This window comes from Gobio gobio (genome assembly GCF_949357685.1).
Source record: "Gobio gobio genome assembly, chromosome: 25".
In the NCBI taxonomy this organism is placed as follows: domain Eukaryota; kingdom Metazoa; phylum Chordata; class Actinopteri; order Cypriniformes; family Gobionidae; genus Gobio; species Gobio gobio.
The window spans coordinates 15,489,224-15,633,402 of record NC_137121.1 but is presented as its reverse complement, the minus strand read 5'-3'; the positions used below and the strand labels follow the sequence as shown (position 1 = coordinate 15,633,402).

Genomic DNA, 144,179 nt, shown 5'->3' with positions numbered 1-144,179 from the left:
CAGATGAATATATTTTTGTTGAAAGCTGATGGCTGAGAAAGGCTTCAGATAGGCCTCCATTGGCATTCAGTACATTTACACTCCCAAGACCCATAAAAGGCACTTAAAACGTCGTTACAAAGTCCATCTCACCACAGTGACTCTACAATAATTTTACGATGCGACGACAATAGTTTTTGTGCGCAAAAAAAAAATCTAAATAACACCTTTATCCAACTTGTTCTTGTCTTCCGTGTGTGCCTCCATGACGCATGCGCGAGAATATGACGCAGATCCGGCGTTCGGACACCAGAAGCGATTTGTTTACAAGCAGAGGAAGACGCGCGTATCTAAGCTGTTGAATTCTACATTGATCGTGCTTTAGGTCTTGGCGTAGTTCTCAAAATGGGTCTTAAGTGTGCATTTCATGGATTCCCGAACCCCGGCGCTACGTCATATTCTCGCGCATTCGTCGTGGAGGCACACACGGAAGACAAGAACAAGTTGGATAAAGGTGTTATTTTGATTTTTTTTTTTGCGCACAAAAACTATTGTCGTCGCATCGTAAAATTATTATAGAGCCACTGTGGTGAGATGGACTTTGTAACGACGTTTTAAGTGCCTTTTATGGGTCTTGGGAGTGTAAATGTACTGAATGCCAATGGAGGCCTATCTGAAGCCTTTCTCAGCCATCAGCTTTCAACAAAAATATCTTCATTTGTGTTCCGAATATGAACGGAGGTCTTACGGGTGTCGAACAACATGAGGGTGAGTAATTAATGACAGAATTTTCATTTTTGGGTGAACTAACCCTTTAACTCAAAAAATATGCATTACATCAGTTATGAAAACACCGTTTTTGAAGCTTCACATCCATTTTTTCAGGTAATGCATACTATTTGTGTTTACAACTTTTCCACAACAATCCTAACTTGCTTTTAACACTTTAGCACTGGCATTTCCTTCAGGAAATGCAAATTAAGTTTGTTTGGATCATTGCATCTCCCCTACCAGACATCACAGGCAATTTTGCACCTATCCCATGCAGAGAGAGACGAAGACTTTAATGTTTACAACCCCCGCTCCGTCGACCGACACAAACCAGTGAACAAACATTCATATCGTTTCATCTCCAGAGCCCTGGAGTCACACACCCTATGCTCCAAATGGAGCTTGGTCCATCGCAGCAAGCGTATAATCTGCACCCTCCGACAAAAACAAAGCCCTAGAGCCCTCCAGGATGGAGAACAATATTTCCCCCCTGACTCGCTACAGCTGCGAAATGAATGGTTCGCTGAAAAACAAAATCACCACCGGGGGTCTGGCGACTTATTACTGCTGACACGAGAATCAGCGATTTTCAAGACTCCAGTAATTAGCGCCTCAAAGACGGAAAGTTACCGGGAGAGGAGCCGCCACATCAGCGGGTGTTTTCCACTATCCTCAGCACACATCACCTGCATGAACTTTTAATAGTCCGGATGTTTATCTGTACATTGAGACTCGAGAAGCATTTTTTTCTACACTCATAGCTGTTGGCTTTCTTTTTCCCAGACTTTGAAGTATGCAATATCTATAGGCTATTTTGAGTGGAGAAGGTCAGATATTGCAGTAGGCTAACACATGATGCAGTTCAAGCCTAAAGCTCCTGTTCAATAATAAAAAACACCAGATATATTTGAAGCTACCATGATCATTTCTCACGAAAAAACATTGTAGGCCTATGCATTCGTGTGCATTTTATGAAGAAATTATATACAAGTTTGCTGCCAATTTATGTAAAATATATAGGCTAATTGGATCAATGAATTTAAATAAATGGTGAACAATAATGCTGTAATCTACAAAAACAAATCAACATCAAAAAGCTTTAGAACAGTAATAGAATAGAACAGTAGGTGTAAATAATTCACAAGATTTGGAGCTTTGAGTTTTTTTCATTCAGCAACACTCTCTAAAGTGCACTAAACTAAATAGGCCTTGAATAAAACAACAAAAAAGTTAGATATTAAAAAAATCTCTGTGTCCCAACATTTAAGATCTGTGGTATTTTTGGCAGATTCGTTGCTAAGGTATTATTGGTGGTCGCTTACTGGTTCAAGTAAAAAGTTCCCTAAATAAGCCAAGCCTTATCCCTAAATATGAGCAGTAATAGTGATGTTTGCCTTAAACATTCTGAAAATAAATCTTTCAGTGATCTGATGAATTATTGATGCCTCATGCAACATGTTCATAGCACAAGTTGTGCGAGCCTGACCAGAAATGAACTGAACTCTGAATCATAAACTTGCTGGATGTTGCCCTGCTTTCTTTATTCACCCTAAAACCCAGTGTCATCCTGTGAGAATATTACTCACCGATTAATGGACACACCATCTTCACTTTCTGGCTCATCTGCCTAACCAAGCGTACTTTTTTAGACACTTGTCTAGTTTTAAATCTCTCCGCGTTTGTTGATTTTACTTGGTATCTTATCCTGAGGAATCGATAGGATGTGGGGAGAAATAAACATGTATCGATCAGAGAAGGGAAGTTAGATGCAAGGGTGGGATTAGAGCAGACCCCCTTTCTATCAGCCTGAAAATGTACCTCTAAATTGACTCACACACACACACTGATGGTGATGCCAGAGCCGCTTATTCCATCCGATTCCACATCAGATTTGAAGATTAAAGACTCATCTTGGATTTATCCTCACCCGTTTTTACAAAAGTTGGAGCAGAGTGCAAATACAGCCAAGTTAAAGGCCATGACAGGTCAACAGACAGCTGTTGGATTTTCCAGAGCCAATCACGACAGTTTGAGCCTAATATTTGCCATGTTTTCCAATTAAAAAAATGACAGAAATTGGCAAACATTAAACAAAACATTCCAGTTTGATTCATATTGCAACATCCTAGTTGCTATAGTTAATATCTGATACTATTGTTTGGTTTGGTTTGGTTCTCAAATCTGATTGGACAAGAAGTGCTTTTCACTGTTTTCTTACTGTGTGCGTTCCAGACAGACGGTCAGTCTGTCTATTACTGATGGGTACTCTTTCTGCATGTCACATTAGCCTGGTTTTCATTACACATTTGCACAAAACATTTGCGGTATTTTCTAACTGTCGATAAAAAGCTATTGCAAAATGACAGTGTTTCTATTAACCGATGTAATGCAACTAAAACGTACATTTTTCCTCTCGCGATAAGTCATTCCAAAAATAATGGTGACCGATGTTGGTAGGTTTATGAATCACAGTCCCCGCATTAGCCATTGATTTTAATCGAAGGAGACGTAGGCATGTTATCTGAGCATTAATGGCAAGGAAAGCCCCTTATACTTGGGAGCGGCTACGTATGAGGTGTTTCTGGGAGGTTATAGTACGCGATTTCGGAATGATCATGTGACTTACATATACGCCAGGTGACCTGTAAATGTGTAAAACTGTATTCCTTTTTTAAAATTGCCTGAAAAACCACTACATGTGAGCATAAAAACCTTTTGCGCTGTATGGGAGTTTTTGCAAAATTTACGTGTTTCCATTGGGCGTATTTTAATTTAGCAATTTCAATTTGCACAATTTTAAGTGTAATGAAAATGCAGCTATTGTTACACCAGAATGTGGTGACAAGTGATTGTGTAATGAGTGAGTCAAGGAATCACTGATTCAAATGATTTGTTAAAAAAAAAACATTGGAAATTGGTAGGCCTAACATATCTTTAAAATTGAGTCACTGAATCATTCAATGAACTGATTTACTGATTTATTACTGATTAATTCAGGAGCAAAAAAAAGCAAAGGGCTGTGTTCAAAATCACATGCTGAGTGAGTACTTCTTTTGAATAAGTAACTGAACTTTGAACTCAATTGATTCGTTCAAAACCACTAATTCGTTCAGGAACAAAACAGGTGACAGTCTTTATGGAGTCACAGAATCTTTCATTCAAACAGTTTATTCAAAAACACAGATTGATTTAGAAACAAAACCGGTGACTGCCATTTTGAATGAGTCACATAATCATTCACTCATCTGCTTCATTAAAAACACTCATTCAGTCAGGAACAAAACAAGTGACAGTCTTGTTAAGACACTGAACCTTTCATTCAACCGATTTGTTCCAAAACACTGATTGATTCAGAAACAAAACACTTGATACTCGGTGCATCCCAATTCTCATACTATCGGTACTAAATAGTATTCGAAAACAGAATTAGTACGTCCCAAATCGTAGTACTGGTATGTTGAAAAAAGTAATTAGTAGTAATTTTCCAAAGTTACCCGGATGGTCTACTATTTCCGGTTAGTTCGTTTATAACTACTAACTTAAAAAAATAAAAATACAAACATGGCGGACATGCGAGTCGGTTAAGTATGTTTAGATAAAGGTTTAATTGATTAAAAATCCATATCTAACCTGACGAAAAGATAATTATTCAATGTTGTCCACATTATATTTCATCTGCAATAGCATTGTGAACTTTTAAAAAGATACGTTTGACCATTAACATTTAAATGCATCATTAAATTGCAAACACATGAGATGAGTCTCTGCATGAAAGACCCACGAATGGCAGATCAACATGCTACAACATTTCTCTCAGAAACGGTAGGATATTAAATTAAATTGAATGTGGATGATTTTAACTGTGATGAGATGATTGACAGGGCAGTTTACGGCGACAGGATGCATGTGAGTTAGCGACAGAGCTGTCTGTTAATGATGACAAAGTAATATGTCCCAAAGCTTGCCTCCTCTTCTGCTACACACTCAAAAGTATGTACTTTTTCTTCACAAAATAAGTGCATACTTTAAGGGCGTAGTAGAAGTAAGCCAATTGGGACGCAGCGTGTCTTTTTGAATGAGTCACGTAATCATTCACTCAACTGTTTCATTAAAAACACTCATTCAGTCAGGAACAAAACAAGTGACAGTCATCTTTCATTCAACCAATTGGCTCAAAAATGCAAATGCAACGAAAAAACGAATGACTCATTCATCAGCAGTGCTGACAGAAATATTACAGTGAATTAATATCCTAATTAATAAGCTATAACGACATGAGGATGAGTAAATGATGACAGAATTAAAAATTTTGGGTAAACTATTTCTTCAGTACTCTAATAATTTGCACTTATAGCTCCATAGAGAAAAGAAAATGTGGTATATCGCTCATCCCTATACAACATCCCCAAAGCATGAAGTACGGCTAATATCCAGCAGGGCCCCCCTCCCCTCTCTTCTTTCCCACCAGCCACGTCCCAATCAGCCCAGCCAAGCGATTTATCATCCTCACCTGCGGCCGCTCCATTTATCATCCTTAGATCGCATCTCCAACGGACAGGAAATGTTTATTTTCGCTCATTACAGTCACCACCATTCCCCTTCCACCAACGCTAACTCAACCCCCCAACCCTTATGTGATACCTGGGCCCATCTGATCTCATTGCATGTACCCCTGTCTCATGCAGACCATGCACCGTTGCCCTCAGCCATCAACCCCTCACAGCCTTCAGCACCACCCCATTTGCATTTAAATGGCCAAAAATACACATTTCACAGCCTGTTATTGGATTACACTCCCCCTCCCCTGATATCTCCTATTAGCAAGCGGAAAGGTTAAATGGCTAATATTGTCGAGCCACACCAGGACTCGTAATAAAATTGATGTGATGCTGCACAAACTCATATGGAGGGGGGTTCGAGGGAATTACCTTCCATTTTATACACCAGCGGCATCCCAATTATTCTGTCAGACCTGCGGTGATAGCAAATAACATCCACTTTTCATACAAGTTAACTCACCCGGGCGAGACTGCATTAGAGTTGAATTATGAGGATCCAATAGGGATTTGTTTGCAATCTTGCATAAAACCCTTCATCCTGGAGAATATGATCAAGAGCAGAGCATTATTACAGTGACTGCTACAAGCTACCCTTGATTGCACACCATGTAGTGCAGACGGTAAACAACCATCTCCAACCACCGATAAGGGCACTTGAACCTCTTTCACACTTTGCTTCATTCAAGATAAATCATTACAATCCTCGGTGCAGGGAAAGGACCTTTTGGCGGCAGTCCCACTTTTTCCCACTCTGCGCAGCATCGAAACTCTCATCAAGAAGCAAATCCATTCAAAATGCTTCATTTCTCAGATAACGTTAGTGTGTGCGAGACATGTCCGACACGAAGCAAATAAACAGCTCGATAACTTAATGGTTGTACATTTTCACTGGTTGTACGTCGGTCCTCTGTGTTTTTCTGGCCTCTAATTACTAGACTTGGTTCGGCTGGGATGAAGCAAAGCTCCTTTTAACTACAGTCTCCCTCGTATTTTGCTGGAAACTAAACCTCTGTCTCCGCTCTCCCTGCTGACAAATCAATCCAACACTTTTCTTCATGGCAGCAGAGGACCCAAGAGGAGCTATCAACTGCATTGTGTGGTTTTGTGGATTGTAAAGTACTTCAGTAATAGGGAATAAAACATGTACAGTACAGTAAAAACCTGCATGTCAGTCTGTAAGTTATTTTGCATGCAGGCTACTGTAAAAAATTTTTGCTGCCTTAAATGTTTAAGTACAATCAACTTGGATGTTTAACCCTCATCCATCCCTCGTGGGATACTATTTTTTATATATATATATATATATATATTTTATATACATTTTATATAAATTTTTTTTTTTTTTGGTCCAGAAAGTCATTTCATTTGTATAATAATTTTTCTATTTTTAATGCCATTTTTTGGAGATTTTTTATTCTTTTTTATTTTATTTACCTTTAAATAACTAGATTTTACCAATAATTAATATAATTAAAGCACATAAATTCAAACATACAACTTAAATTCTAAATATCGCAACGCATAACCCTGTTAATTCAGCTCAGAATATCTCACATAGGGTGTCTCTTGTGGAAAAAAAATAATATAACATAATATTTCATGACTCTTGCCCCTAGCCTTATAGCTCTATATGGAGCAAATGAGCTGTTCCACTGGGTCCTAAAGTTAGTTGTTGAGTCTTCAGTATGCATTCAGATACACATGTAGTAATTATAAAATAACTTTTTGGTAAAGTTTAAATTTTGAGCACTTTCTATTTATACTAAAGCATTCCTCACATTCCATTAATTCCTAAGGGGGTCAAATTGACCGGCGGGGGACTGATTTGTTACTTTTGTAAATGTTAACCACATAAACTCCACGGATCCAGTCAATTTGTGTGTGTGTGTGTGTGTGTGTGTGTTCGTGGTTCAAGTGCGACAAAAGTCCTAAGGTCTTGGACCGCTCCGATGAGCAAAATTTTTAATTTAAAAAAAATGACCCACGGCATGAATGAGGGTTAAGTCATTTCAACTTAAATTACATTAAACTGACTTTAAAAAAACTAGTTGAATCTTGCATAACAAAAAAAAAAGTTTTTTAATTGCTTGACTTATTTTGATGAGTTAAAGCAACACAAAAACAAGTGTTGTCATAACTTATTGATCATATTTTTTTAGGATTTAATATGACAATTTATGTAAATTTACTGTAAAACAGAAAAAGTACACTCTAAAAAAAAAAGGTTCTATACGGCACCAAAAATAGTTCTTCAGCGGTTCTTCAGAGGTTCTTCACCGGTTCTTCAGAGGTTCTTCACCGGTTCTTTGACTAAGGTGCTATATAGCACCACTGAAGAACCACTGAAGCAACAAAATTGGTGCTATATAGCACTAAAAAAGGTTCCCTTATGATTACGAGACTTTTTTTTTTAGAGAGTAGTAGGTATGAATGTTATTGTTTGCTTATTTTTATTGATTTATTTATTATATTAATCTGTGTAAGTTATTTATTAAAATGTTTTATGTGAAGCTTTTTATAGTTTAAGCAAAGTTTACAGACCAGTTTGTACTATAAATTTAGCATTAGGCCTATTTTTGTGGGTGGACAGTCTACTGAAATTACATTAGATCAATTTCACAGGCCTCCTTTAAAATCCTTGTACATTTGACTAATTTAATGTTCTGTTCATTTATTTTTGCAAGAAAAACAAAACTCCCCCAAAAGTCATACATCATTGATGTGTGTAATCTTATTTGAATCTAATTTCTCATGAAGCCTTGAGTGGCTGGTAATTTGTAGGATACACACGCAAACGGTGTGTGTACACGCATGCGTGCGAGTGTGTGTCCGTTCCCACTGGCATATATCTATCTGATGAGATCGTGTGAGATTAAATTGTCTGAAGCCTCTGCACCTGAACTAAAGTGATTCACACTACATGGCAGAGAGCCCAAGAGACAGTTAGATTTATTTGACAATAACACAAAAAGCAAGCACTCCACTCCTCTTGCATAAACACAAGACAAGAACAGAAGGATGGAAGATGGAAATGCAAAAGGATGTAGACTTATCATAGGCTATATCCTGCAGTTTTAGCTTCAATGCCAGGGTCTCTCCCATTTCAGAGAACTGGTAATTTGATATTCTGAATACCGGGTGAATTCTCAGTAGTCTTAATGTCTGTAAGGCCATTATCAACAGTACTTTAATATTAATAATGATTTTGCAAGGCCACGCTCGTAGATAGTCATTTATGTAAAGTTTGAAACATGAAATTTCACGTAAAGGCATCAGTGCTTCAAAATTAATTTATTTGATTAATTCAAACTGTGTTTTTTGACTACGCTTTCGGCTCAACTTGCTCCAAGGTGACAAACGTGAACATTTTTATTTCCGTCCTTTTGCAATTTCTTCAGACTGTTCTTCAGACAGTCAATATCCCCATGAGTTATGCATTCAATTAGACTCAGTTGGACCTGAAAACTTTTATATGAATTATATGAATATTTTATGCATTTGTCACATGCACATTCATTACAGTGACAGAATACTCAATGATAGGCCATTGTATAAACCATTTGATGGTTAGTTCCTTTGACGTTAGCGTGCATTGTGCAAGAAAGAGCGCTCTTTATTAAACATTCATGATTACACATCAATCTCAAAGGTAGAGTGAAACCTTTTCATTTTGCGCGAGCAAGAAAAGAAACACATTCAATAAATTGCTACAGGAAACATCCGAGCACTGAAGAAACCACTTGACATTACAGCAGATGAAAACCGACAGGCTTAAAATGCTGACGTAGAGCGAACGGACCTAGCGAAGCTGACCCTTACTATGGCCACCACTGAATTGAATTTGATATTTCTAGTCAGGGGAGAACTTTGACTGGCAGATATATTAAACAAAATGACATGTGTTACCCAACCACAGTCGCATTTTATGCAAGCTCACACAAACTACTCCCTGCTTCTGTTTGCCTCAGGTAAGAGATCAGAGCGCGATTATTTCAAAGTGTTTAAAATGTCTGATTCTAAACTTCAACTTGAATACTTTGTACCCTGTGTTTGCATAAGCGTTCATTCCTTTAGATATTTTGATATCTTAGCCAAAGCTGATTAGGTAAAGAATGCTATTTTTGCATAATTGCATCTATTGAGTGGCCGGGCGGGCTGTAGTATGGCTGATGAAGGGAGTGAGAACCAGCTGCCAGCTGTGGTGTAATAAAACCCTTTTATGCCTCACGCTGATTGCTGCGCTATAGAGGTAGAGTTTATGACCACCGAGCTGATTTCCACCACCAGAATAGCCTTTTCGTTGAGATCTAGGCTGTGTTTGAACACTGAAAAAGTGTAGGCCTACTGTATGAGAGGGATCAAGGTCCTTTCAGATTCAGTGTTTGCGCAATATGTTGTCCAAGATTCCTTCATCTGGTCTCTGCCTGTGATATCCTACAATCCCGTGTAAACTCCTACAGTTTGTGTAAATTTCCACAGTAGTTCATAACATAAAACAGAAATAAGATTTTAAAATATTCTTAAAGCTTCTTATTCTGTTTCAAACAAATCCCATTACATGTTATTATGACCTTGAAGTAGAAACAGTCACTATAGCAATATTTTGGCAGAAACCATGAAGGAGCGGATGGGATAAAATTTCAGGCCGGGAAATGTCACACTCTTCCAGGCCATCCAATACACCCAACTAATTCTGAAACCCTAATTTTTTGTATAGCCATCACGATCACAATAAAAAAGTTACTGGGGAAATAAAGGTTCTCTCTTGAACTTCACCTTCTCTTCCATTGTCCCATCTCTCTGTCTCTCACTTGTATGTGTTTGTTTACTTTTTTGTAGTATCAAATTACTTTATACAGTCAAACCAAAAATTATTCAGATACTGGATATAATGTTTTACTTTTGGGTGCAGGACACTAGCCTGGTCCTACCAGACTCTCGTACATTTCATTTGTACAGAGAGTCTGGCCACTCTCCATTGACAAGCGTGTCACGATACACTGTAGGAAAAAGAGAAGATCCAATAGCGAGTGCAAAGAAATGTTTATTGACAGATACTCAGAACCACAGTTAGTGCACAGGCTGAAGTGAGTGGTAGTCGCAGACAGACTCAGAGAAAGATAGTAGCGGGCAGGCTCAGTGTCTGGTAATCGCGGGCAGGCTCAGTGTCTGGTAGTCGCGGGCAGGCTCAGTGTCTGGTAGTCGCGGGCAGGCTCAGTGACTGGTAGTCGCGGGCAGGCTCAGTGAAGCAGGGACCACAATGGGCAGAGAAGGTCAGGCACAAACGGGAACGTCCACGGGAAAATACAGACTCCTGGAAACCACCGTCCTGGGAGATGGAGAACAAAGGACAGAGACCAACCCAGACAGCGTCTATAACAAACTTACAAACAGGACACGCAAACACACATTAAATAGAGCGCTAACGAGGAACCGCAGCTGCTGATAATAATCAACGCTCAACTCAACCACGCCTCACAACAAACACACAAGGGCGAGTCAGTGAACCCATGAACCGTGACAAAGCGTTAACTTCCTTGAAGACGGGTACTCTCGCTGAAGTTTAAAACTATGGGATCTGCCCAGAGCCACTCTGGATCTGCCATAACCAATCACTAACATTTGGTTGTGACTAGGGCTGTCAATCGATTCAAATATTTAATTGTGATTAATCGCATGATTGTCATGAGTTAACTCGCGATTAATCACATGATTGTCAAGAGTTAACTCGTGATTAATCACAGCTTAATCTGACATTTTTATCAGTTCTAAATGTACCTTAAATTAATAAGTTTCAAGTTTTTAATACTCTAATCAGCATGGGTATGGACAAATATGCATGCTTTATGCAAATGTATGTTTAGTGAAACCATACTCAACAGAGCATGAAGACTAGACATGTATCAAAGGTCATAGATGTTTTTCAAAGAACTTGTTCATGTCTCTTAAGCCTAGCTTAAAATTTCAGAATAAGCAGTGATTTCTCTCATTTTAAAAATAGAAATAAAGGGCGTTTTAACACTGGCAGTTTAGTTCTGAATGGGGCACAGTTTGTATGAAAATTTGGGAATGTGAAAGCTGTCATGCGGACTTGGGAGCGCACCAGGGTTCCACACCATACCTGGAGGAGGTTGTAACGATTAGGAATATAGTGTGGCCCCTTTAAGAGCTGCGTGCTCCCTTGAACTGCCTGCATTATGTGTGCACAGTGCCTCGAACACTCCCATGTGTGCCGATTATTTTCTGTTGCTAACATTTAGTTATTTTGTTTCATTTAGTAACGCTGTGGACGGAAGGAAGTTTGTGACGCACTCTTGTGAGAGTTTCGCGGGGAATAAAGTGTGAGCTGTTTAATGTCAATCGCCTCCGTGTTTGCATTAACTCCAGTTAATTTAGCTATCCCTAATTTTTTAATCCGGACACAACGCGTTCGAAGGTTCTCTGAGTTTGGTTGCGCTCTAACTGTGCCGCGATTCACGTGAACACTGTGAGAAACACGGACTTGGGAGCACTCTTTTCCTGGAAAGTAACCTGCGCATTCGTTTTAGCCTATTGTAAGGTATTTAGTTCAATAAAACACATATGCTGTAAGTGGTGATGGTGTTAATGATTTACCTCGGATATGAGCGAGAGTGAGCTTGTAGTGTATTCGCGCATCGCGCTCGGACTTGGACTGCAGCAAAAATGCCCTTTTCTTTTATTTCGACCTGGAGTATAATAAAAGTTCAACAGAAAAAATGCTAGCTTATGTAGGCTATATAACGTCACTTGTTTCAGAATAGTAATGTTAATGTTAGCCCTTTACTAGTTAGAGAACCTTCCAGAAGAACAACCATCTCTGCAGCACTCCACCAATCAGGCCTGTATGGTAGAGTGGCCAGATGGCACATGACAGCCCACCTGGAGTTTACCAAAAGGCACCTGAAGGTCTCTCAGACCAAGAGAAACAAAATTCTCTGGTCTGATGAAACAAAGATTGAACTCTTTGGCCTGAATGGCACGCGTCATGTCTGGAGGAACATGCACCGCTCATCAACTGGCCAATACCATCCCTACAGTGAAGTATGGTGGTGGCAGCATCATGCTGTGGGGATGTTTTTCAGTGACAGGAACTGGGAGACTAGTCAGGATCAAGGGAAATATGAATGCAGCAATGTACAGAGACATCCTTGATGAAAACCTGCTCCAGAGCACTCTGGAGGCGAAGGTTCATATTCTAACAGGACAATGACCCTGAGCACACAGCCAAGATAACAACGGAGTGTGAATGTCCTTGAGTGGCCCAGCCAGCGCCCAGACTTGAACCCGATTAAAAATCTCTGGAGAGATCTGAAAACAGCTGTGCACCAACGCACCCCATCCAACCTGATGGAGCTTGAGACGTCCTGCAAAGAAGAATGGGAGAAACTGCCCAAAAATAGGTGTGCCAAGCTTGTAGCATCATACTCAAACAGGCTGTATTTGGTGCCAAAGGTGCTTCAACAAAGTATATTGAGAAAAGGCTGTGAATATGTACGTGATTTTTTTTTTTCTTCATTTTTTATTTTTAATACATTTGCAAAGATTTCAAACAAACCTTTCATATTGCAGACTGATCTCATGAAATGGCGTATGTATGACACGCCAATTCGTATGCTATTTTGGCGTGCTATCAAGACGCATAATCGGTAATCGGTTTTTAGCGTGTTTATCAACGCCGTTTCATTATATCCCCCTACACTGCCCCTACCCCTAAACCTACCCATCACACACAAAAAAAAACATTCTGCATTTTTAAATTTTCAAAAAAACATAATTTAGTATGTTTATAAATCCATTTACATTGTGGACACACACACACACACACATGGTTCGTTTCGACGTAGACATTCAAGCGGAATCACACGGCGTAGATATACACGCGGAATCACACAGCGGAGACATACACGCGCAGATGATGGTTCGTTTCGGCGTACACATACACGTGGAATCACACGGCGTAGACATACATGCGGATAGCTCAAAATGCGTACAGATAACACGCCATTTGGCTTTAGAAAGTGCCGTGTATGTTTACGCAAAGTCATGATGTCATGTTGCACATTGTCATTATGGGGTATTGTTTGTAGAATTGAGGAAAAAAATATGAATTTAATCCATTTTGGAATAAGGCTGTAACACAACAAAATGTGGAAAAAGTGAAGCGCTGTGAATACTTTCCGGATGCACTGTACCCATACCACCAAATCTGTCTCTAACCTTACCCGTATCCCATCTCAATAGCAGCAAAAGAGTCTTGCAATTCAACATGAACAAAATAAGTACATTGTACTTATTTTTTTATGTAAGTGCAAGTTAAAGACACCAAATATAAAGTGTGACCTATAAATTTGTCTTAATTAGAGGCCTGAATGTTATGTCACGTTGTTGTCAAAGATGAACTGGGTGCTGTATGATATGTTTCTCTAAAAATACACCCGCTCTTACTCAAATGATGCTGATTACTCGCCAAACTTTTTTTTTTTTTTTTTTTAATGGGGGCATTAAGTACAGTCATGAATCTTGTTCTTTCACCCAAATGGGAGCGACGTCAGGGGCAGCGCAGGATTAATGGTCATTCCTCCTTCCTTCTCCTTTTTCTTCAGGGCCTGGGTTTCTATTCACCCACAGGCTAATGCAAATTAATATCCACTCTCCCAGAAAATGAGTCCTGCGGTGCTGGGCTCTCTCAGCTCCGACAGATGCCGAAAGAGAGTTACGGAGCACAAACACTTCATTAACTATTTCTTCCAGCATTAATGAAAATAAAAAGCCATGGAACCTTGCCACAGACTGGATGGTGGTAATTAGTTTTACGCTTTATTGTTTGTTTGCAAAAGAGGAAGTCATCCACCCATGGGTGCTCGCTCTGTTAGTGCCATGCATACATATATATATATTTGAGGACAAATAAAAACCCTGTTCCTAGTGAAGTCGTCCTTGATAAGATTTGCTTTTCTTGCTCTCATCCTTTCATTCTGGCTACCAGTGTGTAAAATGACAAATTAGTAAGTTTTCGGAGCACTTTTGACCCTGCCAAGGTTAACCATTTGCATTGATTGGTAGCTTAGAGGGCGAATTTCATCAATGTCAAACTGCACATGTAAGTAAAGAGCCTTCAGAAGACTGTTCTCATGCACAGCTTTGTAAATCCAGATGCGACTCAATAAAGTGGCACAATTAACGCTGTCTCTTCTATGTAAATTAGCTTATGTCCTAACCAGCTGCGAAAAGTGACAAGCAACAGTACCTTCTGTAAACAGTTCGGTTTAAATGTTGAATTGATTAAAACTCAATGATTCTTTTGCATCTAAAACCCTGCATTTTTTTAAACATTAAATATTAATGGTACATTCAAGATGATTTTACTGGCAATGTCAAATTTAAGCAACTTCAAATGAGCCCATCAAAACATTGAGAGCGGTCCGCTCAGATCTGTCAATCTCTTTCCAGCTCAACCTGTAGCGAGTTTGAGGCATGGCTACTGTAGCAGAGTTTGGGGCATGGCTACTGTAGAGTTTGGGGACGTGGATACTGTAGAGTTTGGGGCATGGCTACTGTAGAGTTTGGGGCATGGCTACTGTAGAGTTTGGGGCATGGCTACTGTAGAGTTTGGGGCATGGCTACTGTAGAGTTTGGGGCATGGCTACTGTAGCAGAGTTTGGGGCATGGCTACTGTAGAGTTTGGGGCATGGCTACTGTAGAGTTTGGGGCATGGCTACTGTAGCAGAGTTTGGGGCATGGCTACTGTAGAGTTTGGGGCATGGCTACTGTAGAGTTTGAGGCATGACTACTGTAGCAGAGTTTGGGGACGTGGCTACTGTAGAGTTTGGGGCATAGCTACTGTACAGTAGCTACAGTAGAGTTTGGGGCATGGCTACTGTAGAGTTTGGGGCATGGCTACTGTAGAGTTTGGGGGCATGGCTACTGTAGAGTTTGGGGCATGGCTACTGTAGAGTTTGGGGCATGGCTACTGTAGCAGAGTTTGGGGGCGTGGCTACTGTAGAGTTTGAGGCATGGCTACTGTAGCAGAGTTTGGGGGCGTGGCTACTGTAGAGTTTGGGGCATGGCTACTGTAGAATTTGGGGCATAGCTACTGTAGAGTTTGGGCATGGCTACTGTAGATTTTTAGTTCACAAGCACCTGTAAGAACTGTGATTGTGATGTTGGGGGAGGCGTGATAGGGGCGTTTCCAAGGTTGTTTGAAAATATGCTTTATTTCTGTAATTCCGCTAGTTGCCAGCCACTAGTGTTGCAGAAACGACTTTACCTCATCCAAAAAAATTGTTTGGAGTTTTGCTAAGCCTAGCCACACCCACCATGAAATTTCAGTGGTATATGCTTATACATATTTCATATATATATATGTGTGTGTGTGTGTGTGTGTGTGTGTGTGTGTGTGTGTGTGTGTGTGTGTGTGTGTGTGTGTGTGTGTGTGTGTGTGTGTGTGTGTGTGTGTGTGTGTGTGTGTGTGTGTGTGTGTGTGTGTGTGTGTGTGTGTGTGTGTGTGTGTGTGTGTATATATAAATTATTGTATGTTATATATAAAAAAAAAAACCCATAAAATCTCATATATATATATATCACCATTTATTTGTCCATCATCCTGCTCTTTCCTCTTGATGTGAGTTGAAATTTCAGTCTATTGCATATTGAAGTGGGCCAGGCTTCCAATGCTCACGGTATTTAGGAAGTTGCACAGATGGAGACTTGCCTCGGGTGGATTTGTCACATTATCTGCAATTAGACATTCTGACCAACATGCTCTGTGGAGGGAGTCCAATGCCCATGATACAGTTTGTTAGCAGTAGTTTGGGGACAAGGAAGGTTTTGCACATGATGATGCTTGTTTGACAAATTAAAAGTGCATTGTGCAAACCTGATTTCCATAAAAATGATTCCTCAGATGACAGCAGACTATAAAACACGAGAGCTTCCTCAGAGAACTAAAGCTCTCCAACCTCCCTGTTTTCACGTGCGTGTCTCAAGAGACTCAAAGACGTAAACACATCACAAAACAACTTCACGTCTGTCATTTCTTAACCTTGAACCACTTAGATGGTTTCATATGAGGATTATAAATACAGTGCTGTCTTCCAATGCATCTCTTATTTTGATGCTGCTTTTTTACAAACTCTGCAGGACCTCTAACAATAGGGGGTGTGGGGTAACGTGCCAATTTTTTCTTTTTTTCTTTCTATTTTTTTTATTTATAAAAACATTTAATAACTTAAATAATTCATTACTAATCTCTAGCCAAATCATTCACATGGATTTATACACACATATTTGATATATTTTTAGAACTGGATACATTTGCTTTGACATTTAGCCTCTGTCCAACATGTTTTATCAAGCAATTTCACAATGGCACGATTTATCAAGCATATGACACGGTGGCATATTCGCTTCTCGCTTTAATGACCCCTTTCCTTTCGTCAAACAGGAACGATAGATGCAGCGGCACAATTTCCTGTTGTGAGTGACTAAAAATACCTCTGACTTGCTGATCTAGACAGATTCAGTCAAACAAAGGATGGGGAGATAACAGTGCAGCTCGAAAGGACAAGGATAGTAGCCGGCAAATGTGTGTTTGCATGAGAGTCCCCATATGCATGTGTGTGTTTGCATGAGGATGTGCATATAAATGCGTGTGGCTTTTTTTCACAGGTGTGAACGTAATGCAAAAGACCCAGGGAGTCGATGGAGAGCCTGTTCTAATGAAAATACTCTGTTAAAGGCCAGCGCCAAAGAGCTGTTTGTTAGACCACTTTCTCCCAGCTTTTCTCATTTGGTGAGCTTCAAATTAGATTCAGTCTGTTACCGCCATCAGTTTTCAGCAGTCCGTCTACCTTCTTTACTCTCTGCATTCTAATTTGATTCTCTTTCATTCGCCATTCATTTTCCTCCCCCTCTCTCTCTTATTCACTCACTCTCTCTTAAACTCCTCGACATCTCTGTCTTAGCAGTCCAATTTCATTCCAATCAGCCTTGTACTGTCCAGCAAAAAAAAAAGAGCCAAAAAAGAACAATGGAAGGCATTGTCAATCCAAGCAAGCCAGGCATTGTTAAGTCAACTGCATTGGATACCACATTAAAGCTGAAATATCTGCTTTAGAAACTTAAAATACACAGATTGCACTTGTTTTCCTACTGCTGTTTCAATTGGTTTGAAAAAAGTCCAAATTAAACTTTAATTGCAACGAGAGAAAAAGACACAAACAAGCCTGTATTGCTCATATCGTTTCATTTACTTGAAAATAAGGGTATTTCTTGCTAGGTCTGCATGATATATTAAATTTTAATGGTGTATTTAATGGTATTTTTGCTTGATATCAAATTAAGTTTTCTTGTAGATCACCCCCACTTCAGAATATGTATACTTAACTATAATTTATGAAAATGTAATTCATATGTCACATAAAAGTCTGAATACAAAGTATTAAAGTGTTATATTTTTATTATAGTTTTAATTGCATCTTCAGCAGCAAAAATGCCTTAAGAGATACACTATAAAGTTTTGGGGCGCCTGCCTTTACATGCACATGAACTTTAATGACATCCCATTCTTAAGCCGTAGGGTTTAATATGGAGTTGGCCCATCCTCTGAAGCTATAACAGCTTCAACTTTTCTGGGAAGGCTTTCCACGAGGTTTAGGAGTGTGTTTATGGGATTTTTTGACCAGTCTTCTAGAAGCGCATTTGTGAGGTCAGGCACTGATGTTGGACGAGAAGGCCTGGCTCACAGTCTCCGCTGTAATTCATCCCAAAGGTGTTCTATCGGGTTGAGGTTAGGACTCAAGTTCCTCCACACCAAACTTGCTCATCCATGCCTTTATGGACTTTGTGCACTGGTGCGCAGTCATGTTGGACCAGGAAGGGGCCATCCCATCCCCTTTCACTGGAACTAAGGGGCCAAGCCCAACCCCTGAAAAACAACCCCCACACCATAATCCCCCCTCCACCAAACTTTACACTTGGCACAATGCAGTCAGGTAAGTACTGTTCTCCTGGCAACCGCCAAACCCAGACTCGTCCATTGGATTGCCAGACAGAGAAGTAGTGCTGGGCGGTATGACCAAAAATGTATATCACGGTATTTTTCTAAATTATATCGGTTTCACGGTATATGACGGTATTTTTTTCCCTATGTATGACATGGTGTTAATCACATTGTCTACTGATTAAAGAGGAAATACTGAAGGAGATTGACTAGAATACCCTGTTTTACTGTCATGACGAGTGAATATTGTAGAAAAATTCCACACTAGAGTTAATAGGTCTACAGGTTTACAAAATGATGCTGTGGAGAGACAACAACCAATAAAACACAGACCTGCAACACGCTCAGAATCATACTTCCAGACACCTGAATATTAAAAGTTGAGTTGAGGGCACCTTAAGCATTTTAAAAATCGAACCCTATATAACAACAAACTGCCAAAACGAGGAGAAACGCGGATATTAGCAATACATTTAAGAGCACTCTCTGAACGAATGACACACATCAGTTTAACACAGAAAGAATAAAGCAGTTACTTTTAGGCTCATTCTTCTTTGAATTCTCAGTTTATTTATTAACTTACATCATTGTCTTTTGAATAATCCATCGTGTCAGCGCGTTGGTGATCAGACACACGGTATCAGTGTAATCAGTGCACATTTCATTTTAATAAGACGTGATGAAATATGCGCGCATACACGCATCTGGTTCATGTCTAGAGCACTAGAGTTTATGAAATATGTCCATAAAAAATTAAACGTGCTCGCTCCGGTCTATATCAGTGCTATATGACCCATGTGGTGAGCGTTGTTAAACTCATCGCAGCGCTCCGTGCAGAAACCGCTCTCTCTCGCGCGCCGCGTGTAGTTTGAATTCTCAACTATAATCAAGGGCTGAATCCGACATCGCTCCCATAACCTCAAATATAGCATTATTTGGAGGGCACAGCGCTTTGTAGTGGTGTCCAAAACCCTAGTGGACGTTATTGAGTCCACTCATTCTATCCCATTGCACCGCAATAACGAGTGTACAGCCGATGTACACACAACGGTTGTCCGACTTCACGCACGTTTTCATTCACTCCTTCAAATAAAGTGATAACGTATGGAATAGTGAATGAGAGTATAGGATACAGCCATAGGCTGTGCTGTAATGCGATCTCAACTGTGCTCTGACTGCTTTTACTACAGTGCATCAATGAAATGCGTCCCCTCTCAAACAATGACGCGCTGCGCCGCGTTCCGAACGTTGTTAAAGCGGCATATACCGGTATTGCGGTATCATCAAAATTCATATCATAAAATAAATAAATACCGGTATTCGGTATGAACCGGTATACCGCCCAGCACTACAGAGAAGTGTGATTTGTCACTCCAGAGAACATGTCTCCACTGCTCTAGAGTCCAGTGGCGGTGTGCTTTACACCACTGCATCCCACGCTTTGCATTGCACTTGGTGATATAAGGCTTGGATGCAGCTGCTCGGCCATGGAAACACATTCCATGAAGCTCTCTACGCACTGTTCTTGAGCTAATCTGAAGGCCACACGAAGTTTGGAAGTCTTTAGCTATTGACTCTGCAGAAAGTTGGCGACTACTGTGCACCTCAGCATGCGCTGACCCCTCTCTGTGATTTTACATGGCCTACCACTTGGTGGCTGAGTTACTGTTGTTCCCAATTCCACTTTGTTATAATACCACTAAGAGTTGACCGTGGAATATTTAGTAGTGAGGAAATTTCACAAATGCACAGATGGCAACCTGTCAGGGTACCACGCTTGAATTCACTGAGCTCCTGAGAGCGACCCATTCTTTCACAAATGTTTAGAAGCAGTCTGCATGCCCAGGTGCTAGATTTTATACACCTGTGGCCATGGAAGTGATTGGAACACCTGAACTCAATGATTTGGAGGGGTGTCCCAATACTTTTGGCAATATAGTGTAGCAAGTTTGATTCATTTTTATAAATCATTTCAAACTTTTTGTTTCAGTGAATCAGAACTCTGATTCAGTGATTCATTTGAATCCTCACTCAATAATTTCGATAGGTCCTTTTCAGTATATCAATTTAAAACTAATTCAAAGATTAATTGTGATATCACTCAAAAAAACCTTTTCAGATGTAATACACTAATATTGAGATATATCCCTATTTCTTACTAAGCCCTATTATATCTAACTAAGCTGAGAAAAGAGAGTGATTTTAAAGTGTATCAATGGCTCATTTGCATATAGAGGAGGTTGCACAATCATGACCAGTGCGAAATGAGTTTGGTCACTGATGAGAAAATAAACAGTATTTTGTTTGTTCCTATAAACACTGAAGTGCACTTTCTTTTCCGAGTTTGTTTTCGAAGGATAAACACAAACATAGCACATTACAAATAATTGTAAGGTCAGCCTGTGAATAGTTGCATGGAAACTAATATAATTGAAAGGACATCCAGTGACGGATAACAATAAGAGCAAATTAATCGAACAGTGTTTCCATCCCATTTGCTACTTATCTGTGGTGATAGCAAGCAGTTGGGAAATGGGAAAACTCTTATCTTCAACTTCATTAGCTGGGTTATCTAAATTACCGCACTTATCTGTTTTAATTATTAATTTAGGTTTTAAATGACTTGCAACTGTACTGTTCAAATTCAATGTGGCACTACTGCTGAAAGAGCTATGATGAAAAATATCTGAACTTGGTAAAAATTTCAGTTACGAGACTACTCTTGCCCTAAACTTAAAATTAATATGACGTTCCCATCTGGTTGCCGTCTCACTCCAAGTTGCCTGCATGTCAGAAAGAAAAAAGAAGGGAAAAAAACAGGAAAAAGTTTGATTTGAGTCTGAAATCCACATGGTGCACCCGCGTTTCATTTACTAAGCCGGTAAGTCAGATTTCAGCACCATGGAGAGCTCACAAAGCAAGCGACATGCAGCTGAGCGCTAGTTTTGACTGGGGAATTTTTCCCAAGTGTATGTGTTTTAGGTCTGTTTTTGGAAAGTGGCATGAAATGTAATTTCCTACCTGACTGGATGGGTTTTGTCACATTGTTGCCCTATTTTCTCTCTCCCCAAATTTAAATGAGACCAATTTGAGGCCATTTCATACCACTAAAGTTGCATTAATTGTGTAGCCTACTTAACTAAAATGCATATCTTGTTCATCCTGTCCAATTTTGGTGGTCAAAAAATTATATAATCATAAATATCATGTTTCATCTAATATATTTTTACCATTATTAAAATATATATATATATATATAACTTTACCATTTATAACCATTTATAACCACAATCAATGTCATGAAGTTAAAGAGGCTGTATAAATATATAAATAAATAAATATATATATATATATATATATGTATATGCTTGCTTCCTAACCGCATGACAGCCCGCATTTTTCCAGTAAAATAAAATAAATAAGAAGGAAAACTATATCTTATTTTTCATGTTTCATTTATTACATACATATACTGTATGTTTATATTTACATTCATAATGATGCATTATAATAATTATTTATTCATTTTATCATATTTATTAATAATCAGATAACAATTACATTTTATTTTAAAATGCATTTATTTTAAATGTGTTAAATATTTGCATAATATACCAAATTCTCTATAATTGTCAGCAATACCTGAGAGAGTATTTCTTTCATTTAAGCAAAATGCACATTATAACAATTTATACCCAAATAAATAACAGTAAAATATAATACAACTATTAAAATTATTGTATCTAATTTTTTATATGTGTAATTTAATATGGGTAATGATGAGTCATCAACATTAATTAAAAACCAAGATATCATTTAGCAAAAATTAATAGAAGATAGATTACAAAGTTGTGTTTTTGGGTTAAATGGGCTATATGTAGAAAACCATTGTTATTAGCGATCCTGGTGGCCATTAAGTGAACTGCAGCCAGCAAATTATTGCCGTTATTGCTCGTGCGCTCATGCTCACAGACTGAACGTGATTCAGGCCTGCCTGATAGTCACGGTGAAGTTTTTTGTTTTGTTCTTCATTTAAAGGTAAAACGAAGTTTTAAATATCTTTGCAGTGATATTCAGATGTAAATATGTAAAGATTTGTTGCGCATTTTCCTCTCAACAACAAAAATGAAAGCAACAGTTGAGAAAGCACATGCGATGTGGATATGTCTGCAACAGCTCTGCGATTCGCGGCATCATTTCGACAGATGAGGTAATTAAAATGACACTGTTATGATAGTTTGATTATAAAGTATATTTAAGACCCTTTTCTTTGCTTGACACATTGACATTACAGTACAGAATAGCTTTTTCTGCATTATCTTTAACAGTGTAGCGGTTATACACATTAATTTCATGTGTCATTCATTGAACGGAAGAAAGGCTCTCGGGAGCGCGCGTAACCGTTACGTCCTTTTGATTTACCCGGCGAACATGTCCTTCACAAAAATAAGTCTAGACTAGAGGCTTTCATAAACCACATAGGAAGTCGGGGAATGTCTCCTTTGGTTACAAGCTATTCACACATATCAGTTAATATTTGAAAATTCTTACAAACTTCATACAATTCCCTTTTAACTGACCATATTTGTTGACATAACTGAATTTTCTTGTCTTGTATTAGTATCGCAGTACGTAATGTTAAAAAATGCTTCCTTTCTCCCTCTTTACTTCACCTTTTTAGTCAGTCTTCGAGCTGTTTCACTCAACCCAAGCCCCAAAAAATCCACACTGAGCTATTTTAGTAACACAATGGCTTTTTTTTATACAGCAGCACAACCTTTTGGCACATTATCCGCGGGGCCTGTGAGGTCATTCAAATAAGAGCATAAAGAACAGCAGGCTTTCAAGCACCAGAGTAATACTTCTTCTGATTTACACAGTTTTGTTTTGTGCATCTGCATATAAATGTACATTTCTAATAAAAAGCATTCACAAGCACAAACCTTTATTCCAGTGCTGCAAAACACCTCCACTATGGTTTAATTAGTCCCATTACCCAGCATTCTCTCTGGCTGAGCATTGATAATACAGCGAATGCAAACGCTGTGTAATTGTATTCGTGGCCCTCGCTTGAAGCGGGCGTCTGCGACACATTAAAAAATGAGAACAGCTCACACGCGCACATACAGAACTCTCACAAACACTCCACTTGCTAATCTCCTGCCTGAGTTAGCACTTGTTATGTTGAGGGGAGAGTCAAATAGTATGGACCACTGCCTCACAGACAAATGTGCCACATTAGCATTTGAATATGTATTGTATTCTAATCTCCTTTCACTCAAGCATATTTGAATATAAACCAATTTCCTTCCTGCCCATTCAGATTAGTCACTTCACATTGCTCCGAAAGGATGTTTAATATTCAGTATCAGATTTTCATATCTTGTAGGTTCATTGTGAGATATTGATATTTTATGCTATAATACTTTTTTAGCGACTTTGACGCTGTGGTTTTTATACTTGGCTTTGTTTAAAGGCCATTTCTTAATTTCTCTCTGATATGAACCTGTCTTTGAAGCGGTCATATTCTTTAGAAGGATGTTGAGCAAAGTTTCACTGTGCTATATTAAATCAGGGCTTTGAAGGCAGGTGTTAGCAGGCTTCTTCTGATCAAGCACTGTCTCACTGTCAATACGTTAGTATTAATACGTAACATATACAACAAGTGCAAAAAGTACATTTTTGTACATTTAAAAGATGCTGAACCATACAATATGGACGTATTGTCAACTTTTAAATGTACTGTAAACATATTTACAGTTAAATGTGAATTGCTATCGCCCACCGCTCACCCCTCCCTTTCGAAGCACATAGAGAAGCTACGGTGGCCGTCACAGGACAAATATGTTGTTGTCTGAGACAGCAGAGAGTAGCTAGCGCTCTGTAAATCATTTTGTCCTGTTTAGGGCTACTGTAGAAACATGGCGGCGCAAAATTGCGACTTCACTGTAAGGGGACCCGCTGTGTATGTAGATAGAAATGCCTCATTCTAAGGCCTAGTCCACACGTACACAGGTATTTATCGGAGCCAGAGCCTAGTTTCAAATCGGTTCTTTGTGTTTCCACACCCAAAGCCCCAGCTCCGAGCCAGGAAAAGTGGTTCAAGTAGCACCAAAACATTGCTGGGCTAGAACAGGGCTAGAAGTAAGAACCGATTACGTCAGGCGCTGGGGGCGGGGTCAACAAGACGAACACAAACTTGAGATCCGCCATTGTTGAAATAGCAGCTAATGGAGCTAACAGCTGCTGCTCGTTTGTAATCTCCGTCTATACAAATTACGGTGAACTGCATGAATGCGTTGGATTCGCTGTGTTTTCGTTGTGTTTTGATGCCGATGTAGGATCGTAAAGCCATGTGGATCAATAAGTAACACAACGTTTGCATTGTTGATGGAAGGCTTGTTCGCAGCGGTGCTGTGCAGACCGATCGACGTATGATAACGAGTCCAGCGAGAGCATATGACTCCTTATGCTTTTGATTCACTCATGCGTTTTTTTTTTATATCATACGTGGATCAGTCTGCGCAGCGCCGATGCATCTCGAACAAGCCTGGTGTGTTTGTGTTTCCCGCTGCCCAGGGTTGCCAGGTTTTCACAACAAAACCTTCCCAATTGCTACTCAAAACAAGCCCAATCGCGTTTCGGGGGGCTTCCCTGGTAAAAATCACATTTGGGGGTAAAATGTGTTTTTTTGGCATGGTTGCCTACTAAAATTCGCATTCCCGGGGCTAAATATCACATAATTGGGGTCGCTTCAACCCGCGGACATGAAAAAACAGCCAGCGGCAAAACCGCAGACTTGGCAACACCTCGCTAGCGTTGCTGAGAGAGATGAGACGTATACAGTGACGTAAGACATGGCTCTGTTGTGGCTCTCAGCCCGTGGAAAAGCAAACGGTTTTTAGAAGGCTCCTCAGTCGAACCAACTATGAACTGGGACTAGCTCTGGCTCTGAATTAGCTCTAGCACTGCCTTGGTGGAAAAGGGGTAATATATGTCTCATCTTTCTCAGCAACTCTAGCGAGGCAGCGGGAAACACAAACACACCTGGCTTGTTCGAGATGCATCGGTGCTGCGCAGACCGATCAGTGTATGATATCAAAACACCTCATGAGCGATTCAAAAGCATAAGGAGTCGTATCCTCTCGCTGTACTCGTTGTCATACGGCGATCGGTCTGCACAGCGCCGATGCATCTCGAACAAGCCTTCCATCAACAATGACCAACGTTGCATTACTATTGATGCACATGGCTTTGCGATCCTAGATCGGCATCAAAACACAGCGAATCCAACGCATTCGTGCAGCTCACCTTGATTTGTATAGACGGAGATTACAATCGAGCAGCTATTAGCTCGATTAGTTGCTATTTAAAAAATGGCGGTCACAAGTTTGTGTTTGTCTTGTTGGTCATGGTAACCCCGCCCCCAGCCCCTTACGCAAGCGGTTCTTACTTCTAGACCAGCAATGTTTTGGTGCTACTTAAGAACCACTTTTCCTGGTTCAGAGCTGGTGCTTTCGGTGTTGAAAGACAAAGAACCGATTTGAAACTAGGCTCTGGCTCCAAACCAGCACCAGCACTGCCTCAGTGGAAAAGGGGTATCAGAAGTCTGGAAGGTTATTGCCGGTTCCAGTTCTGACGCAACATACCAAAATCTCCGGTTCCACTGTCCACACGACAACACTACAACCGGAGTTTCTAAAAATGTTCAACCTGGCTGGAGTTTTCAAAAAAGTTTGGGTTAAGTGACCGGATTCTGCGTTTGCGTGTGGACAAATGGCTTAGAAAAAGCTGCAGTTTTGAAAATACCTGTGTTCGTGTGGACAGAGCCTAAGATAATAAAAACATTACGGTTCATTATGTAAGGTCTTTTATACACCACTGAAAACATAGTTATGTATATTATATAGCATTTCTGTCAATAGATCCTCCTAAATACTACACAGTGCACCTTTAAAGAAATGTAATATATTTTATATCCTAAAGATATTTGTATAATTGCCCTTTTACCATTTTATAGATATATTTTAGATCCATTGACCCAACACCAAACCTAAACATAACCATTTTATAGAGGATATAAAAAGAATATAAAACATAATGGACAGAAATATGTACACTCTAAAAAATGCTGGGTTAAAAACAACCCAATTTGGGTGGAAAAGGAACAAACTCAGCAATTGGGTTGTTTTTAACACAGCATTTTTTAGAGTGTAGGAAAACGACACTTTTAGTAACATAAAAGATATATTTTGAGGCGTTAATCACACTCCTACCTCTAAACCTACCCGTTTTTTTTAAATATATATATATATGTACAGTTATGAAGAAAAACACAACAGACTGACAGTGGAATCACAATAATTTATTTATTGCAAAAATGTCAAAAGTGTTAGCGAAGTAGTTCAAATGACGATGTTATGAAGTCGCAGTAGGGCTGGAACGATTTGACCTAAAATAAAAATCTCGATTAATTGAACATTTTATCCCGATTACGATTAATGAACAATTATTTTGCTCTTTTTTTTTTTCTTTCCTTTTTTTGCCTTCATAATTCACTGATAAGGTTTGTACTGTAAATATGTTCAACTATTAAAGGTGCGATATTGTTTTCTAATGAAAAAGTGCATTTCTTTCTGATTTGAAAATACTTGAAGGAAACAGCTCACTTTCAGCAGTTATTGTCTATGGGTTTTAACATTTCTTACATATTTCTGTTTGTTGTAAATTAGCACAGTATAGGCCTATTACATTTATTTGAATGCATTAATGAGAGAGTGATTGTGTGTTTGAATTAGTCATACCGTCTCTATTAATTAGAAGATGTGGTGGTTTGTAGTTACTTCAAAGGTTGACAAATCTATGCTAAAAAAAGCTCACGAGCACTGAAAAAAATGTAAATACATTATTCAGCAAGGATGCATTAATTTGTTTAAAAGTGGCAGTAAAGACATTTATAATCTTACAAAAGATTCTATTTAAAGTAAGTATTGTTCTTTTGAACTTTCTATTCACTTTTGAACTGCAGTGTGTGTGTGTGTGTGTATAGATAATGTATATCTATACACACTGCCATATAGTAATATGATAATTTATATGAATAATAATAGAATTGTTGTTAATTTTTACATTTTTATTTGTTTTGCATATTTTATTTTTGTTGCAACATTCACAAAATGCAGCAAGTTACTGTAGTTCCTCCATAATATCACAATATCTCAGAGAGTTTCTTTCTTATGCATATTATGCATATTCTTTTAAAATGCATATTATAACCATATGCAAATAAATTGAGTGAATCAAACAAAATGTCAAATTTAAAACTAACCGAGGGTAAATCTGAATCAAAATGGAAATCTGAATCAAAATGGAATCTAGAAATGTGCTACACAAAAGCCCTTTGCGATTCACTGGCTTGAATAAATTAGAGATTTGTCAATCAAATGTAGAATTTCTAAACTTGTTTCTTTACAGGACAGTATTCAAAGCAAAAAGAACAGCCTCTCTCATCAGTGTCATTCTTTATAGCAAAGGACCCAAGCAGGTGGTAATCATTAGGCTCTGGGTTTGATGTGGTTGGGAATTGTCTACGTCACTGTGTCTTATCAAAGAGAAATACACAGGCTTCAAATGACCACTGCAGCGGTGCTATTGTGGATCTGTTCACCTCTAACATAATTAGAGGTTAAGAGTGTTAAAAATGGCCCTTGACTCATTTGCTTCACCAGAGCTATCATTAAAGGATTGAGCTCTGCACGGGAGAGCCTAACACTCTGTTTCACACTAAGTGTGAAATCATAAGAGTACAGTCTCATACTTCACATTAAAAGACTTTATTGTGCACTATTAAAGCCGTTAGCTTACTGAAGCTTCAGGATTCTGCATGGAGGCAAAAATATAATTAGAAAAAAAGGACTTGCTGCTGACAGATGTTGCTTTAACATGATGTTAACATGTTCAGAACATGTTCTTAGATCAGCATTCTCTTGAAGCTGGAAGAATTTTCCTGAATCAACGTTTCTGTCATCCATTCATTGCTCTGTATTTGAGCACTGGGATTTGGATTAAGGCCATGATTGGTTGAAAAAATGTTGTTTCGGGGGAGAAACATCAGGAACGTCTTGTTTGAGTAAATTATATTGTGGTTGAGATATCTGTGGTCCTGCTGCATGATCATAAATTCAAATGAGTGATCCATGAAAATTGTCAAGGAATGTCTTCTCCCTCTAAAAAAAGTTACACTTTATATTAAGTGTCCTTTTTTAATTTTGCATAGAGAAAATGAAGCTCGTTATTAGGCTTATTGTTTTTTATAATTATTTACATTATTTTCATGACAATTAAACATTTAAACATTTAATCCCCCAACCGCAACTGTCAGTATAACATGTATCACCTAAAGGATTATTAGGAACACCATACTAATACTGTGTTTGACCCCCTTTCGCCTTCAGAACTGCCTTAATTCTACGTGGCATTGATTCAACAAGGTGCTGAAAGCATTCTTTAGAAATGTTGGCCCATATTGATAGGACAGCATCTTGCAGTTGATGGAGATTTATGGGATGCACATCCAGGGCACGAAGCTCCCGTTCCACCACATCCCAAAGATGCTCTATTGGGTTGAGATCTGGTGACTGTGGGGGCCATTTTAGTACAGTGAACTCATTGTCATGTTCAAGAAACCAATTTGAAATGATTCGAGCTTTGTGACATGGTGCATTATCCTGCTGGAAGTAGCCATCAGAGGATGGGTACATGGTGGTCATAAAGGGATGGACATGGTCAGAAACAATGCTCAGGTTGGCCGTGGCATTTAAACGATGCCCAATTGGCACTAAGGGGCAGAGTCCTGCACGGGTCCGATTTTGAAAACCCGCACCCGCCCGGTGCGGGTACCGCAGTGCTTAAACCCGCATCCGACCCGTTTTCCGACAACAGCACTAATTAAAATCCGCACCCGACCCGACCCGCTTTAAATAGAACCGACACCCGACCCGCACCCGCAATAAAATCAGTTTAGCATATCACATTATTGACACACTTACAAAAATGTTTATTGCCAGCATACAGAAGTTATTACACGACCATTAACACAAGGACAACTTCTGCCGGGAGCTTAACGTGGCTTAATGTACTGTTATTAAGAGACCAAACTCAGTAAACATAATACTAATAACGTATACTATGTACAAAAAATCAGATGAGCCTAGAATATGAACGCAACGCGTATAATTACACGTTAAACGTTTTCCTACCATAGAAAACCATTATAAAAAAACACTTAATGTGGCTTAATGTAGGCCTATTAAGACAGTGTTATTAAGAGACCAAACTCATGAAATATAACACAAATACTGTTCGATTGAACTGCGTGTGCTTGGTTTGTTACCACAGTTATCTGCGTGCTTCCTCAGCGATGAAGTTCCACATTTGCGTCTATCTTTTCTTAAACTCCTCATGATTCATCTTGACGGCTGCAGTGCAGGCAGAGCGCGCGCGCGGTTGTGATTCTTCTGTGAGGGCACGCGCGCGCCGCCACAGATGAACTGATATGGATTTGAAATTATTTTATCAACTTGGAATACAGGCAAGGTATTTTGTATTTTTAGGAACACATCTACAATATACATGCATATATTGTTTATATATAGGCCTATATTCGTTTGCACGTGACTGTTTAAAAACCGTGTTTAGACCCGTGTTTCTCCCTTGTCCGACCCGACCCGCACCCGCATCCGACACAGTAGGATGTTTTTCACCCGTTTCAGCAATATTCGCGGGTCTCCCGTCGGGTACCCGCGGGTACCCGCACCCGTGCAGGACTCTGCTAAGGGGCCTAAAGTGTGCCAAGAAAACATCCCCCACACCATTACACCACCACCACCAGCCTGCACAGTGGTAACAAGGCATGATGGATCCATGTTCTCATTCTGTTTACGCCAAATTCTGACTCTACCATCTGAATGTCTCAACAGAAATCGAGACTCATCAGACCAGGCAACATTTTTCCAGTCTTCAACTGTCCAATTTTGGTGAGCTCATGCAAATTGTAGCCTCTTTTTCCTATTTGTAGTGGAGATGAGTGGTACCCGGTGGGGTCTTCTGCGGGGTCTTCTGCTGTTGTAGCCCATCCGCCTCAAGGTTGTGCGTGTTGTGGCTTCACAAATGCTTTGCTGCATACCTCGGTTGTAACGAGTGTTTATTTCAGTCAAAGTTGTTCTTCTATCAGCTTGAATCAGACGGCCCATTCTCCTCTGACCTCTAGCATCAACAAGGCATTTTCGCCCACAGGACTGCCGCATACTGGATGTTTTTCCCTTTTCACACCATTCTTTGTAAACCCTAGAAATGGTTGTGCGTGAAAATCCCAGTAACTGAGCAGATTGTGAAATACTCAGACCGGCCCGTCTGGCACCAACAACCATGCCACGCTCAAAATTGCTTAAATCACCTTTCTTTCCCATTCTGACATTCAGTTTGGAGTTCAGGAGATTGTCTTGACCAGGACCACACCCCTAAATGCATTGAAGCAACTGCCATGTGATTGGTTGATTAGATAATTGCATTAATGAGAAATTCAACAGGTGTTCCTAATAATCCTTTAGGTGAGTGTATATGTATGTGTATATATATATAGAAATGGTGCTATATAGCACTAAAAGTGGTTCTTTGGCTAGTAATCATAGGGGAACCACTTTAAGTGCTGTATAGACCAAATCTTTGTGCTTCAGTGGTTCTTCAGCGGTTCTTCACCGGTTCTTTAAATGACTGAGGTGCTATATAGCACTAGCCTGGTCCTACCAGACCAGTCTGGCCACTCTCCATTGACAAGCGTTAACTTCCTTGAAGGCGGGTACTCTGTTGAAGTTTAAAACTATTGGCTCTGCCCAGAGCCACTCTGGATTTGCCATAGTCAATCGCTAATGTTTGGTTGTGACGTATGTCATCTCAAACTAGCGCACGACATCAACGTCATCATTCTCAGCCACTCCCTCTGTTCACTGATTGGACCGGTTAAAATTTGACCAGAGAAAACCAGAGAATATACCGCAATCCCAGACGGAGCAGTGAAGGAAAATGAACATTTAGCGGACGTACGTAGGAGGGCGGAGCCAGGCTAATATAGCACCGCTACCATATACAGAACCTGTTAAGATATGGTGCTATATAGCACCAAAAGTGGTTCCCCTATGATTACGAGCCAAGAACCACTTTTAGTGCCATTTAGCACCATTTTTTAGAGTGTATACTATTAGATCATTGAAGCCTATATGCTTATTAATTGTGATCGACTGGCCATCTGTTCAGGGTGCGAGAGAGTGCAAAAAGCATTGAAATATATTTTTTCCTCCAAACCCCGTAAATATAAGAGATAGTGAGATGGGAGGAAAAATTATGTTGATGCTTTTGCGTTCACTCGCAAAATGTTTGCAATCCCCGAGAAACTTTGCATTCGCTCGTAAAACCTTTGAGGTTTTGGGAGAGAGATATATATTTTTTCCCCCAGTGAATCCCATACGTTTTTCCACCACCATGGCCCTTTAGGGGCTCCGTAGCAATGAGCGAATGTTTCACAATGCAAAAAACATTAAAGAATGACCCAGACATTTCTTTGTAAGATTCCCCCACAGCACTTCCTGCTAAGCTTTGCATTCAGCCCCACAAATGAGGGAAGCGCCTGCAGTCAGCTGCGAGCAGCAGCCGGTGACAAGTTACGTCTATGATTTGACAAAGCGCATCTTCAAAATTAATGGTGTCGGGTCATTACAATGACATATCCAACGGGTGGATTATCCTTTGTTTGTTTGATAGGTGGCAAACAAAACAAACAGATCCTTATACATATTAAACAGTTTGATACTGTTCTGTTTGGGACACCAGGGACATCTAATTGCTGTGTGTTTGTTGTGATGTTGAGGCCTGTGCAAATCTGCTCCACACAAAAGGACAGATATCAAAGTGAACATGTGTCCAATGGCATGTGTGAGGGTGATTGTATCGATGTAAGCACCACGCGCTGAATTTCAAAGAGGGATGCGTTGAACCTGACTCCAGTCGCGGCGAGCTGACAGTGAAATGCCTCGGATTGAGAGTGGATACAATGTCAACATTCATTAGACAAGGCCCTAAATGAAATGGAGAGCTAATGGACTAGAAACTAAATGAAACTCTGGTCTGCGTGTGTGTTAGGCAGGATACATTCATTCATTTGTCTGCTTTTAACTTATTTTATAAGCAAACTTTGCAGCAAATATTAAAATAAGATTATACGTAATGAAATTTAAAAGCTAATCACATCAAAAAAGCATATTATCATGGCTCCTCTTTAAATTTCATAAACACTAAAGCAGTGTCCTTGAGCCTTAATTAATAAGCACAATATCTACTGTGACTTAGAATGCTGAACCAGAAGTCAGAGAAGAATTAAAACTCATTAGAACAAAGAAAGTTCTAGTTATCAAACAGTTCGACAGACAATAGTCTGAACACCAGCTGATGTTAAGAAATGTGGAGACCTGAAGATCTTTTTTTTACAAAAGAGACTCTTGTGAAAGCCTTTTACACCCGATTTAAAAGTAGATACCACCATTCATAAAACATGTATGCTTAATTTTTTATCTCATTTTCAAAACCTAATGTTAAATATTGAACTTATAATCCCTAAAGATAAAACGTAACATGTTTTATACACTACTATATTGCCAAAAGTTTTGGGGCGCCTGCCTTTACATGCACATGAACTTTAATTCATCCCAAAGGTGTTCTATCGGGTTGAGGTCAGGACTCAAGTTCCTCCACATCAAACTTGCTCATCCATGCCTTTATGGACCTTGCTTTGTGCACAGTCATGTTGGACCAGGAAGGGGCCATCCCCAAACTGTTCCCACAAAGTTGGGGGCATGAAATTGTCCAAAATGTTTTGGTATACTGAAGCATTAAGAGTCCCTTTCACTGGAACTAAGGGGCCAAGCCCAACCCCTGAAAAACAACCCCACACCATAATCCCCCCTCCACCAAACTTTACACTTGGCACAATGCAGTCAGGCAAGTACTGTTCTCCTGGAAACCGCCAAACCCAGACTCGTCCATCGGATTGCCAGACAGAGAAGTGTGATTAGTCACTCCAGAGAACACGTCTCCACTGCTCTAAAGTCCAGTGGCGGTGTGCTTTACACCACTGCATCCCACGCTTTGCATTGCACTTGATGATGTAAGGCTTGGATGCAGCTGCTCGGCCATGGAAACACATTGCATAAAGCTCTCTACGCACTGTTCTTGAGCTAATCTGAAGGCCACACGGTCTATAGCTATTGACTCTGTGTGATTTTACGTGGCCTACCACTTCGTGGCTGAGTTGCTGTTGTTCCCAGTTGCTTTCACTTTGTTATAATACCACTAACAGATGACCGTGGAATATTTAGTAGTGAGGACCTTTTACAAATGGACTTATTGCACAGGTGGCAACCTATCACGGTACCACGCTTGAATTCACTGAGCTCCTGAGAGCGACCCATTCTTTCACAAATGTTTGTAGAAGCGTCTGCATGCCCAGGTGCTTGGTTTTATACACCTGTGACCATGGAAGTGATTGGAATTCAATTATTTGGAGGGGTGTCCCAATACCTTTGGCAATATTGTGTATATCAGCATATTTTCTCAAATATTTTTTCTAGCAAATCTAAAAATGCATTGATAACATTAAAATTTATAATTATTTTGACAGTAAAAATGTTGTCAGGGCAATTAAAAGCAGAACTAGGTCCGACAGGCTAGCAGTAAAAATCCTTATTGCTGAGCCCTGAAGGTATATCTGAACACATATGCCTGCACACACACACTTATTGATTTTAGATAGTGGTGAACAAGAGAGTCTGAAGACCCAGTATTTGTATTCAGAATGCTTTAGTCCGGTTGAATGAGCTCATGTTTTGTAATGATGTTCGTAATAAGAGGCTGTATATTTTCATAAAGATATCCCACGGGCCCCATTACGGACATCACACAGCTGCCGCCGCCACCTCTGTCTACCAGTTCCAGCATCTGCTACACTCACACACACACACACACACACACACACACACACACTGATGCGAATAGACACCATTCACTCACCTACAAAGGCAGACTTCCTGAGGAGCCAATTGGGGCCTCAAGTTTCACTTCTCACCTTTAAAAGGTGAAACAAACCCATTCGGCCACTAGGATGTTGTACTCTTGTGCCGATAACTGCGCCAAGTGAGGTCGATTAACATTTTTTCTCATTAAAATGATAGGTCACACAGGAATTTAAATTCTGTCTTCATTTATTCACCCTAATGCTGTTTACAACCTGAATGACTTTCTTCTGCAAGATATTTTGACTATATTTTAAGTTTTTGCACATTGAAAGTCCAAAACAGCACTTGACTCCATTGACTTTCATTGTATGGACAAAACATTTATTATTTTATGTTCTACAGAAGTTCGCGAGGTTTTGAATTTCGCTTTAAAAATAAAATGTTCTTCCCTTAAATTGTTTAAATGGCCTTAAATAAAATTAAAAAAAACATTCAACTATCATTTAAATGCACAGCAAAAATCATGCTGACAAGGTTTATTTTACATTTTAACTGAATTTCCTTCCCTAAAATTGCTTACTCGTAGTCTATTCCTTAATGAAAAACATCAAGGAACATGTATTCATGTAAATTCATCTTAAAGCTCATGCCAACAAGTTATGTTTTGCCATTTTATGTCAATTTTCCAGATTGCTTCTACAAAATTGCTTACTCATTGTCTATTACTTATAATGAAATGCATTTTTTTGGTTCACATAACCACAGAAGCCACAAAGTGATGTCAGCAAACCTCACCAGACCCAATCCACGGTTGCCAAACATTGTGCTCAGCGTTAGCCGATAGCTTCATGTGTGCCAAACAACCGCAAAAATGGGAGGGAATGTTCTTCCAAGTTCACCTAAAACTGACTAATCATGAGAAACCAAGATGACCCAAGCCTGACTTCACCGATCTGTTGGGTTTTTCCTCCGAGGGCTCAAGATTAAGCCGAACAAATGGAGAGATTGTGCAAAAGAAACCCCATCTCCTTTCAAGCCAACTTTATTACATTGTGTTGTCACCTGATACGATGATTAGGACAATGCCTCTCACTGTGAGACAGCGTATGGCTATACGAGACAGAAACGAATATCCCTCGTTTCCCACAAAAGCGGCCTTAAATGTTAGCAGACATCCAAACTCGACGAGGGACATTTCTGTTTGCCTTTCTTTCCTGATTACTCAGAATAGATGGACCCCAACAATATGTCTGGTGTACAATGATCATCTCTAGTGCCCATTTGGGGAAGGAAAGAAAGAGCAGCTTGTTGATTAAAAAGCTTTTTACTTCAGACATGTCCTCAATTAATTCTATTCAAACGCTCGCGTCAAATCGCCTTGTCTGGAGGCTAATCACTATGAATGATCTGCAAACTCAAGCAGCCCAAAGAGAAGCTATTCATAACCGTTAGCAGCTTCAATAATAAAGCCTTCTAATGCTTTAATGACTTTAGCTGTTGTGTAGCGGGATTCATTTTCCCTTTTAAAAGCAATTACGTTCACACACCCAAACAAAGGTGCACAGTCTCTCTCAGAGCTGTTTACTGCAACACCCAGGACAATAAATCTTTTTTGGGGTGGCGTATACTCATTTAAAAACAGTAGATTGATTCATATGCAAACTTTATAGCTTCCACAAGTTCTCTGACGGATGCTAGCTCGGCTTTAGCGTTATATAACAAGTTAGGGCGACGTAAAACTAACGAATGTGCCAGTTGAGCTGTTCGGTGGCGCCTCCATGATTTTTAACAAGCGCTGCTCTCATTACTGTCGAGAACTAAGGAACGGACTTCTCCGACCTAAAGGCGCTAATTTTGCAAACAGTGCATTTTTCGACAGTCAAGACCTCGTTCCTTTATCTTTTCTGTGGCACGCAGCAGATTTGAATCCACCCCTAATTAAAGGATACAGGTTAGAAACTCGTCTCCTTGAAAACTTCCTCCCTCCCGCTAGCCAAATCAGCAAATACATACAGTTGTTAGCCTGAGTAACATGTTGCGGCAGAAACTGAAATTTACGAAAACGAAGTTTGTCGACGGCACGTACTGTAAAGCACTTCTAGACTCGCTATTAGTCTTTAGTTTCTGTTGCTGTCATTACCCCGCTCCTCCAGACATCTCAGGGGGAAGCATGCAGGTGCAGAGGGTCATTCATGCCAGCAGTACATTCTCATCCATTCTGACAGAGAAAAAGATGCTTTCTGAGAGCTATCCAGCTGATAGCAGCATTTCAGACTGAGAAGAACTTTAAAGTGCCCCTATTATGCTATTTTAAAGGTTTCTAGTTTAGTTTTGGAGGTCTCCTACAATAGATTTACATGCATCAGAGGTCAAAAAACACCTAATATACAGTGAGGAAAATAAGTATTTGAACACCCTGCTATTTTGCAAGTTCTCCCACTTAGAAATCATGGAGGGGTCTGAAATTGTCATCGTAGGTGCATGTCCACTGTGAGAGACATAATCTAAAACTAAAAATCCAGAAATCACAATGTATGATTTTTTTATCTATTTATTTGTATGATACAGCTGCAAATAAGTATTTGAACACCTGTCTATCAGCTAGAATTCTGACCCTCAAAGACCTGTTAGTCTGCCTTTAAAATGTCCACCTCCACTCCATATATTATCCTAAATTAGATGCACCTGTTTGAGGTTGTTAGCTGCATAAAGACACCTGTCCACCCCATACAATCAGTAAGAATCCAACTACTAACATGGCCAAGACCAAAGAGCTGTCCAAAGACACTAGAGACAAAATTGTACACCTCCACAAGGCTGGAAAGGGCTACGGGGAAATTGCCAAGCAGCTTGGTGAAAAAAGGTCCACTGTTGGAGCAATCATTAGAAAATGGAAGAAGCTAAACATGACTGTCATTCTCTCTCAGACTGGGGCTCCATGCAAGATCTCACCTCGTGGGGTCTCAATGATCCTAAGAAAGGTGAGAAATCAGCCCAGAACTACACTGGAGGAGCTGGTCAATGACCTGAAAAGAGCTGGGACCACCATTTGAAAGGTTACTGTTGGTAATACACTAAGACGTCATGGTTTGAAATCATGCATGGCACGGAAGGTTCCCCTGCTTAAACCAGCACATGTCCAGGCCCGTCTTAAGTTTGCCAATGACCATTTGGATGATCCAGAGGAGTCATGAGAGAAAGTCATGTGGTCAAATGAGACCAAAATAGAACTTTTTGGTCATAATTCCACTAAACGTGTTTGGAGGAAGAAGAATGATGAGTACCATCCCAAGAACACCATCCCTACTGTGAAGCATGGGGGTGGTAGCATCATGCTTTGGGGGTGTTTTTCTGCACATGGGACAGGGCGGCTGCACTGTATTAAGGAGAGGATGACCGGGGCCATGTATTGCGAGATTTTGGGGAACAACCTCCTTCCCTCAGTTAGAGCATTGAAGATGGGTCGAGGCTGGGTCTTCCAACATGACAATGACCCGAAGCACACAGCCAGGATAACCAAGGAGTGGCTCTGTAAGAAGCATATCAAGGTTCTGGCGTGGCCTAGCCAGTCTCCAGACCTAAACCCAATAGAGAATCTCTGGAGGGAGCTCAAACTCCGTGTTTCTCAGCGACAGGCCAGAAACCTGACTGATCTAGAGAAGATCTGTGTGGAGGAGTGGGCCAAAATCCCTCCTGCAGTGTGTGCAGACCTGGTGAAAAACTACAGGAAACGTTTGACCTCTGTAATTGCAAAACAAAGGCTACTGTACCAAATATTAACATTGATTTTCTCAGGTGTTCAAATACTTATTTGCAGCTGTATCATACAAATACATAGTTAAAAAATCATACATTGTGATTTCTGGATTATTTTTTTTTAGATTATGTCTCTCACAGTGGACATGCACCTATGATGACAATTTTAGACCCCTCCATGATTTCTAAGAGTGAGAACTTAGAACAAAATAGCAGGGTGTTCAAATACTTATTTTCCTCACTGTACATTGCATGTCATCTAATTTCTCAAAGAGTCTGAAAACAATTAATTCGAACTTTCGAAGATTCCAACTGGCGTTTTCACACCCTTTGAGGCAGTTCGGGAAGGGGATAAGTGAACAACTGAATCCTTTCACAAAGGTCCATTCCACAAGTCTGTCAGCTCAGGGAACATGCAATGGTGTCTTTGTCACTACAAAGAAGTAATTTAAGGATTTATGGTCACGTTCTGCCCTTTGGAGTGAGTAGGGCATAGGGATGCTCACTTCTGATTGGAATTTGCCCTCAGTCTCTTCTCCTTTCCGACAATCTACTCTGCTCTGATTGGTCAGACAGCCAAGTGTGTTGTGATTGGTCTACTGCTTGGCGTCATTTTTATTGAATTTATTGATTAAATGTAAGAGTCTGACATAAGAGGACACAGACATGATGCCAATACATTTAAAAATAGCGTACATCTCTGCATTGTAAACCCGAATGAGTTGGCAAAACTGCGGTATCGGTTATATCAAAACTTTTAATTTTAGAAATTTACAGTTTAAGTAAGCAGAACTTGCAGATTTTTATTTTGTACTAAACATTTTACAGGAAAAATAAAAAATAAATGTGCCTGAAATAAGTTTTGGACACTGCTTAGAGTAGCATAAGCTAGAATAGGGAGGGAATAGAGGGGAAAACATATTTTTTAAAGGTCCCATGGCATGGCATTTTTCTATTATTTTATAGTGTTTCCTGAGGTGTACTTATATTGTTAGTATGATTTTTACATCATAAAATGTCATAATTTAGAAATAAAAGGCATTTTTTCTATACTGCTGTTTGCCCTGTGGCTGACTGCCCTGCTTCAAGAGGCGTGTCTGCTGTGAGACTTCAGGAAAAACGCCCACTGTTGTGATTGGCTGACATCTTTGCATTTTAAATGAGCGGAGGGGGCGTGGTTTAACGAGGCACGAGCAGGCACGAGTCTGCCAGAGACAGATGGACCTGTGTTCACTTCACATCAGTTCTCTCAGCATGTCTCAGTTCAGGGTGAACTGTTGTAGTTACTAGAATATACTTCAGGTTATTAGTTTATTTCTAGTCAGAGGGGCTGTCACTCATGTCAGAAAGTTAGTAAATTATGGATCAGCGCTGACTCGAGACGCGAACCGTTTAGAACGATTCAGTCCGATTTGGTGAACTGGTTCGGTTTACTAAAAAGAACCGATTCAAAAGAATGATTCGTTCGCGAACAGGACATCACGGAGACGGAGCGATTGCTAACAAAGTTATTTATAGTAACTACTGAGTTATGAGAGCGTTGTCTGTCAGCGCGAGTGAGAGTTCTGAATAAACACGAGTCCCAGTCACACCGAGTCCTCTTCATCATTATTCTACCAACTTTGTAACACATGCAATGTACCATTACAGCGAGATGAACGAGTTAGTAAGTTTGATTAAAGCATTATTTCTAGATATGTTCCAATCATATGAATAGCGTCAGTGATGCGCATTGAGTAACTTACACAGCGCAAACAAAGACACAACAGCAGTAATCGAATGTAATCCAGTTTATTGTGGGGAAAGCTGGCTAGCCTAGCCCAGATACCCTCACGCTTACCCCCCTTCTGCTTAATCTCACGCCGCGTTTGGTGCCTCCGCTGTGGGCCAGATGCAGTACTGGGGGTCGGGGATGTTGAAGGCCGAGCTTCGGCGTGTGTGAGGTTTATAGATGTTACTGCTGATGTTAAACAGAAATGACTGTATGCACATTTTAGAACAGATAGACGCGACGAGGACGTACAAAACACTGACTCACAAGATAGAAAACACGAAAACACCGTTCTGTCGGGAGAGAGAGAAGCCACAGCGTGTGCACGAATAATAAATAATTAGCTACACATCAGAAATCAATGATCACAGATCAGAAGGAACTGAAGAAAGACTTCTATTTTCATTTGTACATCCAAACACTGAGAAACTGCCAGTTCACTCGTTCACAAGTAACGTTAATGATCTCTCGAGCGTTTGCATGGGCGTGCCAGATTCTCTGGGCGGAGGAAAGGGAGGAAACCGTTCCTGCTTGGACGTCAAACCAGGAGGCTTCAGGATTGGCTCGTCTGGCCTGTCATTTTCTCAAAGGCAGAGAGAGACAGCCAGAACTCGGGTTTACACCGATCAACATTTCTATCCACTTGGGGACAATATTCAGGCTAGGGGAACTCATATTAATGTTGAAATACCTCATAAAATGAAAATTTCATGCCATGGGACCTTTAAAGATTTTTAAGATAAGTGCTCACGTAAGAGATGAGTTTTCAGCTCTCTTTTGAATGTTGTCAGTGATTCTGCATTCTGGATGGAGGTGGGGAGATCGTTCCACCAGCAAGGAACAGTAAACAAAAAAGTTCTAGAGAATGATTTCGTGCCTCTCTGCACTCAAAAAAATTACTTGTTGAATTTACTAAAAAAAAACAGCGTCAAGTGGTTCCATGCAACTATATTGAGTAATTTTTACAAATAACAATTTAGTTATATGAACAAAAGAAAGTCAAGTAAAGCTGACAAAATTTCTTTAAGTAAATACAAACCATTTGAATTTGTCACTGTTACATAATAATTATCAGTTTACTTAATAATGTTATGTTAAATTTATAAAAGTTTATTATGTTAGGTGAACACATTTATCGATTTAATTTACCTTTTTAAATTAACTACTTGCTCTACAAGTGTAAGTAGAAAACTATTAAATAACATGCATATTTTTTTAAACAAAATGCAAAAATAACTTAATTTAGGACAGGAATTCCATCCAATAATGTGTATATATGAGTGCCCACAGCATAAACACAGGCACCACTCTTCTGCATAATGGTAACCACAAAATTACAGAAACTCCTCTAAATATCCAACATAACTGAACATTAACACTAACAACATCTTTCCCTTTACTGAAAAACATAAAATAACACTTTAATCCCTAAATTTACTCTCCTAATGCAGCCCCTTGCAAAGCATGCTGGGAACTACAGATCCACTGCCCAGTTTGTTCGTTTCACTCAGCAATGTTAAGTTGAACGAACAAACACTTATTAAGTAAAGCTGACAATACTCATTTTTAGTAGAAACATCTCAGTAAATTTAAGTTCATGTAGTTACATGAGTAATGTGAACAAGGATGATTTGAGTGCTCCTTACAACAGTGAAAGTTCGTTTTTTTTGAGTGTGTGGTGGTACCACAAGCCGGCGCTCCTTTGCCGAACGAAGGCTTCTGGTGGGGATGTAAACTCGTAGGAGTGAGTCGAAGTATGTGGATCTGTAAGCAAGCGTCACCGCCTTGACGCCAACTTGAACCAAACATAAACTTGAACTCAACTTCAAATATTTGAGTAAGATCATTCATACATTTAAATTAAGTTTATATTTGAATGAACTAAAATATTTTAGTAGTGGTAACTTGGCGAGCTTTAACTAGTTAAATGCTACCTTGCTAATTGGTAACACAATGCTTTGATAGCATTAGCATAGCACTTGAGTACATTTAACATACTGTATATCTGTTCAAACTAAGCTCATGCTCCACTCGTCACCATGATGGTAACACCCCCACCCCCCAAAATTAATTATTATTTTGAGTGTTAGGGTTTACAGTGTGACTTTATTGCTCAGTGTTGTTTCAGGGTTTTGATCTCTCAACTGAAAAAGCACATCTTGTATTATTGTATTATAATGACTATTTAGTGTTACCTCTAAATTTTGACTAGTCTATGCAAGTTGCATATTAGTTATTTTAGGAAGCTCAAAGAATATATTAATTTGGTTGCACTTTATTTTACAGTACTTGCACATGCTGTTATTGCCTAAGGGTGCTTTCACATCTCTAGCTCGGTTCATTTGGTCCGAACAGAGGGCAAACAATTATACATTGTAGCATTTTTCAGCTTTTTTGGTTCCTTTTCACACCACACTGATTGCTTTGGTCCGAACCAGTTGAAACGAACCAAAATGCAGTCACATGACAACATCCACATCACTCATTGGCCATGGCGTATTTCCTAAACTGCTTTTCGATTGGTCAGAATTTACGTGCGGAAGAGGAAAAGCCAGCAAACAATACGGAGGCAACACAACTATGGAGAGACGACCGCGCGGGATGGTTTTGTCCCTGGCCATAATCTATTACATTGTTTGTATCCCGCACTTGGATGTACTGCTGGCGGAGCTTCTTTGCCTTACATTTATGCATTTACATTTATGACATTTATGGCAGACGCTTTTATCCAAAGCAACTTACAGTGCACTTATTACAGGGACAATCCCCCTGGAGCAACGTGGAGTAAAGTGCCTTGCTAAAGGACACACTGGTGGTGGTGACCGCTGGGAATGAACCAGCAACCTTCTGCATATCAGTTCAGTGGTTTAACCCACTGGACCACCATCTCCCCCGGCACATTGCTTAACCTGGCACTGTTCCACAGTTCTATCAAAGCCCCTTTCCCTGAGTTTGCTAAACAATGAGAAGATTGCGCTGTACTTGTGATTTTTCGAAAGTTGGGACCTAATATGGTCATCAGACCAAATTTCTATGAGGCTCCGCACTACTCCAAGTTTGTCCGCTAGCTGCCATGCTAAAGTGCAAACTGTCAACAAACACTTCCTCATCCCATAATGCACAGAGCAGCTGACTACGGGAGCTGGTTTAGTCCAAAAATGATCAGTACTTTTTGCAGTTGGGTCTGTTTGAGGTCGGATCACGTTCTCACCCCAAATGAAACGCTCCAGAGTTCGTTTGAAAGTGTACCAAGACCACCTCTTCAAAGAGGTCTCGGTACGCTTGTTTGGGCCGCTTTTGGTGCGCACGCGAGTGCGATTGCTGCTTTCACACCTGACCAAACGAACCGCACCAAAGGGGAAAACGAACTCTAGTACGATTCAACCAAACTAAATGAGGCAGGTGTGAAAGCACCCTAAGAAAGTACTAAGGCAACTACATGATGGGTTAAGGTTAGGTTTAATAGGTTGAGGGTTAGTAGTTATTACACAGTTATTGTAATCACTACAATAAGTACATAGTATGTAGAACAGGACTGTAAAATAAAGTGCTACCTTTCATTTTTGTGTATTTTGTGTTACTCCATAGGGATGTTCTAGTCTAAATGTAGGTAGGGCCCAAACACAAACTCAAACCCAGAGGCCCCCAGCCAGCCCTGCCAGCAAGGCATTTCTCATATCATTTTATTGATTCCTTCTTTGTGTTTTCATTTTCCTGATGGAGTTCAAGACGGTTTGTTCTTTGTGACGATAATGATTCAGACATTTGAGGCAAAGAACAAGGCCGGTGCTTACAGATTGTAGAGGCAAATTATCTAAACATCAAAATCCTACTAGAAGGCCATCCAACTCATCGTCTCCGGCATGTTCATTTCAGTTCATGCCTGATGACATTTCTCAACAAGCGTTCTTGTTCCGAGGTAGATGGAGGATGAGTCATCCGAAAGCATCTTAAGCTCATAAATGCACTCTGCTCATCATCTGCTACTGATGAAGTCATAATTACAGAGCTCTCGCCGTGCAGTCGCAGATATCATTCAGCGTCACACTCATCCTCAGATGTCTGACTAACAGTCGGGCCAATGGAAAGAGATGCTACACAGTCACAGTTATGAATCTATGTTCACAGATGGCCACAGCCTTCAAACACTTTGTGCAACATCAATCTTGTGGACGTGACATTTGCCCCCCTCGCGGCGCCTTACACAAAGGTTGCTTTTGAAAGATTACTTCGGAGAGCGATTTTCTGGAGAACAGAACAACCTGATGTATTTCGGTCCTGGAAAAACCTCAAAAAGATTAAAAGCAGAGTGCACTTGCACCTGCTATTGACATATTTTTGGACAGCGTGATAAATGGATATCCTAGTTTTTCAGTTATTAACTGCATTAAATAGTTTCTGTACCACTGAGCAAAGAACTTGTTGCTGGTCATTAGTAGTGCTTGTTAAAGCAAAGCATCAATATTACTTTTGCTCATACTTGGGGGATTTGAACAAATCCCTTTAAACTTTTTGGTGCATACATTTTCCTGAATACCTAAAATCGTGCAGCTTGTTAGGAAATTTGCTTTTACATTAAATTTTTACACCTGGTGGATGATGAAACGGATGAAAACATCCTCAGAGTTACATTGAGGAAGAGACATATACGGTATATACACTGATCAGGCATAACATTATGACCGAAAATTGTGTTGGTTCCCCTTTTGCTGCCAAAACAGCCCTGACCCATCGAGGTATGGACTCCACTAGACACCTAAAGGTGTGCTGTGGTATCTGGCACCAAGATGTTAGCAGCAGATGAGTGTAAAGGACTTGTTTGCTCAATTATATAGCAAAGCAGCTTTTCAGTGATAATAGGAAATTAATGGAAGACAGATTGTTTTGGCTGTACATCAGCTCTAGAAAAAAGATATTGTCCAGCTAAAGTAAGTTTTTGATTGTTTCATTTCCGTTGTAAATAATCAGTTATTTACTTTGTGGCCACTTACACGACACTATTTTCAACTGAAATAGAAAACTCTATAGCGCCCGGCAACCAGAGAACACAAGCCCCGAAACATGTTTCGACAGTTTTGAAACGATACCATTATCATCTTCGTGTAAACTTGTTCAGTCAAGTTTGAATACGTATGTGAGCAGGCGCATAGTTTTTCTTTACAAAATGACTGCCAAATTACTTGTCTGCATTGCATAATACAGCGTTTTTAGTCGTTTCCAATTATTTCTGTTTTCATCTGTACAGAGGGAAAGTGAAGTGAAGGAAGCCTTCACAAGGGAGAGTCTAGTTGACACGGTCTCTGCTGACACTTCAAGGCTGCATTGTGGTTGTGTCTAGGTGCAGGTCCACAATCTGATCTGGATCCGGCAGACTACTGTAAACCTCGGGATAAACAGAGAGACTAATATTAGCGTGAATGCCATTCTTCTTATGATGTAAAATGAGTACATCAGGTGTTATGGGAAGTGTTCCCGGTTCCGGCTGACCTAGTTAATGCAGCCTAACAATCATTTAACTTTGATTTGAATAATAGAATATTGTTAATAATTGATAATGTTCTATGTGTATGCCAGGTTAAAGAGAGCCGTTTAGTCTAGATTTAAACTGACAGAGTGTGTCTGTTTTCCGAACAATGCTTGGAAGACTGTTCCAGGGTTTAGGTGCTAAAAAGGAAAAGGATCTACTGCCAGCAGTTGATTTTGATATTTTAGGTAAGATCAACTGGCCAGAGTTTTGAGATTGCAATAGACGTGATGGAGTATAATGCGTTAAGAGCTCGTTCAAGTAGTGGGGAGCTAAACCATTTAGTGCTTTGTTAGTAATTAGCAAGATTTTAAAATGTATGCAATGTTTAATAGTTCAGCACATCCCACAGATGCTCGATTGGATTGAGATCTGGGGAATTTGGAGGCCAAGTCAACACTTCAAACTCGTTGTTGTGCTCCTCAAACCATTCCTGAACCATTTTTGCTTTGTGGCAGGGAGCATTATCTGCTGAAAGAGGCCACAGCCACCAGGGAATACCATTTCCATGAAAGGGTGTACATGGTCTGCAACAATGCTTAGGTAGGTGGTACGTGTCAAAATAACATCCACATGGATGGCAGGACCCAAGGTTTCCCAGCAGAACATTGCCCAAAGCATCACACTGCCTCCGCCGGCCCGCCTTCTTCCCATAGTGTATCCCGGTGCCATGTGTTCCCCAGGTAAGCGATCGCACACGCACCCGGCCATCCACGTGATGTAAAAGAAAACGTGATTCATCAGACCAGGCCACCTTCTTCCATTGCTCTGTGGTCCAGTTCTGATGCTCACGTGAGATGTTTGGTACTGCGGCTGTACAAAGTCTTCCTGAAAGCTCATTTTTTGAGATATCAACCTCAAATTTGGAAGACAACTTTAATTTTTTTTCAAAGTTTATATTTATGACTTTGATCTTCTCACACTTTTAGAGTAAAACATGTTTTGGAAAATATAAATTTCATATAAAAATTGAAAGAAGTACAGTGAGGAAAATAAGTATTTGAACACCCTGCTATTTTGCAAGTTCTCCCACTTAAAAAATCATGGAGGGGTCTAAAATTGTCATCATAGGTGCATGTCCACTGTGAGAGACATAATCTAAAAAAAAAAAATCCAGAAATCACAATGTGTGATTTTTTAACTATTTATTTGTATGATACAGCTGCAAATAAGTATTTGAACACCTGAGAAAATCAATGTTAATATTTGGTACAGTAGCCTTTGTTTGCAATTACAGAGGTCAAACGTTTCCTGTAGTTTTTCACCAGGTTTGCACACACTGCAGGAGGGATTTTGGCCCACTCCTCCACACAGATCTTCTCTAGATCAGTCAGGTTTCTGGCCTGTCGCTGAGAAACACAGAGTTTGGGCTCCCTCCAAAGATTCTCTATTGGGTTTAGGTCTGGAGACTGGCTAGGCCACGCCAGAACCATGATATGCTTCTTACAGAGCCACTCCTTGGTTATCCTGGCTGTGTGCTTCGGGTCATTGTCATGTTGGAAGACCCAGCCTCGACCCTTCTTCAATGCTCTAACTGAGGGAAGGAGGTTGTTCCCCAAAATCTCGCAATACATGGCCCCGGTCATCCTCTCCTTAATACAGTGCAGCCGCCCTGTCCCATGTGCAGAAAAACACCCCCAAAGCATGATGCTACCACCCCCATGCTTCACAGCAGGGATGGTGTTCTTGGGATGGTACTCATCATTCTTCTTCCTCCAAACACGTTTAGTGGAATTATGAGCAAAAAGTTCTATTTTGGTCTCATCTGACCACATGACTTTCTCCCATGACTCCTCTGGATCATCCAAATGGTCATTGGCAAACTTAAGACGGGCTTGGACATGTGCTGGTTTAAGCAGGGGAACCTTCCGTGCCATGCATGATTTCAAACCATGACGTCTTGGTGTATTACCAACAGTAACCTTGGAAATGGTGGTCCCAGCTCTTTTCAGGTCATTGACCAGCTCCTCCCGTGTAGTTCTGGGCTGATTTCTCACCTTTCTTAGGATCAGTAAGACCCCACGAGGTCAGATCTTGCATGGAGCCGCAGTCCGAGGGAGATTGACAGTCATGTTTAGCTACTTCCATTTTCTAATGATTGCTCCAACAGTGGACCTTTTTTCACCAAGCTGCTTGGTAATTTCCCCGTAGCCCTTTCCAGCCTTGTGGAGGTGTACAATTTTGTCTCTAGTGTCTTTGGACAGCTCTTTGGTCTTGGCCATGGTAGTAGTTGGATTCTTACTGATTGTATGGGGTGGACAGGTGTCTTTATCCAGCTAATAACTTCAAACAGGTGCATCTAATTTAGGATAATAAATGGAGTGGAGGTGGACATTTTAAAGGCAGACTAACAGGTCTTTGAGGGTCAGAATTCTAGCTGATAGACAGGTGTTCAAATACTTATTTGCCGCTGTATCATACAAATAAATAGTAAAAAAAAATCATATATTGTGATTTCTGGATTTTTTTTTATAGATTATGTCTCTCACAGTGGACATGCACCTACGATGATAATTTCAGACCCCTCCATGATTTCCAAGTGGGAGAACTTGCAAAATAGCAGGGTGTTCAAATTCTTATTTTCCTCACTGTATTTTTATGCATTTTTCATAACTATAAACTCAAACTTCTATAAAAAAAAATTCACCTAATTTTCGCTAAATTTTATTTTCTGGCCTGTGCTCAAAAAGTGAATAAATGGATTATGACTACTGCATATGTACTAATTTAGTACCATAAAATTCCCTAAAAATATATGTATAATTAGTCTTTTAAAGGTAAATTAAGCAAGACAAGACTGCTTTGCTGTCTTCTCGCACCATGCCAGCTCTGTTAGACATCCAATAAATCACCCGTGCGTTAACTGGCATGGACACTCGTGCCTGGCAAGACATGAATTAAACCTAATACAGCATGGATCAGCACCACCTGTTCTCTCAGAACAACAAGCCTTAGACCTAAAACTTATCAGTTTTCATTTCAAGAACAACACTTTACATAAAAACCCTCTTAAACCATTATAAAAGGACCCTTGGGGACTTGTTTGGTTTGAAATGAATACCATTCACTGAAATCTATCTTTCAAATTAAGCAACATTCAGAGATTTAACAGTGACCCTTGCATGTTTAGTCAAAAGCATACAAATGAATACTTTTTTTGATATATTGAATTGCATGTTAAAATGTCATATCTCTTTTGAAAATGTTTTGTATGGTAGATTTCTTAAATCCTTATGAAATCTGCTAGAAACATTTATGCCTAAATTTGAAGATTAAATATTTTAAATCATGTACAGCTGGTTAAAAAAAAAGATTACCTACAGCCTTCAAATACATCACAGCTATTGTAATATCTATAATAACAATATAAAAAATACACTGGCTAAATCCTGTAAAAATGCCAGATTAAAGGACTAGTTCACCCCAAAATGAAAATTACCTGATAATTTACTCACCCCCATCTCATCCAAGATGTTCATGTCTTTCTTTCTTCAATCGAAAATAAATTAAGTATTTTGAAATAAAACGTTCCAGGGTTTTTCATCATATAATAGTTTTCAGTTGCAACCAAAATGCTGAAGGTCCAAATCAATGCGCTTCGATGGGCTCCAGAGGCTCTGCGTGATCCCAGATGAGAAATAGGGTCTTATCTAGCCAAACGATCAGTCATTTAAAACAATAAAATAAAATGAATATACTTTTTAAAGGGTTAGTTCACCCAAAACTTACGGAAAAAGGCTCCACACGGCTCCGGGGTTAATAAAGGCCTTCTGAAGCGAAGCGATGTGTTTGTGAAAGGAAAATATACATATTTAAAACGTTATAAAGTAAAATGTCTAATTTCCGGTGGACCGTCTTCTGTATTCAACTTACGGAAAAAGTGTAGCGCCCGCGCCGCCCTCTTGCAGTTCAAAATGCTTTCGCTACGTCTTTTCTTGCACTTTTTCCGTAAGTTGAATACAGAAGACAGATGCACTTTTATGGACTTCAAAAACATAGCAACATTCCCTGCCATTATAAAGCTTGGAAGACCCAGGACATTTTTTAATATAACTCTGATTGTGTTCGTCTGAAAGAATAATGTCATACACACCTAGGATGGCTTGAGGGTGAGTAAATCATGGGCTAATTTTCATTTTTGGGTGAACTAACCCTTTAACCTAAATTGTTCATCTTGTGCAGCTCTGCGAGGTGCTAAGGATGACGTAATCACGTCGGAACGGTCCCGCTAGACGTAGGCAGACGTACCGCCCCCGTGTTTACAAAGCGCTCGCGTGAAGACTAATACAAACGCCCTTTACCAAAAACACTCAATTTTCAACTTCAAAATTAGGGATATATCGTTGTTTTACCTTTTTTTTTGCTAAAGGGTGTTTGTATTAGTCTTCACACAAGCACTTTGTAAACACGGGGACGTCTGCCTATGTCTAGCGAGACTGTTCCGACGGGATTACGTCATCCTTAGCACCTCGCAGAGCTGTGCAAGATGAACAATTTAGGTTAAAAAGTATATTTATTTTATTTAAAAAAAAATTGAATGACCGATAATTTAGCTAGATAAGACCCTATTCCTCATCTGGGATCACGCGGAGCCTCTGGAGCCCATTGAAACTGCATTGATTTGGACCTTCAGCATTTTGGTTGCAACTGAAAAAGCATTATATGATGAAAAACCCTGGAACGTTTTCTTCAAATTTCTTTTCAACTGAAGAAAGAAAGACATGAACATCTTGGATGGCATTGGGGTGAGTAAATTATCAGAAAAAAATCATTTTGGGGTGAACTAATCCTTTAATAGACTGCCGCAGCAGGAAACTATTTCTAATTAAAGGACTAGTTCACTTCAAAATGAAAATTTCCTGATATTTTACTCACCCCCATCTCATCCAAGATGTTCATGTCTTTCTTTCTTCAGTCGAAAAGTAATTACGTTTTTTGAGGAAAACATTCCAGGATTTTTCTCCATATCATTGACTTCCATGGCAACCAAAATGTTGAAGGTCCTAATCAATGCAGTTTCAAAGGGCTTTGATGGGATTCAGATGCTCTGCACGATCCCAGACGAGGAATAGGGTCTTATCTATCCAAACGATCAGTCATTTAAATTAAAACAAAAAAAAAATGTATATACTTTTTAACCTAAATTGCTCATCTTGCACTGCTCTGCGACGTGACAAGGATTGCGTAAATCACATCGAAAACGTCACACTAGACGTAGGCGGAAGCACCGCCCCGTGTTTGCAAAGCGCACATGCGAAGACTAATACAAATGTCCTTTAGCAAAAAAAAGGTCAAGAAACGATTTCGGATGATTTTAAAGTTGAAGATGGAGTGTTTTTTTGTAAAGGCCGTTTGGGGCAGTACTTGCGCCTGTCTAGTGTGACCTTTTCGACGTGATTGCGCAATCCTTGGCATGTCGCAAAGCAGCGCAAGATGAGCAATTTAGGTTAAAAGGTGTATTTGAAGGTGTAAATAAATATATATATAACGTTTGGCTAGATAAGGCCCTGTTCCTCGTCTGGGATCGTGCAGACCCTCTGAAGCCCTTCAAAGCCCTTTGAAACTGCATTGATTTGGACCTTCAACATTTTGGTTGCCATGGAAGTCTATGGTGTGGAGAGAAAATCCTGGAACGTTTTCCTCAAAAAACGTCATTTCTTTTCGACTGAAGAAAGAAAGACATGAACATCTTGAATGAGATGGGGGTGAGTAAAATATCAGGAAATTTTCATTTTGAAGTGAACTAATCCTTTAAGTCTACTTTTTGATGCTGTACAGCATTACCAAAAGAAATGAGAAGGTCATTGAAAAAGCAGGAACGTATTCATCATTTATAATCTTACAAAATCTGTGAGAGACTTAAAAAGATTTTGAGTAAAGTGAATACTTTTCCTGAAGTCAAATCTCATCAAATACTATGCTTTGATTTGATTTATGCTTGATGAACGCTTGGATTTTACAAGGATGTACTTTATATTAACATTTCCTCTATTGGTAGCAAGGGACAGCTTAAGGGTCAGCTCCATTGACGCAGTTTTTAAAAGCATTCCGTTTTATTTGTCCTTGGGTGATTTTTGGTGATAAAAAGGATTATTCTAAGAGATATTTCTCTGATATCACTACATACAGCAGGAGTTTGGAAGGCTTATTGCAGAGCAGGTTCCTGCTTGTCAGCGGCTTTGCCTGTGCTTTGTCAGTGATTGAATTTGGAGCCTTTAACACCCAGAATTTTATCAGGCCATTTATAACAAACGTCTGGAATGTCCCCAAGTTCAATCTAGACTTACCATTATTGATCAAAACACATGGCACATCTGAAATTGGATTAGTCACCTCGAAAAATATATAACAAACAGGAGTGAGCCTCTGTTTTATGATGTGTATAGTTGTGAGGTTTTTAAACCATTATTTCAATGACAAAAATCTTAATTTTGGTAGACAAAAGAAAGAATCTTGTTCAGAATTTCAAACCATAACATTTTCACTCAAGAAATCCATAGTGGTATGGACGGTAGACGAATAGAAAAATAGAGTGTGAGGTTAGTTTTAAATGTGAGCTTAAAGCGCCCTCTAAAGGACAGTGCATTATTTTATATTTTTATAACCTTTACGTTATTATGAAATGATCTTTTTTTTATATTATTTTCCTATTTTGATTTTAAAATATTTATCATAATATTTCTATAAATTCTTAATTTATGTTATACTACATTTTATAAACTAATAACATCTATAATATTATTTTAATATAATACAAATGATTATATAATTATTTTTATATCCATATAAATTATTTTATACGTCAAACACATTAAACACCAGGAACCAAGCATTTTCCTGAGAATTAATTCAGCAATTTGGGTGAAGGCATTCTACCTTTCATTACTTTTTTTTTTGTACACTGTAGGATGGTGGTTCTCAACTGTGTGACCACCAGGGGGCCACGGCAAACTTCCAATGGGCCCACAAGATGTCTGAAAAGTTATTTTTTTTAATAAATATATACTACATTAAAATGCTAAAAGATCTTATTTTATACAAATAAAAATGTTTTATATTATAAAAAATATACTACATTAAAATGCTGATGTCTGAAAATAATTCAAAATCTTATTTTATAAAAATAAAAATATTTTATATTATAAAAATATACTACATTAAAATGCTGATGTCTGAAAAGAATTAAAAATCTTTTTTTACAAAAATATACTATATTAAAATGCTAAAAGATGTCTGAAAAGAATTCAAAATCTTATATTATAAAAATATAAATGTTTTATTTTATAAAAAATATACTACATTAAAATGCTAAAAGATGTCTGAAAAGAATCAAATTCTTATATTATAAAAATATAAATGTTTTATATTATAAAAATATACTACATTAAAATGCTAAAAGATGTCTGAAAAGAATTCAAAATCTTATATTATAAAAATATAAATGTTTTATTTTATAAAAAATATACTACATTAAAATGCTAAAAGATGCCTGAAAATAATTCAAAATCTTATTTTATAAAAATAAAAATATTTTATATTATAAAAATATACTACATTAAAATGCTGATGTCTGAAAAGAATTAAAAATCTTTTTTTACAAAAATATACTACATTAAAATGCTAAAAGATGTCTGAAAAGAATTCAAAATCTTATATTATAAAAATATAAATGTTTTATTTTATAAAAAATATACTACATTAAAATGCTAAAAGATGCCTGAAAATAATTCAAAATCTTATATTATAAAATATAACATTTTATATTATAAAACTGTACTATATTAAAATGCTGATGTCTGAAAATAATTCAAAATCTTATTTTATAAAAATATAAATGTTTTATATTATAAAAATATACTACATTAAAATGCTAAAAGATGCCTGAAAATAATTCAAAATCTTATATTAAAAAATATTACATTTTATATTATAAAACTGTATTACATTAAAATGCTGATGTCTGAAAATAATTCAAAACCTTATTTTATAAAAATATAAATGTTTTATATTATAAAAATATACTACATTAAAATGCTAATGTCTGAAAAGAATTCAAAATCTTATATTATAAAAATATAAATGTTTTATTTTATAAAAAATATACTACATTAAAATGCTAAAAGATGCCTGAAAATAATTCAAAATCTTATATTATAAAATATAACATTTTATATTATAAAACTGTACTATATTAAAATGCTGATGTCTGAAAATAATTCAAAATCTTATTTTATAAAAATATAAATGTTTTATATTATAAAAATATACTACATTAAAATGCTAAAAGATGCCTGAAAATAATTCAAAATCTTATATTAAAAAATATTACATTTTATATTATAAAACTGTACTACATTAAAATGCTGATGTCTGAAAATAATTCAAAACCTTATTTTATAAAAAATATAAATGTTTTATATTATAAAAATATACTACATTAAAATGCTAATGTCTGAAAAGAATTCAAAATCTTATATTATAAAAATATAAATGTTTTATATTATAAAAATATACTACATTAAAATGCTGATGTCTGAAAAGAATTAAAAATCTTTTTTTACAAAAATATACTACATTAAAATGCTAAAAGATGTCTGAAAAGAATTCAAAATCTTATATTATAAAAATATAAATGTTTTATTTTATAAAAAATATACTACATTAAAATGCTAAAAGATGCCTGAAAATAATTCAAAATCTTATATTATAAAATATAACATTTTATATTATAAAACTGTACTATATTAAAATGCTGATGTCTGAAAATAATTCAAAATCTTATTTTATAAAAATATAAATGTTTTATATTATAAAAATATACTACATTAAAATGCTAAAAGATGCCTGAAAATAATTCAAAATCTTATATTAAAAAATATTACATTTTATATTATAAAACTGTATTACATTAAAATGCTGATGTCTGAAAATAATTCAAAACCTTATTTTATAAAAATATAAATGTTTTATATTATAAAAATATACTACATTAAAATGCTAATGTCTGAAAAGAATTCAAAATCTTATATTATAAAAATATAAATGTTTTATTTTATAAAAAATATACTACATTAAAATGCTAAAAGATGCCTGAAAATAATTCAAAATCTTATATTATAAAATATAACATTTTATATTATAAAACTGTACTATATTAAAATGCTGATGTCTGAAAATAATTCAAAATCTTATTTTATAAAAATATAAATGTTTTATATTATAAAAATATACTACATTAAAATGCTAAAAGATGCCTGAAAATAATTCAAAATCTTATATTAAAAAATATTACATTTTATATTATAAAACTGTACTACATTAAAATGCTGATGTCTGAAAATAATTCAAAACCTTATTTTATAAAAATATAAATGTTTTATATTATAAAAATATACTACATTAAAATGCTAATGTCTGAAAAGAATTCAAAATCTTATATTATAAAAATATAAATGTTTTATATTATAAAAATATACTACATTAAAATGCTGATGTCTGAAAAGAATTCAAAATCTTTTTTTATAAAAATATACTACATTAAAATGCTAAAAGATGCCTGAAAATAATTCAAAATCTTATATTATAAAAATATAACATTTTTATATTATACAAATATACTACATTAAAATGCTGATGTCTGAAAAGAATTCAAAATCTTATTTTATAAAATATACTACATTAAAATGCTAAAATATGTCTGAAAAGAATTCAAAATCTTATTATAAAAATATACTACATTAAAATGCTAAAAACATAGTGCCATTTTTATTATAATAATAAGAAATGTACAGCCGTACAGTGGCACTGAAGAAAGTAGTAACATTTTAATTTACGCTATTAAATCTGCCGTACATCTAATATGATTTTTTTTTAACAAAAAATCAGCACATTCACATAAACTTCCTAAAATATTCGATGTTATTATTATAAAGAAATAACTATTGTAATAATAGTATTTATAATAAATCATATGACGATGGCTATTATATTATTTATTATATTATATATCCAAAACATACAAATTACATCATAATATTGATACTAATTTTCATTATTTGGGGTCTAAAAATTTTAATATAAGTTATATTTAAATATATTAATTACTATACAATATTATTATGATTATAACCAACTATAACAATAATGTATTATATTAAATATTAGATTACATCGTTAAACTATTGATGTACATTTATATTATTTGCTAAATATTGTATTAAATGTTGTAAATAAATATATTAATTACTATACACAGTAGTAACTGATTACATGTAATCTGTATTATGTAATCAGATTCCAAAAATGTAGTTGTTATTAGATTATAATACGTTTTAATATGCTCATAATCAGATTACAGTTACTTTTTATGGATTACATGATTATTATTCACACAATGGCGGTAAATTATTCATAATTTATTGATTCTCCCCAATTCTTCAGTTTACTCTTTTCAATGTACCGTGCTTTGACTATATTCACGAATTGCCATGCAAATAAATTTGTGATGCTTCTAAATTTGGGAACAAAAGCACCTCTTATTTACACCATGTACGAGAGGACTAATTAATGTATGTAAGTTACTGAACACTGCTGATACAGCTGTGAAACACTGTCTTCATTATATCCAGTGACCTTCACTAATTATTGATCTGGACAGGACAACCTGCAAAATGTAAAACCTAGAAAATGTTGAATGTGTAATGTCATTGCTGTTTTGTGAGTTTTGTATGATATTAATGCAGGGATTGCCAAACTTTTTGGCAGGCAACATTTGACCTAAAATATTTACTTGGAGATAATATAATTATAATGTATTAGTTACATTGTTACACTATTGATATACATTAATATCATTATTACCTGTTTTTTATATTTTCATATTATTTATATTTTATATTAATATTTCATATTAATTTCAGAAACTTCTTTACAAGTTCATTGACCATAATCTGAACCTTGTTTTATATAATTGTAGCCATTTGAAGAACTACCACGAGGGGGCGCGAAACACCAGAAAATGCAAACACGTTCATTCACGTGCGTTTCTTCGTCTTAAGTTTATGCTTATAAAACATGTAGACAGACTCCACAGGTAGCTCTCCACAGCTGGGATACCCGTGTAAATGATACTTATTTCCCATTCTTGCCATCTGCTTTCCTCAAAACACTTTAGTGCGTGATTTAGGTGTTTTACCAGTCGTATGCCATGAGCTGAAGTCATAATTTTACGATTATTTCCCACGAACATGGCGAACAACACACGAAAGAAACGTGACTGGGCTGGATCTTCAACGTGTGGACGAGCCAATAGGCGCTCGGAAGCCCGAGTCACTCATTCCGGTAATCCGTACACGTGTCATTCTGCTGCCCAATGGACGCGGGGAGGGGCGGAAAACTCATTGCGTCTACTCTGGCTGCTCCTCATCTCAAACTTCAGTGAGGGATAATGTGGACCCTGAGCGACTGAAATCGAGGGTTGTTTACGCTTCTGGACTACATTCGACTGCACTGGACCTTTAGGATGGAATAAAAGTGCAACTATGGTAGTGAATTCCGTGCATTGGTTTCGCAAAGGGCTGCGGCTTCATGATAATCCGGCTTTGCAGGAAGCGCTCAATGGCGCGGACACTGTACGCTGTGTTTATATTTTGGACCCGTGGTTTGCGGGGTCTGCCAACGTGGGACTCAACAGATGGAGGTCAGTGCCATTTATTTGAGTGGTTTGTAGTTATAGACAGATGTACACTGGGTTGTTGTAGTAGTGTTATTGTGAGGGTAGGTATGGTGGCGCGTAACTACGCAGCTCTTTTGCTCAGCCGCTGATATGTTTTGGCCCGAGTGTACATGGCAGCTGGTTTCTTAAATGTAATTGTGACCACTTGTTCGTATACTTTATTTAAGGACCAAAAAATTTTAACAATGGCGCTTTATTACCCTATTCTGTTATATAAACGTAAATTATTCACTCGCGTAAAGGCTGTTTGGTGCAGGTGAACGAACTTTACAAGTCAGCTGGACACCTCAGCTCAACTTATCTTAGTGTGCTATTTCTATTTAAAAGAACACGACAAAAGATTTTAACCTTTAATTGTATGAAATATATATAATTGTGGTGGTGCTGATACCATTTAGCTAAATGGAAGCTAACAGCTAGTCTTTGCACACGCCCACTTTGTTTTTATGTAACGTCTAAAATTACAATTTAATTATTGCGTCATTGAATGTGAGTGTCGGTGATGTAAATCGCAGGCGTTTTGTAGACAAAAATAATAACGTGCGTGGAGTGTAAAAAAGATTATAAATTCAATAGTGCGAGTCACGTGATTTTCACGTGTGTTGTCCATACATGCTGAGAGATGTGTTGTGTGAATGAATAACCCGGCAGTTAAAATATTTTAATACAATGCAAACCAGTCAATATCATTTCAGTAATATAATTTTATTATTAACGACAGTTTGAGTATGCACACATCCATTTTTTTGCCTTATGTAATAATAATAATAAACATGGTGCATGCTGAATCAGACAGTAAGAGTTTTATCAAATGTTTTAGTTAAAATATTGTTATTGGTAGTAGTGGGGATTTTGATTAATCACAATTGAATCCATTCCAATGCCTATTTTAAAACAGACGAGGCCTTGAATAGTCTGTTAGGAGTATTTATAAAATACAAGAGATTAATGGTATTTTTGTGCCCAGATATAATCATCCAATGCAGTTTCATTGAAGATTTGCATCAGTGCAGGATGCTATTAATATATATTTGCCTCAGATATTGACTAAAATGTTTATTTCTTTTTTGACTTTGGTGTTATATCAAGAATGCTTTTTTTTTATTTAAAAAGCTAAAATAACTGATGACTTTAGCTAGTTTTGTATCACTTCTACTGAAACTAGCACTGCTTGCAGGGTCACAGCATATTAATACATAGTTTTGTAAATAATATTTCACATTTTCTCTCCTGCAGATTTTTACTGGAGTCTTTAGAGGATTTAGACACAAGTTTGAGGAAACTGAATTCAAGGCTTTTTGTGGTGCGGGGACAGCCAACGGACGTCTTTCCAAGAGTCTTCAAGGTCCGTATTTGTCTCGAGTCATTTTGTCTTGTATCTTTTTGTCTCACTTTAGCTTTTACTCTCTAAACATTAATGTCTGATAACTTGAAACATGTAAAATACTGGTGCATAATGCAATCCTGAGTTCTTGGAATGGCCAAGTTGTGTTTGATAACAGAATGTTGTATATTTTAACATCAGCTTATTTAATTTGAATATATTCACAGTAATGTTAGTAATCGGTTATCATTAGTAGGGGCTTTTGCTACTGATGCCTTATTTCAGAAGATAATACTACACTTTTTTTTGCCAGCAGCCCTGTTTTGTTAACGGCTAAAATTACAATTTCATTATTGCGTCATTGAATGTGAGTGTCGGTGATGTCAATCGCGCATTTTGTAGACAAAAATAATAACGTGCGTGGAGAGTAAAAAAGATTCTAAATGCAATAGTGCGAGTCACGTGATTTTCATGTGTGTTGTCCATACATGCTGAGAGATGTGTTGTGTGAATGAATAACCCGGCAGTTAAAATATTTTAATACAATGCAAACCAGTCAATATCATTTCAGTAATAACACCAGTAATATAATTTTATTATTAACGACAGTTTGAGTATGCAAACATCAATTTTTTTGGCTTATGTAGTAATAATAATAAACATGGTGCATGCTGAATCAGACAGTAAGAGTTTTATCAAATGTTTTAGTTAAAAGACTGCTTTATTTTTTTTATCACCAATAACAAGCTTGGACACTGATTTAAAACATTGCCAAATATCAATCTCTGGGTAATAAGTTTAGCAAACATTAGCTCATGGCTGGTTGCTATGGCTACATAATATATACAGTACGCTTAGTCAACTGGGCAGAGCGTAGATGAAGCAGTGGGTGTTGTGACTGCTTCTCCTGTAGTGAAACATCCTCCAGGTAATGGATTCGTCAAAATTATGTTCATTTTCAGTGTTGCCCATTTGGTACAGGGCATAATGGAAGGATGGAATATGATAAGGACGTTGTTGAGTGGAAGTCTCAGTTTAAGTTTGAGATGGACTTTGTGTTGCTTTGTGTCTTGAAGTTATTTCTTATGTGTTTTAGGTTGTTACTAGGTGGTATAATATTTTTTTATTATCATTTTGTTTGGGGTGGTAACTTGGTATGATAATTACAGTTTAATATTAAAATATTACAAATACACTACCATTCAAAAGATATAAAATATTTTTTGAAAGAAGTCTCTTCTGCTCACCAAGGCTGCATTCATTTGATCTAAAACACAGTAAAATAGTGATATTGTGAAATATTATTTAAATTTAATATGACTATTTTCTGAATATATTTTAAAATGTAATTTATTCCAGTGATGCAAAGCTGTATTTTCAGCATCATTACTCCAGTCTTCAGTGTCACATGATCCTTCAGAAATCATTTTAATATGATGATTTGCTGCTCAAAAAACATTATTCTCATTATTATCAATGTTGATTAAAAAACAACAACAGTTCTGCTGTTTAATATTTTTGTGGAAACTGAATTTTTCATGAATCATTGATGAATTGAAAGTATAGTCGAAAAAGAAAGTTGAAAAGCACAGTATTTTTTAAATGGAAATGGTTTGTATTTACAATTGGTTATTGTATGTTTTACTGTCATATTTGATCAATGTCATGCATCTTTGCTGAATAACAAAAAAAAAATGAATTTCTTTAAGTAATAAAATTTTATAGAACCCAAAACTTTGAACACTAAACATCAATGTTTTACTGTTATTGAAAGTGTATTATTTATTTATTGTAAAGGGTTTTTTCCATTCAGTGTCAAGTTCTCTCACATAATTTTACACTTTAATCTGGGAAGTCCTAGGAAGTTCAACTAATTTTCAGCCAATATAATCAAAGCTGTTGGTGTTAAAGTCCAATTTCATGGAAATCCAAATCCTTATTGTCCTTTTTCCACAGTAATCAAAATATTCGTTGCTTGAAAGGTGTGGGAAGCATGAGTAATATAAATGTTTATGAGCTATCCTTCCTAAGGCAAACATCACTTTACTATTGTGCATACTTGGCTTTAGGGGTCTATTAAAATCCATAACCTTAAGTATTATAGTTTGGCGCCTCCCACAGCTCCTAAATTTCTCATTTAGACGCTCCAGTAATTCCCTATTCAGTCAAACATCCACTTCTTGTAACCCTGATTGATTTACACCAGCATCTTAAGGTAGTTTATGAAAGATCTCATTTCTCTCTCTCTCTCTCTCTCTCTCTCTCTCTCTCTCTCTCTCTCTCTCTCTCTCTCTCTCTCTCTCTCTCTCTCTCTCTCTCTCTCTCTCTCTCTCTCTCTCTCTCTCTCTCTCTCTCTCTCTCTCTCTCGAGCACGGCAGTGCATCATTCAGACATTGTCAAGTGGGTTGTACGATCCCTTTGGCAGGTTAATAATGCTGTTTATGCAAGGGGGTGAGGGCACCAGCACATCATCCCTTCAAAATGAGCTTGTATAACCAAGATGTCACAGAAGGAGCTGCAGTTTACTTCTTCCCAACAACTAAAGAGCTGTGTGTGAAGATTACATTGACATTACTAGTAATGGCTCACCTTTTTAGGCCTTATTTGGTAATAAAACACCAAATGATTATATCACCAGATGTACTTGATGTCAAAAGAAGCAGCTGGTTAATGATCATTAATGACATCATTGACCTCGTTTTTATATAACACTTTTTTATTTTTGCATGGCTACTAGAAATGTAATGTGTTAACATACTACATGTTGATGTTGTATTTATTTTGACCATTTGTGTCATTCTTTAACATATATATCTGATATCTGTCTCTTTCAGGAGTGGAATGTCACACGTCTCACGTTTGAATATGACTCCGAGCCTTATGGGAAAGAAAGAGATGCAGCCATCATTAAAATGGCGCATGAATACGGTGTGGAAACCGTGGTACGAAACACTCACACGCTCTACAGTCCAGACAGGTGGGTGATGAACTGCACTCTTATTCCTTCACAGACTTATTAATAAAGTTTGGTTTTGTCAAGAAATTCATTTATATGTCAGAATATTAAATTCACTCAAGTATGTCCATTTTTAATGGGTAGGGTATTTTATAATGATTTTATGAGCTTGTTTTACTAGCTTGTATTATAATACATTTATAAAATGTAATTTATTCCTGTGATGGCATTACTCCAGTCTTCAGTGTCACATGATCCTTTAGAAATCATTCTAATTTGCTGCTCAAGAAACATTTCTTATTGCTGTCAATGTTAAAAACTGTTGTGGAAATAGTGATGATACATTTTCTGGATTCTTTGATGAATAGAAAGTTCAAAATATTTTTTTTCAAACAAATAATTTGTAACATTATAGAAATGTCTTTACTGTCACTTTTGATCAGTTTAATGTGTCCTTGCTTGAATAGTATTCATTTCTTTAAAAACGGCCACAATTTTTTGACTCGCATCTGACACAGATTGGAATTTGTTGCACACATGTAAACGCAAAAATACGCACGAGATCTGCTTTTTTTGCATCTGATCTGAGCCACAATGTGGTTTTAAATCAGATACATATCCGGTATCTGGACATGTGACTTACATCTAAACACGAATATCTGATTTCCCCTTTGAATTCCAAGCCACCACAAGGCGAGGGCGACACGTTTGCCCACAATCACTTTTTTTTTGGGGGGGGGGGGGGGGGGGGTTTATTGTAAACACAGATATCCGATACCAGTCGTGTCTAAAGTGAATGTAAACAGGCGTGCCAAAAAATCGGATATGATTAAAAAAATCTGATCTGTGCATTATGAGCCATGGTGAGAGTGCATTGATGTCATGTCACGCATACAATAATTTTTACAAATCTTTTTTTGGTGTAGTTTTTCAAAAATGAAATGTTTGTTTTATCTCTTGAAATTTGATGCATAATTATATTCTTAAAGCTTTCAATTCTAAGTTCAGTCGAATAAAAACGATGTACGCTCATATTGCCCTCACAGACTTGATAAGCATGGTATTGTGAGGTAAAATACTGCAATCTTTTGAAATGTCAATTGATTTTTTTTGCTGCACCACCCTAATATTAACAAAAGTGTAGCAAAATGAATGATCTAAGCAAACAGCATTGTGAGACATTCCTTATCATCAACACAGTGCTCCAAACTCACTCAAGTCTCATTTGCCATCATAGAGAATCTATACATTATTCTGAAGTAAATGTGGCAATGGGTTTTGACACGACACCTATATTTCTCATCTTCTCAAACATTTGCATACCGTTTTAGCTTGTTAATGATCAGCCGTTATATAAGAGTTATTGGAGAAACTAATCTACATTTCATTACCACTTCCTATTAGGGCAGTAATTATTTGATATTATATCATTTCAGAACTTCATATTTTATTCATTACTCAAGCACCTTTCACCCATCAGACTAGCCAAACATTGTGTACTACTTTCTTTCTTTTTTTCTGCATTATTTTACTGAAATATGCATGAATATTTTAGTTTACTCATTTAACTTATTATGAGTGAAAAACATCTCAATCATGTGATGTGGAGATTGGTTTGGTTTGCAATGTATTAGGGATGCAAATAATCAGTATCGGTCGATAAAAGCAATTATTTTCATTGTCGGCCATCTGTCTATTGTTTGAAAACAGCCGATGATCAGTTATATCAATCAAAAGGGTGTGGAAAAATGTGGCAGACTGCAACTCATACTGTGTGTGAAGAAAATCTCTTTTGTGTTGAATTTAAAACTGAAAGCCATAACGCATTAAAAGTAAAAAAAAGCGACGTTAAAGCAAGCTATATTTGACCCATAGTTCAAGCTAGGGTTGCCAAGGCTGCAGTTTTTCCCTACAAATCATACATTATTGGTAGTGCGCCTCCCATCCAATAATTGCAAAGAGCTTTGTGCTTTATCACTTCTGATAAGAAACAAAGTCTCAGCTTACAAGATCTTTCCATTTTTATTATGAAATTCAAACAATAAATGGAGTGTAGGGGACAGGTGTGTGTGTGTCAATGCGTCGTCAGAAAGAATCAACTGGTCAAAATAACGAAAAAAGTGTTTTGCCATGTTTTCAGACGTCGAATAATGCAAAGAAAACTAATTTATATTAATTTTTAAACAACACAATGCTAACTTTGGAAATCAGGGTCTTCCTAAGTCTCCTATCACAGCTTTCATGCATCTTGGCATGATCCCTATCAGCCAGTCACGTTGCTTTTGGCCGACTTTATGCCACTCCTGGTGCACAAATTCAAGCAGCTTGGCTTTATAATGGCTGGTGACCCTCTTGCTTACATTCCCGAGGTTTTCAATGGAGTTCAGGGCTGGAGATTGTGATGGCCATGACAGGGTCTTGGATTGGAGTATAGTCTTACACGAGAAAAAAAAATATTTTTTTAGAGTTGTCAGAGCAGAAAGAAGCATTTTTTTTCTTCAGCATAACCTTGGTTTGAGTCACGCGTCCTTCACAAAGACAGATCTGCCTGTTTCTGATCTTCTCTGATGAGTCCAGTTTTAGCTTTGCCCAACACCTGGTCCTCTAATAGTTAGACAGAGGCCTGAAGAGGTCTACAACCCACAGCCTCTCGCAACCACTGTATTATTTGGTGGAGTATTGGGGATGATCTGGTGGTTCTTCAGTAAGGCTAAAATCAGGCAGATATGCGTCTTTGCGAAGTTATGCCATAACTCAAGCCATGTACAATATTATCCTGAAAGAAAAATTCCTTCCACCTGCTCTGACAATGCTCTCCAACTCGAAGGATTGGTTTTTCGTGCAGGACAATGCTCCAATCAATGTGTGGATTGAGGACCACCAGATTAAGACCCTGTCATGGTCATCACCACTGAAAACCTCTGCAACGTAAGCAAGAGGGTCACCAGCCATTAAATAAAGCCGAGCTGCTTGAATTTTTTCACCAGGAGTGGCTTGAACTCACCCAACAGCAATGGGACTGGCTGATGGGGATCATACCAAGATGCATGAAAGCTGTGATTGGAAATCAGGGTTATTCCACCAAATATTGATTTCTGAACTTAGTTAAAACGTTGTGGTGTTTAAAAATGTATATTAACTTTTCTTTGCATTATTTGAGGTCTGAAAACACTGCATATTTTTAATTTTTTTGGACCAGTTGTCATTTTCTGCAAATAAATGCTCTAAATGACTTTATTTGAAATTTGGAAGAAATGCTGTCAGTAGTTTGTAGAAGAAAAAATAAATGTAAAAAAAAAAAATTGGCCAGAGGGGAAAACCTGCTTGATTAGTGCTTGTCATGGGGCAACATTCCCTAATCATTGACTAGATTACTCCGTAAACTTTGCCAGCACTTAATGTGATTCACATTATGTGACATAACAATGAACTTTGCGGTACTGTGACTCCAGCCTGAACTTGTGTTTATGTGCAACTCGCATTCTCTCTCTCTTATGTCTTTCCTGAGAGTATTACCAAACATGAGAGAATGGCTCTCCCCTTCTCAGATTATTGTGACTACTCCTGATGTGTAATGTAAAACAAGTGGCCTTTTGCGTAGGTTACATAAATGGGATTATACACCCAAAAATCTATCTCTCATTCAGAGGGAAAGGGAGTGAGCTTGCATGCGTGTGTGACTGCATGTGCTGGTGTGCGTGTGACGTCCATCTCTAGTACAAACAGAAGAAATGAGACTCGCTGCTGCCATCTGGTGATTGAAAGCGGCCCTGACGGTCACACTGAGAAACATGTGCTGTGTGTGGGAGGGTGAAATAGCTCAGCATGCAAGTCACCACTGCAAACATGTGCGAGCCGAGCGCCGGGCTTTTACTAGCGAACACGCGGGTGCCCCCTGATTCTGCACCGTACCGAGAGAACCGGCCAATGGCAGGGCTCCACCCCTGACGGATATAGACAGTTGTATAAGATCAGGACTATAAATAAGGGACAGGCTGTTAATGTGTTAAGACTGTTGTTTCTCGTTTAGAGGAGACATTGAGACTCTTAGCTCTTTTCAGAACAAGCCAGGGACATCTGTGCTTGCATTTAGAGAATGTGGGGAAGTGTGTTCCTTGTCTGAACAGTGGAAACACTGCCAGGCAATCTTTCCTCGTTGATGGAAAATGACTTTACTTTAGTGACCTTGTTTCCTAAATAGTGACCTTGTTTCCTTTTTGGAGTGCCACCTCAGGTTGTTTGAAACCGATTGGTGTTGTAGAATGAACTAGAAGTGAAATGGCCTACAAACAAGCATGGTTGTGTTAACATCAATCAGAGCAACAAGGTTTTTTGTTGTTGTACTGATCCCACTACATTAAGTATTTTTTAAATAATTTCTATTTAATTTACACTTATGTTCAAAAGTTTGAGGTTGGTAACATTGTTTTAATGTTTTTGAAAAGTCACTTATGCTCACCAAGGCTGAATTTATTTGATCAAAAATACTAATATATTGTCAAATGTAATCTATTCCTATGATGGCAAAGCTCATTATTACAGAATTATGATCCTTCAGAAATCATTTTTATATGCTGATTTGCATTTTTGCTTATTCTGATTTTTGTGGAAAACATGAAATGTGTCCTTATTTTTCTGTCATTTTTGTTGTTGTAGTTGTGATACACAAATGTAAAACATAGGGCCTGTGACATCACTATCAATTGGCACAAAACACTTTCTAACATTTATTGTTGAGCCTTGAAAATGAACTCATGACGCCTTTTGAAAAAGATTTATTTCTACACAAACGTTTGACAGTCTTTCAACAAGATCAAATCAAACCAGTTCAACGCAAAGACATTTTTCTTTCTAAGTTCTATTAATATTCGACCTTAGAGAGAAAATAGCTGCTTTTAGACAGTGAAATCATAGACATGTTTTTGCTTTTTCCTCAGGATCATAGAAATGAACAACCACAGCCCCCCTCTCACTTTCAAGAGGTTTCAAGCCATTGTGAACCGACTTGAACTTCCCAGGAAACCGTTGCCGACCATCACTCAAGAGCAGATGGCCAGGTGTCGGACGCAGATCTCGGACAACCATGACGAACGCTATGGCGTGCCCTCTCTCGAGGAGCTGGGTTTTAAGACTCATGGTGACAGCTCACATGTATGGAAGGGTGGCGAGACAGAAGCCATGGAAAGATTAAATAAACACTTAGACAGAAAGGTGAGACATGGAGATACATCATGAAGTGACTGACTGATGAGAGAGAAATGCAGTTGTTTTTTCCAGTGTATTTCTAGAAATTAATAAATGTATATCTTTTAAAAATGACTAATTTAAGTTTTTATGTTCTTTGTTTTATTTTAATTTCATCTTTTTGTTTTGATGCAGGCCTGGGTAGCGAATTTCGAGAGGCCTAGAATAACTGCTCAGTCACTGTTTGCAAGCCCAACTGGACTTAGTCCTTACCTACGATTCGGCTGTCTGTCATGTCGCGTTTTTTACTACAATCTGCAGGAACTCTATATAAAGGTAATTAATTGTTATTTTATGGCATTGTTGGTAGTCATCTAGACTAGAAGTGCAAGATTAATACAGAGTGGAAGGTGGCATATAAATTATGAAAGTGGAAGTTCAATTTGAATAACTACATTCGCTCATAGATGCATTTATCTTAAATAATAGAGGGCCCCAGAATCAAGCCTTGGGGGACACCACAAGAAAACCTGTATTAAATATATACTACCAGCTAAAGTTTTAGCCACACTTGACTGAATTTATATTTCTCATAATCTTAAAAAAAAAAAACTTTTATTCTAAAGGCTGATGCTGAAATGTTTGAATTTAATTGTAAAGTTGTCTAAATTTTAATTTCATTAAAAAAAAAACTATTTAAATGGATGAGATAGTGACACTAAAGCAGCCATCTAGTGCCCAGCATACATGGGAGCTCCTTCATTACTCATGAAAAAGTATCCAAGCTGGATACCTCATGAAGTTAGTTTTGTGGTATTTATTTAGAATGCAGCAATAATAAAGTATGAGAATTATTTATTGGTGTGTCCTTTTGAGTATGTACGTATGTATGGTTATAAAAGACATACTGTAAAACTACTGCAGCATAGTAAAAATATTTTGCAATCATTTTCATGACCTCTTGCACTTTTCCAGCTGCGGAGACGTTCCAGTCCACCGCTCTCGCTCTTCGGCCAGCTCCTGTGGCGAGAGTTTTTCTACACAGCGGGCACCAACAACCCCAACTTTGACCATATGGAGGGAAACCCCATCTGCGTGCAGATTCCCTGGGACCACAACCCCGAGGCGCTGGCTAAATGGGCTGAAGGTCGGACGGGGTTCCCTTGGATCGATGCTATCATGACCCAGCTAAGACAGGAGGGCTGGATCCACCACCTGGCCCGGCATGCCGTAGCCTGTTTCCTCACTCGAGGAGACCTGTGGATCAGCTGGGAAAGCGGAATGAAAGTAAATAAGATGGTGCAACTTCCCCTTTCTTCCTTTTTATTCTTTTTCTCTTTTAATCTCTCTCTTTCTTTCTTTCTTTATTTCAGGTGTTTGAGGAGCTGTTGTTGGATGCCGATTGGAGCGTGAACGCGGGCAGCTGGATGTGGCTCTCCTGCAGTGCATTCTTCCAGCAGTTCTTTCACTGTTACTGTCCCGTCGGCTTTGGCCGCAGGACAGATCCCAGCGGAGACTACATCAGGTACACAAACCAACCCTGAACCACACCTAAACCACTGTCAGACAGCACATGTTACATAACTGGCAGTAGGGATGTGATGGTGAGGAATTTTTTCCATTGGTTAATCGACACGTGACAACACCTGTAATACCGGTATCACTCGGGTGGTTTGGAGTTTTTCCCTCTTTTCCAACTCATTTTTAAATCGCTTATGAATGCCCATGCGGCCATGCACATTTTGCTTTCGATTTCGTGGCAATTTGGGGACGGCTTGCTTGAATGGTGGGTTCATTATTATTCTTAATGAAAAACCCCAACAACAAAACAGTACAATGACAAACTTGCTTGTATTACTTCCCTTTTAGCATTGACTTTAAAGGGTCATGAAACCCTAAAACACAATTTTTGAGATTTTAACAGATATGTTTCTCTCCTGCTCCAAACATGAACCAGCATCGTGTATGTCCACATATTTCATCATGTTTTCAAATGAAATATACACCGATCTGGAATAACATTAATAAAAGTGAATAACACCTATTATCTCTTCATCACGGCACCTGTTAGTGGGTGGGATATATCAGGCATTAAGTCAACATTTTTGTCCTCAAAGTTGATTTGTTAGAAGTAGTTTTTTTTTTTCTCCACTCATATTTTTATATTCATTTGGGTGTGTTGCAGGTCTGTGTTTTATTGGTGGTTTTCTCCTTTCTTCCCACCCTCTACACTCCCACTTTTTCATAGCTTTTTGAGTCTTTTCCAAAGCTGAATGACACTTTAAATCCCAAATATTGCTAAATAGGTGCTTTTGCATTTCGCTTTGATACCAAATCTTCCGTCATTGTTTTGTTACATGATAAATGAAATCAGACTCCTGCTGCTGATCTGTGTTGCTATTTTCGTTCATTTTCGTTCATTGTTCAGTTTTTAAAATTGTAGCGTCTGAACTAAATTATTTTTATCACTATGCAAGTGATGTAATTGGTGTGCGGCTGAACAAGGTGTAACACCGGTAACATTGACTATCTCAGCAAACCTAACTGGCAAATGTTATGTATTTTGAGTTTTGTAGATTTGTTGTTGCATAAAGGCTTATATAAACTGCCACAGGTTCAGATCCCTCCACTGTGCATATTCAAAGGAGCTGCTGTGACATTGTGAAGCCTTCTAAATTAAGAATTTCACAAGAATACCTTGGAAAATAACAAGCTGTGTCAAATTTAGGGACACACAAGATATTTGTTTGCCATAACAAATACAAAGAAATTATGAAATGCTTTGTATACTAATAATGTAATTTGTAATAAAAATGTATATAAAAAAAATAATTATATATTGCTGTTATTTGTAAATGTCTGTTATAAAACCATCTTATATATTCTCACATGCAGGAGGTACATCCCTAAGTTAAAAGACTATCCTAACCGCTACATCTACGAGCCATGGAACGCTCCAGAATCGGTGCAGAAAGCGGCCAACTGCATTGTGGGTGTGGACTATCCTAAACCTATGATCAATCATGCCGAGAGCAGCCGGCTTAACATCGAACGAATGAAACAAGTTTACCAGCAGCTGTCACACTACAGAGGCCTTAGTGAGTAACACACTGGATCTATCAAACACAATGTAAGGTTTATTACAGCCCTCTAATGGAGGAAGTAGGAAATTACAGCATTTTGTCACCAGCTAAAAGATTTTTCTGATGATATTGAGAGCTTGTGTAAGGGGTTATTTAAGCGGTAACTGCAGTACAGTAATTTACTGTAATTCCTCACTAAATTTCTTTGTCCCAGTAGCTCAAAGTGCAGTTTTTTTTAGACACAAAGGAGTTTATAGATCATTTTGCTCTTGCAGTAGAGGTAAATGCAACTTTAAAACCAAATGCATGTTAGGAGCTTGGAGTGACATGTCAAATGTCCTTAACCACAAGTTAAGGTCAGGATCACACAAAAAGGGAAAATTAAGCAACCGAGCCAAATCTCTGTGCAAAGGCCCTTGTACAAGACCATTAGTGATTTATGCATATAATGGAAAAAATAATTTTTGCAATTTATGATCGCTTGTGATCCTGGGTCACATTGATTTTGAACCTTAAAGTGATACTCCTTAGACTGCATGGAGATCTGATCATGCCTACCCACACAATATGGAAAATGGTACATTTGCAGAGGTTGCATTAGCTCAAGATTGTCATTTATTGAATTTTAAATGCATGCAAATGATTCAAATCAAAAAGTTTTCAAAACTCACATTTTTACAGATAAAACCTATATCTGCTAATTTTAAGATTAAAAGAACTCTTGCCACAGAAGTCTTTGATTTCAACGTGTCAGATAGTTAATTATGTATAGTTCCAGCATTTTACTAAAGGATAAAATAAGGTATGTCAGTAAATTTACAACCCAGTCAATTAAAGTGATGGATAATGATTATATCTGTATTATATTTATTGTGCAGTTCTGGATGATGACTTGATCAGCATTTACAAAAAATTGTAACAAGGCTCTTTTTTCTGCTTTTTTTGTGACAGGTTTGCTCGCCTCAGTCCCTACGATCCAGGAAGAGGCGGAGCCTCCAATGTCAGATGACTCTCAGGCCAGCAGCAGCACTGCTGGTGAGACGCGTCAAACATCATTCTTACAGGATTCACTGTGCAGCTTTCTTTTCTCTCAGCTAGGCGTTGTGTTTCTCTGTAAAGCGAAATGTGACTCTACACTTCCTGATCGCACAGAAAAATGTTTACCAAGCCAAAGAAGCAGACTTCACCCTTATTGTTAATAAACTAATCGTACTATTGCTACTTTGACTAGATAAACAATTCGTCTTGTCAGGACAGTTCTTTTGCTGAAGCGGCGTTGTGTTTATTCTACAGGTCAAACCTCCACTCCCATCCCTCAACCATCAACCCCACCCAACTCAGAGCCCTCCAGCCCAACAGCAGCTGCCCCCGGCACCCACATCCAGAGGAAGAGGGTTCGACCCTCTGAGTTCATGAGCAAACAGAAATCAAAAGTCAAGCACACCATCCAAGCCAAAGGAATCGAGCAGAAGATTGACGACAAGCAGTGACCATAGGTACAGGCCACACCCACAGTGTTTGTTCCGATTCCTTCCATATATATATATATATATATATATAGAATATATATCAAACACCTGAACAAGCTAGTCAAGATCTTCAGAATTACTAGTAAAGTTGCAGGTAGGGGAGTTCGATCATGGTTTGAGCTAAACTCTGCAGGACAGTGGCCTTCCAGGGCTGGATTTGAGGAACCCTGGTTAAAAAATTCAAACATCCACACAACCACAGGCAGGCTTAGTCACATAATTTTGTACTTGCAGTTTTTGTACCGATCCCTTACTATGTTTGTACCGATTCCCTAGAGCTGCATGTTTAATCGTAAAAGATTCAAACACCCTCTCAGGGTTAGTGCACACCGGTCGCATCATCCTGTACTCACATTCTCAAGTTCAAGTCGACAGTCCAAAACAGTGAATCTAATCACAATAAGGGTGTAACGATATTCAACCGAAAAACCGCAATGCACCCCCCATGGCACGAACCGTGACACTCTCATGTCATATCAGCCGTTATACTGCACTTGTAGCACACACTGTTCAATTACACGCGCTGTATATCACTTCATAAAGTGCAAGAGAAACTACGAGTATGCAATATATATGTTGTCAATTCATGTCATGAAATAAAAGTAAAGTACAAATAAATCACGTAACTGGTATGACGTGTGTTAGCTGAGAAGACATGCAGGTATGATGTTCATTCTATTCATAAGGTTTCATTAACAGTTCATGACGTATGGTGTATTCGCCATGGTAACTGTTGTTTCCCCCAAAATGCCACTTTATTTTGTATATTTTTAAGTTGGTGCCTACTTTATTGTAGGTGGCTGCTTTATTGTATTAACAAAAACTGCTATTCAATAGCTTTACCTTATAGGCCTATTTATTTATCAGTATTAGTCATATTAATACAATTTATGTGTTTAAGTAGGCTAAAGTGGGACATTACTCTGTGTGTGTGTGTGTGTGTGTGTGTGTGTGTGTGTGTGTGTGTGTGTGTGTGTGTGTGTGTGTGTGTGTGTGTGTGTGTGTGTGTGTGTGTGTGTGTGTGTGTGTGTGTGTGTGTGTGTGTGTGTGTGTGTGTGTGTGTGTGTGTGTGTGTGTGTGTGTGTGTGTCTGTGTGTGTCTGTGTGTGGCTGTGTGTGGCTGTGTGTGGCTGTGTGTGGCTTGTTTAAAAAAAAAAAAAAAAAAACTTTGAACCCAGAACCCTGCCCCCACAGCAAACCGAACCGTGAACAAAGTCGTGTCAATAAGTTTGAAGTAAGGTATTTGAAAAAAGAGAGTGTGATTTATATATTATTTCTCTATATGAAGCACATTTATTCAAGCCAAAAAAACAAAACAGTTAATAAAAAAAATACACAATCTCCTAGGGTGAAGTATATTTATTCTAAATCGTATTTTAATGGAAAACTATGTAAGAGACGGCGTGATGCGGTGTGATTTTGAACAGCTGGAGTCGTAGTTGGGCGCCGCCGGTGTGTGCGATCATAGAAAACAATGTGTTCGGACTTTAAAGACATGGTGTTGCGCGGTGTTTCTATCAGTCTACCACCCTCTTTACCCTCTTATGTTTTGCTAATGTTTGATGCTCCCTTTAGCAGTTCTGATAAGCAATACCATGTGATAAAACACCATTTATGAATCATAACCCATCATTTGCTAACAGCTCCAGTTGAATGAATTTGAAGTTTGAGTGCATTTGAAGTGTGTGGGAGCTATTTCATAAACCCACTTTATTTCTTTTTCGGTTTATTATGTTGAATCCCACAACTGTGGATTAAGTATATTCAGCAGAGAGCAAAACCAACCAGCCGACAGTGATGATGATCATGAATTATATTTCTGCCTTCTGCAGGTTGAGACTTCATTTGCAGTCCATGTCTAAAGGGAGTCGGACTCGGAGGAGTCTACCTCCCCGAACCATCCATCAGACAGAAACGGCTGGAGAAAAGGGTGAAATGGTGCCACCTTTTGCAGAAGAACAGAAACGCCACTAATACAATACAACAAAAGATTTAACGCTGCAGTTCCGTCAAGGTGTGTTATACTGTAGATCCAGGGCTTCTTTCCCACACATCCTTCATAAAAAGCTGCTTTTTACCTGCTAAACAAAACATGATTGTATGAAGATACAGATATGTTTTCAGATGTTTAGTGCACCCTGCATTGCGATCGGACAGAAATGTAATGGCTATTGCCGTCTACATTGACAGTTTAGGGTAATGAACAATTCGCCGAAATAAGTATTCATGAAAATATCTAGCCAAATTTTATGCAACTCTGGTTCAGGGTATGTAATAAAAATGATGTGGGAACATTTGATGATAAGGCCTACATTGTTCTGACCACATGAATTGAGAATTGTAGTTTTTGTATGAAGTCTGACATAGTTGAACTCTATAATTGCTTGCCAGCTACAAGCAACTAGTTCGCACAAGCAATGAAGAATTTTACTTCTTCGGTTTCTGTTTTGGTAATATCTCCCTATAAATATACGCTTTGTGTATGTAATGCAAACATTTCATTGCCACTGGCTGCACTAAAGTTTTAGTTTTATTTACAGAGGCATTCATTATAACGTTCGCAGGTTTTCTAACAGCTAACATCGTTTAATTGTACATTCCACTAAATGTGTTCGTTCACTATAATTTAACAATTTAAGATGTTCTCTTCGGCGATGTGGAACAGCTTTATTTATTTTTCCTCCCTTTTTTCTTTTTTGTATTGTATAAAAGAGTTTATTTTCATTAAAAGGCTGACGGGATTGTTAAGCTGTTGTTTGTAGGCTGTAATTTATTTAAGCCTTATCACTGCATGCTTCTGTCAGCGACAACGTTTCTGCGATATATTGCATCTACGATGTTTCACTGTAGACAACAATGTATCAAATAAATTTCTTGAATCTATTTGAAACTCATTTGACTTTGTTTTTCTTCAACCTGAAAACTTTATCATGATATTCATTTGTTTTACAAATATTAAAGAAATCTCATGCAGCTTGTTGAAGAGAGGTGTGTTTTTATAAGTGAGCCATTGAGACTTGTGTAAGGTTTTTTTTTTTTTTTTACTTGAGTCCGTATATAAACACCAAGAACACCCCATAGCAACATGCTTAAAAACACCCATAACATCCAAGCAACCATTTGGCAATGCTCTGTCAACCACCCACAACACCCCTAGCATAGTGATGGAAACACCTGTACAGTTTTGAGAAACATTGACTTCAATCACCACTAGAGGGCGTCATATGAACCTAATTTTCACGTTGTGTGTGTGTATATATATATATATATATATATATATATATATATATATATATATATATATATATATATATATATATATTTATTCTGCAAAGGCCTGCTCATTTGTATTAAGTGATTGAAATTGATCATATTTATGGTCATAGTCGTAAATGTGTTCATTTATAAATGTTTCTAAATGTTCAGATGTCTCTTATGACCAGTGTTGGGGAGTAACTAGTTACATTTAACAGCGTTAAGTAATTTAATTACAAAATAAATGTAACCGTAATCAGTTACTGAGAAAAAAATTTGTAAATAAATTAGTTACACTACTAAATATTAACGATTACAAAGGTTGGTTACATCTGAATATTTTCTGTAAAAAGTTAGGATATGTTGAATAATTTTAATTTGTTGCTTTGCCTTTTTTTGATGTGCACGATCATCTGTCGTTTTTAAAGGCCGTTTAGTAAAGCGATGCTATTTTGATGATTTTGATTGGTTCTCTTGTTTGAATTTGGAGTGCTATTTTTTTTACTTTGCATAATTGTTTATATTTGCAGGTTAACCCTGCCTGGTTTTAATGTTTGAAAATGATTAACAGTTGAAAATATTTATTAGAAATTAAGAAAAGTAATCAAAATGTAATCAGTTACATTACTTTAATAAAGTAATTGAAGTCGTTACACTACTTCCTACATTTTAAATAAGGTAACTTGTAATCTGTAACCTATTACATTAAAGTAACTTTCCCAACACTGCTTTTGACTGTCCAACTGTTACACAAATTAATAGTAAAATTCCATCAAATTGAATTTAATAATTGAGTATGGATTGTTTCTGAATTAAATCTAATGATTATCACATTTGACTATGAATTAAATTGCGTAAATCTTTAAAAAAGCCATAATTTTTTTAAGTGAACATTTTTATATTTTAGTGTTTAGTTGTTTTTTTTTGTCATTTCTCTTAGTAACTTCTCTTTTTTTTGTTGTGTTTGTTTTTGTTTGGGGGGGGGTGTTCTGTTTATTGTTGTTGGGGTTTTTTTGTTCTCTTTTTGTCTTTTTTTGTGGTTCTCTTTTTTGTTTCTTTGCTGTGTTCTGGAGGGGGTTTTTTTCTCTTTTTTGCTCTATTTTTGGTTTTGGTGTTTTTCTTTTTGCTCTTTTTATGTTTGTTGTTTCTTTGTTTTAATAGCTTATCACCTAACCATTACATTGAACTATAGTCAAAGATACTTCATATCATATGTATTATAGCTATTGTTTTTCTGAATAAGTGAATAATTAAAATGACTATGATTGTTTTCCCATTGCTATTAAAACTGACATGCTCCATCAGTGGACGTCTGAGGGAACTGAACAGCATTCAGCAGTGTGCTGGTGTTGATCTCAGACTGGCATTGTAGTAATGCAATCTAGCTGCTGTATGCAGAGCTGATGTGATGTGAATGGCGTCCTGTGGGAGCTGCGCTAATGAGGGAAGAGCTCTCAGCTCCTGTCCAGGTCAGCTAATGTCTGCTCTTATACAGCATAATGGCCATAGAAAGACTCTTATCGCTGCCTCTTTCTCTTTCTTCGTCCTCTATCTTCTGCTGAGTCTCGCAATGAAACATATCTCCTTCAAGTCAATAACACGTGTTATCTTTGTTCGCCCCACTGCACAATGTAAAATAAGATGACGCATGTTTGATCCATCAATAACAACATCACATTTCTGTTAATGAAACGCATGAAGATCTGAATCTAATTAACAGGGTTTAGGAGGAGTTAATAATGACCTTTAATGATACAATATATATAACAGACAGCCTTCCAGATATTTTCATCTGTTATCAATGCCATCGATTTCCAGCAGGCATCTCCTGCGCCTCTGCTGGCCTGCACTTGTGTGGAGGTGGCAACTTGAGCCGCATTGATCTGGACCATCAATCACTGGGGTGGCAGACCCTTTTAGAGGAGACTACGCCTCTCTCCCGCTCTCTCTCGCTCTCTCTCTCTCTCTCTCTCTCTCTCTCTCTCTCTCTCTCTCTCTCTCTCTCTCTGTTATCCGCCACTGACTTTAATGGCTCCATTGAAGGACACACGCAGAGCAGAGCAGAGCAAGGAGTGTCAGGGGTGTGCAGTAGGATGTTTTCCAGGGGAAGTGAGGACATCCATAGGCACTACAGCTTCCCGTGGCTGATGTAACCCCCCCTGAGAACCCTCGCAGAGGACGTTTCTGTGTGGAGTGCTGGACGGGAGGTTGAGAAAGAAAGTGGCATAATTCTCGGCTCCATCGATTTCCTCCCAAGAAGGGTCCAGTGGCACCCCGCCCTGCCCCGCAGATGGTGCTCAGTCTGGCCATGGACTCCAGAGAGGATGGGGACAGCTGGATGGAGGAACAGTGGGAGAAATGGTACAGTAGTGATGTGGCCTTTTACGCTGCACTTAGCTGACCTTGGATCAGCCTAGGTGCTCTGAAATGGGCCATAATGTTAGTTTGGTGTGCATGCAGGAAAATAAAAGGGTTATGGATGCGAATTAAGGAGATGTGAAGGTTTTTGTAATTGAATGTGTGTAATATTTCTAATCTAAAATTAGACTTGCTTTGAGTGTTTTACATGGTACAAAAACATAAAAAAGATTTTGACTGTGGTGTGCAAAACGACATTTTTATAGTTCTACTAGGTTTGTTCGCTTGACTGAATTCGTTATGCTCAATTTTCTTGTTCTATTATCTTGAAATGTGAAAAAATAGCAGAAATGTGTTTTTGCTTATGCTTTCGTACAACAGATTTCCATATGCGTAACTTTCATAATTCTCAATAAAACTTTTTTAGGCCAGTTAATAAATTATTTTCAATATATACTTGTGTGTGTGTGTGTGTGTGTGTGTGTGTGTGTGTGTGTGTGTGTGTGTGTGTGTGTGTGTGTGTGTGTGTGTGTGTGTGTGTGTGTGTGTGTGTATACCTGGTATTCCCTACGTTATAGGGACCAAATGACCAAACAATATCAGTAAATTTTGACCTTATGGGGACATTTTTTGGTCCCCGTGAGGAAAACAGCTTATAAATCATAATAAATTAAGTGTTTTGAAAATGTAAATATGCATAAAGTTTTCTGTGATGGGTAGGTTTAGGGCTAGAGTTTGTGTAGGGGGATAACATATGCAGTTTGTACTGAATAAAAATCATTACGTCTATGGGAAGTCCTCATAAAACATGGAAACCAGTATGTGTGTTTGCGTGTGTGCAATATAGCAATGCAGTATTCCTGAAGTTATCAGATCACCCGGCGAGCCGTGCCCTCTCTGTGATTGTCTAGCAATAGTGTCCAGGAGGAATGACGTAGTGTGTGTACTGTGTATGTGGATGTGCTGGCACTTTCCAGGTTAACGCATGACATCAGTCTGAATGAATATGAGGATGATGACCTGTCAGAAGTAACAGAAATCACGGATGAGAACGGAATCACTCTCAACCACCTCGACCTCGACCCTAAAGTAAGTCTGTACCCTCAAACAGTCTGTTTGCATAAACTGCCATTTTCGGGTAAATCATATCATATATATTTTAATATCGTTTATGTAGTTTCATCTTTAATTTATGTCTAATGTATTTAATTTTTTGTAAAAATCTTCACAATGCACATTCTAAATGTTTTTTACTCATTTATGTAAATTTTAATTCACATTAAAGTTATAAAATATTTAATATTTGAAGGCTTATAATGTTTTATGTATTTATATCTATTTTATCAAGTACATCTAGTTTGTAGAGTCAGCTTTACTACACTTTTTGGAAGTGTGCCAGGGCACTATTTGTACTACATGCGGGTTACTCAACATCTGCTATGTACTAGCTAATCTCCATGGGCTAATCCAGGTAGGCTATTAATTTACAGCTCACTACAAGACAAGTTCAGGAATCAAAACTGGCTCTTAACTTTAGATTGTTACTGGGTTTTTTATATATATATTTGTAAATTATATCACTGTAAATGAAATGTGACTGTTCAAAGTATTTACTGCGATTTTATGTGGAGTGACAGATCGCTGTAGCGCCTCAAATTCCGCGGCTGAACTGAATCTTTTCCGCCTTACTACTAGTTTACAGCACAAAATAAAAAGTTATGTTGAAAGATACATTACTGTACAACTTACCGAAATCAGTATCATGTCTCATGAAATCGCTCAATCAATGTTTGAACCGCGGAAAGACCTCAATAAAACAGCTTGTAAACAATGTCACATAAAGTTACATTTACCTCAGAAAAGCCATTCAATGTCGTATCAGCTTGAAAAATTAACTCAAGAGAGGAACGTTTTGCTAAATATATGTACTATATTGCGTATTCATTGTATTTTAACCTGTTATTCGATATTTTTACATTTATAATCTATGTTTGAATAAATTAGTTTTTGACAGCCACCATTTAACTTAAATGTTTATTTCAATTAAAAACGAGTAGGAATAGGCTATAATTGGCATTAAAAGGTTTTTGTTATGGTAACATTATTATAAAAAAACTTCCTTTTTGTAATTTAAATGTAAGTAGCCCATACAAATCAGTTAATATTAACCTAATATTATAGTAATGTACCAACTGAGGATATTTTTCAATTTTGAGAATATTCCATGTAGCCTACTGTACCTGATACATACCCTAATTAATCTATATTCAATCAAATCGAAATCAGAATTGAATCTAATTGCAAGCTTGTGAATAACAAATCCAATCGTGAAATTTGTGTCAATCCCCAGCTGTATATTTACCCATTTCATCTGAAATTACACTTCTGTGGTATATATGGGGCACAATAAATATAACAGGATCCTTTTTTTAAACCATCATATGCATTTTCTAATAGATAACAGATATACGTGATGTGATTTTATTTATGAAATTCTTTAAAATATTTAAGTATTTTACATGTAAAGGATGTTTGAATTTATTTACTTAAAACTTTTTAAAACGGTATTACTTGTATTACTATAATAAGTGTATTACAATGTAGCAAACAAAAGATGTTAGGCACTGTGCAGACATTAGTTACTTACCATTATAGAAAAGAGCAGTTTGGACATTTTGCAGAATATCTCCTTTTTTGTTCTATAAAAAACAGTTTGAAAAGACATGAGGGTGAGTAAATAATGACCAAAATTCACATTGGGATAATCCATGCCTTAAAATTGTCACCTTCCTTGTGACTCCCATGAATTAAACTTCATTAAAATGTCAAAGATTGTCTGTAGCTAAAGAGCATGATTAGTGTTAGACTATAGTAATCACAGTTATCTTAATTCAAAAACCGTAGACGTCAACAGGAAGTCCCCACCGCAAAGTAAAACGTGTATGTGTGGTTTATATCTCTCCACCCTTAAAACCAAACATTCACTTTATCTTTATGGACTCGAGCTGAATGGGGAATCATTTGAAGGCGCAGAGCTTGGCGAGCAGTTTACCCCACAGCAAAAATAGATTTCTAGGTCAACAAAGGCACAGCATTCGTTCCCATGTATTACGGCTCGAATGTGTGTCGAGATTTCAGTATTCATATGAGTATGAGTGTGTATAAGGTCACAAGAGGCTGTTGTGTTCAGAGCCAATTAGCATAGCAGGCAATTAGCATTAGACATTAACACTGAGGGGAGATGTCAAAGCCAATCACATCTGACTGTTTATCATGGAGATCATCATCTAACCACTTAAACTGAAACAAAAGTCCCTCATTTATGGTTTCACAACCTTTTTTATGCGACAATTAGCAATATAACATAAGTATTTGTGCAATGAATAGCTGTTCAAAGACAATAAGGCAGTTTTTAGCATAATGTATGAATTCTCTCTTTCAAAGACAATCACATCTGACTGTTTATCATGGATATCATCATATAGCCACTTAAACTGAAACAAAAGTCCCTCATTTATGGTTTCACAAGCTTTTTTAATGCAATAATTAGCATCACAACATTAATGTTTATGCTAAGACTGTGTTTAAAGACAATAAGGCAGTTTAGTGTAATTGATCGTGTCGCTATCAAAGCCAATCACATCTGACCATGGATATCATCTGACCACTTACATGTAAACAAGAATCCCTCATTTATGCTTTCACAGCCTTTTATATGTGATAATTAGCATAATAACAAGTGTTTATGCTAAGAAATGCTGTTTTAATACAACACGATAGTTTAGTGTTATTGAACATGTTACAAGTTCTCTCTGTCAAAGCCATTCACATCTGACCATGGATAATCATCATCTAATCACTTAAACGTAGACAAAAATCCCTCATTTATGATTTCACAACCTTTTTTATTCAATAATTAGCATTGTAACATGGGTGTTCTTGCTGTGTTTAAAGACAATAAGGCAGTTTAGTGTAATTGAACATGTTATACATTCTCTGTGTCATTTCTGGGTGTGTTTATTTTGCTTATGTCGTGTGACACGCCTCATTGTTCTCTGGGATTGAATTAGCTTTCCTTACAGCAGCCAGGAAGGGAGCCACAGGCTGATGTCATCACCGCACTCTGATTGGCCGGCTGCGTCTGACTGCAGCTCCTTTGCTCTTGACTCTAAAGCTCTGCTGCCTGCTCTTCCCAGGATCACATGACTCTGCCGACCAATGGTACGCCGAGGAGCGGCCGAAGGAGGGGGGTGGTGGAGCTGCAGACGGAGATGCTCCACTTGGACCTGATTGATGCAGAGGGAGGAATCCAGGAAGAAGAGGAGGAAGAGGAGGACGAGAGGCGGCCGGTTGATGCCGTCGATGACAACCACAAGGAAGAGCAGGGCGCAGGGCCGCCTGTCACTCAGCCTCAGCTAAAGGATTTCATCCCTGCCGTCGTCATGGATACCTACCGACCCAAGAGACCCACCACCCTGAATCTTTTCCCTCAAGTGCCAAGGACTCAGGTGAGACGGACAGTTTTGGCAGTGGCCTTTGGTCTGTAACAGGCTTGTGGTTTTCGTCTGAGGCAGATTGATGGAGATTAGAAATGGTTTTGCAGTAAAAGTGATGATTTTCATAGTGCACAAACAGAATCTCGAGCGATAATGTCATCTCGAGCCATTCCTCTGGAGGGATGGGGTGTATTTTCAGTGTATATGCAAATCGGTGGCATGTAGCGTTCGGTTTTCTTTGATATTCCCGGCCGCGGATGCTGATGACGTTTCCTGTTTGTGAGCTCCCACTCAGCCCACCTGCTATGAATCACTGTTGTCCGCCCTCCATGCGTAATGCAATCCGACAAGAAAGAGCGTGAGTGGATCATTACTGTTGACCTGTGAGGGTCAAACAGCAGGGGGCGGCACTTTAATGGGCTGATTTGAGCAAAATATTACGAGGTGGGGTATATGTGGCGCTGTTTTTGAAAGTCTGTGTAATGCATTTGGAATAGATTGACATTTTACGGTTAGCTATTGTTGAACTTGTTGATCTATAGATCTGGGGCAAGTTGTCACACCTTTTACTCCAGTATTTCTTGGTTGTATAAAATATAGTGAACATTTCCACTGTCGTTGTCCAGGAACCTTGTGTGACAACATGCCCCAATAGAAATGTCAAATACTCTTATCTGACATTTATAAAAACACTTTTATTGTGAAATCCAGTTGGGTTTATTATAAAAATAGGATGATATCAGAATTTTAGTTGTGACCACTATCCTCGATCTCCATTAATTATGTATAATTTGCCTTAAAATTGAGTTGCCCTTATCATTAAATACGCTACTTTATTATATATAACATAATCAAACAAAGTTTTAAACATCACCTTGTGATATCACAAAATTATTTATTTATTACTATTACAGATAATCTTACTGTAAAATCATTAAATCGCACTGGGCTGTTATTGTTTACTAAAAGTGTAAAAAAACACCCAAATTACTAAACCAAATCTGAACAACAAAAACAGCTAAGTAGAAATATGTGAAAATGAAACTTTTATTTTTTTAAATACATAAAAATATATGTAAAATATATAATATTAATACTATAATGGACTCTTTTTACAGACTGCTATGACACATTTACAGGTTTCAACATTGCAAATCTAGTGAAGTTTTCATTATTTTTATTTAAAAAAAAACGTAATTAACACATTTATAACGTTTATATTTGCTGTCGTCTCCTGTTCACCCCAGTAAATGTGAAAAGGGTCCATAGTAATACTATAATAACACTGATCTAACCTCAGTTTTTAAGGTAAATCATCAGCAGTCATACTTTCTCTTTCCTTCTTTCGCTCTCTCAATTTTGACGTGCATTGTGGGTAATGAGGCAAAGGGAACTAAATGATTCAAGTAATGGCGCAGCACTATCTCCTGAAAAGACTTCCAGACTCTACTGAACTCAAATTGACCTTTTCAGTTTTCTTTCTTTACAAATAGTGTTTATGCTGCTTGCTTGGCTTTCTGACGTTGGCCAGAGTATTATAAAAAAGACATATGATTATAAAGATTCTAGATGATGACAATGTTCATTTTTGGTAAACTAACTAACCTGTTAAAGCTGCAGTCTATAACTTTTTTGGGGTTAAAAATGATCCAAAATCAATTTTTGAGCAAGTACATAACCAGCCAGTGTTCAAAACTATCTCCTTACCGTAACCCGATTCACAACGGTAAACTTGTAATAATGTGTTATAATTTGAGTGGTACTCAAATTCGAGCATGTCGCCGTTCATCTTTGCGTCATTAAGTCACGTCTGTATACATAAAGAAGAAGTCCGGCCTGTAGGCTATTGCATGTGAGGATGCTGCAGGTGGCGGATCGTTTATAGCCGTTTCTCACAGCACCTGGAATAATTAAATGTATCGTTTTAATGGCAGATTGTAATCCAGAAAGTTCCAAACGACTGACAACTGGAGATTCACCCGTAGTCAAAAGCAAAAGATTAGACTATACAGAAATTGAAATCTACAGGTAACGCTAATACACACTAAATACACATAGTCACGCAATGCTGATGTTGTTAACATCAACCATTTGAGAACAAAGTATAACAATAATAATAATTTGCAAGGTTTGATGTGATATGAGCTAAGCGGTCGTTCGATTCAATCACCATTGGTAGCATGATTTATTGTAATGCTTTTTTTTCTCAGTCGGTCAGAACAAAAGTGGCAGACATGTTACTTTCTTATTGAAAAGTGAAAATTCTTATTTTGGTCGTTCTTCCAAGACGTAGAATCTTTGATTCCGAAGTGCAGTATCCACAGCGATGCGGTGATGAATGACAGTCACACATATTCCTTAAAACATTAGATTTATCTGCGCTGAGGAGCCGCCGATGCGCAACCCACGTAAAGATGATAATTCCGCAAATAACTACGGGTTTCAAACAGAGATAGCGACAAAAAGGCAAAACTTGTGGACTGCAGCTTTAACCTGCACTTAGCTAAAATTTCACATTAAAAACATAACCGTTTAATCAGTTTGGTCTGCAGTAATTGCATTACAATATTTACCATCTTATAGCATTAGAGCTGGGCCTGGCTAGTCCAATGTCCTGAATATCTAAAAAACAGGATGCATTGAAACTACTGTTTACTGTTAGGAATCGCAAAAGCCCACTAGTGATATCTTATGATTTATGGTTATGAAGTGTTGCTAGTGTAATCAAACTGCCTTTTTCTTGAATGTTTGCGAGTGCACTGAATCAAATCCATGTCATCAGACTGTTTTACGAATAGAGAAGATGGTGGATGACTGTAAATGTGCTTCCCTGTCTTTAATCTCGTAATCTTGGCTTGTCAAATCTCTCCACGTCTGCAGCGTTGGCTCAGCCGCAGGGCTCAAAGGGCATTTGAGGAATTAGCAAAGAGATTTTCACAGAAAGTGAATAGAGTTATTGGGTAATACAAGTAAAACTGTGAAAATGTCTGCTCTAAAAATATCTACGTTGTGATGAAAAAAATCCCGCTGAGGCCTGGATGTTAGCTGAAACCTTTTGAATAGATGCAAAGTGCTATAGACAACCTATTACTTCTGTAGTCGGACACATTTCTGAGCTAAATGGGATATTCAACTATTTAAATTTGTTGGACAAGACTTGATTTTATCAGGAAATAATTGAATTGTTGACAGTGGTCATGGCGTTGTGATGTGCAGATCAAGAGACGTGCATTTTTTTCTTCTTCTTTTGTTGATGTATTTCCTGTTGAAACAGTATGTTTGGATGGGACATATCAAATGGTCCTTTTTGTAAAAAAACAAAAAACAAGTAGCCAATGGCCTTTGTCACAGATGTAAAACATGATTTGCTATTTGGATATAGTTTTAGAAGATACGTACATACTCTAGAAAGCATCTGATTGGACGAAACAATAGTGCAGGATGAATCATCAATATTTCAGCTTCAAGACTATGCATTTTAAATGCATACTGTATATCGCTAAAGGAACTTGTGACCAAAAGTGATGTATAGCCTAGGAAAATTGACATCTTCAACCTTTATTCAAATATTATTAAAAATGTGTTTAATTTGTTTAAGATAGTTGCATAGTTGTGCTTGGAGGCAATTGATTCATTTGTGAGAATTCCAATTTCAGGACAATTTTGCCTAGGCTGTCATACAAAGAAATTCTGATTATGTTGTAATCAATGTATGCTTTTTCCTGTGAGCTTTTTGTTTAGTTTTTTTTTTGCATAGTGAAATAAAACCTGCAGCTGTAGTTTGCCTTTTTTATTGCCAAATAATTTTGTCAGACCAAGTTTAGTGTTTTAATGTATATTTTAGTGTATATTTTCTCATATTTTGATGGTTTAATCAAGCTTGTAAGGTCATTAAAAATTGGGATGCACGATATATCGGCCACCATATCAGTATCGACCAATATATGTTAATTTTTAACGTTAACGTTTTCGGCCCGATAAGAAAATTTGGCCAATCCATTAAAGCCGATAAATAATGGATTATTTCCTTCAGCTGAGACACTACAGCTGCGCACTGGTCATCATGTTGGTTTTAAATTGCTTGAAATATGATTGAATCACTTCAAAAAGGAAAATACAGTTAAGTGCAACATGTGCAGCACCCGTCTGTCATATAGGCTACATAAAATAATAATGAGAACATTATAATTGTGTGCTTGGGACATGGCTTTTAATGGTGAGACTTTTGTTTTTGGAATCAGGCTCTCAAAAAAATTATATGAAGATTTGGATTTAGATTTATCGGACAGTATATCAGTTATCGGTATCGACCAAAATTGTCCTATCGGTCAGCATCCCTAATTAAAAACAAATATCCCCTCTGGAAATCACTTATGTCCACTATTGTTATTGTATATAGGCATACTGTGAATTCTTTGAGACATCTCACATTTAAATGTCACACATTTATAAAGATTACTTAATTCTAGTGTGATATTAGTCACCCGCTGTAATAGATTGAGACAGGCTTTGATTATTAAACTAGATGGCAATAAACTGCTGGGTTAGAGTTTCTCCCATCTGGTTTCTTTCCTGATACCGTTTTTAGCGTCATTGGATAAGAGCCTCATTTCAGCCATCTGTGTCTTCCTCCTCCGTCACGAACACTACTGTGTGTTTCTATCTACCCCCACACTTACGCACACACTGACACGCTCTCACGCATGCCAATTCTGCATCATCTATGGGCGCATTGCTATGGCAACATAGGAATGTCAGTGTTAAAGGTGCATTATAGCAGTGTGGTCAATTGGTGAGTCAGCGATAGGAAAGAGCAGTAAATCTACATGTATCTGCCGGGCTGCTCTTCCTGTAACTCTCTTGCTATATGGATTGCATTCAAATACACTTTCTGGTTTAACTATATGATAGAAAAGCACCTAAAATGTGGTGGCTGACAAAATCAATCATTTATCCAAGATGGAGGGATGTACGCACGCCTCTGCGTGTTTTAGTGTGAATATTCATTTTGATGTTTTAAAAATGTTTAACATTTTTAAAATTAAAATAATTAAATTAATTTATTATCTAATGCAATGACATACTAATACTAATGAGAATACTAATTTATTATCTTCATGGAAGTGTCTTTATGATATTTATTTATTATTATTATACCATTTATTTTAGTATATTTGGACCCACTTTATATTAGGTGGCCTTAACTACTATGTACTAACATTTTAATTAATCATTTGATACAATGCACTTATTGTGTACATATGTTTTTACATTGTAATTACATTTTTAAAAAATACCTGCGTGTAATTACATCTGTAATTAATTTCTGTAGTTACATTTATAATTATACTGCTGACACTTCCCTTACACCTAACCCTACCCTTAAACTTACCCACACCACCACACCTGTCCCTAACCCTACCCGTATCCCACCTCAATATCAGCAAAGGTGTTTTGCAATACAATTTGAACACAGTAAGTACATTGTACTTATTTTTTGATGTAAGTACATAGTACTTAAGGCCACCTAATATAAAGTGGGGCCGTATATTTTATAAGGATTGATCTCACCAATATTAAACTGTCCCTGTCAGCACTTTGTATATTGAAAAACTGACCCCTCATGCTTTTTCTCCATATCACAGGACACAATAAATAACAATTCCTTTGGTGAGAAAGAACGGAGGAAAGAAAAGAAAACCCGTTCTTCATCGCCACACATTAAGGGTGAGTAATGGCCACACGTACCATACAAATGAACACGTCCAATTAATTGCTGAGACACATTTTTCCATGACATGTCATTTTTCAAACTCATTTCTATGCATTAGAGCAACTACCATGAGATAAATTAAAATAAATACAATATACATACATATATCATCATAATTGTGGATGTTTTTGTAGTATCCGCTTCCATGGAATGAGAATGTGTTTACGTGCTTTAATTAACTTAATGGGATTTTCGTCAATCTACTTACCCAAAGAGTTCATCCGATGTCACTTGTGTCTGACTCCACTAGCTAGAAGTATGAAAAACATGGTTTGTTCGCTGAAAATCAGATGTGTTTAAATGTTGTCTATGATAAAATAATTTCTCCTGTTCCAGTGTAATCCATCAAGGAGTGTAAATACTATTACTACCAGGCTATATGTCCTAATTGTCATGCTTTACTATATACTAAAATTGTATACTTGGCTGATGATGGTAAATTTGCATTTGGCGTGTGTAAGCATTAGCACCTACTTAAATGCATTAGGTCAGCATGAAATGAATATCCATATCCATATGATTTCTCTGGTTAAACCCCTCTTAAAATCAACTGCAAGCTCGCATTCAATCATCAACCAATGGATTGAACAAAGACCCATCCTACATTTGATAATCCATTTCACTCGAATGTATGTCACAATATGGAAGAAAAGATCTGTTGCTACTTTCGTCTCGTTTCATTCATTATTTATTTTGTGAAATCATGTTTCTTGGTGCATATCTTCAGTTGACACTATACTGTAACTATACTGAAACTGAATTTCTATACTGGTTTAAAAATCATCAGGATTCATTACTTCCTGTGCTGAGTGAAATGTAGCATTTTGCGTTTATGAGGCATTAACTTACATTTTTACATAATCCTCTTTAAATGTTTTCCTCCATTAGGCTTATTGCCTAATGCATAATCTTTTGTGTGTGTGAAACAGGAGATCCGGCGGCAAAACCTGAGCAGGTTAGCCTGACTGATGGGGACAAAGTTCAGGCCAGGGCTGACACCAAACCACGAGGCCCTGCCTCCTCCACGAATAAAGCCTCAGCCTTTCGCAGCAAGCAGCAGGACAAGTTGTCAGAGTCTTTGAACAACCCCAAAGTGGTGGCGCCCCACACACAGGCAGTCATGAGGGAAAAATCCACAGAAGTGACCCTCATAGAGGGTGTCCTTGACATCCCGATTGTTTGCAAGGAAAAAGCCCGGTATCACACCGTCAATGGTTATCGGGAACAAGTGCAGTATCCTGTGGAGAATGAAGGTACTTGTGACCAGTCGGTTGACAAAAACAAGGACTATCGCATTTCGGAAGGAAATGCCACTGAGGAGATCCACCTCACGCCGGTTAACGGTGAGCAGGAGCGACCGTTTCTGTCCCAGAGCAGCGACAGCAATCGCATGTCCATTAGTTCGGACACGGAGCTTCCTCCCCATCACTACTACCCATCGGCAGGTTGTCCGAACCCCTCCATTAGTGAGGAGGATGAGGTGTACCCACCCACACCCCCATGCCGGACTGTCAGCCTCAGCGACCCGGGGGATGCTAGTCAGTGGGCTGAAACCCGCAAGCTTAAAGTGCTGAAGGAGGACACAGGGACCTCAAAGGCGGTGGCGGTCAGCACGGATGCTTCGGGACTGACGTATGACTCGGTTAAGTACACCCTGGTGGTGGATGAGCATGCTAAGCTGGAGCTAGTGAGCATCAAGGACTGCTACAAAGGTTACGAAAGTGACAGTGACAATACAGTCTATGAGTCTGCCATCGACGATGATGAGGAGGATCAGGAAGCGGACGAAGAGGAGGAAGATTCGGGAGCGACAGGCATGAGGAGAGACACTTCCTGTTTGTCTGCGGACACCACCACAGACACCACCTCAGACATGCCCCGTTCCCGCAAGTTCATGAACGTCTTTGCGAATGGACGGTCACGTTTCTCTGGTGAGTAGTCTGAGTTTAGAGTAGTTTGTAGTTTGGAATTTAGAAATTAATTAATTAGGGGCCAAACCCCTATTGTAATCGTTGGCGTTCTTATTATTATTCTTCCGCTCTGGAAGTCTATGGCAGCCCAGAAACCGTTTGCGGGAAAGTCTCTAAATCAATCCGTCTAGCGCCACTAACTGTCCAAAGTTGCACTCATTTTTATGCTCATAACTTTTGAACCGTGATTCCGCGTTCACACCAAACGCAAATAGAGCATCAAGATCGCGTCTACCGCATCTAGTTGGATGCTTGAACATTTTGAATCCATTCGCGCGTCCACAGCGAATTGGACACGCGTATAAATCGAGCGTTTGAAGCGAAATAGACGCCCGTTCAAGGCGCTCCAGGAGAAATATGTCATAAAACACCACTCTGCCTCTTTTCATTTTCATGAAAAAAATATATTAAACATTAATAGCCACACAAATGTGGTCAAGGCAACATACTACCTACATTATCTTCACTGCATGTATATTTAAATATTCTAAAAAATAAAGTTATGAAACTTCTCTTTGCCCTCAGTCAAAACGATTTGGCAGACAACAAAATTATAGATTCATGAGACCAAAGATCGCCAGTTAGACCTACACAAGACGAATTCTATCTCATGTTGAACCACTACAGAGACATACAGTGGCAGATGGCAGAAGGAATGGCCGAGGCAAGGCTGCTCTCGCCGGGGTTAATGAGCGCTGAGCACCCAGTGATCGCCTGGATCTCACAACTCCAAAAACGCAAGTTTTTTTTTTTAAATAGGTGCTCTCTTTATAAATGAACCACAGATTTGAGCTTTAAACAACTGCATTCTCACCTGAAAAAGTCTTAAAACTACATTTTGTGACACAATAGTAGTATTTTTAAATACTAATTTTCGCGACACGAATTGACGGCAAAGTTCAAATTTTTAATGACGCTCAATTTGCGTCATTCGCGCAAACTGGATGCGCGAATGAGGCGGAATCACGTCCATCGCGTCGGGCGAAACGCGTCTAATGCGCCACAGGACCTCCAGACGCGCGTCAACACACCTTTCCATTGACTTAACATTGAAATCACTCGCTCCAGACGCTCTATTCGCGTTTGGTGTGAACGCAGCATAAGGGGTAGAAACTAAATCCTTGGCTCAAGGTGATTCGATTGACGAAATTTTCCGTCACAGGCCACTGCTCCGATTTTCACGAAAATTGAACCAGATCATCTTCATACCATGGCGTGAAAAAATTAACTTAATTCAAGTCGACCCGTCAAACCGTTCTCGAATAGCACACACAAACAAATCCGACAAACTTGGCGTGTATGACAACCATGACCTGAGGGTACCTGCACACCAAACTTTGCATATGTCATTGTCAACTCACTCTGACCACAACACGTCAATTTGGTCACAGCACGTCCTATTGGTCAAAAGTGATAAACCATTAAATCAAATTACTAATGATTGTACGTATGATTTTTCAGCCATTTTACCTAAAATGATCTTAATATGTCTTTAATTGCTCATTGTTGTAGGTGGTCTGATGCTCTCAGCCATGTTGGCATGACATGGTGTTCCTTGTGCTTGGCCCCGATAATTGCTGTTTGCAGCTTTATTTTAAAATTTAATTTAAAAAAAGTTTGTAGCAAATGTGCACAGATCTTAAATATTTGAAATACTCTAAAATGTTCTGTTTAGCTATTTCTCCGGGCTGCTGGGGTATTTAGACTTCTTATGACTGTGAAACAGTTTCATTGTCCAAGTTTATGAGTTTATTTTTGGATTTGGCTTTGTGCATGTTACAATAAATTGAAAAAAGAGTGTTACCAACAGAAAGTATCTAAAATCTTTTTAAAGTGGCAGTTGTGTAGCAGGAGCTCTAAAACCATATGCTCCAGTAGATGATGGCTTTATATCATAACCTGTCCTGTAGAAGGGTTGAACATGGCATATAATTGGCTCCTACATTCATAAAAATTTGCTCTTTATGTTAAGCTAAACATCCATTCAGTCTATGTGCAGTGATTTCACCAAAACAAATGCAAGTGCAGTGTGAAAAATCCCAGAAAGAATTGCAAAGGTCCAAGGGTTGAACCCTGTGGCACCCCATCCGTAATACTCCCCATGTATCTGCCAAGACCTCAAAAGAACTGCAAAGATTTTCCTCATTAACGGGTTTGCTAATATCAGACCCGCCTTTCACCAGCCAGGATCAAGACGATGAAATTCAGCCAGCACTACCTGCCGAAATGTCTCTTTCCCTTGTTGTTCTAGTTGTGACAATGAACGTTTGTTCTCCCACTTAGGGGCCGAGTTTGGATTCTTCTCCTGTGTTATTAATGGAAAGGAAAGAGAACAGAGCCACAGAGCAGTGTTCAGGTAAAGATTCAATCAAGACCTTGATGCATTTATTTAAAAAGCACAAACATAAATAACCAAGTGACTTAAAGGGATACTGAAACATACCATATTTCATTAGATAGTTTGAAGTCTTTTTTAAGCCTATTTTGAGGACCATTAGTGTTTTTTATTTTATTTTCTTCCTTATGTTATTATAATAAACAATTGTATAATATATTGAGTGATGAATATCACATCAAGTTATGTACTGCATTTAATGAATGCAGTAATTAGATTTTTAATGTAAAGGCACAATAAAACAAAGGAATAGCTTGATGATGCCGAGGTTGAGCGCGGATTCTTGGGAGATGTCGTCTTCACCTCACAGCCGGTGGAAAAAAAAAACGGGATGGGACTCTGGCTTATTATTATGAGATTATTAATGTTACTGTGGTATGAAGCAGAGCAGGGCAGAGTGTTGTGGGAGCTGGACATGGCCGCTGGAGTTGTTCCATTGTCTAATAAAACATATAATATATAAAAGTGTGTTTCCATGGTTTCTACATAATAAAACCGGAAAACCAGGGTAACGCCGATATGATGCAATTACTAGGTGACGCACGGTCCGTGTCCTAGTTAAAAAAAAGGCTTATTTCTCTGGATTTAAACATTCTTGAAAACATTTGGGATAATTGTGTAAAGGACACAAGTAAATTTAACACTGTTCTAGAGGTTTTGTGATATTTTAATCCAAAAATATTACATATTGTGCCTTTAAATAAGTAATATATCATTATATTACTGTATTTTGCTGTATTTGTTTATATTGATGTTATAATTTTAATTATGATTTTGTCATGAAAATATCACAATGCAAAGTAATTGTACTAAAAATAGGTTTATTCTTTTGATTTGTAGTGAAATCACCCACAAAACCAACTAGAGCCAAACAAGATGACAGCACCAAAAACATAATATGAGTAATAGGACATATCTATGCATGCAAATATATATTGTTCAAAGACACTCTACACTCATGGGTGGTACCCTAAACTGCTTTTTTGGCGATCCCCCAATCATACCACATTTGACCTGAGCATTCCTAATTTTGGCTCGTTTACAGGTTTATTCCTCGCCATGATGATGAGCTGGAATTGGAGGCGGACGACCCCTTACTGGTCGAGTTGCAGGCCGAGGATCTGTGGTGCGAGGGCTACAACATGCGCACTGGATCCAGAGGCATCTTTCCTGCATTCTACGCCGTCAAGGTGACAAAGGAGGAACTTGTTAAAGGTAAACCTTGGCTTCGCTATGGCATTTTGAGTATTTTAGTTTTTGTATATTGGGCAATAATATCCTCCTCTGTTCGCTGTGATTTATTCAGAGGTCAAAGTTGACTGGATGGACAAATTCTGGGTGAAATTCCTTGGTTCTGTTCAAGTGCCGTATCACAAAGGGACCGATGTGCTTTGTGCCGCCATGCACAAGGTATACTAATTCATTTTTGCTTTAGAATTCTGCCCTGGATTTTCATATATTTACATAACAATTTACAAGGACATGTTGTCGTTCATATTTAATCTGATGTTCATATGCAATCTGATTATGTCTACAGATAGCATCAAACAGAAGAACAACAATGCAGTTCAGCTCCCCTTCGCCGTGCATTATGGAAATCAACACAAGAGGAGTGAAAATCATTGTTCAGGATGACTGTCGGACTTCTGGAAGGGTAATAACTATAATATTTTTCCTAAAATTACTCGCTGCATATGGTCAATCCTGTCATATAGTACCTTTTCAAAATGAATATGTTGTGTTATTATATATGGAAGTAATTCATTAAAGGATTAAGGGGGTCGGTTTTAAATTTATATTTTAAGTATTTTATATTTTTGAATCTTTTGAAATCTTCAATCTTGAAATATTCTGATATTGAAATAATCTGATACTAATTTCTATCATTTATCAATGGATGAAATATTTTAAACTGAGCGACACCGACTAATGCTACAAAACCTCATATAAATCATAAAATCTATTGCAAATACTTGCTCATGTTAATTTTATTGTTGTCCTAGCAAAATGATGTCACAAAGGATATGCATTTTGTTAGTAAAAGTGATATTAACTTACTAAACCTGTGAAATAATTATTAATAAAAAATAATCTCAAGAAAACATTTCAAAGTATTGCATTAGAAGAAGCAGCTCGAATAAATGCCTATTACATTAAAATTATTTATAGAATTTAATTATATCATATTTATTAGAAAATATTAGAAGTGTAATTTAAATATAAAAAAAATTTTTTATTAAAAATAATTGCTAACTAGTATGTTTTTTATATTTTTACAAATTGACGATGACAGGAAATAGCATAGTAGGCATGAACCACATGCCACAGTTTGAAGCACTCTCAATATTACATGTTGTAGATTGTTGATTTCGAAACTTCTGATTTGGAAATGGACTTTGACATTCGACCTCAAGACCAAATGATTGTTCCTGTAGCGTGTGCTTAGTGTGACTAGATGTTGCCACCAAAAGGCTCTTCCACTCAACTGCACTCTGTGACGCAACATTTATGGCTCCATAGTTATGCAATGAAGCGTCTTAAGGGCTGCCTAAGCCCCTCTGAGTGAATTTGTGAGCGCGCTCAATGATGATAATCGTAGGGTTCAGGAGTTAAGCATGACACTCCATGACATCATGTGCTTGCTGCTTACTCTAATGTGTTCCAATCCCTGCAGCTGATTAGACAACTCCGTCTTTCTTTCCATATTTTACAGGGTGAGAAGTGCTTTCACTTTTTTCAATTGAAAAACATCTCCTTCTGCGGATGCCATCCAAAGAATAACAAGTGAGTTTGAACAAATGCATGGTTTTTCACATCATGCTTTTATTAGATCCTTTCTGTCCAGTACGACTAGATATGAAGTGAAAATAAGGGTGAATTAGGACTTTTAAATTATATTTTAATAAATTGCTAAATAATTAATAGATTTTTTTTGTCTATTATGCTGACCAAGGCCTAATTTGTTTGATCAAAATTAAAGTAAAATCAGCTATATTGTGAAATAGTATTACAATTTAAAACAACTATTTTCTATTTTAATATATTTTAAAATATAAAATATACAAAGCTGAATTTTCAGCATCATTTCTCCAGTCTTCAGTGTCACATCAGAAATCATTCTAATATGCTGATTTGCTGCTCAAGAAACATTTCTTATCAATATCACTGTTGAAATCAGTTGTGCTACTTAATATTTTTGTGTGTTTTTCAGGACTTTTTGTTTCCGAACTATTTGATGAATAGAAAGTTCCAAAGAACAGCATTTATTTGAAATAGAAAACTTTTGTAACATTACAAATGTCTTTACTGTCACTATTGATCAATTTAATGCATACTTAAAAGTATTAATTTCTTTCAAAATATGAATGGTAGTTTAGATGCAGAGACTAATTTAAATTCTTAATCTGGGACTGACATCTTGTGTTCATTTATATAAAGCTGTAAATACAACCCCATTTTTATCAAGCTACACTGCCCCCTACAGGAAAACTGTATGATAGGGTCACATACTTGACGGTAAATAATCTTGCGTTTCTTTCAGGTATTTTGGACTAATCACAAAACATCCAGCATACCAGAGATTCGCCTGTCACGTGTTCTTCTCAGATGATACAACCACAAAACTGGCTGAATCTGTAGGGTGAGTTCTCCAGTCACTTCAAGATCCCATTAACACAATTTTCTTTCTCGATTTGACTTTTTTCCTGTTGATGGGATACTAACTTGATTGGATATGTTGGGACATATCCCATTTATTTGATATACTGCTTTTTGCATACTACTATATTTAGAGATACATATACAGTAGTAGCCTATACATGCATGATTTGATAGATGCTAGTTGGTTGCAGTTTGTATCGGCCGGAGGGACGTCATATTCATCCTAGAGAGAAATTGATTGGGGAAAAATTGTGTACAATTATTAATATATTTGGGCTATATATATTACCAAAAATACCAAAACATGGATTTTGGTTTTGTGAGAAGAATCTTTAAGGATCTTCAAAGAGAGAAATCAAAATAGAAGCTTATTGGTCAAAAGGCAGAATAGAGTACATAGGTGCTTGTCCATTTTTTCTGCAGCTTTGGTATACATTTTTTCCACAGGGATTTAAAAACCAAACCAACCAGTTATGAGGTGAATCGCCCTAAAAACTTTGATATAAAGCAAAAAAATTATTTGAACATTGGACAAAAAAACAAAGACAAAGTTGTACTTAAAGGAACACTCCGAGCGTGCCATAACTCTGTCTGACGCACCCACCGCTAGCCTAGCTTATGGCTAAGAACTATACCCTCATTCCTGCGTAATAATCATGGAACTTTGAGCCGTACCATGGGTGCAGCGGCACAATGATATTACACATTGCCTGAAAATAGGCTAACTTCCGTCAACATAACCAACGTGACAACCTGCTTGCACAGAGAGTGTGCTGGGGACTATTTTCAGGCGCTGTGTAATATCATTGTGCCGCTGCACCCATGGTACGGCTCAAAGTTCCATGATTATTACGCAGGAATGAGAGTATAGTTCTTAGCCATATCGGCCTAGAGCCGATATCCTTCTGTCCCGCATATCGGCAGCTTTTCATTTTCCGCCGGTCTTAGTACATAATGTAACTATACACGTCACAACATGAAAATAGGAAAATGTTGGCATTATTTTGTCACTTATTGAGCAGTAGGCTAGCTGGAGCCATTTACCTCCAGTCTTTGTGCTAAGCTAAGCTAGCGATGGGTGCGTCAGACAGTTATGGCACGCACAGAGATGAGAACGGTATGGACTTTTCTAACTCTGGGGGGGAATAAGCTAAAGTCCAAACAAGACGGCGTGTTCCTTTAACAACTTCAATGAAGGAAAGAACTACAATCCCATGAAGCATTGCAGTGACAATTGAATAAAAACAATAGAAATATAAAACTATTGATTTAAAGATGTTAATTTTGTATATATTACATATACAATTATTTAAGTCGTTTGAGAGTGACTTGATTATGTAGCACTAAAGAGTTCTTTCGGTGCGATTTGTTGTGATACTCTGATTGGTGGAGATCCGCTTCAGAATCGTGGGAAATTTAGTTTTTCACTAGGAACTCTGTTAAACACAATATTAAACACAATAATAAAGTTGAAAAAATGCGGGTGGATGGCTTCGATAAAAGCATACACCACCGATTAACAACCTTATAGCTCACGTATGTCTTTAATAGTTTATAAGTCAATTCTCCAATGAAGAAAATGAATGTGATTTTACTTCTGGACCCTGACTGTTGTGGAAAAATATAGCATAACCGCACTTTGTGTTTGAGTCCGGTTCTGTTCCTGAGTAAAAGCATAAATAAACACAACTCATTGTAGATAAGTTTCTAGATCTAAAATGACATCAAGACCAACTTTGTTGCGTATAATATAAATATGTATGTAAATGAATAGTTTTTCTTTGTTTTAACAGGAAAGCTTTTCAGCAATTCTGCAAAGAACATATGGAATATTCCTGTCCGACAGAAGACATCTTCCTCGAATGACCTTCAGTCTATTTGTATTTTTGCATTATCACATACTATATGAGGTGTCGCATGATGGTGGTTTTGATCCTCTTTGTAACGTGTCATGTTGATGATATAATGTTGATGTCTATTTTAGACAAATGTTAAGATCGAAGCAGATATCGGCCACACCGCAACTACGCTCACCTCGTACAACTCGAGTATTACTGACTGGTGTAAAGCCTTACGAAGTTTAATAACTAAAAAAAAAATGTTCGATGTAACTTGTAAAAATCATTTCTGTGCAAAGTTTGGTTTCATTTGAATTCATTCGAAGCACAATGTTTGATGCATTAATGATGGATGAAACAACACAAGACAGAAAGGAGATCTTAAAGCTAGACTGGATCCAAAATCAAGTTTTAATCAGAAACCAAAGCTTTACTGAGGCACGTCCTTCTCCACTCAGAATGGATGTGAAGCATGTAATTGAATTCTGCCCGGTTTGTCCATCTGGTGTGTCCCTGACCCTCTTTGCTCCACAGGTTAGGACCTCTTTCCAACGTTTCCCTCATCGTTTTGAAACGGTGGTTAGCACTTCTTTGAACCCAAGGTTATGAATCTCTGATCCAGAGCATTAAAGTGCAGTCACATTTATCGTTGTTTAGCACATTTTCAGTCGAAATCCAGTCAAAAATCCTACGGAAAGCTACTTGATTTCCATTCACAAAGAGCGCGTTTTTGCGGTTAAAAACGTAAGACGGGTCAGTGGAATGAAAAAGAAATGCAAGGTCTAGAGACACGTTTTTAAAAAGTTATTTTAACTTGACTGCCATGTTTTCAGAGAACACAAAAGACGTAAGATGTGAGCGTAAATGTCCAACACGATCGTCTAGGGGATGGTTCACACAGAACAAATTTTTGCTGATAAAAGTGCGAGACACAAATCTGGAACCAAAAAAGCTCAAGGTATAAAGAGTGGCACAACGACGTGAGCGGCACAATGTGATGTGACAAACGCAAATATAACCCGTTATAATCAGTGATTCTGTCTACACTGGATGCGGCGCTAAAATTTCCATTAGTAAACTGATGCCCCATTCTATTTCCGATGTATTCCAAGTGTTTGCGCTATAAAGGACAAATGGATTTGCAACCGTCGCTTGTCCAGTGTGGACAGCTTCTGGCGTCGACACGATGTCACGTGCAAGACGCAAGCGCAATGGTTAACGACGTCCGTCTAGTGCGCTTACATCGAAAAACAATGGTAGCGCTATGGAATAGAGAAATGCATTCTGTGTGAACGACCCCTATTCCATTCCATTGTTTTCCAGTGTGTACAGCCCCATTGCCACAATTTCAAGTGTTCTAGGTTAAATCGGGTACTTGCTGTCGTTTATCTGCACACTACTAAGTCTCGCAAATACAGTACAGCATCCGTGCTTACTTCTGTGAATGCTTTTTCTTTTTGTTTCTCGATTTCTATGTTTTTGTGTGTGCTTATATTCCCATATGTTGCTCTGTTAAACAGAGCGTAGTCTGGGCCTATTTGCATTCTGGTTCAATCTCAGAATCCCTGACATATGTAGCTGTGAAAACCAAATAATTTTATTTTCTTTTTACATATTATATTATATATCTTATTTATAATTATAATGAAATGGAAAGATCTTAAAATATATATTATTCTGGCACCTGAAATATATATAAGGAGAGGATGCAACACTGTCATAATGACAGAAAGGCCTGTATAAATGGTGCTGAGGAATACTGCTGCCTGGTAGTGAAAAGTTTGTGCTTGCTCATTTTTTTTTTTTCCTGATACAAAAATAAAGGTTTTAAAGCCAAGGCTTAAAATGGACCCATCTTCACCAGTCCTTTCAAAATGGCACATCCTCACAGCATGCGCTTACCTAATATGCAATATTCACAAAATGAGCAAAGTCTTAATTGAATAATCTGCAGAACAGTTTGTCTCACTGTGCGTGAAGATATTTTGCTTGGTACGGCCATTTTGAAAGGTGGTATTCAGTTATTAGGACCTGCAAATAATATCTGCGAAGTGATCCTGCAAAATCACAAGTTGTGCCTATTTCATCTGTTATCACTGTACATTGTTTTGTTTTTGTTTTTTTGAATGATCATAACTGTTCTGTGGAACCCATAAAATTAAATCCTATTTGTAAATGGATTGTCCTGGTGTGTTATTGCTAATAGTATACTGTATATATATATATATATATATATTATATTTATTTATTTTTTTGGCGTATTCCTCGTGTCTGAAGATCAGTGAGAAGGATTTTGTCTAGGGTGGCATGCTCTCAGGTGACTGCAAATATATATATATTGTGTTGGTCCCACTTTTGCTGCCAAAACAGTCCTGATCCATCGAGGCATGGACTCCTCTGGACCCCTGAAGGTGTGCTGTGGTATCTGGCACCAAGATGTTAGCAGCAAATCCTTTAAGTTGCGAGGTGGGGCCTCCGTGGATAAGACTTGTTGTTCAACACATCCCACAGATGCTCGATTGGATTGAGATCTGGTGAATTTGGAGGCCAAGTCAAACTCGTTGTTGTGCTCCTCAAACCATTCCTGAACCATTTTTGCTTTGTGGCAGGGAGCATTATCCTGCTGAAAGAGGCCACAGCCACCAGGGCTGCAACAATGCTTAGGTAGGTGGTACGTGTCAAAGTAACATCCACATGGATGGCAGGACCCAAGGTTTCCCAGCAGAACATTGCCCAAAGCATCACACTGCCTCCACCGGCTTGTCTTCTTCCAATAGTGCATCCTGGAGCCATGTGTTCCCCAGGTAAGCCATGCATACGCACCCGGACATCCACGTGATGTAAAAGAAAATGTGATTCATCAGACCAGGCCACCTTACTCCGTGGTCCAGTTCTGATGCTCAAGTGCCCACTGTTGGCGCTTTTGGTGGTGGACAGGGGTCAGCATGGGCACCCTGACTGGTCTGCGGCTATGCAGCCCCATATGCAACAAACTGCGATGAACTGTGTATTCTGACCTCTTTCTATCAGAACCAGCATTAACTTCTTGAGCAATTTGAGCTACAGTAGCTCGTCTGTTTGATCAGACCACACAGGCTAGCCTTTGCTCCACATGTGCATCAATGACCGCCCTTGGCCGCCCATGACCCTGTCGGCGGTTCACCACTGTTCCTTCCTTGGAGCACTTTTGATAGATACTGACCACTGCAGACCGGGAACACCCCACAAGAGGCGATGCTCTGACCCAGCCATGACAAATTGGCCCTTGTCAAACTCGCTCAAATCCTTACGCTTGCCCATTTTTCCTGCTTCTAACACATCAACTTCGAGGACAAATGTTCACTTGCTGCCTAATATATCCCACCCACTAACAGGTGCCGTGATGACGAGATAATCAGTGTTATTCACTTCACCTGTAAGTGGTCATAAAGTTATGCCTGATCTGTGTATATTAGCGTGGTCAAAGCGATTAATAGGATCCAAAATAAAAGTTAATATTTACATAATATATATGTGTGTGTACTATGTATAATTATTACGTATATATAAATACACACTCATGTATGTATATATTTAAGAAACATTTTATATTTACATATAAAATGTTTATATGCATTATATAAATATATATACAGCAAATATTTCTTAAATATACACATACATGAGTGTGTATCTATTTATTTATACATGATAATTATACACAGTACACACATACATCATGTAAACAGGAACTTTTATTTTGGATAACATTAATCGATTTGACAGCACTAATACACACTCACCTAAAGGATTATTAGGAACACCTGTTCAATTTCTCATTTATGCAATTATCTAATCTACCAATCACATGGCAGTTGCTTCAATGCATTTAGGGGTGTGGTCCTGGTCAAGACAATCTCCTGAACTCCAAACTGAATGTCAGAATGGGAAAGAAAGGTGATTTAAGCAATTTTGAGCGTGGCATGGTTGTTGGTGCCAGACGGGCCGGTCTGAGTATTTCACAATCTGCTCATTTACTGGGATTTTCACGCACAACCATTTCTAGGGTTTACAAAGAATGGTGTGAAAAGGGAAAAACATCCAGTATGCGGCAGTCCTGTGGGTGAAAATGCCTTGTTGATGCTAGAGGTCAGAGGAGAATGGGCCGACTGATTCAAGCCGATAGAAGAGCAACTTTGACTGAAATAACCCCTCGTTACAACCGAGGTATGCAGCAAAGCATTTGTGAAGCCACAACACGCACAACCTTGAGGCTGATGGGCTACAACAGCAGAAGACCCCACCGGGTACCACTCATCTCCACTACAAATAGGACAAAGAGGCTACAATTTGCACGAGCTCACCAAAATTGGACAGTTGAAGACTGTAAAAATGTTGCCTGGTCTGATGAGTCTCGATTTCTGTTGAGACATTCAAATGGTAGAGTCAGAATTTGGCCTAAACAGAATGAGAACATGGATCCATCATGCCTTGTTACCACTGTGCAGGCTGGTGGTGGTGGTGTAATGGTGTGGGGGATGTTTTCTTGGCACACTTTAGGCCCCTTAGTGCCAATTGGGCATCGTTTAAATGTCACGGCCTACCTGAGCATTGTTTCTGACCATGTCCATCCCTTTATGACCACCATGTACCCATCCTCTGATGGCTACTTCCAGCAGGATAATGCACCATGTCACAAAGCTTGAATCATTTCAAATTGGTTTCTTGAACATGAGTTCACTGTACTAAAATGGCCCCCACAGTCATCAGATCTCAACCTAATAGAGCATCTTTGGGATGTGGTGGAACGGGAGCTCTGGCCCTGGATGTGCATCCCATAAATCTCCATCAACTGCAAGATGCTATCCTATCAATATGGGCCAACATTTCTAAAGAATGCTTTCAGCACCTTGTTGAATCAATGCCACGTAGAATTAAGGCAGTTCTGAAGGCGAAAAGGGGTTAAACACAGTATTAGTATGGTGTTCCTAATAATCCTTTAGGTGAGTGTATATATATATTCCTTTATACAACAGTTGTATAACAAGAAGTTAATATTAAGTAATTGACATTTCAGACACAATATGGATGGCTAAATTGTTTATTTTTTTGGCTTCTGCAGTGGAAGTAAGTGGGTTACAGTGTAGCCCATAGAACTGGAAATCTAAATAGTGAACACAGACAGGCAGAGAGACGCATCAGCACTGTTGGAACGCAACTTGTCTAATCAAATTAGTGAACCGGCATAACTGCTATCTAAAAAATCATAAAGATGCTAGCAAGCAGGTCTGTGCGTGTTAATTCTCAGAGGAGTCTGTCTCCTCCGTGGAACCGTCGCTCTCCATTTCGATCCGCTTGCGTTGGTGCAGTGACTTGCGTGGCGAGGCCTTCTTGGACGTCTCCTTCTGTCCCGCAGCGCTGCTGCTGCTGTTGTTGGACGTCGGGCTGATGGCAACTTGAGCTATGCTGGAAAATTCACAGAAACATAGCGTCAAATTTATTACATCTCAAATCTCCCCTCTGGCATATTAGCTTTCTATAAAATGTGTTAAAAATAAAAAGATTGTTAGCAAGCCTCTTGCTTCTTTGAATAAAAGATGTTTTATAGTTAGCCAGCAAGGGACTGTAATATACTCTTTGAAGCAAGTCCGTCTCTCTCACAGTCTCTCCAGCTCCTGGTCCATCTCTGGATCAATCAGCAGGTCCGATTTATTGGGAAGAGCCCCTGATAAATATATGACAGAAGAGAAAGCATTCAATTCACATTTCTAACCTTCATAAGAACAGAAGTTACATGTATTCAGAAATACCAGTAAGCATTTTATATTAGCTAATACTCACTGATGTCTTGGTTTACTCCCTCATGCTTGGCCAAGGCCATCAGGAAGCTATAGAAAGACACTCGCTGACTGCTCTCTAATATCTCCTTAATGGCAACAATGGAGGGAAACCTGGGAAAAGATGATCATGATGATCAATAGCATCTTCTAGAGTTAGTGGGTAACACATTACAAGTAACACAATTATGTAATCAGATTACTTTTTTCAAGTAACTAGTAAAGCAACGCATTACTTTTACAAAAAAATAAGCTACTTTTTCAAATAAGTAACTAAGTAATGCAATTAGTTACTTTTTAAACAAGTAATGCAATATTGTAACTTTCCTAAACACGAGTAAGGATGGTTATAGTGGGTCCCATTGTAGTGAACAATGTAACTTACTATATAAGCCTAATATTATTTATTGAAGATGCAACAAAATAATACAATTAAGTAGTACATCATTTTTTTTTCTTATTCATTTGTTACTTATAAGGTAATAGGCCCAAAATAAATATACTCTATACTGACAAAAAATGCAGAAAAAAATAATTGATGTGTATTAAACGGAGTGAGTGTTGTAATTTGTTAACTAAAATATTTACTTAAATATATTACTTCTCTGTCATTGAAATAATGTTGCAATTAAATATTAAATAATTGTAATGAAAATTAAAAAGTTGCCTTAGCAACTAAATGATATAAATAATTTTAAGTGTTGAAATTACAAAAATTTTAACAAAAAATTAACAAATAATAAAGAACATATTTTTAAAAAATAATAAAAATTTCAAACGCGCATAACAAAATGACTTAAACTTAAATCAAAATTAAAGCTAATTCATAATATAAATAAATATTATAATAGTATATAAGTAATGAATTAATACATTTTCAGTAAAACTCTTTCTCTCTTACTTGTGTTTGAACCTCTCACAAAGTCCTTCTATACATTCACAAAAGATGGAGGCGTCTACGCCTTCTTGAGCGTCTTGCTCCTCATTGGCTGCGCTGGATAGCTGCTCCACCGAGGTGGAGGTCGGGACTATGACGGTGTTTGGATTCTTCCCCGACAGAAGGTCTTGGTAAATCACAGACACACTCTCCACAAACTCTGTGAAAGTGGATGAGGGTTAGATCATTCTGATAAATGGCGGAGCCTCGAGTAACCATAGAAACGCTTACACATGCTGATGATGTCACTGGTCTTTTGTTACACCGCTGTTAAACTGTCAAGGTCAGTGCGGTTTTTGTGTAAGCAAGACCTTGAAATATCACCAGTGCTTTTGCGATTGGCTGGTTAAGAAATAACGCCTGAATCTACATTTTTAACATCAAGATTTTACTTGTCATTTTATGTGAATGTATAAGGAAAACTATATTATTAAACATTTGAATCGCTTTTTTAATATGAATTCACTTTGTTTGTAAAGTTGTTTCTGTTTTGTACAGACATTTTAGGATGTCATAAGCAAAGTACAGAGTAATATTTTAGTATATTATGCTATAGTCTATATTATTAGTTAAATACCTTCATAATAGAACTGGATTTGGAGTGAATAAATAAAATCTGAGAATGACATTAGACAGTCAGTGGCATCGTCTATCAGGACAATCCTAGGACAGAAAGAAAATATTAAAGTTAATCAGGTAAATATCAATGTGAAAAGAGGGAAAGTTCAAAGAATCGTCAAACAGCAAATATGAAATTACCTGGCTGTGTTTTGTACCATCTCAGTGGGAAAGTCAGGACATAACAGCTGTAAAAGTGAACTGTATTCTGACATTGCCAACAGATCTGCACAAAGAAACAGCTGTATTTGTTCTCTGTACACACACCAATGCAAACAACTGAAGTAAAGTGTAATGGCATGACTTACCCCCATTCTTTCCAATCTGTCTGAAGCATTTCCAGAAGGTATGGATGAAGGACTCTCTGTTATGAGGTGTTGCTTTGATGTAATTGAATTCCCTGAAGAGCACGTGATTCCCATTCTTCACACTAGTAAAACTGCAAAATTATGATTCAATTATATTACCATGGCAGTATCTGTATTAGCTTTAGTATCTTGGAGTACCACGATAACGTGTCCTCAAATAATATATAATAACAACTTACTATTCTGCAAAATATCGGACCACACCAAATTGAGTGTATTCCTCTTTATGTTCAAGTAGCTGTGTGACTGCGTCATTGAGATAGAAGGTGACATTCGTTTCAGCTGGAAAGTAAAAAAAATAAAAGGCAATGACATGACAGTAATGTGTGTTAATACTTTTCAGTGCAACTGTCAATCATTCTGCAAGCAGGCATTTTGGACCCGACTGCACCGTATCAGTCTCCGCACCATCAAAACAACTACACAATAAGCGATAATAACCATAACATACCTAAATACTCGTCAACAGTGAGGCTGAAACGATCCGTATTCATTTTCATGATGTTTTATGGTTTTATATGAATTGCTGGGATGCAGATGCTGTTCATAACTCTGCTCTGCTCCATTCAGAATGGAGTCCTTAAAGATGCTTTAGCGGTCAGTGTGCCCACTCTGCACTGACGACACTACAGCGCATCAAATAGTAAGTATTCATGCGTACAGTTTCTTAGGGCTCAGTGCTGAAATTAAAGGTAACACTTTATATTAATACATTTAAATAAAGTTTATTGTCTTATTTAAAAAAATATATATGACCACTGGAATTCGATATTTGCGTTTTTTCCCAGGAACATGTATTTTGTTTTGTGGAATTACCACAGTATCTTGGCTCAAATTCATCCACGGATAATAAAACAACCAATAGACGACGCGTTACAGCAGCACATGACAAAACACGGAAGTGAGCGCTGGGTGGAGTCTCGCCTTTTTTTGAAAAATGCTCGGCTGTGTTTCGTCAGTTTTTGTTGATGCAGCCGCGGCTATGGAAACCCGCGCATGCGCAGCACAGCTGTTTTACTGCGCCCATATGGCTTTCCATTTAAATACTAATCCACGAGGATCCGTATTTTTGTGTTGCCATAGTTCGCGCACATATCAATTCCAAAAAAGCATTAAATAATTAAGGATCCTGATAGACCAAACTACTTAAATATATATGCAAATACTCAAAAACACGCTCAATAGGTATTTTGTTAATAAAATACCTAAATTTTATTTATAATAGATATGTAATGTTATATATTACAAAATGTTAACAATGACAATCAATATGTGACACTTGAAGCATTAAAAACCCACACATTAAAAACAAAATGTGTGTATAAATGTTTGTGTGTGTGAATCACTGTCCCAAAGTTTGGTTCTAAAACCAAAGTGTATTCTTTACTGAAAACGTGATAAAACAATATAAATGTTAAACGAACATTCAGTAATTGCATACTTTATTGATGCACAAACATATAAAAACACTAAGTATACATTAGAACCTGTATAAACAGCACAAAATGCACTATATAGCCTATGAAAAATGAAGTGGAGGTTTGAATGAAAACTAGGCGTCTCCTCCCCCTGTCTCCCCGCCCTCGGAGGCGTTTCAAAGCCCAGAGAGTAATGACCAAATATCGGTCCCAGCTGATGAAGATCGCCCTGTCTTCCCTCTCTAAAACCAGGTAACTAAAACGGAAAAATGTAATTGTGATCGGATAATATTACACGAAAGCCGTTTTAAGCGTGTTCTGCTTCATTATACGTTACTGCGTTTTATATGAGGGCCTCGGTTTTAGTGACGGACTGAATAATATCAAGCCGCTTTTATATCTGTGACAAACAATAGTGTGAGTCGGGGTTTTCATTCTATTGTTACATGTCAGGTTAGATGGGATCACATGTGTAAGTGCTGACATTATAGTCGTTGTGGAAAGCTGAAAATGGCGATATTTGTTTGAATCTCGTGATGGTTTAAGCTGTTGCAGGACTAACAGACAGTCAGTCAGGGCCGCGTATGTGCTAACGGCTAACCGGTATATTTAAATTTAGCCATATTTACACTCTGAAACTAAACAAACCATACACGGGAATTGTTTTAGAAAGCCATGAGGATTAGAGTTGCAATGTCCTGTTTGAATTAGGACCATATTTGAATGTGTTATTCTGCAAAAAGATACGGCCCGAGCGACAGTAGCTGCGGGTCACTAACGGCTCTGCTGCACCCCGATAATGTTTTCACATGTGATGCGCTGCAAAACACTATAACGTTTTTAAATGCCTCACACTACTTTATTTATCAATTTGAAGCTAATAAATCATTTAGACGGGTGCTATTGCTCAAAACACTCCTTTGTTTGCTTTTATGTTTGCTTTGGGCGGGCTGAATTGGCGGTACATTCTACATGCATTATTTTTCTTAACGTTACCCGTTTCTTTATCATATAAGCTTTTAAATGTTGTTTTCCTCACTTAAAGCCTGGGCTTTTGTGCAAGGATCGATATGTAATATGAAACTAGGCTTGGGAGATGCATTAGTGGCTGTTGCTCTGCTTCGCCTGCAGAACTGGATGTGTGCATTTGCTGTGAAGTGAATTGAGGCATTTCTTCTGTCTGGCTGGAGATTGTTGTTGAAATGCATGTGGATGATACTGCAAAGTGCATTTTGTTTACTATGACAAGCTAGTCTAGTTTCCCATGCCATGTTTATTATATTTGTGCTTATGACTAATTACTAGATGGTTGAGATGTTTGTTGTCTGCATCAGCTCAAACATTTCTTTAATATTTAACCTTAAGTTATCTGAAACATTTAATTTGTTCTTAAACCGTAACATACAAGTTGGTGTGATTTTTGCTTTTGTCCTGCGTTGTATGGTGTGTGTGAGCAACCAAAGTTTCCCCTTCTTTTGTTTAGTTGAATAGATAAGACCGACAAAAAACAGCCATGGGGGATGACAGTGAATGGATGAAGTTACCCGTCGACCAGAAATGTGAACACAAGGTGAGTGATCCACGCTACCTTTATTTTTTGGCCCATCCAAAATCCCCTCAGTGTTGGAAGACCAACTTGAGTTCGAAGAACCAAACTGTCAGCGGTTTGCTCGCCCTAATTGTTGCCTTTTAGGGCTGGTTCGAATATAATTTTTTTTGAGCTTTGGTAGTAATCACCGAATATTTGAAGCTTCAGTGGGAGGGAGCTGAACATATTCCTCTCTCTAATAAAGGCAGGAATTTTGAGAAGCGGCGTGTCCCACGCGCGCAGGGCTTATATGCTCCCAGAACGGACACTGCACTAGTGATACAAAACACTGTTATTTTATTTATTTTATCTCGTCTGTTATGTCCCAGTAACAAGCTCCCATATTTCGCTGTAGATTAATTTAGATTGGTAATAACGGGTAATTGATTTCGAGGGGGATCGAAGGTGTGCGAAATATTCAAATCCCAAAATTGAAAATCGACTACCAACCCACCGAATGAATATTCTGGTCCAGCATTGCCTTTAGAGATGAATGCATGCAAAGCAGTGAAATAATGTGAACATACTTTATGGAAATCTTACACCTTGATCTCATTTACATTTTAGGTGAACAACTACTAACTATGTTTTAACCTAGCTATTTGTTGTTGTTGTAGTCATTTTGTGTCCCTTATATAAAAAGGAAAGTGTCACGTTTCAGTGATGTAAAGTTTCTACTTCAAACCACTGCTAAGATGCATTTAAATTTTGGACATTGTAAACCCTTGTTTTTAAACAAAAAAAGCTATTTATGTATATGCATGCATAAACTATTAAAAAGTTTGGGTTTTGTAATGTGAAAAGGCTATGCTCACCAAGGCTGCATTTTATTAGAACAAAAGTACAGTTAAAACAGTAATATTGTGGAATATTACAATTTAAAAGAACCATTTCTATTTGAATATATTTTAAAACATTAGCCTTTGATGGCAAAGCTGAATTTTCAGCCTCATCAGTTTTCAGTGTCACATGATCCTTCAGAAATAATTCTAACATGCTGATTTGCTGTTTAAGAAATGTATCTTTATCAAACTATTGTGTATTTTTGAAAACTGCACAAAAAACAAAAAAACTGGAATATCTGGATAGTTTGTGTGGAAAGTAAAAACAGCCTTTATTTGAAATGTTAATCTTCTGTAACATTAAAAATGTCTACTGTAATGATGGATTTAATGCATCATTGTATATCATTTCTGTTTATAATACAAGTTAAGTTAAAATAATGTATAATTCATCATATTTTAGTTCTGTTGTTTTTATTTATTATGGACCTTGGATAACTTTTCTGAGGTGAATGTAATCTTCGGTGGCAAGTTGTTTACATATGACGTCTTCCCGCAGTTTAAACTGATTGGACAATTTCATGAGAGACTTCATTTCAGACAGCTGTAATGCATCTTTCAACATTCATCCTTTTTTTTTTTTCTTGCTGATACTTGTAGTGAAGGGGCGGGACGATCGGTGGTTAGACTAGTGTGCAGCGCTTTCGTTTGAAAAGCCCCTACCCCCTGTTGCACAGACTAGGTTTAAAGGGTTAGTTCACCCAAAAATTAAAATTCTGTCATTAATTACTCACCCTCATGTCGTTGGACACCCGTAAGACCTCCGTTCATATTCGGAACACAAATGAAGATATTTTAGTTGAAAGCTGATGGCTGAGAAAGGCTTCACACAGGCCTCCATTGGCATTCAGTACATTGACACTTCCAAGATCCATGAAAGGCACTTAAAACGTCGTTACAAAGTCTATCTCACCACAGTGGCTCTACAATAATCATACAATGCGACGACAATAGTTTTTGTGCGCAAAAAAAAATCAAAATAACACCTTTATCCAACTTGTTCTCGACTTCCGTGTATGCCTCCACGACGCATGCGCGAGAATATGACGCAGATCCGGCGTTCGGACATATGACCCAGAAGCGATTTGTTTACGAGCAGAGGAAGACGCGCGTGTCTAAGCTGTTGGATTCTACATTGATCGTGCTTTAGGTCTCGGCGTAGTGCTCAAAATGGAGCTTAAGTGTGTATTTCATCGATTCCCGAACACCGGCGCTACGTCATATTCTCGCGCATGCATCGTGGAGGCGCACACGGAAGACAAGAACAAGTTGGATAAAGGTGTTATTTTGATTTTTTTTTGCGCACAAAAACTATTGTCGTCGCATTGTATGATTATTGTAGAGCCACTGTGGTGAGAGACTTTGTAACGACGTTTTAAGTGCCTTTCATGGATCTTGGAAGTGTCAATGTACTGAATGCCAATGGAGGCCTGTGTGAAGCCTTTCTCAGCCATCAGCTTTCAACTAAAATATCTTCATTTGTGTTCCGAATATGAACGGAGGTCTTACGGGTGTCCAACGACATGAGGGTGAGTAATTAATGACAGAATTTTCATTTTTGGGTGAACTAACCCTTTAAACTAGTCCCAGACTAATATGCATGTTTGAGCTGTTTTAACTGAAAGCAACTTGCACTGGCATATTTTAAAATATGTCAGTGCCATTGTTTTGTCTCAAGATGCAACACCAGTAATGTTTTTCCTTAGGCACGTTTATAAAAGCCACTTAAATGTCTTAATTGAACTAAGGCCTAATCCTGGCTTAATCTAAGCCCTGTCTGTGAAACCGTGTCCTAGTTTTTGACAGATTAGTAAATGGATACATTGATTGGTCACACCAAATAAAAGAGCATCACACCTTTTGCTCGAGTTTTATGATAAAAATTCAGTTCAATAGTTGGTACTTGGTTTTATCAACCCGAGTTTTATGCATGTACTGCTCATTGACTTAAATGATAAAGCATGTCATGTAGTTGAAGAGTTCATGTGTATTATGAATAATAGCTGTTAAATGTACATTGGCCTCTAGGGAAAGTGGGCCAGTTACCTCAAATCATGAGCTCATTTATTTGGTTATTTGTTGTCATGACTGATCTTCTGGTTTCCCTTAGATTTGGAAAGCGAGATTAAATGGATACGAGGAAGCGTTGAAGCTCTTCCAGAGGATAGAAGACGAGAAGAGCCCGGAATGGGGCAAATACCTTGGACTTCTCAAGAAATTCGTAACAGATTCCAATGCCGTAGCCCAACTCAAAGGACTGGAGGCGGCACTTGCTTATATTGAGAATGCACACGTGGCTGGAAAGTAAGTAGCTTTACTTTTATGGTGCTTTTTGGACAAATTTTCAACAGAAGTCTGTGAATATAGTGCTAGTGGCTTGGTTTTAAATGAGTTTCATGAACCGCTGAATTTGTTGTTGGAGGACTAATGGCAAAGGTTGATTTTTCCCTCAAGCAGCTCTTTATTGTCTGCTGAAATGTTTATATGGGATAACATTTTGTAAGTACTTTTTGTTTACAACAGAGTTTTGGAACAAAGCAGAAATGTGATACCTGGTGAAAGTCTATTTCTGGATCGAGGGAGAGTCATCCGGCAAAGTAGATGTCTTGTTTGTTAGGAAGGCAGCAGTAGCTATAGTCTTTAACCCATTCAGAAAACCATGGAAATATAGCTGCTTTTCCTCAGTTGAGGCATATTCCGATCTTCATGAGGATGAAGGCAATTCCTTGTTTTCAAGCATCTATGAAAAGGGATAATATGTGCTGCTCCCTCTATTGTTTTTCATTGAGTTGTTGTCTTTATGACTCTCTAAATATAGCCAGATGGAATCTGTTAGTCATTGTTAATGACACGTTAAACATTTGTAGAGTATTGATTGGTAATTGAGTTTGGATAAAGGAGTGATGTGAAAAACAAGTAACTTCACTTCCATGATGTTTGTGTTTTGGTGTGATTTGCTTCAGGGATCTAGTAATCCTTAGATAACACCTGAAAACAAGAATATAAAGTGTTTTTCTTTGGCTTTTTGTGCCACAAGATTGGTTCTTAAAGTTGGTGTGCTAGTTGGAAAATACTTGGGTCAATTTGAAGAATTTGCTGTTGATTTGTTGGGCTTAGTATCCATTATGTCTTAATGGGTTCTAAAGGAAATGAGTCTTGTCTTGCAGGACAACAGGGGAAGTGGTTTCTGGAGTAGTCTGCAAAGTCTTCAACCAGCCCAAAGCGCGAGCCAAGGAGCTGGGGGCTGATATCTGCCTCATGTACATAGAGATTGAGAAGGCAGAAGTGGTCCAGGATGAGCTGATCAAAGGACTGGATAACAAGAACCCCAAGATTATTGTTACGTGCATTGAGACGCTAAGGAAGGCACTTTGGTGAGTAGGCAGTTTTTAAATCTGTTAACCATTACTGTAGGAAATGTGGTAGTCAAATTGTCACTTACTTGCTGACACTTATTCAGCATAAAAAAAACTTGTTTATTTGTCCTTTTTCAGTGAATTTGGATCGAAGATCATAACGCTCAAGCCTGTAGTAAAAGTCTTGCCAAAACTGTTTGAGTCTCGAGAAAAGGCCGTTCGAGACGAGGCCAAATTGCTAGCGGTGGAGATCTATAGATGGATCCGCGATGCTCTGCGAGCGCCCCTCCAGAATATTAATTCTGTACAGGTGAGACTGCTGCTCCATGAAGTTTTCAAATGCAAAACTTTCACTTTAAAATGTGCATCTGTAGTAGCCATTATACCCGAACATTTGTAGTTCTTCTCTTGAAATATCGGTGTAGATCGGCTCTTGAGTTTTGCGGCTGTTTTGAGGTTGTAATTACTTATTTGACCCTTTTCTTTCAGTTGAAAGATTTGGAGGAAGAATGGGTGAAACTCCCAACTACAGCTCCTAAGCAGAGCAGGTTCTTGCGCTCTCAACAGGACCTAAAGGCCAAGTTTGAGCAGCAGCAAGCTGCAGGAGGAGATGAGGCGGACGGTGAGAATATAGCAAAGTAGTCATTATCAAGAGACAAGGCAGTAGTGAAAATTCTGCATTAAATTTTTACTCTATCATCAAGACAATAAGTGTGTTTACACAGTCTTAAACCTATAATGCTTAAAGGGTTAGTTTACCCAAAAATGAAAATTCTGTCATTAATTACTTAGCCTCATGTCGTTCGACACCCGTAAGACCTTTGTTCATCTTCGGAACACTAAGATATTTTTGTTGAACTCCGATGGCTCAGAAAGCAATGAAATTTGCCCATAAAAGGTACTAAAGGAGTCGTTACAAAGTCCCATCTCACTACAGTGGTTCTACCATAATTTTATGAAGCGGTGAGAATAGTTTGTGCGGAAAACAAAACTCTAAATAACGACTTTATTCAACAAGTTTCTGTCTCCTGCCTAGGCCTTTGACGTGAACTCGCGAAGCACCACGACGCATGCGCGAGAATATCACGTAGAGCCGGCGGTTCGGGCATCCAGGAAATGCACACTTTAGCACCATTTTGACCACTACGGCAAGACCTAAAGCACGATCGATGTAGAATTCAACAGCTTGTATATGGCGTGTCTTCCTCTGCTTGTAAACTAAGCTCCTCGCTTCCGGGTCATGTGTCGGAACGCCTGCTCTACGTGATATTCTCGCGCATGCGTCATGGTGCTTCGTGAGTTCACGTCAAAGGCCTAGGCGGAAGACAGAAACTTGTTGAATAAAGTCGTTATTTAGGTTTATTTTTCCGCACAAACTATTCTCGTCGCTTCATAAAATTATTGTAGAACCACTGTAGTGTGATGGACTTTGTAACAACGTCTTTAGTACCTTTTATGGGTTTTGTGAGTGTAAATTTCATTGCTACTAATGGAGGCCTTTCTGAGCCATCAGATTTCAACAAAAATATCTTAATTTGTGTTCCGAAGATGATCAAAGGTCTTACGGGTGTCGAACGACATGAGGGTAAGTAATTAATGACAGAATTTTCATTTGAGTGAACTAACCCTTTAAGCCAACAACGTGCATGTGTGGTCATGTAAATTAAACAGTTTTTTGCCGTAAGGTGAAATAAACAGTTTAAGAATAAACCGATCGACACCGCTAGATTTTTGCCCATTACCCTGATTTCTCCCAGAATGTAAACACCTTAACCTGCAGAACGTCTGCTTATTGAAGTGCGCATGTGAGATGTTACAGGAAAGAATCCTTATACGGCAGATTTAAGTGCATCCAGCCACAGCGAGTGTTTCTCGCTAGGGAAGGAAAAATGTATCTCAAATTCTTGACAAATGTTCTGTCATCTCATGCAGCCAAAGGGAGGAGAATGAGTCTGCAAATTTTCCACTGACATTTTAAAATACTGCTTTATTTAACATCACAACACCTATAAAAAACAGTGAAATGCATGGATGCTTGCGTTTTGACGTCTTCACTGGGCAATAACCTGTTTTTATTTTTATTTTTTATACAGTCTTGTAAAAGCAGTTTACTTGCACTTGCATATAAATCGGGTTATTTCAATAAACTGATTTTTGGTAGCGTATTGGTGTGCATGTAAACATGCTCAATATTGATATTGTTTTTATAATCTGTCAGATTTGTTTTTTTAAATCCAGTCTTTATAATTGACTGTCTGCACAACCATTTTGGAGGTAATGAAATCAGATCTGTTTGTTCAGACCTTCGGTTGCCATAGTGAATTAATTAGTTTCTAGCACAAAGCCAAGAGGCTTTCTTTAACAACTGAGAGTAGCTGTCTTATGTGTATTTTATAAATATAATATTTATTAATTTCAATTTAATGTTTATTACAATTTAATTCCTTTTAGTTGTCTCATTAATATAATGCCTTCATTAATATTCATTTTAATTTCTGACCATAGGGGCCGATGACGAGGAGGCTGAAGTTGCTCAGGTGGATCCTTATGAGCTTTTGGAAGCCGTTGAGATCCTTTCAAAACTTCCTAAAGACTTCTATGAAAAAATCGTAAGTCAGAACAACAATGTAACTGTATTATTAATCGTTATTGGGTTTTGCGTCAATTTAATTTCTGCTGTATTTCATCTCCTTGTCACAGGAAGCAAAAAAATGGCAGGAAAGGAAGGAAGCGTTAGAGGCAGTGGAGGCTTTGACTAAGAACCCAAAACTAGAGAATGGAGACTATGGGGACCTGGTCCGAGCATTAAAAAAGGTAGAAGTTCTAGTGGAATTCTGGGTAATGGGATATTCTCTCTGAACAAGGCCATTACCACATCCTTTTCTTTCCTTTTTTTTTAGGTTATTGGGAAAGATGCCAATGTGATGCTAGTGGCCATGGCAGCCAAGTGCTTGGCTGGACTGGCAGCAGGACTGAGGAAGAAGTTTGGGACATATGCTGGTCTTGTAAGTGCTCTCCATGATTTTAAATTGTCACAAACCCTTTGATTCCTTTTTTCCTGAAATGTTTAGGGTAAACAGTTTAATTGGATGATTTGTTCCTCTGAATCTTTTCAAGGTGGTGCCAACCATCTTGGAGAAGTTCAAGGAGAAGAAACCTCAGGTGGTCCAGGCCTTGCAGGAGGCCATTGATGCAGTCTTCCTTACTGTGAGTATTCAAAATGCAATGGTGGCAGATGATGATTTGAAATTTGATCCGTTATTAACTTGGCATAAATGTATTGCAGACAACCTTGCAGAACATCAGTGAGGATGTTCTGGGAGTGATGGACAACAAGAACCCCTCCATCAAGCAACAGGCTTCACTGTTCCTCGCCAGAAGCTTCTGTCGCTGCACCCCAAGCACGTTGCCAAAAAGCGTTCTGAAGCCCTTCTGTGCAGCGTTCCTCAAGGTACAGATTCCTCTCCGGTCATTGCTTTCTGAATGCTGGTACTGCTGTCTTTGGGGTCTTGTTTAGTAAGTTGTCCCTCTTCTGTTGGTGCAGCAAGTGAATGATTCTGCTCCGGAGGTCAGAGATGCTGCTTTTGAGGCTTTAGGGACAGCCATGAAGGTGGTGGGGGAGAAAGCAGTCAACCCATTCCTAACTGATGTGGATAAACTCAAGTTGGACAAGGTAAAAATGTGTTTAGCTTTGCTTTTAGCTTTACATACACCAATACTAATATTCTGGTGGACACCAATAACTGATAATTGATTGATTTCTATTTTTGTCTGAAATTAAAAATGGAACACTAAGTATCTTGAATGCTACACCACTTAATATAGAGTATGAAAAAATGGATGTTAATTTTGAAATTTGCTAGTGACTTTTTAAAGATTTGTAGAGAAGGCAAATTTCCCCAAAATGTAAAAAAATGGGGAAATCAAGACACGCATATATCCAATAAAAGTATTTTATTTATTCACTGTGTCTTTGTACCAACCTGGTCCCCTGTAAACTTCCTGAAATTGCATAACCTGCCAATCGAATAAGAACAACTTTCTTTCCCCAGTTTTGCATGCAATATGCACCAGAGTCAGTGCAGAGTTCATGGCTCTTCCTTTCATGTTTCATGCATAAATAGATAAAAGAATGTGCTGATAAAGTGGAGCTTGTTGGCAAGAAAGGAGGTGGTGGAGGAGAGAAGAAAGAGAAGCCTGCTGCAAAAGCACCTCCACCTGTTGAAGCACCTGCCAAACCATCTGGGCCTTCTAAGAAAGCTCCTCCAGCAAAGGTATCATGATTTCTTATTTTAAATCTTTCTTCTTTACAAAAAAAAAAAAATTAAACTAGATTTAAAACCGATTTTGTTCTTCATGAACAGGCTGCAGGACCTCCCAAGAAGGGCAAACCTGCCACTGCCCCAAGTGCAAAGTCCAAGAAGGCTCCAGACACGAAGGAAATTGTCGAGACTGAGTTATCAGTATGTTTTGTATATCTTTCATTGACACATTAAATAATTTTCATTGAACTGAGGGCTTGGCCAAAAAATTGTCTTGGAAAAATGGTCATGTAATTGAATGTTTGTGTGTTCATCAGCTGGAAGTGTGTGAGGAGAAGGCGGCTGCTGTGCTCCCAGCCTCCTGTATGCAGCTGCTGGACAGCGGCAACTGGAAGGAGAGACTTGCTAGCATGGAGGAGTTTCAAAGGGTGACTTGTGGACTTTTTTTGTCCACTTTGTGCCATTTTTAAGCTCTTTTGTAATGATTTCAACTTAAGGAACATGCACTAAACTTAGCTTGATTGCGTTCTGCTAAGGCTGTGGAGCAGATGGACAAATCTGAAATGCCGTGCCAGGCATTAGTCAGGATGCTGGCTAAGAAACCTGGATGGAAAGAGACCAACTTTCAGGTAGTCCTCTTTAACACGCGAGGCTCTTTATAGTTCTCAGGGTTTGGCGTTCGTTCAGGTGCTAGTTTCCAGTATGTTTTTCTTCTCTAGGTGATGCAAATGAAGCTCCACATTGTGGGTCTAATTGCAAAAAAGGGATTGTTCTCAAAGACGTCTGCACTTGTGGTACTGGATGGCCTGGTTGATAAGGTTGGTGACGTGAAGTGTGGAAGTAACGCTAAAGAGGGTCTCACTGCGATCGGGGAGGCCTGTTCTCTGCCATGGACTGCTGAACAGGTTTGTGATCTGGAATGGTTTCCTACATTTTAACAGAAATGTCAATTTTACCAATTTTTGGAGTTTTTTTTTTTTTAAATAATCATGTTAAATTATAAGTAGTATTATTTATGTAGTATTTTATCATTTTATTTACTAGTTTATTCTTATTTAATAGTAGTTAAACTTTTCTATTTCTTGTTTATTTGATTTATTAAAAATGTATTATTACTGACATCTATAATAACAATAATCAAAATATTTTTTGATTATAATATAATAAAATACTTGTTGTTGTTAAACAATTTATTTGATTAAAGATTTTATACATCTATAATAGTAATAATAGAAGTATACACCGATCAGGCATAACATTATGTCCACTGACAGGTGAAATGAATAACACTGACTATCTCTTCATCACGGCACCTGTTAGTGGGTGGGATATATTAGGCAGCAAGTGCACATTTTGTCTTCAAAGTTGATGTGTTAGAAGCAGGAAAAATGGGCCAGCATAAGGATTTGAACCAGTTTGACGAGGGCCAAATTATGACTTGACAGCTGGGTCAGAGCATCTCCAAAACTGCAGCTCTTGTGGGGTGTTCCCGGTTTGCAGTGGTCATTATCTATCAAAAGTGGTCCAAGGAAGGAACAGTGGTGAACCGGCGACAGGGTCATGGGCGGCCAAGGCTCATTGATGCATGTGGAGAGCGAAGGCTGGCTTGTGTGGTCTGATCAAACAGACGAGCTACTGTAGCTCAAATTGCTTAAGAATTTAATGCTGGTTCTGATAGAAAGGTGTCAGAATACACAGTGCATCGCAGTTTGTTGCATCTGGGGCTGCATAGCCGCAGACCAGTCAGGGTGCCCATGCTGACCCCTGTCCACCACCAACAGTGGGCAAGTGAGCATCATAACTGGACCACGTAGCAATAGAAAAAGGTTGCCTGGTCTGAATCGTGTTTTATTTTACATCACGAGGATGGCCGGCATTGTAGCAGACCATGTACATCCTTTCATGGAAACGGTATTCCCGGCTGGCTGTGGCCTCTTTCAGCAGGATAATGCTCCCTGCCACAAAGCAAAAATGGTTCAGGAATGGTTTGAGGAGCACAACAATGAGTTTGAGGTGTTGACTTGGCCTCCAAATTCCCCAAATCTCAATCCAATCGAGCATCTGTGGGATGTGCTGAACAAACAAGTTTGATCCATGGAGGCCCCACTTTGCAACTTGCAGGACTTAAAGGATCTGCTGCTAACAGCTTGGTGCCAGATACCACAGCACACCTTCAGTGGTCTAGTGGAGTCCATGCCTCGACGGGTCAGAGCTGTTTTGGCAGCAAAAGCGAGACCAACACAATATTCATAATGTTATGCCTGTTCAGTGTATATTTATTTTATTAAAATAATAATAATAATAAAACCTATTCAGCTCAAACTTGTCTAACAGTTATTAAATGTATTATTTTTATGACATATTTTTTAAATAATTGCCCTTTTGTTTCTCAATTTTTAGGTTGTCTCGCTGGCTTTTGCTCAGAAAAATCCTAAAAACCAAGCAGAGACGTTGAACTGGTTGGCCAATGCCATGAAGGAGTTTGGATTTGCAGGGTGAGCACTGTATACATGGGCTTTTATTGTTTTTGTTTTTTTCCTTCACGCAGTTAATCTTTTCCTCATTTCTAACTCTGAATTTTATTCCCCATAATCCAGAATAAATGTCAAGGCGTTCATCAACAATGTCAAAACTGCTCTGGGTGCAACAAATCCTGTGAGTAATTTCATGAGTCATGGTTTCAGTATACATAACCATATTCTATTAGGCCTTTCAAGTGGAATGACTCGTTTAATGCTACTTTTATGTGCAACACTTGCTAATAGTGATTAATGACCAACATTTGCCTGGAATATTACAATGTTATATTGGCCTTTGTTCAAAATGAACTTCAAATCCATTTGTCAGTTTAATGAGCTGTTCATGTTAAATTCAGGCTGTGAGGACGTCAGCGATTGCTCTGTTGGGAGTCATGTTCCTGTACATGGGCGCTCCCCTGCGCATGTTCTTTGAAGACGAAAAACCAGCCCTCCTTTCTCAAATAGATGCTGAGTTTGAGAAGGTAAATATGGCCTTTTGAAATGCAGTAATTGAAAGTGACCATTTCAAAGAGTTGACTTGACCATCAGTGGGTTTTAGCTCTCATTAAAACCTGCTTTATGTACATAATCAAGTGAACCACACCTGTTTATTCATATTTTTATTTGGTATAAAACAACTCATAAATAAATAAAAATATATATTTAAAAGAGATTTTTTTGGGGGGTGCTTCGTTGTCTGTAATGCCCATGTTTGCCCTTTACAGTAACAAAGCAGATTGTTTCATTGTTCAATCCTTTCACACTACTGATGTGTATTTAATGATATTATATTTAATTAAATGGGGTCGATTTTTAAATTCACGCTGACTTTTACAGACCACTAGTGTTATGTTTTAAATCCTTTTATTTTTGTTTTTCTTGTTAAATCTGACTTTTCACCTGGTCATGCTCTTTAATAGATGCAGGGTCAGTCTCCTCCTGCCCCAATCCGTGGCGCCAAAAAAGCAGGAGCTGAGGAGGAGGGAGATGCGGCTGAAGAAGAGGAGGTGGACGGTGGATCCGCAGACATCATGGACCTGCTGCCCAGAACTGATATCAGGTCAGTGAGAATCTGGCTGTGCTTCAGAAATATTTTCTTTTCAAATAATAGATCTTTTGGATGCTAGTATGAATAAAAAGGATCAGGTTGTATAATAATTTTTTCCCCTCTCATTCAGTGATAAAATCACATATGACATGGTGTCAAAGATTAGTGACAAGAACTGGAAGGTCAGAAAGGAGGGCCTTGATGAGGTGGCGGCGGTCATTTCCGATGCCAAATTCATCCAGGCCAGCATCGGCGAGCTACCGATGGCACTGAAGGGCCGTCTCAATGACTCCAACAAACTACTGGTAACATACATTTCTTATTAAACTATCTAATAACAGAAATTAAATATTTGAATTTTGTTTAGTGTTTATCACATGCATTTTTTTTTTGTGCTTATTGCCACACGGGCATTTCAGTTATTAAAGGCATGGTTGTAATCGCATAGCATCTGTCCGTAGGTCCAGCAGACTCTCAATATTCTGCAGCAGATAGCCACTGCCATGGGTCCATCACTCAAGCAGCACGTCAAGAACCTAGGAATTCCAGTCATTACCGTTCTTGGTGACAGCAAGGTATGATTCTTCACTAATTGTGGGTTTTTGTTACACTTGTGGTGTAGAATCACACTAGCTTGAGGTTATCTGAACAGTCAGACAAGTAGCACAAGCTTGAGTGTTAAATAGTTTCTAATTTGCTTGGAATTTGACTCTTTCAGTCTAACGTCCGTGCTGCTGCCATGACGACGCTGAACGCTTGGGTGGAGCAGACTGGAATGAAGGAGTGGCTTGAAGGAGAGGACCTAGCAGAGGAGCTCAAGAAGGAAAACCCCTTCCTCAGACAGGAGGTACAGCATTTGCGTTTAACCCTGTAAAGCCTGACATATGAAATAGTCAGAAAAATTATTTTTGAAATCGAGAAATAATCTTTAAAAAGTTGAATGTTACATGTTTTGATACTGTAAGGGAACAAAACACAATGTGATGCAGTACAATGATGATTGAGGGATGTTGAATATAAAATATAAAAGTTATTCTTGCTTATACTTAAAAAAAAAACAAAGATTTTACTACAAAAATACATACTATGGCCTGAAGGGATGGTTTTTATACTATAATTATACTAAAAGGCCTTTTACTTGCTAGAAAGTATGAACTATCAATCAGATGACAGGCATGTTGTAGATTGTGTGCAACAGGTTTTTCAGCAATTATATTTTCTTAAGCGTTTGTTTTTTGTGTGCATCAGATATGATACAATAGGGCTAATTTCAAACCTGTGAAGTATTTGTTTGTTCTACATGTTTTTGTTCTAACACACAAATGGCCTTAAAGCTAAGAGACGGTCAAAAAGCCACAACTTTTTTTGAATGCTTATTTTTATCTGTTTTATTTGATCAACGATCACAAGCTAAAATGCTGCTTAAATGTTATAGTTACTGGGCTGGCTGGCTGAGAAGCTGCCCACCCTGCGTACGGTGCCCACGGACCTCATGCTGTGTTTGCCTAACCTGTACGCCTGCCTGGAGGACCGCAGCGGCGACGTGCGCAAGAAAGCTCAGGATGCCCTTCCCACCTTCATGATGCACCTGGGCTACGAGAAGATGGTCAAGGCTACCGGCAAACTGAAGGCAAGTAGGAAATGGGATAACCTTGAAGCTGGCTTGTTTGACTTTGACAAGAGCAGCCATTACTCCAGTCTTCAGTGTCGCATGATCCTTGAATTTATTACTAATATGCTAATTTGGTGCTCAAGAAACGTTTAACAATGATGAAAACGATTCTTTGAAGAGAGAGTTCCAAAGATCAGCATTTATTTGAAGCAATCTTTGGTAGCATTATCATTAGGGGCCAAGCACCGAAGGTGCGAAGGCACCTATTGAAACCGTTCCCGTTCTTATTATTAGGGGCCAAGCACCGAAGGTGCGAAGGCACCTATTGAAACCGTTCCCGTTCCTATTATTATTATTATTCATCTTCTTCTTCTTCTTCTTCCGCCACGAAGTCTATGGCAGCCCATAGAACCGTATGGTAAAAAGTTGTGAAATTTGGCACACTCATAGAGGACAGTCTGAAATGTCACCGTAGCAAATTTGGAGTCTCAAACTCAATCCCTCTAGCGCCACCATCAGTCCAAAATTTGACTCATGTTTATGCTAATAACTTTTGAACCATAAGGGCTAGAAACAAAATTCTTTTTTCCTCTGATTCCTTGACTCAAGACGATTCGATTGCACCATATGACGTCATTTTCCGTCATACAAATTTTCCCGCCATTTTGAATTTTCCGAAAAACCTACTTTTACGAACTCGTCCTAGACGGTTCATCCGATTTGCACGAAAATTGAACCAGATCATCTTCAGACCATGCTGACAAAAAATCTTGCAAATCAAGTTGATTCGTCAAATCATTTGCGATAAACGCGCAAACAAATTTTACGTAGCGGTTGCAAAAACACTCTTAAGGCAATATCTCCGCAACGCTTTATCGTATTCAAACCAAACTTGGTACATGTCATCACAAGCGTGACTTGAGGCAACATACAGCGTTTCGGCGCAGCGCCACCTACTGGTCCGGAGATACGAAAAATTGCTCTTTTTGCTTATAACTTCTGAACTGTTTGTCCAAAAATCATAAAAGTGGTCTCGTTACATTCAGGACGGCATGCCGAGTCGTCTGATATTCAATTTTACCATATCGGCCATTTTGGCTGTCGGCCATTTTGAATTTTGTCAAAAAATGCTATATTTTACAAATGCATTAGTATATTGTTACTAAACTCGGTATGTGACTTCCTTGCTATGCCCTGAAGGTACTCAAAAAGTTTTAGGGCAGTGCCACCTTGTGGTCAAAAGATATAACAAACTTGACAAAAATGCTAATAACTTTTGATTAAATTAGCCTAGTATATTGAAACTGGTCATAATAGAGTCATTGGCTCATGCCGATTCAATTGCAACCTATGATGTCATTTTCGGTCATGATAATTTCCCCGCCATTTTTATTTTTCCAAAAAACCTACTTTTACGAACTCGTCCTAGACGGTTTGTCCGATTTGCACGAAAATTGAACCAGATCATCTTCAGACCATGCTGACAAAAAATCTTGCAAATCAAGTTGATTTGTCAAATTGTTTTCGATAAACGCGCACACAAATTTTGCGTAGCGGTTGCAAAAACACTCATAAGCCTATATCTCCACAACGCTTTATCGTATTCAAACCAATCTTGGTATATGTCATCACAAGCATGACCTGAAGCAACATGCAGCGTTTCGGCGCAGCGCCACCTACTGGTCCGGAGATACAAAAAATGGCTATTTTTGCTTATAACTTTTGAACTGTTTGTCCAAAAATCATGTCTTCCGCACCATGCTTTGAAGGTACTCAAAACGTTTTGGGGCAGTGCCACCTTGTGGTCAGAGGTTATAACAAAATTTACAAAAATAATAATAACGTTTGATTAAATTAGCCTAGTTTAATGAAACTGGTCATAATACAGTCATTGGCTCATGCCGAGAACAGAGATACTAATTTTTCCATATTTGGTCAAACATCCTGTCCTCAATGTTCTTATTTGGTCAAAACCTACTTTTTCAAACTCATCCTAGACCGTTTGTCCAATTTCCACCAAAATCGAATTGTATCATCTTCAGACTGTGTCAACAAAAAGTTAGGGATTTTGCATCAATAGATGAAACCGTTTTTGTAAACCACAGCGACGAAGTTGAGCCATTATGCCAAAATTACTCTTGAGGCTGTATCTCTGCAATGCTTTGACATATTGGCATCAAACTTTGCATGTGTCATTGTTCCCTTATTCTGACCACACCACATCAATTTCGTATCTGTGCCACCTATTGGTCAAAAGTGATAAACCATTAACTTACATTATCAGTGACTCAATATATGATATTTCAGCCATTTTGCCTAATCTTCTTAAACTGTATAATTGTTAATTGTTGCAGTTGGTCTGACACTCTCAGACTACAATGCATTTTCAGCCTTTTGCTTAAAATCATCTTAAAACGTGATTAATTGCTCATTGCTCCAGTTGATCTGACACTGCCAGCCATTTTGGCATGTATTGTCTTCTTCTTTGCGCTTGGCCCCGGTATTGCTGCTTGCAGCTATATTTATTATTCATCTTCTTCTTCTTCTTCTTCTTCCGCCACGAAGTCTATGGCAGCCCATAGAACCGTATGGTAAAAAGTTGTGAAATTTGGCACACTAATAGAGGACAGTCTGAAATGTCACCGTAGCAAATTTGGAGTCTCAAACTCAATCCCTCTAGCGCCACCATCAGTCCAAAATGTGACTCATGTTTATGCTAATAACTTTTGAACCATAAGGGCTAGAAACAAAATTCTTTTTTCCTCTGATTCCTTTGCTCAAGACGATTCGATTACACCATATGACGTCATGTTCCGTCATAAAAATTTTCCCGCCATTTTGAATTTTCCGAAAAACCTACTTTTACGAACTCGTCCTAGACGGTTCATCCGATTTGCACGAAAATTGAACCAGATCATCTTCAGACCATGCTGACAAAAAATCTTGCAAATCAAGTTGATTCGTCAAATCATTTGCGATAAACGCGCAAACAAATTTTACGTAGCGGTTGCAAAAACACTCTTAAGGCAATATCTCCGCAACGCTTTATTGTATTCAAACCAATCTTGGTACATGTCATCACAAGCATGACCTGAGGCAACATGCAGCGTTTCGGCGCAGCGCCACCTACTGGTCCGGAGATACAAAAAATGGCTATTTTTGCTTATAACTTATGAACTGTTTGTCCAAAATTCATGTCTTCCGCACCATGCTTTGAAGGTACTCAAAAAGTTTTGGGGCAGTGCCACCTTGTGGTCAGAGGTTATAACAAAATTTACAAACATGCTAATAACTTTTGATTAAATTAGCCTAGTTTAATGAAACTGGTCATAATACAGTCATTGGCTCATGCCGAGAACATAGATACTAATTTTGCCATATTTGGTCAAACATCATGTCCTCAATGTTCTTATTTGATCAAAACCTACTTTTTCAAACTCATCCTAGACCGTTTGTCCAATTTCCACCAAAATCGAATCGTATCATCTTCAGACTGTGTCAACAAAAAGTTAGGAATTTTGCATCAATAGATGAAACCGTTTTTGTAAACCGCAGTGACGAAGTTGAGCCATGATACCAAAATGACTCTTGAGGCTGTATCTCTGCAATGCTTTGACATATTGGCATCAAACTTTGCATGTGTCATTGTTCTCTTATTCTGACCACACCACATACATTTCGTAACTGTGCCACCTATTGGTCAAAAGTGATAAACCATTAACTTATATTATCAGTGACTCTATATATGATATTTCAGCCATTTTGCCTAATCTTCTTAAACTGTATAATTGTTCATTGCTGCAGTTGGTCTGACACTCTCAGACTACAATGCATTTTCAGCCTTTTGCCTAAAATCATCTTAAAACGTGATTAATTTCTCATTGCTGCAGTTGATCTGACACTGCCATCCATTTTGGCAGGTCTTGTCTTCTTCTTTGCGCTTGGCCCCGGTATTGCTGCTTGCAGCTATATTTTTTACTGTCACTTTTGATCCATTTAATGTGTCCTTGTTGAATATAAGTGTTACGTAAGATCTTAGTGACCTCAAACTTATGAATTGTAATGTGTTCTGGTCTTATTAACCATGTACATGGATCAACTTTTGACCAGAGAAAAGCAGTTGTGTAATTGCCCTCTTGTCTTTCTACAGCCGGCTTCAAAGGACCAGGTGGTTGGCATGCTGGAAAAGGCCAGGGCCGTGATGCCAGCCAAGCCTGCAGCTCCTGCCAAAGCTGGAGCCTCCAAATCCGCCTCCAGTGCTCCTGCTGCCAAACCAGCTTCAGGTTCACTCGCTTTCCCTTTAACCACAGCTAACATGACCACCACTGCTTGGCTGGTTTGAGCTCTTTTGAACAGGGGTGGGCAACTCTGGCCATTAAGATCCACTTTCCTGCAGAAAGGACATTGGATCTTGAGGGACAGATTTTCTCAGCGCTGCTTTTGAATCATTTGTATTTTGTTTGTTTTTTGTGAAATCAGGTATTCTGAAAATGTACATTAGAAACTCTGGACTCAGCTTGAATGCCTTTTATTTTACAGCTCCAGCCAGGAACCAAAGTCCCAGTGAAGACTTCAGTGAACCAGAACCCAAACCAGACACTAAGAAAGCTAAACCAGCAGGTCCTGCAGCTAAAAAGGTGTGGCACATTTCAGTTTTTCAGCTTTTTTTAGGGAGTTGCTGCTCAAGAACAATTTAAAACCTTGTCCAATCTGTGATCTGAAACACCAGGTCCATAATACACAAGGGACAGTTCATGGGAAGACACTGACAATTTTCTTTTATAGTTCAAAATAAGCCTCTATTGAAATTAAATTTAGGTTTATACCCATTTATTTAAAGAGTGTTGAGATGAATTGGGTTCTGTATTTTAGCATTGTAAATGAGTGTTACTCTAAAGTGTCATTTTGTGCACTAGAGAGAGAGCATGGAGCTCAAGGTGAAAGGAGAGAAAGATAATGCTAAACAAAGCAGGGTCTCAAGAGGGATGCCTTCCAGCGAGAAGGTATTTTTTTCCTATAGGGCACCATTGGAGCTGGTGTGAGGTGGTACGGTTTGGTGGGGAAGCACTGCATGTAATGTTGTAAACTGATTCACAATCTTCCTTCCCACCTTCTTTATTACAGCCACAATGGTCCAATCCAATTTTGGTAGTCAGTGGAAATTAAGGCTGAACAATTAATCGAAACAAAATTGAAATTGCAGTCTTAGTGTGATAGTTAAAATTACAAAGCCATACTACAATTTCATTACGCAGAGTGTTTGAGTAAAGCAGTGGCACTGTTCATTTACAAGCAAATAGGGATGTTAATTTCATATGCACGCTCCAAAAACAAGTTCACAGAAAGGAAACTGAGACCGCAGAAAAAGGCATCCTGTATGTTTGTTTTTTTACAAAAGCACAATGTTTTGTTTTTGGCGTGAGGGGAACTAAAATAGCCTATTGCTATGTTTATCATGTTTATAATATGTGTAAACATTTCACTTTATATACCGGTATTTTACAAGAATGTAGTAATTAGGGCTGTCAAGCGATTATAATTTTTGATCTAATTACACGGTGTGGCGATTTAATTAATCGCACATCAAATTTGGCAGAAGATCCTTTTAAAGTCATTGTGTAAAAAAAGAAATCAAATAGACATTGCAAAAAGTAGCTTCAGAAAGAAATATTTTTGGGTGAACTATACTTTTTTAATGTTTGTTTTTATTAATATGGAAATATGAAATAATTTTTAATGAAATTATACTCTTAATTAGAAACTAAATCTGCCAGTAGGTGGCGGTAAATTTCTATTGTAGTCATTGAGTCATTCATTCACTTGATTAGTTCAAACGGCTGATTCTTTATGAAAATAGTAAATGTAAATGGTTCTCTTTATGGTCTATTGAATCATCGGTTCACCCGATTTTTTTTAAAACGTGGATTCAGAAATGAAGCACCACTGTGTATTGCTCTGAGTCGGAGATGAACAGCTCTACTTTCTTTATACTTTCGTCAACAAAACTGAGTAAAACACAATATTGTGTCTAAAACAACACAATATCAACTTGCTAATCTATTTTATTAAACTGTTTTATAAGATCAGTATTAAATTTGCACTCATCTCGTGCTATTATGGACAGAAAAACTATTTCATGTGATATTGCACTCGGTACTCGTGTGATATTGCTTATAGGCCTACTGTATATTATGATGTAAATGTGAACGGCGTTTTCGCACTGGCAGTTTAGTTCGAAGCGGGGCACGGTTCACATAAAAAATTGGTCATGTGAAAGCGGTCATGCAGACCCGGGTGAGCTGAGCTCAGGGGTACAGAGCCCGAGACTGCCCGAAGGAGGTGGTCTGAGTTTGTTTGCGCAACTTGCGCTCGAACTGTGCGGCGATTCACGTGAATGTGAAGGCAACACTGACTCAGATGTGCAAGAAAAGTAACCTGCGCATGCATTTTATCAGATGAAGATGTATTAAGGGATGATAGTGTTGATGATTTACCTGGGATATGAGCGTGCATGCAGTGTATTTGTGCATAGCACCGGTGGGAACAATCACGCTCTGACGCACGTGGACCACGACAAACGTGCTCAGTTTAAAAATGCCCAGAGACTAACACCCTGTATCTGGAATTTCATGGAGATTCTAACTGCACTCTATAGGCTTTATCATACAGTGCGTTGTTGCCTTGCATCAATTAACTGTATGAAATGGAAGATGAGCTAGTTAGGTCTGGGGCGGGGCAAGTGCGTTAAATGTGTAAAACTGTTTTTTTTTTTTTGCCGTAACCAATTCATCTATCGCGTTAAATTGACAGCCCTAGTAATACAGTGCGACTTATTTGTGACTTTTTTTATTTTTTCAAACTCAAATTTTATTTGTAGCGTATTTAACCATGTAGCAGTGTATTAAAATATCTTGAAATTATTATTTTTTTTACCAATAGTATTAATTGGTCAATTCTTACTGCCACTGGTTAACGGTTAACCAATTAATTATGAGCATCCCTACTATATAACTTGTCGACCTGAAGTACCAGAATGTGAGACTTCAGTGGTTCAGTGTAACAACTGTTTTCCTGATATTTTAGGGTGTTGTGGGTAAGAAACCTCCAGCTAAGGTTGGGGCAAAGGATGAGGAGGACAGATCTGGTCCCATCTTCATCCTCGTTCCCAATGGCAAAGAGCAGAGGATCAAGGAAGAGAGGGCGTTAAAGGTGAGCTGCTTTTGAACTGTCCTTGTGAACAACATTTGTGCGCACTTGAGTAGCACCGTTGAGCTCGTCTGAGTTTGGTTACTAAAGCCCAACTCTTCTCTAGATTCTGAAGTGGAACTTCACGACTCCTCGGGACGAGTATGTGGAGCAGCTGAAGACTCAAATGTCAACAAGTCTGGCCAAGTGGCTCCAAGATGAACTCTTCCACTTTGACTTTCAGCGCCATGTAAAAGCTATTGGAGCCATGATTGAAGTTAGTTAGTCACGTAGTAGCATTTGGCAAGTCTGCAATCATATCAAATTGTACTAGACTTATAACTTGTTTATTTTGCAGCACATGGAGGCGGAGTTTGACGCTGTGATTGGCTGTCTGGATCTGGTGTTGAAGTGGTTCACCTTGCGGTTCTTTGACACCAACACCAGTGTGCTGATGAAAGCCCTGGAGTTCCTCAAACTGCTCTTCCTCATGCTGAACAGGAAGAACTACCAGCTCAGCGACTACGAGGCCTCGTCCTTCATACCCTACCTGATCCTCAAGGTGGTTCTTCATCCATTATCATTATCTTTGGACAACAAATGCATCTCGTTAGTTGAAACACAGCCTAACGGTTGTCCTTTTCGGTTTCCTGCCCTCTGCGCAGGTTGGAGAATCAAAAGATGTGGTGCGCAAAGATGTCCGTGCTATTCTGACGATGCTGTGTAATGTCTACGCCGCCAGTAAAGTCTTCCCCTTACTTCTGGATGGAACCAAATCAAAGAACTCCAAGCAGAGATCTGGTAAATGCACATACATTTGATTTCTCAGACACTTTCTACGGTAAAATGGTTGTTTTGTGTTTAGGTTTATGACATTGTGGTCTTATTTGTTCTTCAGAATGTCTTGAGGAGCTCGGATGCCTGATTGAGAACTTCGGTATGAATGTGTGCCAGCCGTCTCCGGCCAAGGCTCTTAAAGAAATCGCCACTCACATCGGCGACCGTGACACTACGGTCCGCAATGCTGCTCTCAATACAGTCCTGGCTGCCTACAACGCCTGTGGAGAGCAGGTCTTCAAACTTATCGGCAATGTAAGACGTCAGTTACCCTCAAACATTATGTTTCAGATGGCTAATGCCAATGTCTTAGAGCTGGGTGTCCGATATAAAGGCAATATATGTGAGATTGCACTGTTTAATTTAAAGAAACGCATGCATAACAATTGCTAAAAATTAAATGCATGTTTATTTTACATAATATTAAAGGTTCAATAGGTGATTCTCTAAGGAATTTTTTTTAATGCTGGTTGTAAGTCGCATATCCTTATGGCAATCACTGTAAAGCTTTTTATAAATGAATTTTTATAAACGTATATTAGGGCTGGGTAAAAAAAATCTTTCTCATTTTTAAGAACCAATATCGATTCTTATATCCCAAGAATCGATTAGTCATCCTGTTTTCTGTTGAATGAACGGGACATTGTAGCGTGTCTCCCATCCAATAAATCGCAATAATCTTTGTGCTTTGTTACTATTGATAAGAAACAAAGTCTCAGATTTCAAATTACGTCCATTTTATTACAAAATTAAAAAACATAAATACCGTTTTGGTGCGAGATCGCTCTGGCGCAGCTCAACTCAAGAGAAGCGGCACATGTACTGATCTTCTCTTCCGCCTTAAAACCAGTTACAGCGCGAAATAAACATTGAGTGAGCATCTGAATAAAGTGTGTTAAACCATAAACGAGTTTTCAGTCATTGCATTCGGTCCGAATGAAATGAAAGCATGTTCCCCATCAGTCAACATGTGTTTGCATACCACTGCGCAGCCTGTTCACACAGACATCATACGTCATCAACGCGTTCACCTACGCTGTGCAGACAGAGCGAGAATGGCAGGCAAACAGTTGTTTACATTTAATTGTAGTACTGTTACTCACTGTACTGTAAAGTTTTCTCACCGGTGAATGATGCATGCAATCCAATAACTTTGTCTCTGGTCTGTGCGCGATGTTGCTATGGATGGCGTTTTGCAGTGAGGGTGAGGTTTGTATGCTTTCAATGCTAGCAGGCTAAAGTTGGCATTTCCGAGATCACCTTTCACACCGTTTAAAAATAAAACCACAATGAGCAATATATTTGTTACAGTATTTATTAGCCTTTCTAATTTGATGCAATTTTTCAAATGTATTTGTTAATGTTAGTTAATAAAAATCAGATCCCTCAAATAAGATTTTTATTTTTATTTTAATGTATTGAGGATTAATAAATAGATAGAATTAGTTTATTGTTAGTTAATTTTAACTAATCGCCACCTTGGAATTATAAGGTTCTATCTGCATTCTGACTGGTTTGGAGATATTGAGCTTTAAAGTTTTTTGCATTCCATTTGACTGTGTAGAAAGAACCTTTTTATTTTCTAAATAAAAAGTTCCAAAAAACTTAACTTAAAAAACATCACAATGTAAATAAGTTGTCACAGAATAAGATTATGTGAATAACTCAATTTTGACAAAAATGTCAGATAGAACCTTATAATTCTTATAAGGGGACGTAATGTTAACAAGTGGAACCTTTATTATACCAAGGGTTACCATGTATACTTTAGATAACTTCTTGAATCTGTAGTCCTATTATAGTATTTTTCACAAAAAGATATAAAATAATTTATATTTCACAAAAAAATGAATAAAAAGGAAGCAAACTGTAACCAACATTGCACTAGTAATCTGGTATGTCTGCACTGGGAATCCTTTTTTTTTTTTTTTATAATACAAGGTAGCGCTAAATTTTTCATACTGTACTCAGTGAGAACGTTACATGATTTCAAATTATGTAATGCTATATCCAAATAGCAGCTATGTTTATTCAGGAATTTAAAGTTTGTCATTCCAAACTTTAATCTTGTCGTCCATACTGTCATCCAAAGACCGTATAATAATGAAGATTGAGAGCTCTAATGCTCTGGTGCTAGTTTTCTCTGTCCTGTCAAAATAAATGTCCCGTTTCCGGCTGGTATATCACCTTGGCCACTTGTAATAAAAGTGTAAGGTTCATGTTGGATGTGATTTTTGTGCTAAACTCAACTTTAATTGTTTTATCTTTGTCAAGCTCTCCGAGAAAGAAATGAGCATGCTTGAGGAGAGAATCAAACGTTCGGCCAAGAAGACGCCCGCGGCCCCAACCAAACAGGAGCGACCCCAGAAAGAGCATCCCACCAATCCCAATGCAACCTTCCTCCGCAAGCCTGCTCAAGAGGAAGTGCCTAACAAGCTCAAGTATGTAGAGCTAGGTCTTTGTACTTTTTTGTCAAGTCACACAATGATCATTTGAAATGCAAGGGTATTGCATGGGGAAGTTAGGCAAAATGGGAATTCTTGACCCATGTTGTAATACTTTCTATAAATCTAATTCTGTCTCAGTCTCATTCTATCCTCTTGTCATTGCATGTAGTTTCTTAATCCTGAGCCTTTCTCTTCTCCTCTTACTATTCCTTTCTTTTCTTCGCTGCCCTCCATGGACAGAATAATGTATCGCACTTACAGGATGTAAGTACTGCCGTACTGCTGTAGCCACTGCTCACAAGGCATCTGACATCCTGGAGGTCTAGAGATCACAAAAAAAAAACTGGACTGAAATATATGAGAGATTATTGGATTATACGGTTGATTTGATGTAGCTAAATATTTAAGCCTCCTTTTGATACTTCTATATTTTTGTGTTTTTAATATTGTTTAATATAAGGAGTAAAATGCAGTAAAAATATAGTTTTAAAGCAAAGCATGTTTTCAGTTTCACAAAATGAACAGTGAAAAATATAAAATTGATGCACTTTATAAATATTATATGCACTTATATATTCACTTTATGTATTATATGCACTTGTATATTCACTCGCAAGGCTGCGTTCATTTAATAATAAAAAAACATTTTATAATAGAAAATGGTAAAAAAAAATATTTCAAATGTAATTTTCCGTAACTATTTAATATTCTAATATGAAATATTTCTTGAGAAGAAAATCAGGATATTATCAATGTTGAAAACATTCATGATTCTTTGAATAGAAAGTTCAAAAGAACCGCATTTGTCTGAAAAATAAATATTTTGGAACTATAAATTGCTGTCAATTTTGTTCAACTTAATAACCCCAAACCTTTAAATGGGAATGTATACGTGTATATACTTATGAAATATGTTTAATACAAACTTGAGTGAGGGCACAAATGAATCGCTGAACCAGTTTTGAATTATTTAATTGAAACGCAGTTTGAACTTCACAAAGGAATCAAACAAACAAAAAATCATTGTAAGTGGATATGCGCTTTAACACTTGCTTTCCTTTTTGCTGGTACTGAATTAGAATTTGGGGGGGATGATTAAAAAATGCCGCAGGAGTGACGTTTTCCTCCATTTTCAACAGTCAAGCTCGGGCGCAGAATGCTCACTTGGAGCAGTCGGCTCCGTCCATCCCAAAAGAGTTTCAGCTGGATCTGGACGTGTTTGAGAACAACCACACATGTGCCAGCGATATCCCTGACCTGGTGCAGCACAAACTGGATGAAGTTCTGGAGCCGGTCATGATTCCTGAGCGGAAGTAAGAGATTAGCGTGTTAAGTCTTGCTTTGATTTTTGGCCACGATTTGGCCAACTGAGACAAATTTAGCAAATCCTAAAAGATTCGTTTGATCCTAGGCTAAAATCTGAAGTCTTTGATCATTAGTTTGACATGTGCACCGGCAGCCGATTAATGACCGCTGTGGTAAAATTTGACCGTTGTGTCAGATTTGGCGCACAAATCCTGCAGCGTGTCTTCTATGATGACCGTCAAATTATCTTCGTTTTTCAAGACAAATAGGAGTAAATTGAGTGCTTGAGGTTTTATAATAATAATAAACTTTGAGATTAAAGCTTTGCGCTATATAAAATAAAGCTTCACAGAAACATATAGATAAAATGGATTGAAAAAACCATAAGAAAACATACATTAGAGCAAATTTCAGTCACTTGCATGCTAGCCTAAAAAAAGTTTTAAGTGATGATTTAAAAACACTAAGAGTCAGCATGTCTGATCTCAGTGGGAAGAGCATTCCAGAGTTTTGGAGCAAAAGAAGAAAAGGCCCAGTCACTCATAAAACGTAAATACATTGAAGGAACAATTAAAAAGCCAGAATCAGAAGAATGAAGATTGCATCTTGGGGTGTATGCAGTTAAAAGTTCAGACAGATATTGTGGCGCTAAACCATGCAAGGCCTTATAGGTGAGCATGAGAATTTTAAAATCGATGTGAAACCTGACAGGGAGCCAGTGCAAGGACTCCAAGATGGGAGTGATGTGCTCACTTGTCCTGGACCTTGTAAGGATTCTGGCCACTGAGTTTTGCACATACTGCAATTTGTTTAGGGTGGATTTAGAAACCCCAGCAAGCAGAGCATTACAATAGTCGATGCGAGAAAAGACAAATTAATTAATCATTTTTTCAGCCACAGAGAAAGATGACATGGGGCGCAATCGTGCAATGATTCTAAGATGAAAAAATGAAATTTTGACCATATTCTGGACATGAGGATCGAACGTTAAATTTGCATAAAATATCACCCCCCACATTTTTTTATTTGGCTCCAAAGCAGAGCCATCCACCATTAAGGTTACAGCATCAGCTTTGCGATTTGTTGGGGTGAAACGATGAGCATAACCTCAGTCTTCTGTTGAGAAAATTATGAGACCATATTTTATCCAGATTTTTCTCAGAGATACAATGTTCCAGAAATGCAACAGCCGTATTATCGCCAGGTTTTGAATGAATATAAATTTGGGTGTCATCTGCATAAAAATGAAACTTAAGACCCAAGGATCTGAGAAGTTGACCCAGGGGAAAAATGTACATACTAAAAAGTAATGGACTCAAAACAGATCCCTGGAGAACTCCAAATTGCACTGCCCCAACTTTGGATCTGCATCCACCCAGGGACACAAACTGACTTAAACCAGTTTAATACGGTGTCAGTAATACCAAAAACCGTCTCCAAACGATCGAGTAAAAGAAAATGGTCCACTGTGTCTCAAGCTGTGCGAAGCTCTAGAAGAATCAGAATTGAAAGACAGCCAGAGTCAGCCGCGATTAACAGATAATTTGTGACCTTTACTACTAATGCCGTTTCAGTACTATGTAGTTTGCGGAAACCAGATTTCTTTGTAGCCACCATTTCAATCCTGCGTGTAATGCAGCTCACTGTCACCGAACACGTTCATTGATATAAAACTCTGGACGAGTTTTCTTGCGTGCGTCCATTTTTAGCGCGGCTTGACTATCATACAATCTGAAATCAATGACAACTTGAATCTTACAATGTGACATGGCTCACAGCAGGGCTCATGTTTGTACAGTCTGACAAGGAACAATCGTAAATGACAATTATATTATAAATGGCGCGCAGTGTGCACCCGGCTTCACTTAAATGTACTATATGCTGGCTTCTGAAATGCTAGTGTATAACTTGTTAAATTTACATCCTGTTTTTGTTGTTTTCAGAATGCGTCCGGTCTCTCCTCATTTCGACGACATTCACAATAGCACTGCCTCCACCATCAACTTCGTCATCTCACAGGTGGCCAGTGGGGACATTAACACTAGTATCCAGGCCTTGGCACAGGTGAGTGTCCTGCTTCAATTGTTTGGATATCCCACCTTCACGTTCATAGAATTTATGATTTTAGTTATACCATGTTATAGCCAGTGACATTGTTTCTAGCAACAAAATGATTGTCCAAAAGTGAATATGCTAAGACATTTCCCTATGACATCCTGCAGATTGATGAGGTCTTGAGGCAGGCGGACAAAGCGGAAGCCATGTCTGGACACATCGACCAGTTCCTCATCGCCACCTTCATGCAGCTGCGGCTCATTTACAACACGCACATGGCTGACGATCGGCTGGACAAGAAGGACATCTTCAAACTCTACAGCTGCATCATAGGAAACATGCTCTCGGTGAGTGCTGCGTTACTCTTAGGTTTGGAAAAGAAATTCTGCATTGAGGATTGCAGCATTTTCTGAACACTTCTAGTATTGTGTTGCCAGAAACAAACCGCTTTTGTTTGCAGAGGATCATTTACGCATTAAAATGCATTGAGTGTCTGCAGAGCAAAACAAAAGTCATTGTGCATTGGTTTGCTGAGTCACTGTGTGTCCGTTTCCAGCTGTTCTCGATGGAGAGTCTAGCGCGGGAGGCCTCCATGGGCGTCCTGAAGGACCTGATGCACGGTCTGATCACGCTGATGTTGGACTCCAGGGTGGAGGACATCGAGGACGGACAGCAGCTCATTCGCTCCGTCAACCTGCTTGTGGTTCGAGTGCTGGAGAAATCCGACCAGACCAACATCCTAAGGTTAGCAGTGCAGCTCTGCTTGGAACCTTTGCCGTGTTGGGCACATTTTTACAGGATGGTACACAAAACAGACAGATTAAAGGTCGTTGTTTTCTTTACAGTGCTTTGCTGGTGTTGCTGCAGGACAGTCTTATCAGCACCGCCGGCTCCCCCATGTTCTCGGAACTTGTCATGAAGGTATTACCAGCACACTTTGTTTGTGCATAGATGCATGTTGACATTTTAATTGCATCATATTGTAGGCAGAACTCTTGGCTCCACACTCCCACCCCCCTAAATGCTTCAGTCAAATCATGATGGCTAACATGACTTCTGGTTGAGTAATAAAATTCTATAAAAAGTAATAGCTAATTAAAATCATGTCAAGTGGAAAATATTTAGGTGGGACTTTAATCTGGAATCATTCAAATAAATTGGTTAAATATGCTTAATTCCACTCACACACCCAGAATGGTGTAAACATGAACGCATAACTACACTGATGAATCCTGAGCAATAATGCATTCACATCATGTCCGGTTTTCTTAATTTGCTCTTTTCTGACTAGTAAACACCATTTAAAAATTTGACTCACAATTGCATCTTGGAGCATTCATAAAGTTCAGTTTCCAAGTTGACTATTGTTACATCGTTAAAATCAAAACTGGCATCACCCTGACCAGTTAAAAATGGTTACTTCAGCACACATTTCATCCTCCATTTTGTGGAAGAATGTAGATGTGAAATTTGTTTTGAGGGTGGCCGTCATCAACAAAGGCACATGGATTTGTTTTTGTTGTTGTTTTTTAATATATGGCAGCACTAATTATTCGAGTCTCCAAGTCAGTGTTATTGTGGACAAACTATTAAAAATCAGTTTCAGAAATTGGAATAAATCTGTAAAGTATAAATATTAGATGGAACTTCAACGCTTATTTTTAAGTTAAACTTCTACATTTACTAAAACCTGAAATAACCCATAATAGTATACATCATACAATAATTTTTCGGGGATCTATACAAAAGTTATTGAAGTTGGGCCAGTTTAGCTTTCTGATTCTTATCAACCAACCCCTTTCTCTGCAGTGTCTATGGAGAATGATCCGTTTCCTGCCTCAGACCATCAACAGTATTAATCTGGACCGCATCCTGCTGGACGTGCACAACTTCATGAAGGTTTTCCCCAAAGAGAAGCTCAAACAGCTCAAGAGTGACGTTCCCCACCGGACACTGAAGACACTGCTGCACACGCTCTGCAGGCTCACCGGCGCCAAGGTACGCTTGGGACTAGGGTTGGGTGCCGAATACGGTACTTTTAAGGGCACCGACTGAATTACGTCGGTACTACAGAGTACCGATTCACATTAAATCAATCGGTACCAAATTTCGGTACCTGAGAACGCATCTGGTGATTATAGACTAATGTCTGTGAATATTAAACCATAAAAAGACTATTTAAATACGAATCCTGCGTGTGTCTGTGCGAATAAATGCCGTAGAAGCGCGGTTCACCACACACACACACTATCACTATGACGGTCGCGCGTTTCCATCTCTGCCGTCTCATATGAGGACATGAATGCATGAACGTCATCTCCAGAGCTGCTCTGAGAGTTACTTTATGAGCATTTTACCGTTTCATTTGAGAAAAACTACCGTCATATCAAACACACAAACTCAAGTCTTCACGGCAACCCCTCAAAATAAAAGTCTGGTTTATCTTGACAAATACATCACTTGTACAGTAAAATTTAGATACATCTCCATTAATAATACTAACACTTTTTTTAAAGTTTAATTAAATTAAAAGATAAATTATATCAATGTCTTGTCTTCATTTGATTACCAGAAAATACACAACACTTAATTTGCGGGAAATCTTTTCATAGAAATGAAATTAAAAAGGAAAAAAACAATATGGTTGTTTTTATTAATTAAATGTAAGTACCTAGTAGCCTACTATTTACTAGTAAATATTACAATATACAAACATCACAGACAATGGCAGACAGAGACCAGGGCAGCTCTGGCATTATGTCAATAACACTTCTATAAATGACTTGCAGTTTATTTATAGTTATTGATGTAAACATCCCTAAAGTACCGAATTTCGGGTACCAATACCGGTTAAAATGTGAACGGTGCCTAACCCTACTTGAGACTCCTAATGGAGCCTGAAACTTCTCTATGAAACTTTGCTGAAAGTGATCTGTCAATGTCTGTCTCACAGATATTAGATCACATGTCCATGATTGAGAACCGCAATGAGTCTGAACTGGAGGCGCACCTGAGGCGGGTGGTCAAGCATTCGGCAAACCTGTCGGGGCTCAAGTCGGACAAGAGCACAGAGAAGGGCGCCCTCAGATCGGTATGTTCTTCTGGGTCTGAACTGAAACATTCATTTTGGTATGAAAACTGCAGTGGTTGATCTGGTGTCTTTAATTGTATTTCAATTGTAATAGGATGACAAACTGATCAAGGCCAAAGTGAGTGACATCCTGTCTGAGATCTTTAAAAAGATTGGCTCCAAGGAGAACACTAAAGAGGTAACACTGCAGCTTGGGAAAGAGTTGTCTAATGTTGTGGGGAAATAGTGCTGGGTTAAAAATAAGTTTCTCGATTTTAACCAATTCTCATTTTGATGAACCAATGTCAATTCTTAAATAAATAAAATTATTCTTGGGTTTATTTTTGGGTTATGTTGTTTTAGGTTGATGTATGGAAGAAAAAAAAAACCTACACAACATTTGTGGCGTGCATCCCATCCAATAATCACAATACGCTTTGTAGTTTGTTTTTAATACGAAACGTTTCCGCTTTCAAATTGTAAATTTTACTGAAACTTTTTTACAGGACGAACATCAGAAGATTTTTAAAGTTTTATTGTTGTATTGTTTTGTATAATCACCATTTTCCTCAGAAACTCAATGTTGGCATGTACTGTATCTGATAGATATTTAAATGAATCTATATCGTATTGAATTGAATCGTGAAAAAGTCAATGCCCAGCCCTAGGAAATAACCAGAATCAGTTGCTGTTGTCCGCTCAATACGTTAGTCAATCCGAGTTTGTTGTTTTGTCAGGGTCTGACGGAGCTGTATGAATACAAGCAGAAGTACTCTGACGCAGACTTGGAGCCCTTTTTGAGGAACACGTCCCAGTTCTTCCAGAGCTACGTGGAGCGAGGACTTCGCATGATTGAGTCTGAGCGTGAAGGAAAGGGCCGAATCCAGACCTCCACAGGTGAATTACAGCGATTTTTAGGAAACCTCTTTAGGTGTTCTTGTTGTCTTAGGCTCCGCCTTCTCACTGAGGTCTGTGTTGTCTTTCAGTAATCCCTCAGCACAGCACAGACTCGTATCTGCCGAGCTCCAGCGCTGTGCCCATCAGCAGTAACGGAGAAGATCTGAACGCCGCCGCCTACTACGAGAGACTGAAGATCTTACGGCAACGGCGCGGCCTAGAGAACTCAACGGTTTGTCTCATAACTTGAGTCGAGACACGATTGACTCATTTCATTTTTATATTGCTACAATCTTTGTATTGTATTCACATAAATCGGCTTATTTGCATGTAACTTTGGTAAATGAAGCTGATATTATAATACATGTTTTGCCTTGTGCACCCAATCTTTGTATTGGATACACATAAATCGGCTTATTTGCATATAATATCAGCTTCATTTACCAAAGTTAAAATGCATGTTTTGCCTTGTGCACCCAGCTTTATATACTTTGAAAGCATTCTTTTTAATGACTAATTTATCAGTAATGCAGTATTTGTCTTGTATTACTTATGACAATAATACCTTTTTAGCAATTGATTTATTGTAATAGATGTTTTAATAACTAATAATTATCAATTACAGTAAATCAAAAAATATTGATATTTGATGTATTAACTAATTCTTTTTAACGTTTTTAGGATCAAATAGTATATATTCATTCATTATTTGAATTATAGTTGTTAAAAGTATCAATGTGTCAAATATCAATCATAATAAAAGTATTTTTCTATTATTTTTAATGACGAATAAAATTTGGTAAGCCACTGTTAATGCATAACATTTTGTTTTTCTGTCATTTTAACTACAGACTAATGTTTATCATCTGTAACTTATTAATAAATAATAAAAATGCGTTTATAAACAGGTCCGTTGTTAAAATGACAATCCATTTTTTTAATACGCATTCATTTTATACTACACTGTTTATCAATAATAATTGCACTAAATCAGTTTTTTTTATTGCTAATTGACAATCCTTTTAATTAGATTTTTAGTAGTAGTAGTAGTAATACAAATAAATCAATATACAGTGGGATTTTTTTTTGACAATATTCGAAGTATTACTACTTTAACAAAGATTTAGGAATAGTTTTATTTACAGGACATAAAATGGAGTTGTACATTTTAAAAAAATAATAATAATAATTTGTTTCTCCTGCAGCCGGAGGAAGACCGACCTCCTCTCAGCTCCCTGAGACCATCGGTGGCCTCCTCCACAGACATGCTCCACAGCAAACTGTCCCAGCTGAAGGAATCCCGTGAGCACTTCCAGCAGGAGCAGTCCCACTCCCACAGCCCCACCCGCTCCTCCTCCCCCGCCTCCAACCTCGACGACCTCAAAAAGAGGCTGGAGAGGATAAAGAGCAACCGGCAGTAGATCGGCACCTCGCCTTTGTTTAAAGCTAACGCACTAGATAGTCAGCCGATTTTTTCCCCCCTAAACTCCATCCCAGCGTCTTTCAGGGTAAACGCGTGCATAGATTACGGTTATGCGAAATAGGATGAAAAAATAAATAACTCGGTCTGTCTACATTTGTATAATATTAAGTAAACATCTTCTGTATGTTAGTATTGTGCACAATTGTTTTTGTACATATGGTGGCTAACCACACCAGGCTTTTACGTGTCATTAGGGTTTTCCGTGTACAGTTTTCTTGTGCAGAATGCTGTAATATGTGTAACTGAAGCTTGTTTTGGTTTTAAAATAGACATTTTAGAGAAATCTAAATGAATGTCGCTTTCACTTGGTCTCAACTCCTATCCGTTCAACACTGTTTGCCATTTTTGCTGTTTTCTTTCTGCCTTTTCTCTCTCTCTCTTCCAAACGTCTCTGAAGCTCTCATAACTTTTGAAGGATTGATTCCTTTCTTTTAAGGAGCATGGCATGAAGTACTGGATCTTTCTTTTTATGTAAATAAAGGTTGCATTACTAAAGGCTGTTAATTCAGTTTTTCTTTTAATAATCCCAACATTTTACTCTCTGTAGAATGTTGATATTGATGCATTGTTTTGTATTATCCAACTGGGATTAGTGTTGAAGTGTTGCTATTAAGTTTAAGTGTATAATCTATAGTGAAAATGGCAATAAAGAATTTTTTTATATAATTTAACAAACTATACAATGATGTTCTGCTGAATTTTTTCTTCAAGGGACTAAGTCTGTAGGTCTGTGGGCACAACATTATGTCCACTGACAGGTGAAGTGAATAACACTGACTATCTCTTCATCACGGCACCTGTTAGTGGGTGGAATATATTAGGCAGCAAGTGAACATTTTGTCCTCAAAGTTAATGTTTTAGAAGCAGGAAAAATGGGCAAGCGTATGTATTTGAGCGAGTTTGACAAGGGCCAATTTGTGATGGCTAGACGGCTCAAGAGCATCTCCAAAACTGCCAGGTGTTCCTGGTCTGCAGTGGTCAGTATCTATCAAAAGTGCTCCAACAAGGAATGAAACAGTGGATAAACCGGCGATGGGGTCATGGGCAGCCAAGGCTCATTGATGCACGTAGGGAGTGAAGGCTGGCCCGTGTGGTCCTGTCAACCAGACGAGCTACTGTAGCTCAAATTGCTCAAGAAGTTAATGCTGGTTCTAATAAAAAGGTGGCAGGGTGCCAATGCTGACCACTGTTGAAAGTGCAAAAAGTGGGCACGTGAGCATCAGCACTGGAACATGGAGCAGTGGAAGAAGGTGACCTGGTCTGATGAATCACGTTTTCTTTTACATCACATGGATGTCTGTGTGTGTGCGTCACTTCCTTGGGGAACACATGGCCCCAGGATGCACTATGGGAAGGAGGCAGTGTGATGCTTTGGGCAATGTTCTGTGGGAAACCTTGGGTCCTGCCATCCATGTGGATGTTACTTTGACACGTACCACCTACCTAACCATTGTTGCAGACCATGTCAGCCTTTCATGGAAACGGTATTCCCTGGAGGCTGTGGCTTCTTTAGCAACAAAAATTCCAATCCATGGAGGCCCCACCTCGCAATTTACAAGACTTAAAGGATCTACTGCTAACATCTTGGTGCCAGATACCACAGCACACCTCAGAGGTCTAGTGGAGTCCGTACCTTGACAGGTCAGGGCTGTTTTGGCAGCAAAAGGGGGACCGACACAATATTAGGTCATAAAGTTATGCCTGATCAGTGTACATTTATATAAAGCAATCTATATTAAAACGTATTTTATTGCACAGTCCTAAAAATGGAAAGAAATTAAGTTTTATTCAGCAAGGGTGCATTAAATTGATCACAAAATACAGTATACAGGGAGTGCAGAATTATTAGGCACGTTGATTTTCTGATCATATTTTTTTTCCAGGCACATTTGACCAATTCCAAACCACAGTAATCCTAATAACTACTATTGATTTAGTATTTAATAATGTATAAGTGATATATAATTGTTCATGAAGGCTGGAAATGAAAAACACCTTATATTCAGGTGTGCAGAATTATTAGGCATGTTTTCTTTTACAGATAAATTGAGCCAAAAAAGAGATTTAACTCAGACTGAAAAGCCAAAAAGTATTAAATGCCCATGAGAAGGATGCAATACTAATGCAATACTAGACATTGCAGTTAAGGCATGACCATTGGACAGTGAAATGCTCGTTGGGTCAGCAGGGTCAGACAAAAACATGTGGCGGAGAAAAGACACCTGTTAACTGCAAAAGAATTAAGAATTAAGGTGAAGAATTAAGGGTGAAACCATCAGGAACCCTTTAGTCTCCAGCGCCACCATTTTCCAAAGCTGCAACCTACCTGGAGTCTCCAGAAGTGCAAGGTGTCAGGATCTCAGAGACTTCAGTTAGGTAAAGAATCCTAAAAAATGACCCCCACTAGATAAGAATCACAAGCTGAAGTGTTGTAAAATACATGAAGAAGGTTTTTTTATAGGCTTTATGGACAGATAGGTTGAGAGTGACTCTTGAAGGACCAGCACCACATCCTCTAGTACCACTGTTTGAAGAATTCATCTTCCAGAATCTGGCAGTACGTTTTGGGAGTTCATTTTTAGTCCATCTCTGCAAAACGGACTTCAGGATGGACTAAAATGAACTCCCAAAACGTACTGCCAGATTCTGGAAGATGAATTCTTCAAACAGTGGTACTAGAGGATGTGTTGCTGGTCCTTCAAGAGTCACTCTCAACCTATCTGTCCATAAAGCCTATAAAAAAAACCTTCTTCATGTATTTTACAACACTTCAGCTTGTGATTCTTATCTAGTGGGGGTCATTTTTTAGGATTCTTTACCTAACTGAAGTCTCTGAGATCCTGACACCTTGCACTTCTGGAGACTCCAGGTAGGTTGCAGCTCCGGAAAATGGTGGCGCTGGAGACTAAAGGGTTCCTGATGGTTTCACCCTTAATTCTTCACCTTAATTCTTAATTCTTTTGCAGTTAACAGGTGTCTTTTCTTCACCACCTGTTTTTGTCTGACCCTGCTGACCCAACGAGCATTTCACTGTCCAATGGTCACCCCTTAACTGCAATTTCTAGTATTGCATTAGTATTGCATCCTTCTCATGGGCATTTAATACTTTTTGACTTTTCAGTCTGAGTTAAATCTCTTTTTTGGCTCAATTTATCTGTAAAAGAAAACATGCCTAATAATTCTGCACACCTGAATATAAGGTGATTTTCATTTCCAGCCTTCATGAACAATTATATATCACTTATACATTATTAAATACTAAATCAATAGTAGTTATTAGGATTACTGTGGTTTGGAATTGGTCAAATGTGCCTGGAAAAAAAATATGATCAGAAAATCAACGTGCCTAATAATTCTGCACTCCCTGTAAAGACATTCACATTGTTCCAAAACAAGTGCTGTTCTTTTACTTTTTTTCAAGGATTCTTTGAATAGAAAATGTATCATGGTTTCCACAAAAATATTAAGCAGCACAACTTTTTTCAACAATGATAAATATTTCCAGAGCACCTAATCAGCA

At 38.1% G+C, this 144,179-nt stretch overlaps 4 protein-coding genes across 9 annotated transcripts; 3 read left to right on the top strand and 1 right to left on the bottom strand.

The window, feature by feature from the left end:
- Nucleotides 1-56,805: 56,805 nt before the first annotated feature.
- cry2 (cryptochrome circadian regulator 2) lies at nt 56,806-74,223 on the top strand. The gene is made up of 11 exons (XM_079809989.1): nt 56,806-57,140; nt 58,413-58,521; nt 61,335-61,477; nt 66,394-66,667; nt 66,836-66,976; nt 67,616-67,927; nt 68,014-68,165; nt 69,536-69,738; nt 70,675-70,758; nt 71,017-71,219; nt 73,084-74,223. Exons 1-10 carry the CDS (start codon nt 56,983-56,985, stop codon nt 71,211-71,213), a joined length of 1,773 nt encoding a protein of 590 aa, XP_079666115.1. The 5' UTR covers nt 56,806-56,982; the 3' UTR covers nt 71,214-71,219; nt 73,084-74,223.
- Nucleotides 74,224-81,168: 6,945 nt separating this feature from the next.
- Nucleotides 81,169-97,247, top strand: mapk8ip1a (mitogen-activated protein kinase 8 interacting protein 1a). The gene is made up of 10 exons (XM_079810013.1): nt 81,169-81,372; nt 87,006-87,087; nt 88,063-89,064; nt 91,387-91,459; nt 92,544-92,713; nt 92,805-92,908; nt 93,036-93,152; nt 94,212-94,282; nt 95,040-95,138; nt 96,952-97,247. The coding sequence occupies exons 1-10, from the start codon at nt 81,307-81,309 to the stop codon at nt 97,022-97,024; spliced, it is 1,857 nt and encodes a 618-aa protein (XP_079666139.1). The 5' UTR covers nt 81,169-81,306; the 3' UTR covers nt 97,025-97,247.
- Nucleotides 97,248-100,713: 3,466 nt separating this feature from the next.
- cstpp1 (centriolar satellite-associated tubulin polyglutamylase complex regulator 1) lies at nt 100,714-105,354 on the bottom strand. 3 transcript variants are annotated; one of them, XM_079810006.1, is made up of 9 exons: nt 105,187-105,354; nt 104,915-105,017; nt 104,676-104,806; nt 104,509-104,593; nt 104,327-104,412; nt 103,714-103,909; nt 102,817-102,926; nt 102,637-102,700; nt 100,714-102,441 (listed from the first exon to the last, which is right to left on the bottom strand). In XM_079810006.1, exons 1-9 carry the CDS (start codon nt 105,233-105,235, stop codon nt 102,273-102,275), a joined length of 993 nt encoding a protein of 330 aa, XP_079666132.1. In that variant the 5' UTR covers nt 105,236-105,354; the 3' UTR covers nt 100,714-102,272. The 3 variants fall into 3 exon arrangements, 2 of the variants coding, with proteins under 2 accessions (XP_079666132.1, XP_079666133.1); XR_013816001.1 differs by having other exon boundaries at nt 102,062-102,441; nt 102,558-102,700; XM_079810007.1 differs by having other exon boundaries at nt 102,062-102,441; nt 102,610-102,700.
- Nucleotides 105,355-106,314: 960 nt separating this feature from the next.
- On the top strand, nt 106,315-141,340 carry ckap5 (cytoskeleton associated protein 5). 4 transcript variants are annotated; one of them, XM_079809972.1, is made up of 46 exons: nt 106,315-106,405; nt 107,637-107,723; nt 110,694-110,887; nt 111,751-111,957; nt 112,078-112,249; nt 112,429-112,561; nt 114,445-114,548; nt 114,640-114,753; nt 114,840-114,944; nt 115,057-115,146; nt 115,226-115,390; nt 115,484-115,612; nt 116,064-116,213; nt 116,304-116,402; nt 116,519-116,629; nt 116,738-116,830; nt 116,921-117,106; nt 118,602-118,696; nt 118,799-118,856; nt 119,077-119,202; nt 119,641-119,780; nt 119,899-120,073; nt 120,230-120,343; nt 120,487-120,615; nt 121,204-121,398; nt 125,531-125,663; nt 125,920-126,017; nt 126,297-126,383; nt 128,464-128,589; nt 128,693-128,842; nt 128,924-129,127; nt 129,231-129,366; nt 129,464-129,657; nt 131,677-131,843; nt 132,090-132,113; nt 132,989-133,162; nt 135,098-135,218; nt 135,377-135,556; nt 135,766-135,953; nt 136,055-136,130; nt 137,019-137,207; nt 138,163-138,300; nt 138,395-138,478; nt 139,017-139,176; nt 139,266-139,408; nt 140,382-141,338. In XM_079809972.1, the coding sequence occupies exons 2-46, from the start codon at nt 107,667-107,669 to the stop codon at nt 140,595-140,597; spliced, it is 6,129 nt and encodes a 2,042-aa protein (XP_079666098.1). In that variant the 5' UTR covers nt 106,315-106,405; nt 107,637-107,666; the 3' UTR covers nt 140,598-141,338. The 4 variants fall into 4 exon arrangements, with proteins under 4 accessions (XP_079666098.1, XP_079666100.1, XP_079666099.1 ...); XM_079809974.1 differs by lacking the exon at nt 126,297-126,383 and having other exon boundaries at nt 140,382-141,340; XM_079809973.1 differs by lacking the exon at nt 132,090-132,113.
- Nucleotides 141,341-144,179: the final 2,839 nt, after the last annotated feature.

What these genes read in the sequence shown, in the direction of transcription:
- cry2 (XM_079809989.1), top strand. Translation starts at nt 56,983, where the DNA reads ATGGTAGTGAATTCCGTGCATTGGTTTCGCAAAGGGCTGCGGCTTCAT. An exon ending in TCTTTCCAAGAGTCTTCAAG is followed by an intron (nt 58,522 to 61,334) that starts GTCCGTATTTGT and finishes TGTCTCTTTCAG; the next exon opens with GAGTGGAATGTCACACGTCT. An exon ending in ACGCTCTACAGTCCAGACAG is followed by an intron (nt 61,478 to 66,393) that starts GTGGGTGATGAA and finishes CTTTTTCCTCAG; the next exon opens with GATCATAGAAATGAACAACC.
- mapk8ip1a (XM_079810013.1), top strand. Translation starts at nt 81,307, where the DNA reads ATGGATACCTACCGACCCAAGAGACCCACCACCCTGAATCTTTTCCCT. An exon ending in AGCCACAGAGCAGTGTTCAG is followed by an intron (nt 91,460 to 92,543) that starts GTAAAGATTCAA and finishes GCTCGTTTACAG; the next exon opens with GTTTATTCCTCGCCATGATG. An exon ending in TTTGTGCCGCCATGCACAAG is followed by an intron (nt 92,909 to 93,035) that starts GTATACTAATTC and finishes TTATGTCTACAG; the next exon opens with ATAGCATCAAACAGAAGAAC.
- cstpp1 (XM_079810006.1), bottom strand. Translation starts at nt 105,235, where the DNA reads ATGAAAATGAATACGGATCGTTTCAGCCTCACTGTTGACGAGTATTTA. An exon ending in ATGGTACAAAACACAGCCAG is followed by an intron (nt 104,413 to 104,508) that starts GTAATTTCATAT and finishes TTTCTGTCCTAG; the next exon opens with GATTGTCCTGATAGACGATG. An exon ending in GACCAGGAGCTGGAGAGACT is followed by an intron (nt 102,442 to 102,636) that starts GTGAGAGAGACG and finishes TGAATTTTCCAG; the next exon opens with CATAGCTCAAGTTGCCATCA.
- ckap5 (XM_079809972.1), top strand. Translation starts at nt 107,667, where the DNA reads ATGGGGGATGACAGTGAATGGATGAAGTTACCCGTCGACCAGAAATGT. An exon ending in ATAAACTCAAGTTGGACAAG is followed by an intron (nt 115,613 to 116,063) that starts GTAAAAATGTGT and finishes ATGCATAAATAG; the next exon opens with ATAAAAGAATGTGCTGATAA. An exon ending in GAAGTGCCTAACAAGCTCAA is followed by an intron (nt 131,844 to 132,089) that starts GTATGTAGAGCT and finishes CTCCATGGACAG; the next exon opens with AATAATGTATCGCACTTACA.